The sequence below is a fragment of the Fistularia commersonii genome, chromosome 10 (assembly GCF_037954325.1).
Source record: "Fistularia commersonii isolate RoL2024-O1a breed Wild chromosome 10, RoL_Fcom_v1.0, whole genome shotgun sequence".
NCBI classification, from domain to species: Eukaryota; Metazoa; Chordata; class Actinopteri; order Syngnathiformes; family Fistulariidae; genus Fistularia; species Fistularia commersonii.
In genome coordinates, this window is record NC_141293.1 from 11,896,430 (window position 1) to 12,040,608 (window position 144,179).

The 144,179-nt window shown below is 45.4% G+C and overlaps 2 protein-coding genes across 5 annotated transcripts in view; one reads left to right on the top strand and one right to left on the bottom strand.

Annotated features, from left to right (window-relative positions):
• Positions 1-3,368, top strand: part of rab5ab (RAB5A, member RAS oncogene family, b) — a 9,437-nt gene extending 6,069 nt beyond the window's left edge. For 2 of the 3 annotated variants that reach the window (XM_086153776.1, XM_086153778.1), the window contains exon 6: positions 747-3,368. In XM_086153776.1, the coding sequence (XP_086009902.1) occupies positions 747-862 (116 nt within the window). In that variant the 3' untranslated portion in view covers positions 863-3,368. The remainder of the gene's footprint in view (positions 1-746) is intronic. The other variant, XM_086153777.1, reaches the window with a different exon arrangement.
• A 22,129-nt stretch (positions 3,369-25,497) lies between these two features.
• znf385d (zinc finger protein 385D) lies at positions 25,498-118,350 on the bottom strand. 2 transcript variants are annotated; one of them, XM_086153779.1, is made up of 8 exons: positions 118,134-118,350; positions 107,181-107,323; positions 71,835-71,942; positions 52,836-53,004; positions 33,518-33,838; positions 31,806-31,987; positions 28,876-28,977; positions 25,498-26,632 (listed from the first exon to the last, which is right to left on the bottom strand). In XM_086153779.1, the coding sequence occupies exons 1-8, from the start codon at positions 118,153-118,155 to the stop codon at positions 26,378-26,380; spliced, it is 1,302 nt and encodes a 433-aa protein (XP_086009905.1). In that variant the 5' UTR covers positions 118,156-118,350; the 3' UTR covers positions 25,498-26,377. The 2 variants fall into 2 exon arrangements, with proteins under 2 accessions (XP_086009905.1, XP_086009906.1); XM_086153780.1 differs by lacking the exon at positions 107,181-107,323 and having other exon boundaries at positions 118,134-118,254.
• Between the last annotated feature and the right edge of the window lie 25,829 nt (positions 118,351-144,179).

A 144,179-nucleotide genomic window follows, 5' to 3' on the forward strand; every position in this document is an offset into this window, starting at 1 on the left:
CTGAGGGAGAGCATCAAAAGTTAAAAGGTGCTTCATGTCGGGTGTTAAAATTCAGAATCTGTTTTTAATTTCAAGATTGCATACTGCATAGAAGATGCTGATTTAGATTCTCAGTTAACTCCACAAACTAGATGGGAGCTGGCTCCGAAGCCAAACTGGTTCATGCCTTAAAGTCAAATTGAATGTTAACTCAAGAGAGCTCTCATTAGCTGATGGCTTTGGATAAAAAAAATGCTCTGTTGTCAAACTATGCTATCTTACTAGATTATTAGATTACTGTAATTATTACATTATACTAATGGGGCACCAGTGGCTCAGCTGGTTGTGTGGGCATCCTCTGAATCAGAAAGTTGGTGGTGTTAGAATTTCTTTGTAATTAAGGTGTGGAAGTGCCATACAAGTTCAGACATTTGTGCACAGTAAAGGTCATGCCTTCAGGTTTAGTGACTATAACGGTCAGGGAGCATCAGGAAGATGAATCTGTGGTTTCTGAGGAGTGAATCCTGTGCGAGAGAGTGAGATCAGAAACAGGGAGGAAGCGTGTTCTGTGCTGAAAGGAGCAGAAAGAAGCCTGTGTTTTCACAACATTTATCTGATTCACTGACACTAAATCTCCATGGAAAAAAAATAACATTGAGTTTTGTAGTCTGTTTTTTAGTCTAGTGTTTGGATTTATTGGCATCGGTCATTTCTCTACATCTGCTCTCATCCGTTTTGCCATGATGCCTTCCTTCTTATCCCTGCAGCAAAGAAACTGCCCAAGAACGAGCCTCAAGCTGCCGGTGCCAGTAGCGGGCGGAACCGAGGCGTGGACCTGACAGAGGCAGCCCAGCCCACCAGCCGTCCCTGCTGCAGTAACTAACCCAGCTCTTCCCTCTCATCCAACACACCCGTGCACACACAAACAACACACACACACACACACACACACACACACACACACACACACACACACACACACACACACACAAATGCCCTCCCCTCAGCTGAACAACATCAGGACATTGTCGACCTCCTGACGTCAGACCTGACCTTCAACCTCACTCCCTTGGAATAGCTAAAGACTCTGTATAGCTGCATTTCTAATACCTTTTATTTTGTTGATGTTACTGTTTTTTTTTTTTTTTTTTTTTTTTTTTTTTTTACTTTTTTTAAGAAGTGTATATCAGTATACTGGATGCATGTATCACTACAACGCCTAAAAAGAAACACATACACAACACACACACACACACACACACACACACACACACACACACACACTTTTATCTTTTATTCATAAACTAACCCCATTTACGAGAGAAGAGTGAGTGCAAACACAAAAAAGGAAAGAAGAAAACCCTGCGACGGGCGCCAATTTTTCCAAAAGCGATTGGCTGAGGAGAAGCTGCAGCCCCGTCACAAAGTCATCGGAACGCGAGTGTCGCTGCCCGTCTTTCACCGTGTGCGGCTTCATCTCCGCTCATGACTGGAAGAAGAAGAAAGCTATCGCTCCCAGCATTGAGTCGCCTGGATCCCAGGCCCGTTTGTTGTCAGGTGGCAATGAGCCGAGAGGAAACGGAAGAGGACGTTCTCTTCAAAAGACAGCCAATGAAGAGAAATAAATCCGGATATTGGCATGTTTTTTATTTTTGGCAATGAGTTGAAAACACACAGGTGTTTTGTGTGTAAAGGAGAAGAAGCACCTCTATCCATCATGTACTGACACAATGCTTCACTCTGTGGACCCTCCCCCGTAAAAAAGAAAAAAGGTGTATTTCATCTAAATATACTTAATAAGCCTCCATTAGTACTTGATTGATGTACTAGATGTACTTTTTCTTTCAGCTTCCAATTTTGGTCTCATGATACATCGAGTGCTCCCAAAGACATGTTTAAATACACTTTAAAATGTTTTTCCATATCAGACAACTTAAACCTATCGTAATTGTTAGTAATGTACTGTTCAAAGTCATGCATTTACTCAAGGCTACACTGATTTTTTTTCCCTGATTGATTTGAGCGATCCATGAAATATAAGAAAATGGCAAAGATTTTTTTTTTTTTTTTTTAATTTGATTAAAAACAATACATTGCTCAACCTTTTTTTAAATTGATACTGCACACAAAAAGTACTTTGTGTTAATATGATTTAATTGCAAATATATTTTCTGCATATTCTGTCTCTTGGAGATGCCCTTCATGAGTCAATAAGATGAAAATGCACTTGTGGTATAGTTTTATCCAGTATTACTTGCACCCAAATATAACAGAAACAGCATGGTCAAGCGCAGTATTTAAGAATGCCTTTCATAGTATCACTGATGTGTCATGAGAGCACTAAACTGTAAAGTATACAAAAGGAGCACGTTTTAAAAATAACACATTTTAGTGTTCTAAAAAAGATCAGGTCAACATATGCCCAAGTACATTAATCATGTTTACAGGAAAAACTAGAATAAGTATATTTGATATGAGTGTACTTTGTTTCGTCTGGGGACATTTTCTTTTTTTTTTTTCTTTTTTTTAAAAGCAAGGTAACTGAACTTGCAGAACAGTACGGACTGATGTTACAGTGTGTCCATCAACAATGGTCCTCACGCTGCGGGGCTGACGGGGGAGGCCGGAACCTTATTGGCCGACTATACCGGAGAACTTTGGAACCAACGCCAGGGCAGGATTTGCCCAACAAACCTTTCGCCTTGTTTGTATCGTCCGATCCGTTGCAAACATCCTGCTTCTGAAGTCTCCTCCAAACATGGAGCTCCTGTCTTTGGCCAGCGAAGGTCTCCCAGCATCGCAAACAGTTCATTCAGACCGCTGCACCTCATCGCCAGTCTGTGGGGAGGCAAAAAATACTCTAATGTTGTTCTGGGGTGCAATGTCATTTCTTCCTTTCCCTCCTCCTTTCTAGTACAGGTCACAGAGCCTGTGAGCTCACCAAGAAACAGATCTAGAGATTCTGAACAATTGTACAGTTCGATATGGGTTGCTTTTATTTTGTATTCATTCTCGACCTTGTCACAAACTGGTCAGGTGTTAAGCATTGGTGGTCTTTTTAGGTATATATAGTGTTATTAACAAAGAAAAATCCTTCTCTGGTGTCTTGTTCCTTTTTTTTCTCCTCAAATGCTCCACGGTCACGTTTGAAAGGAACTTTTACTGCGTTGCACAACATTGATCATGTTTAATTAACGATGGCCCTTCGATTTTATATGACGGACTGTATCGGACTTGCTAACCCGCGGCTCGGAGCTGGTAGCCTCATCAAAGCTAACCGATGGTTTCTTTACAGCTCAATGAATTTTAATGATGTAAAAACAGCATTACTAGTGATGGGCTGATCAGTTTTGAGTGTCTGAATACAACTTAATAAATCAATAAAGAGGTGTCTTGTACCTTTTTCTTTTTTGGATTGGATTGATGGTGACGACAAAAGGTCTTGACATCTCAGTGGTCCCTAGAAGTCTAAGGAGTTGACCAATATTCCAGTTACAGGAAATACACATATACATACATATAGATGGTATTTTCCCCCTGTTTATGTTGGAAATCATCTTCTACTTTTAATTTCTAATTAAGGTTTTATTGGTAATTCTAAATTCTTGTATAATATTTCAATGATTCTCAAATTTTAATTTTATCTTTTAAAATTCATTTTTACTCCATTTGATCACAAAATGTTTTCTATAGTAATCCCAAGCTGGCCTCTCTGCTGGAGCCATGGTTTGATGGTGTGGCCAGATTTTAACATTGAAATATTAATAGGTGGTACAGCGATCAGTGCTTCTGCCTCACAGCAAGATGGTTCCTGCTTAGATTCAGACTGAGGTAAATCCCCCAGCTGTGAAAGGTTGTGTGTTTCTACACAAAGTGTGAATGATAATGAGTCAAAGGACAAGTGGTACACTCTGTGCTGTGAACACACAACCTGAACATCACAATAACTCTTAGGAATATTCTGTCCTCTCGTTTTCATGGGTTGAAGCCTTTCAGGCAATCTTACATTTGCTGAAGCCTGTTTAGCTGGAGCTCAGCAGGGACCTCCTGGATTTTCACAAGGCCATCATCTGCCAACCCCCATGTCTTCTCTGGGTGCCATCTTCACCGCCTGCCTTGAGTCCCAAGGCCAGATGTGTCACTTGACCAGCCAAAACCCCAATCAAGAAGCAATTCCAGGAGTAAAGACCTTTGATTCACTTGAAATGAGAAGACAGAGAAAACTGTTTTCCAAAACTCAAACCTCATAAAACTGGTGACATGGAGAAAAGTGAATTTTTGCCCCTGTACTCCAACTAAGACAAAACTCTTATTTATAAAGTCCAGAAACTGACCAGATACCCCTGCCATAGAAATCCAGGTTTCCTGATCTTATCACCTGTGATCATTTCCACTCAATACCAACCAGAATACCACACTGAAAGGTAAGTTGGTTGATGGCAAACACCTTGCTGTAACTTTACTCACATGCACACATGCTTGGATACACACAAACATGCACACATCAACACCCACACATGCATCATCACTCACAAAAATACATCGATATTTAAATACATGCATGCATGCATGATTGCATAAACACCTAAATACATAAAGATTAATGTTTGCGTACACGCATACATATATAGACACGAATACAAACATACATGCACGAATACATACAAATGACACAGTTGTCTTGGACTGTCAATAAAAATATTCAATTTTTAGACAAAGGTATGTACTTGTGCACATGGCACCAACAGACCTTGGATGACCGATGTGGTCGTATCATCAGACTTGAGGTAACATGTTCAGTGCACTCGGGCGAAGAGAGGGGTGGAGCTGTCAACCGATCACCACCTGGCAGTGAGCTGACGACAACGGTGGGGGAGGATGCCAGTCAGACCTGGGAACATCTGGCAGTGGCTCCTGTTAAAAAGCGTTTCAACTCCCACCTCCAGCAGAGCATCAGCCACATCCCGGGGGAGGTGAGGGACCGAATGGGCCATGTTCTGCGCCTCTACTGTCGAGGCGGCAGACCGTAATTGTGTCTGTAAGGTGACGGGTGCCTGTCGAGGTGGTAACCCCTGAACATGTTGGTGGGCCCCAGGACTCTCTCTGGACAGTGGGGCTCCAACCGGGAGGAGGCCCCGGGGTCGACCCAGGATTTGCTGGAAGGACTTTGTCTCTAGGCTCGCCTGGGGAGGCCTCGGGATCCCCCCGAAAGAGCTGGGCTGGGGGGAGGGAAGGCCGGGCCTCTCTGCTTCGGCTGCTGCCCCCAAGACCCAATCCAGGATAAGCGGTTGAAGATGTATGCACACACACACACACACACACACACACACACACACACACAAACACACACACACATGAAACAAACCTACATACACGCATGCATGATTGTATATACAAACAATAGACATCTATACAAACACATACATGCTTGCATACACAAAAATGCAAACTCCAAACTCCAAAACACCAAACAACCAAGCAAAACAAGGCACAGCTGGCTGTTCCAAACATTCAGTTTGTAGTCAGAGTTTGCGATTGGATTTGCAGTCAACGAAAATTACGTTCTCTCTCTCTCCTCACCCCTTCTCCGTGCATCTGCCGTGGTAAACAAGTGAATAATGCCCGGTCAGTCAGTCAATCACCGCTCCTTGAGCACACCTGTCACATTCGTGAAAGGCCTCAAACTGACAGCTGATGTTGACACAAACATCAATATCCCAACATATAGCCCAGACAACTCAGCCCTTAATTATCACTGTAATAATTAACAAATAAACAAGAAATCGCAAATCCACAATTCTCCTTGTTAGCAGTCCTAGGAGCTCCTCCACCGGGAATGAAAGCCAAGTTTATCCAGAAAATGTAACCCAAAGCTTAATAGAGAAATCCGGACCCTCCCATGTCGCTGTCAGTCAGTAAAGTCAGTCTAACTGTTACAGTAAAATTGTCCCCTCAGAGCAGGTCAGGAGTGAAGCTTTGGCTTCCCACAGAAGACAGACTTTGGTGATGGGCCTTTCCAAAGAGCTGGTCTTCATCAGCAACCATCTTCCCAAATCATCCCCTGACTGGGAAGATGTGGATGATTCTTCCCATGACCTCATCATGTCTCATCCACAATAAGCATCATGTTGCACTTGATAATAGTCCACATCTGACGTTCCTGCAACTGTGTTAAATATTTCTTGGTCCATCGCTTCCAGAGTAGATGTGGCATTGGAATTGCTCAAGGAGGTACAGGCAATCACGAGAGCCGTCAGAGTTGCTTTCAAAGGCTCTCATATGCGTCCGCCAATCAGATAAGTTCTTGTAACCTGATCACGGAAGATGATTTTTAATTGCTCCTCAAGTATTTCCAGCCTCGAAGGGAACGAAAGGGTGGCATCGATACATTGTTTTTTCTTGTTCATTTTTATGGAAAGAGAGCATTGCTTTTGACCAGTGTCTTAGTGTTTTTAGAACCAGATGTGCTAGCAGCCCTTAGCACATTCACTTTAGCCAAGCGTGCACCACCTTCTTTGTCCTGTTTGAGTTTTTCTTTGCGTTTCCATATTTGCCGCTCTCCCTCCTCCAGTGCATGCTTATCCTGTAGATGTTTTTGCCATGCTATCAATGCAGCTAAATCAGCTGCTGTCAGAATTTGAGCAGATGACCTTTTACCGTTTCCAGAACTTGTTAGAGCGCTTTGTGTAGATTGTCTGCTTTGCACATTTGATCACCTGGCTTCACATCATCCTGTACGCCTTCGTGAAATGTGTTTAGGCCTTTGTCCTGTGCTGGAGCCTGTGCGGAGTCATCCATTTGAAAGTGACACACATCTTTTGCCGCTGCAACCAAATCATTTTAAAGAACTGGGAACACTTTCCTTTTCATCCAGCCATTTAATCACATATTGTTTGAATGCACTGCTGTAAAATTCAACACTTGAAAACCAATCATTCTGTTTAACTCTCGTCCTCGAGTAAGAGTGGAATTATTGTTTGATGCCGGTTAAAAGCAGTGACACAGAGCAGTGAGAGTCCTGGGTTTCAACTCGGGCATTTTCATTTAGTTCCATAAGCTTTTTTTTTACTGCAGATATTAAGCATTTTTTTATTTGTGTGTTTCTCTTGCAGAATTTCAACTATATTTTCCAAGACCTTTTGCAGTAAATGACAGTAAATTGACAATTCGTTCAGCATCCACCACTTCGGGCCCATTGTTTTCCCCTCATTCATCCATTACACTCAGTGAATCAACAATACATCGCTTTTCCACTGATTGCTCGCTACACATTGGAAAACACCACAGATAATCTCACTCCTTGTGTCTCGGCGGACTTTTACATCTCAGCAGCGCTCCCAGATAGACACGCTGTCAATCAAACTGCCCTAAGTCAAACATGCACAGCGGGAAACAGTCCTACCGGTCTGAAGTCTCTCCGTTGCAGTTCTGCACTGTGCGGCGTGATCCTTATGTCCATATGCAGTTTGGGTGTAAATTTTTTGTTTAAAGTTGTAGTTACTCCAAAAAGGAAAAAAAAAAAAAAAACGAAGTCACTGAGAGCTGAGCCAGAAAACATTAAATTGCCGTGTCTGTTACTGTCCGTATTTATTCCAACGTCAAACAACCACGCAAAACCAAAGCACGGTTGTTGGTCCAAACGTTCAGCTCGTATTTCGAGTCTACGATTAGTTTTACGGTCAATAAAATTTAGGTTCTCCTTACTCACGCCCTCACCATGCAGCCGCAGCAGGGAACAGGTGATCATAATTGTGCATTTAATCACCGCCCCTTGACCGCACCCCCGTGACATGTATGGAAGGTGTCAAGCTGGCAACTGATGTCGACACAAACATAAACATCATGACCTCCATGAAGAAGAAAAACATCGGACCAAGGGGCTCAATGGGGCTCGGCTAGGTCCCTCTTCCCTTTGGCTCACCCCCCACAGGAAGGGCCAAAGTGGTCGGTTGCAGTGCAAGCCGATATATTGTCGAACTCGCCTCGACACACAGCGTGGGGACTTGAACCAGACATCTCGAGTTTGCCCCCGGTGTGAGGCAGGTGTGGGCATATTGATTGCCCCCCGGCTCGGCACATGGATGAGAGGATAGCTTCCCTCCGCCTCCAGGCGGGGGGACGGGTTCTGACTGTTGTTTGTGGCCAGACACCACATGAAGCCTGTTGTCCCGTGTTATGTTAATGTAGGTTATCCAGCACAACACCCCTATATGTGCAAGGACGTGACTGAGTGGAAAAACATCTTTCACTCCCAAGTGAAAGAGAAGGACAACCTATCAATTTTATGTCAAAACAAACTGTTATTGCGCTGATTAAAATCATTGTTTTGTAATTGCAACTTGAATCCACTGCATGAATCCACAGTCCACGCATCCAAGCCACTGGGTGCTAAACATACTTTGACCACAAGATGACACTGTTTCGCCTTTTACACGATCAGAGACGGTTCACAAAAGACGTGATTGCAGAAGAATTCTGAATCACACTGATTTGTTGGGAAATTTTATTTTAATTCATTAAATTATTTCCAATATAAATGTCAAAAATAAAAAAATAAATAATTCCAGCATTTTTTAAAACAACTACTTATTTATACCTTATTTATACCTATATATATTTTTCTTCATACTCTTGTGTACTCCTTATCTTTCACCTGGTACTAAAGACCTTAAGACACTTTATAGGCTTGACTTGTTACTTAGACACTTTATAGTTTTATTTGTATTTCTTAATAGTTTTTTTGTATTTCTTATTCTTCCCCCTTTTTAAACTGTTTATACAATTTCCTACTATTATTTATTATTGTTATGTTTTGCTTGAAACTCCGGCACAACAATTTCCTTCAGGATAAATAAAGTTGTTCTCATTCTTATTCTTATTCTTATTCTTATTCTTATTCTTATTCTTACTCTTATTCTTATTCTTATTCTTATTCTTATTCTTAATCTTAATCTTAATCTTAATCTTATTCTTATTCTTATTCTTATTCTTATTCTTATTCTTATTCTTATTCTTATTCTATATATGTGGTTCTTGTGCCATATTTATGTAATCCTTACCTTATTTTGGTATAGCACATGTTTATAGTATCTATATAGTTGTTTAATGACACACAAACACACGCACAGAAAACATTTTAATCCTAATACTTTCCCTTCTGAAAGGCACCAGGAGCTCAGGGTGAAAATTGAACCAATTAGAATATAATTCTTTGTCTCAGTCAAAATAGTCAGGACAATAACGATAAATAAGATGCAAACACACAGGATTTACGCTGCTTTTCATTATCAGTCCGGAGAGATAAACTTCTGAAGCCTCTGTTCTGTCTGGACGTGTCATTTGTGTCCACTAAACGAACATGTTAAAAAGCTCTTATAATGGGCCTTCATTCATTTTCTATGCTGGGCAGAAAAGTTGATGTTAATTAGAAACAGTGCAGGGTCAGATCCTTATTAATAGTATGGTTTTCTGCTGAACGGTTTTCTGTGGTTTTTCAACCTAAAACACGCAGTCCTACACACACAAACACACACACACACACACACCACTGAATTACATTTCCTTTTTCTTTCTCTCCTACAAGCAGTGGAAAAGCCGGGTCTTGTAACTCGCCGTCAAAACGTCTCCAGTAAGTCAGATTTTATTACGTGTGCTACCGTGGGTGTTTGAAAATTGTATTTGTCGCCTGGCACTTGTGCCACCACTGGTTTAATGTTGTCAATTGTATTCATGTGTGCATGAATGCATGAAAAAACAGCTACGTGTGTGTTATAGTGCGCTCAGCAGTGCTTTGTCAAGCCGTCACTTTGCTCCTGCTCCTTGTTTCCTGTGCCGGTTTGGTTTACTTCCTTCCAAGGAATGATGCTTGAGACAGTTTCCCTTAAAATCCATCTCCCTGGATGTGACTCAGGTTGACACGTGAGTGGTGGTGCTGGTTCCTAGGTGATAAATCCTCCACGCTGTAGGTAACACCCCACTCCCATCGTCTCCCACCGCTGACCATCTGCTCTCCGCCTGGATATATATTCTTATATGCTCTGCAGGATATTACCTGCGTGTGTGTTTGGGTGATCCAACATGTTTGCCCGTTATATTGCTTATAACCGATGACGACAGAGGGTTGACGCTCCTCTTCACTATGAATGGATTGAAGGTCCGCTGTGATTCAAACTCTTGGTCAATTTTCTCAAAGCTTTCCATTTTCAAAGTATTGCTTTGACCTTTGTCTTCAGCAGTGCATCTACAGGTAGCAGCATTCACAACAGAGCAGCTATATATGTATATTTATCTTTTGTTTTGTTTTTGGAATCAAGAAATACAACAACTCTGGTCTGGATACCTATGCCATCAAATCCCCTCCCCTCGCCTATATATATATATATATATATATATACTACTAATAATATTAATAGTGATACGGCTCAGGGGGTAGTTTCCTAGTTTGCAGTGAAACACAGAACAAAACAGTAACTGGAAAGGGAATGTAATTCCCATTTATCCATGCATCAATTTTTTTTTTTCCGATTATATTTTATACTTTCACACTTCAGAGTTTATTTATTTTTTCGTGTATTTTTAGCTTGCCTTGTCCTTATATGTCTTGCTGCCGCTGCGAAACAATTTCCCAAGCATGGGATCATTAAAGTTAATCATCATCTCATCAACATCACCCAGGGCTGACTTTACTAGTTACTATACACAATTGAACCCCGGCGTGGTGCTGTTCTGCCTGTAGCACTCTGCGATTTATCGCTCCAGGATTATTCTTAGATCATCGTAGATATGAATGTTTTTTTCCTTCTTTTTTCCACCCTTTCTTCCCTCATTTCCTGATGAGAAGCAAACATTGCTGCAGATTGCCGGTTGTGGTCCCAACCGAAAAACATTTAGATTATAGACGTTCCGTTTGTGGTCATTTATTAGTCATGTTTTGGTTTGGCTGGAACTGAGTAGAAATTTAAGGCAAGTTTTTGGACATATTCTTTTATCTAAGGCCGCAGCTCCAGCCCTCTGGCTCACTGCGGCGCCGATGAGCTCAGCCGACACAAAGTAAGGACTTTTAAAGAAATGACTTAATATCCTCGCTGACGGATGGACGGCCTCTGGACGGACACAGATTGGGAACCTGGCTATCATAGCGATCATGAAAAAAAGTGATAATAGTCATGGACTCTGTCCAAGTATCCCCATTTCTACTGTTTCCGTGGCAACAATCACTCCCTGAAGTGCAAGTAACATGACAGTGAGTGGATGTTTTTGGTCACAAGCCCTGAAGCAAGATTTCTGAAAGTTTTTATGATGCTGTCATCACCACAGCTGACACTGATCTTCCTCCATGTGCTGCCATGAGCCTGAGCGATGGCGGCTGGTCCGCGTCCAAATCCTGTCGTTCTGGAGGGAACCACCTCTGAGGTGAAGGGACGTGTTCCAGTCAAATCCAGCGTTTTCTTTTTTTTTGTAAATTTGTGTCAGAAATGAAATATAGCTCGGCCTGGGGATAAAGTCTCCTCTCAGCAGAAGATTACAGTCATAAATTAAAAAAAAAAAAAAATCTTTGTTTTTAATGATTGCCAATAGTTTTGGTGTGTAAAGGGGAATTTTATTTACAGAAGCTAGTACTGCATTTTTTTAAGAGTAAAACTCATGGTTAAAGATGTAACTATAACCATGATCAATAATAATAATAACCCATGCTGAAATATACCCATTAAATAATCTATCAACTTAATGCATTAAAATGAAATAAATGTCAAGAATATAAATTTAAATGTTCTCTATCAACCCAATGTCATTGTGCATCATTTAACACGTCAGGGCTTTAATTGAACTACAAAAATCTCCGTCATGCTCGAAACCTCTATGTTGTACAGTTCACAAATCTAAATATTTCTATATACTCACGCACACACGCACACACTCATAAATATATGATTTTCTGGTGTTCAACACAATCAATAACAGTGGAACCAAAGCATCTAATATTGTATAAAATGCAGACATATGATAACACTTAGCTGCAAACCTTCCATGGATATTATTCAATATTCTATTTTCTGTCACTCTGTGGGAACCCCAGCCTTGAGGAGAGCAGACGAATGAATTAATGAATATAAGAAATAAAAATATTTAATCATTTCAACCCCATACCGCTTCGTGCATTTCGACTGTAGTTCCCATTAACGGCCACAAGGGGGCAGCAGAGCGCCGCAACAAGGCAAACCACCTGGTTTGTTCATCTCGATGCAATAGACAATGTACACATATCATCATGTGGCTTGAACCACAGTGAATAAAAAAAAACACATATAAGGATGAATGTAATAGTAAATATAGAAATTAGCAGCTCTTACGCCCCTTACAGGAGAAGTAATCACATTATCGTACATGGATCAGCACTGAACGACACTCGGGGAAGTGATTGTATTACACTTGTGACAGTAGAAGTACTGTAGTGCACTTTGATTGTAATCACATTACTGAAATGCTTAATACAAGTAATCATGTTACATTTATCTGTCATGCTTAGTGAAGCTGTTGATCAGTTTGAATTGATTTTAAATATCACAAAAGTAATTTTGACTGAAAACTGTATGTAAGAATCAAAACAGATGTCTTTTGGATTGCATTTGTTTTATATTTGACTTGTATTGAACAAAATTATCCTTGCTGATAATTACATTAACTTGTACATTTTAGCATTGTTACCTTTTTATTTTGCTTGTTTCATATTCCAATTGTAACCTTTTCATTTTAACTCCACTTTTTATCGTCACTTTTCCATGAAGTCTAATATGTATGGTTGCACGTCTGCATGTGTGAATGAGAGAGTGAATGGATAGGGTTAGGGTTACTTCCTGTCCTTGGGTCACCTGCCTTTTCAGATTCCCGGACTTGAGAAGAAGATCGCCCCCACCTCAGCAGGGCCAGCTTGTTTATGAAGACTTTTATTAGTTTGCTCTAGGTGGCGGCGTCTCTTCTTCAGGTCTCTGCTGGAGGTGAAACGTTTAACTATAAACACATTAAACATTATTATGCTGTAAAAATCATCCAAAAAAAAATTGTGCAACCACAGACGGCACAAACTTGCAGTGCCTCAGTGCAATAAAAGCTAGAGTAAACAATGCCAACAGTTGTTTTTAAATTTTTTGCACAAAACTCATCATCGAACGCCAGCTGAACTCCTTCATAATAAAAGTACAGGATGTTTACAGACGTCTCCTCTTTGGTTTTGTTTGGGAACGTGTTTTCTTGGAAGCCCATTCTTGCTTTGCTTCACGGTGACTTCCTGTGGCGCGTCTTAAACAATGCTATCTGCGCTCAAAATAAGCTCCTTATTAGAAGATGAGAATTTCTCGCTTATTGCGAATTATTCCCTGTGAACGTCATTAACAGACAGATGGATTTGTCGCTTCGGGCCCAGGGTGCCGTCCGTGTGCGCGAGCGAGGTTTGTTTCCGAGTCCTGCAGACAGGACGCAGCCGCTCATGCTGCTTTTCTTTGCATGAATGACAATAAGGAAGAAAAAAAAATACACAAAAGAAAACATTAAAGTAAAAAAAACAAAACAAAAATGGAGTCTGTAAAAAAGTATTTGTAAGAAGAGATTTAAAAGACGTGAGACTTTTCATTCCACGTTCTCCCCTTGTCTGCATGGGGCTCCTCCGGGTTCTCCAGGTTCGTCACTCAGCCGAAACACATACAGGAGGTTCACTGGAACCCGAAATTGCCCTGATGTGTAAATGAAAGGGTGAATGGCTGTATGTCCCTATATGTGGCCCTGTGATTGGCTGGAGACCAGTCTGGCCCAATGACAGCTGGACTACCCAGCCCCCCGTCCCTAAGTGCAGAATCTTCTTCTACTCCTTTCGGCTTTTCCCTTCAGGGGTCACCACAGCGAATCAACCTTCTCCCTCTAACCCTATTCTCCGTATCCTCCTCTCTCACACCAACTACCTTCATATCCTCTTTCACTATGTCCATAAATCTTCTCTTCGGTCTTCCTCGAGATCTCCTGCCTGGCAGCTCCAGTTCCGGCATCCGTCTACCAATATATTCAATATCCCTTCGCTGTACATGACTGAACCATCCCAGTCTGGTTTCTCTCGAAAACATCCTAGATGTGCTGTTCCTCTGATAGACTCATTCCTGATCCTATCCATCCTGTCACTCCCAAAGAGAACCTCAACATCTTCATCCGTGCGACCTCTAGCTTTCCTGTCTTTTCGGCATTGTAACTGTTTCTAGTCCATACAGCGTCGCTGGTCTCACCACTATCTTGTACATCTTTCTTTTCATTCTGGCCGATAGTCTTCTATCATGTAGTACCCCTGACACTTTTCCCCACCCATTCCAACCAGCTTGAACCCATCTCTTTTCCACACTCTCTGCTGCTCTGGACCCCAAGTACCTGAAATCCTCCAACTTCTAGATCTCCACTCTCTGTAGCCTCACCGTTCTACCCGGGTTCCTTTCATTCACATATATATATATATATACTCTGTCTTGCTGGGACTAACCTTCATTCCTACCCTTTCCAGCACATACATCCACCGCTCTAGATTCTCTTCAGCCTGTTCTCTGCTCTCACTACACATCACAATGTCATCTGCAAACATCATGGTCAATGGAGATTTCTGTCTAACCTCATTTGTCAGCCTGTCCTTACTACCTTTCCACCTGGTCTCCTGGACATGCAGTCTATTCACTTTTCTTCTCTGCATCATGTCGACAAACTCCTTTTCTACCTTTTCCTGCCATAGTCCCAATATTCCAACTCCCTACTCTCAGTCCCAGGCTCTTTCCTTTCCTCTTCTCTCTCTGCTTCCGAACACGCCTTCCTCCTCTCCTTCTTTAACCCACAGCAGCCCAGTTTCCATCGGTACCCTGTAGGTCATTGGTACCAATGGCGGTTGTTGCTAACCCGGGCCTCGACCGATCCGGTACGAGATTATTAGGTTTGATTTGCATTTTGGTTTTGGCAAAAGTTCTACCCCGGATGCCCTTCCTTACGCAACCCTCTGCATTTATCTGGGCTTGGGACCACCGGCTCTGGGAGCCACCGGCCCGTGGCGCCCTGAGGCTGCATTGACCCTAAGTGCAGGATAAGCAGTCAATATTGAATGAATGAATTAATATTAAATTTTTGACATTGACTTTTTTTTATTCAGACTAATGGTGGTTAAAGAGTCTCGATGTTTCAAAATGAAAGTGTGAAAGTGTGTGCATCTGTGTGTGTGTGTGTTTTACTGATCACACTACTGAAATATAAAACACATGACAGTGTCGGGGCTCTCTGTCCATCTGTCCAATAAAAACCCGGGGTCACATCACTGGAAGACGCCGCCGTCTCCGCCACCTCCCACACCTCCCACACCTCCCACTGTCAACTCCATCCCCGCTGGCGTGTGTCACTGCTAACCCCTGGACGTCGCCATGGTGACAGCCTCATTACACTGATAACTCCGCTGGCTGGATATATCCCGTTTTTTTTCTTTCTCGATATATGGCATTTCCAACAGTGGCCTGGGGTATGTGTGTGTGTGCGTGTGTGCGTGTGTGTGTGTGTGTGTGTGTGTGTGTGTGTGTGTGTCTGTGTGGTTCTTCTGCAAACTTTTTAACTCTTGAGCTCAAGGCTGAGAATATTTCATCCATGTCTGCCCCGCAGGCCTTGGAGGTAGGGGTCGGGTCTATGGCTGTGTTTGTGTGTGTGTGTGTGTGTGTTTGCTTGTGCTACTGCGTCAAACCCAGCAGCCCTGGATCATAAGCCCCGATGGTTTATCTCAGTGTTGCTGATGCTTATCTGGTCCACACCGGTCCCCACAGCAAAGGTCACTTGTGTCGCACTCACACTCACACACACATACTCACCCACACACTCACACAAACACTCACACTCACAAAAATGCTCATGAAATTATGTTTCTCAGTTTACAACCTGCACGTCTAAAAGTAGCACCAACCACTTTTCCCTGTAAGCCACGCATTTGCGTAATAGTGCACTGCTCCAGCGTTCTCCGAGCACAACAAAGCTGAACTGTAAATAAATTAAACACATTTTTTTTTTTTTATTTACAGTTCAGCTTGGATTTTATTTTGTGCGCAGCAAAGATTTGCTGTGCGCGGAGAACGCTGGAGCAGTGCGCGATTGCGCAAACACGCAGCTTAGAGGGAACAGTGGCGCCAACCCTTCCGCCATTAAACAGGCGGAGTTTCAGCTGCTCTGTTTGCGGACGCCATGTTAAGTTTCCCCTTGTAAGTTGCTCGCTCCGTGTTCACTGTTGCGCACATGCACGCGGCTCACGGGTCAATAAAAAACGGGGCCGTTCCGATTAAGAATTCCCGGTGATTTTCCGGAACGACCCCAGACACGGATGCTTTCACTGCTTTCGTCCAACTTTTCTGCCTGTTTTCCAGGAGGCTCCATATCTCAGGCAGCCTTTTGCAAATAATAAAAAAAAAAAAAAAAAAAAGGTGGCGAATCAGTGCTTCCACGTGCATCGCATTAGAGCCGACACGGGTAAATCAGTCAAAACAGAAAAACTCCATTTACAGTCTGGTGACCTCTCGTTAGCCGGCGTCACGGACCGAGCCGCCCTCGCCCGTCCCCTCCACGTGACCTCCATTACGGAGCCATTAATTATTGGCCGCGCCGCACGCCAGTCAAGTGCGACGGACGCGTTGACCCTGATGAATAAACAGACAGCGGGGTCTGACTGACCGTCCGGGCTGTGATCGCTCATGAATGACCGCGGCTGAAAGCTGCTATTAATCTCCCGGCCGAGGGAGCCGGAGAAGTCGGGGCGTGACAACGGCTGCCTCGTACATCACGGCACTTCATCGTACAAATACTCCGGCTTCAAGTAACCAAAAACATTAGCAGGTTTAATTTGGGCCGTGAGGGGTTAAAATGTGTGTCTGAGCCGTGCAGATAGTGGATGACAGATCTGCTGCTTCTATACGGGGCAGTGGCGCCTGCAGATCGCAATCTTTTCATATAACCTTCCTGGAGCTCTGCAGAGTGAAGAAGAAGAAGAAGAAGAAGAAGGGAAAAAAAAAATGAGATTTTATCTACTTCTTTCAGGCTTATTGCAGTGGGTGCCGCGGGTAGAGACCCCCCTCGAAAAGGGTAGAGACCCCCCCCCCCCCGTGCACCCGCACACACACACACACACACACACACACACACATACACACACACAGGCACACGAGCACTGACGCCGTTCACCCGTCGCTCTTACAGGGCGCTTTGTCGATGAGGTCGAGGAGTTTCACGTCGAAACTGCTCGACGTCCCGACGCTGTTTGCTTTGCATTTATCGGGTTTTCGCCGCTAGAATAGGATTCACCGAAGTTGAAGAGCGTGTCGACCCTGAGGGGTCAAAACTGAATGTGAGAAATGTTTAGAATAACGGCGGCGGGGAGCGCTTCAAGAAGCACAAAAGCAGTGATTTATTCAATTATCATCTACATCACTTATTCACACATCATACAGAGACATTCGACTGTTCACTCTCTCATATCTCTGCAATTTAGGGTCCCCATTGAACCTCCTGCATGTTTTTGGACTGTGGGAGGAAATGTAATAAATGAAATGACAACATCATACTGTGATACATCAGGAGGAAGAAAAACAGCGTAAAAAGTTCCGACCTGCAGGAACACGTTTCCTCTGCAGACGTTAAGCTGTAAATCATTCGCAGTGTATTTTCCTCGTGTCATCATGGGGATGTTTTGCTGCCGTGCTGCGGATCACACTATGTGTGTGTGTGTGTGTGCAACACCTACACACTGAGTGTGTAAGGTCTTTTTTTATGTTCTGCCTCCACCGGAGAGGTGCACAAACCCCAAGAATATTATGAAATCTGTCCCACCACTGCTGTTCCTTTCCGCTTAAAAGTCACCATAAAAGGAAACTGGGCAGAGAGAGACTTTGTTTTCTCCGCTTCCAGAAGCTTCTGCCCTCTGGACTCGTCCAACTCTTTCTGGAAAGGATCTTAGACGTCGGGGGGTCTTTGGTGTAAACCAAACTAAAGGAAACAAACATGGACGTAATAAATAGTCAAATCAATATATGGTCGAACTGCCGTGTCGAAACATAACGGCGGCTTCCCCGAAAAACTTTTATCGTGAGACGAGGTGAGAGCCAGTCACCTTGGGGAAAGAAAACACTCCTAGTCACCTAAGACACTAATGGGCATTTTATTCACCAATAAATCAATGAAATCATCTGACTTATTTAATGTTGCATAAATATTATCAAGATAAATGGAATAAATCAGTGTTAGATAGCTGGTTTACAAACTGATGATTAATCATTAGCCTGTAATTAATGGTCAGAGTTGATGCACTGAGTATATTTCACACATTTTATCCGATCATAAATCTGGTATCTAGTAATGATAATAAGGTCCCGAGAGAAGATTAAAAAAATTCTAATATTTGCCACAATAAATAATTTCTTAGAATGAAATGAACAAGCAATCTAAATAATATATCAATGCTGATTAGCTCATCACATTAATATCAAAAGTGGATATTTAAAGTTCATTGTCAAATTCAAAAAAAACCAAATAAACAAAACAAAGAAAAGAAAAATGAAAAAAAAGATTTGAATGACATGAGTTAACTTAATAAATATTGCAAAATGCATATTCTGTGTATGCAAATAAGAGTAATTGCTAATCAGCGATGCGCCGTCATCAATTAATATTGGTTCAAATTTTGCACATTTTATGAATTTAATGAATCAACAGTAATGTTGGACCCGCTGCATTTGCTCTGCCCTGTTTTCACTCAAATCGGTGTGATCCGCTGTTTCCGCGCGAGAGGACGTGGCTTCAAAATAAAAGCCCTGACACTACCGTCTCTCCCTCTCTCTCTCTGTCTTCAATTTTATTTTGTAACCTGGAGGCTGTGACGCCATTGCGCCGCCGCTGCGCCGCATGTCGGCCATGTGTGCTGGAAGACGCCTTGTGCGACCGTAACTCATTTAATTCGGATCCGATTTTCATGAAATTTGATTTGTCGTAAACACGGGGAAGAGCGAACGTGGTGCTGGTTACTCTCTGGAATGAGAAACCGTTTCACCCCGGAGGCGTATCTCCTCCTCCCTCCACACCCAGATATAAACCTTATAGCCTATTAATTACAGATTACTGTTTACATGTGGTGATTCCAAGTGTTTTTTTTTTTTTTTGTTTTGTATTTTTAACGCTAACATGACATCTGGTGCCGATATTGTTGTTTTGATGCGGAAATAATCCGGGGTTGAACCGGTCAATCAAAATCGGAGGCGCCGTCGGCGCTACGCCTGGAAATAGAACCGATCCCTGACCTTGTCGCTGTAATACTATTTCTGGGTTAAACGGCTGAGGGAAATAATCTGCGATATATTTATTTTGATAGTGTTTTGAGAGCGGCTGTCGAGCAGGCAAATCTACCCTCTTGTTAAACTTCCACCCGTGGAAACCGGAGCCTAAAAGCCTCCGCGACCTCCGTGGAAACACACGGGGCCGCTAAAAAACCAGAGCTTTCAATGCAGGTGTTCTGTCAAAATCACGAGCGGGGGCCGCGATTGGAAGCGACGGCTGCGCCCGGAGCGAGGCTCTTTCCGTGCCAGCGAAAGAAAAAAACGTCAAACGCGGCCGTAACGGAGCGGAATGTTAATTGAGGCATCCGTCACCGCGGAGAACCGAGGCTTCGTTCGATTTTAGTGGAGCCGGGCTGCCTCGACCCGCCGCCGGTCCTCAGGGCGTCGTCATGTCAAGTATCTGTTACAACATCCTGCTACGGCGTCAAGGCCTCGAGGGTCTCTTTCTTTTTTTCCCCTCTTCTTTCTCAAAGCCGACCGATTGGGCGAAAAACGCCATGGGAGTCGGTGTGAATAACGACAAGCCCGGGACGCCGCTCTTGAATGACCCTGAGCTTGAATTTAGTTGAGAAACGCAGAGATTAAACATATTATATATATTATAAATCACTAAGATGGTGAAAGAGGGCAGGTTCGGAAACCAGGACGGATTAAGAACAAAACCTGTAGCGAGATACCGACATGTTAACACAGCAGGAACCTCATCCAAATATTAGAAATCTACGGTTCGATGTCTGGAAACATTCCGTGCGGTCAACTTAGGAGCATAAATATAAATATATTGGAAAAGTTATGCTATAGGTGAGCGCTTCCGACTCACAGCAAGAAGGTGCCTGGTTGGATTCCGACGAGTTTTTTTTTCTTTAAATACTTAAAAATCAATGAATGTATTGAACATCCATATTTATCAATATTTCCAGGTAAATATGGAGGAGGCTAGTTGTTATTTATCTTTTTTTTTTTTTTTTTTTTTTTTTCAGAAAAGCTCACAAGTGGGACGTATGGAATTCGGAAACGTTGAGAGCTGTTGGGTATCAGATGCCGCTCTCAAAGCGGTCGAGACAGAAGGCTGCCCACTTTGAGCCGGGATCTGTCTCGGGTTCCTGCGCCGGGAAACGGCAGCGTTTCCTCGCCGCTGTCACCGAGCGCTCGTTCATGGGAGAACTTTGGGTTTTTCTAGCTCATCGTAAAGCGTGCGGTCCGGACCTGCTCTGCGAGGAAGGCCTTATCAGACAACATGGTTGGCGCCATAGAAATCAAGTGTGACGAGGAAAGTGAATAAGTGACTCACATAAACGGCTGAAATTAAAAGTCGGAGCAAATACAGTCACCGGATTAAACGGAATCGCAGCGGGAACCCGCTCAGATATCCACCGAAGGCGAAACAAGCACCGCGTAACACAACGGCGAGCCGTAAATCATCTGCCGTCACGTCGCCGCGCGCCCAGCAGCGTTTCTGTTGTAACCCAGTCATAAGCGAGGAGATAATAAGCTGACGGCGTTTCCTCCGTTGTTCTCCTCGCCGCGGAAACGTCAGGAAGGGAAATGTCAGATGAATCCGAGACGGTTTTTATTCTTTTATTTTTTCTTGATCACAGAAGCTGAAAATGCCAAATTATTGTGACTCGTGATCCGTGACTGCAGACGTCTGCGAAAAAAAAAAAAAAACAACAACCTTTTTTCTTTTTTATTTAAAACATATTTTTTTTCGATCGTAACGATGCAAGCATCTTTCCTCCATCCGGCCTGTTGAAAAAGTCATGTTTGAAAACATTTAAAAAAGTAAATTATATACAAAAAGACAAAGGTTCATGTGTTCATTTAATCAATTCTATTGCTTTAAATAGATCTCGTGTGATCTTTGATCTTTGTGTTTCAAAATAAACATAAATAAAAATATAAATATTGATAGCAGCGAGTCAGGGATTATTCATTGAAAATGTTATTTAGCACTTTGGGAAAAGATACAAATAGATTAATAATTTGATTTATATCCAACCACTGGGGAAGGGGTGGAATAAATTTAGCTAGCGCCAGACAGAGTGATTATATCTCAGCCTTTTTTTTCCACACTCAAAATAAGGTTGACCTTTTTGGTTTTTGAGCTAACTGGTTTCCTCTCAGTCGCGTCCTTCCGAAGCCTAAACCCAGTTAGATTTGCTCTCAGAGCTGCGATCAGGTTATCAATAATCGACTTGGACCGGTGCAGATATATGGTGTTTCTATATGACGTGTGAATGAGCGAATGTTACGTGTCTCTGTGATCAGGGATCGGCTCCAGGGTGCAGGACGATGAACGAATGATGCTTATATTTTGCAATCCCGCCCACAGTAATTCCCTCTCCTTTTCAGAACTGGAATAGTTTTGCAATTGATCGTCCAAGCGATAATCGAATCAGTCCTCCCGATATTGGTAAATAATCACGTCGCGTTCCAGGTAATCAATATAATGCACGGTCGCGGCTGATTGGCTGTTGGACTGGCTTCCTGGAAGAATGGAAGAATGTACTTCCTTCCAGCGTTCAAACGGCCTGTTTTGAACGTGAAACTCGAGAATGAGAAGAAAGTGGTCGCTCTCTCTAATCGGTCTCTCACATCTTAATATATCTTGTGAAAAATAAAGCAAAACATTCCTCTCCTGATCTTTCTGTTAAACTTTCAAAATCTCATTTTTTTTTTTTTGTTTTCTTCCCCTCACAGGACAGATCCCGCATTCCAAGTTTATGAGTGGAAAACTTTCCTCTTTTCCCGACCCCATTGTTTTCCTGCGCAACACATGTCAACGCATCCCGCCTTTTCCCCGTCATTCCGGAGCCGCGACATGCGAATCAAAGGACGCACAGCCGGCTAATTTATATCTGCCGTCTTGTAAATCCTCCGCTGGATTGGAAAACGATGGCGTTCTGAACTTTTGTCCCCCCTCCTCTCTCCTCCGCCCCAACGATAATGTCTGACAGGCCCGGGAAGCGAGCGGCGTTTGCACGCAGCTGCTCAGCCTGACGTCTGACGTCCGGCCGTCAGTGCGCATCAGATACTGCATTAGTCACATAATCGGATTTAATCCTCAGATTCTGCTCTTTCGCTTTAAGCTGAAACACGCACATGCGCAGACACACACGCAGGGCTTTAAGGCGATCCCAGTTAAACACCAGTTGTCAACGCAATGTTGTCATTTTGATTGTTTTATTTTGGAGCGTCTCCTTCCCGGGTATCTGATGGAACAGAACGAGACCTTCTGTGTCGTATTTGGAACGGGGACGGAGACGCGCCGTACTTTCCTTCGTTGTGTCATTTTTTGTGTGCGTGTGTGTCTGTTTGTTTCAGACTTGCGTTACAGTGTTTTCCACTGGTTTCTAACGGATGACGCGCGGCGCGAAACAAAGCCGGGGTTAAAAAGAAAAGACGTGTTAAAGCAGACAACGACCGAATCACAGAGGCGGCGGCTGAGCGGCGTTCGTAGCGTCCACTCCATCTGAACATTATATAATTATACTTTTGTGTTTTGACCTCTTTGGGCCTCCGAAGATCTCGACCCCCCTCCATCCCAGGAGATGTGTCGTTTATTGATGTTGTTTATTAATGTCTCATCTTCATGGATCCGTGTCCTCACATTTAATATCATTGGTGAACTGGGCTTCCTCCTGTGTGGTTGTGTGTTTGTGTGTGTACATGTGTTGCCGCAGTAATTTTCAAAACAAATTTATCTTTTTTTTTTTTTAACTGGAAATATGGATGTCATAATATCGGCGCTTTTGGACACTCGTTGTTCCCGAAGTCCGAGTGGAACCGGGAAAAGGAAGGAAGGCTTTCAGATTTCCACCACGGAATAAATGACAGACTAATCTCCAACTTCAAAACTGAGCGGAGGGTTTAAAAGCTCTCCTGAAATCTGCTCGGTCCAGGTTCGCCGCGCTCAAACGTTTTATTTTTTCTGTTTTGGGTGGAGGGGGAACGAAACTGAGCCCGGTTGCATTGTTTTCCTGTTTCCACGGTGACCGATTCGCCAGGTTCCTCCCTAGTTTCGCAGAACATGCTTCTGCAGGAGTGCACCGGTGAATCTGGTTGCCGGCTCCGGTATTTCCCCCCGGGATGCGGAGCCGCTCGGCGGAGCAATCCACGGGGAAAAACCGTGCAGATGTTCGCCATCATCCCCCCCCGATGTGATTGAAATGGATGCGAGCCGGTGGCCCGGAGACACAGGCTTGTCCTGAGGCAGCCCGGCGTATTGGTTTTGGAGAACGAGACGGAGCGTCGGAGAAAGGAAGCTCCATCCTCTGGCAGGACAGGCTGTTTTTATGTGCTGGGGGGGGTTCGGGTTAGATATCCTGTTTAAAAAGAAAGATGCAGCGGTGGTGGTGGTGACGCGGAGAAGGGGGGGGTCGGGTGGATGAATAAGCTTATGGGTTCATGGAAAAGTTCAGTCCGAGCAACTGATTAATATATACGCCATGAGTGATGGCGTTGTGGTGAATTGGGTTTCCTCCAAAATGTCAGAGCAAATACGCTCAGACCGGTGTTTGTCAAGGATGTTATTTCCTGGATTTAGGAGAAGCCATCTGGGCTTCGAGATACCAGCCGTCACATATACGGAGTGTGTGTGTGTGTGTGTGTGTGTGTGTGTGTGTGTGTGTGTGTGTAGGTACACATGCATGACGGCAAAAATTCATACATGGGCTGGTTCCTCATCGCCACATGTGCGTCTTTTACTAAAGCCTCCGCTGTAGTTCGTCTTCAGATCTCCTGACAGTCTGCTTTGCATGAGCTTTAAAGAGGAAAAAAGAGAGAATTGGCGTTCCTACACACACAGGGCCTGTTCAGTTGTTGTGAAACAAAGTGGCTTTGACCGCGATTCCCAGCGCACAGCTGCAGGGGCCCGTTCACGCCTGCGCTCTGCCAGGTTGCCGCAGACCCAGAGGCAGCAGACCCAGGACCTCGGACTACTGTTAGGATGACTTCCTGGACACGATCGGCCGACGCCGCAAAATCACAAGTTCTTGTGGATAGAACATGAATTCGTTCGCTCATTCATCCATCCATCCATGCATTATCTATCTAAACAATGATCCGCATAGAATGGCTATGTTGAGTATTTTCAGTGAGAATGTGACTCACACTTGAACCTCGCCTATCGTCCCGGCTCAGTTTGATTCAAACAGAACTAAAGGATCCAAACAAGGAACTGCTGGCTCCGGGACCTGCGGCTACCTGCCAGCGTGCGGACGCGATCAGAACACAATTGACGATGCCAAATAGGCTCCTATTGGAAAACAGCGGGCGTCCACCTTCCTGTGAGGCTAAATATTAAAGTCTTTTATTGATTTGAGTTTCGCCATGGAAAAAAATTGATGGACCCTTTTTATGCCCTCTTTGTTTTTATGCTTTCTGTTATTACCCTGGGAACTACAATGTCTTCGTGACATCATTTTTATGAAAGAAAATTGAGTAACTATATTTTTCCTGCCAATCAAATGTGTTTCATAACTACATGTGCATGTGGTTTCAATTTTCACATAAACATTAGGATAATGCAAACGTTAGCGCCACTTAGCCACAATGTTGCATGGCGCCTATTTGTCAAATGACGTGACCCCGCAGTTTCGTAAAGGCGGGGTTTTATTTTGTCAACATTGCGCGTTTCTCCCGATGATTGGCTCTCAGGTTGATAGAAAAGTCAGTCACCGTAAGAAAAAAAAAAAGGGAAAAAACTCAGCGGAGCCTTGACATCCGGACTCCGATGGCTCAATGTGGCTGTTTTGATTGGCTGTCAGTCACGTCTAGGGCTCGGAGTCGATGCGGTCGCATGAAAGTTGCAGCGGGCCAGCGGGTTTTTTTTAATATTGCGAGGATGTGAACTCTATGTCAGACACACATCTTTAACTCGGTGCTAAACTGAATTTGCACTGTGATAAAACTGAAAAAAATAATAATAAAAATAAATGATGTAGTGCAAACTTATAACAGATGTTACCTCGGGACACGTTTGGTATCAAGGACATCGAGCGCGCAGGCTTTACAAATATAGACCCGGCGGTTCCCTCGTGAGCAAACGCTTGACAACGACGGCGAGGAAAAGCTCTTTTTAGCAGGGAGATGAATCACGCTGCCCTCTGAGCAGCTAATAAAAACACTAGCGGGAGCAGAAGCGCCAATATTAACAAAGTAGGACTCTTTTTTATTTGAAATTATTCACCTTTTACACACAGACAGGTAATATACACAAGCTGCTGTGGTCCCGCTGGCCCCCAGACATAGTCAGTGACGATGTGTGCTAGATATCGACTAGGATGACTTATGGTTGATGGTAAGCTCACACTCACGCACGCAAACGCGCACACACACACACACACAAACACACACGTGCGCTGACAAGCACACATGGGACATTCACAGAGAGATATGCAAGGACGAGTACGGAAAAGGAAACACACGTTTTTACGACACTGACTCTAACCATCTAAACACGGTCTAGCCATCTAACGTGGACGTTGACAGAAGGGGCTTAAAGTGCATACAGGAACAGAGGAGGAGGGGCGGGGGGGTCAGGGCCCGTCCCGCTCTTGCGGCGGCCTTTTACTGAACAGGGATGGCGGCGATCCCCCGCCGAAGCAATGTTTCCTAGTGCCACGCTGTATCTTTCCAAAAAAAAAAAAAAAAAACAAAAACACAAATCCCTACCTTATCTCACCGCAAGCCGCCTCGCGTCGTGACATAATGACACTGCATAGTTCACAGGGGGACGTGTTGTACTTTATTGCGGCATAATGTGTGGCCAGGTTCAGTGTCCGCCCTGGGTGGGGTTCGAGGGGTTTCGGGGGGCTGCGCGGGAAAATTAATGTTTATGGAATTCAAAAATAAAATCCTATGTGAGGAATGTTTCTCTGGTAAGGTTTAGCTCTAAATGTAGGTCGGCCCATTGGAGGTCGATCGGGGTCGGGGTTCGATATCCCGGATGCATAGATGGAGCTCGACCGCTGACTCGACCCCTCGGTCCGGTCCCGTCCCTCCACGACTGACTTGTCTGTCGCTCGGGGTCAATAAGGGGAGAATAAGACCGGCGGGTGGGAGGTCCTAACGGGCCCCGGGGCCGGGCGGAGCAGGGCCGCCGGGAGGGTCTGCGACTGGAAGAGGGCTGGCGTCGGGGCGTGGTTGGGCGTGTGGTTGGTGCGGTGTGTGAAGTTGCCGTTGATGGCGGCGGCGGTGGCCGCCGCCACCGCCGCCAGGTGAGCAGGAATGATCTGGGAGGCCAGAGGCTGGCACTGGCGCTCCTTCCCCAACGTCAGCTTGATCTAAAAGGCAGAGACAAACACGTCGGTTTCTTTGTGTTTTTCCCGAATCTTCATTCCCTGCGTTTCCCGCCGAGGCCAAACCCCATCTTGACAGTGGACACACAGTTAAAAGTACAAGACGGCCACGGAGGCTGTCAGCGTGTTTGACGAACGGCTGCTTTCCATTGGATCCCTCCGCGCTGTGGTTCGGTTCACTCGGATACAGGGAAACTTGCTTGCGCGGCCTTAATTATTAGACTGTTTTCCCTTCTATCATGTAAAATGCTTCTCCCGCCGGCTGTTTTCGTAGAGACAAGTCTTTGCCCACGGGAGTATTGGGGTCCAAGCAATTTGGGCTGAAGCCTATATCCTACCTGTTGATGGTACTTAGCTGGAAAAGGTGAGGTTTTGTTTTTACTTATCTTCGGCGGAGACTGGAAGCCGAATTGCGATCAGCCCACAATTTTCTGCAGACTGACGCCAAAACATCGGTATCACAGAATTTGTTCTTATTTTGCACAAGAAGACCTTATATTTGATTTGCAATCAACTATAAGCCTGTCTTGAAACTTGTCTTGCCTGTCTTGTAAAATAAAAATAGACTGGAACAGTCTAGAAACAGACTTTTTGTCTATACTTGAATTCTGTTGACTCTGAATCCCAAAAAGTGACAATAATTCCCCAGGCTCTAATCTAGTTTGGCTTCATTCGGTTTTCTTCAGGTGAGCCGTATGGCTGACCTGGTGGTCATGTGACTGTCGATCTGACAGCCCAGCTCTTTTATCATAAATAACATCAACACCGGTGCGCTGCAATTAGATTCTTTTAAACCAAGAAGTTGTCAATTAATCACAGCCTTTTTGTGGCAACTGGACTTCAATTCAGGTCAAGAGACAATATGTACTCCAGTTTGTTGTCAGACATGGAAACGCTCCATCTTTCGTCAGGAAGTGGAGTATTTAAAGCGAGTTGGCGACTCTTCTATTCCCTCCTGAGAGAGGAATATGCCACTGCAGCCAAGCTCGCAGGCTCAGGGATGCAGGAAACAGCAATGCAGCATCTGATGCTAGGAGCCAGAATTTGGGGGATTGGATGTGTACTCAACTCCTTTGGGTAGATTCACCTTCACGTGGGCATGATCAGAAGTCATGCAGACAAAAACAAAAAATTAGTCTGTGCACGAGAATCTAACGCGCAGCAACGCGTCTGTTAGCATCACTCAGAGCGAAGGTTGGCGGCGAAGAAAGGCAGACGGATGAAACAGGAAGCAGCCCCCCCCCCCCTCCACGGTCTTCCAACGGCAACCTTAAAAGGGTGAGAAGGTCACCGAAGTGATCGGGCCTAATCTTCTGTGTCAGTAATGGAAAAGCAGCGCTCTTAGGCCATCGGGACGGCAGCCGCCGTCATGGGCCATCAATCACTGACTCGGGCATCGCAACCTTACGGGAAGCATTCTTTACTCGGCGCTCATCAGAGAAGCTCCTCTCCGTTAACTCAGTCAATGATGGGTTTCGGAGAAAGTCGTTTCCCCCCTGCCGGCAGACGCCACGCTGCGTGCAGGAGCGGTAGGAGTGATGGATGCCGCTTTGAAAGGATTCCAGAAGACGGGGAAATCAAATTCTCCTCTATCTTTTTCACGACGTCGCTCCATGACCCGCCATTTTGGTTTTAGCTGGCCGGCGGCACAAGAGGGTCAGAGAGCCGGGAGCGGAGCCTGACCCGCACCAGATTCCATTTTACCGGCAGCAAAACGTCCCAATCGCCGTTTCCTGGATCGTGCGTCATCGCCGGTTTGATATTTAAGCCGCCGTTCAATGTTTTCTATTATTGGAAGATGCTGCACTGAACTCGGACGTTGAGGGAAAAAAAAATCGGGTCTCGGTTAGGTAACGGCACAGATCACAACCGGCAGCTTGCCCACGTCCGTGTCCTGAACGGAACATAAATCCAACAAATAGACGTCTCACGATTTATCTGTGAAATTCCGATAACCGATCAAATCACCTGACGTGTCAATGACATTAATTTTTAGAGCTCCTGTTACAGTGATTAATGTTGACATTAACTAAACTGGGTGCCAGTGAATGAACTGAAGGCGCCTTATTAAAGGACACTGGACGATTCTGGGGGACTTTCTGCTGATAACAAAAGAATTACCGGATAAATGGATTTTTGGTATCACTTATACCCCAAGATACTAAACATTTTCAAACCAACAAGCAGCAGACGGGAGTGATGGTGACGAAGGTAGGAAGGTGACTCACCGTCTGTTTTGTCTGGCCTTTCTGTGGTTTGCTGTACGGACTGTATTTGGGTTTTGCAGGTTTCCCCGCCGCTCGGTCTTTGTGACGCCGGCTGCTGATGTGCTGGAAAAGAAAACAAACAAAGAAAAAACTGAACACTGGATTAAGATGGCGGCTTAAGACGGGACTAGTTGTTTTGTTCATTCGTTCATCCATTATATGTACAGCTTGGGTGGCCGGGGAGGGGCTCGAACTTCTGGGCGAGGTTCAGGCCGGACCATCGCCGGTCAATCCAGCTCACATTCAGAGACAAATATTCATTCACATGCCATATAGAGACACACAACCGTTTATTCTCTCATTCATACATCATATAAAGACATACAAAAATTCACACAGACACAGGGAGAACATGGAGACGCCACCCAGGAAGGCCTCCTGTCAGAATCCAACCAGCGACCTCCTTGCAGTGAGTAGGAACCATTAACTTCTACGCCACCCTGCTGCCCTTGTGGAGTTTTTTTTTTTTTTTTTTTTTTTTTATTTCTCTGATGATGGAAACCTAATTTAAAAATCACAGTGACATCAACTTTCCAGCTGATAACATTTTCCAGGCCGAATCCCCGTTCGCTGTGATTGGATCTAAAAGGGCTGGTAGAATCATTTCAGCTGTTCGGTACCATATACGTACAAACGCTGGCAAGTCCAGATACGGCAGATGTTTTTGTTTTTTAAAGAAAACAGTGGGAGTTGTCATTGTTCCCTCTTTTTTTTTCTTCTTTTCATTAAAAAAAAAAAAAAAAGAAAAAAAAAAATGCAGTTGATGCCAGGAAGCCCGGCCTCAGGCCCCGCACCATTTTGAAGGTAGATAGCTTATCGTGTGCTGGAGTAGGAACCTGACCAGATGACAGGGGGGGGGAGGCTCCTGTCTCAAGGCTACATGGCGGAGCCACACAAGGTGAAAATGACACCAGCAGATTATATATATATATATATATGTCTATAGGCTTGAAGCTGAGTCTACATACAAATATGGCAGTGAGTATGACTAAAGGTACGTTTCCAGCCGGGGTCTCAGTTTGGATATTTTTTTTCGTGACGCCGTTTTTTTTTTTTTTTTTTTTTTTTTTCCCACTAAGAATCTTCTCTGCGGCTTCTGAAGTCTTCGATGGCATGAAAATTATGGCAAAAAAAACAAAAAAACAGATTTATTGGGCTTCAAGCTAGAATCTTCATAAAGGCATACTTAAAAGTTCATGCGCACACACACACAAAAAAAAAAAAAAAATCAAATGCTCCAAATGAGCGAAGGCAATGAGAGCCAGTTGTTTTGCAAGAGCGAGTTGTTTTGCAGGCTCTCTCTTGGCTCCTTGGCCGTGTTGTGGCAGATGCTGATGCAGCTTTTCCTGCAAGAGTGGCAGTGCATGACAAAGACCTCAGACTGGGAGGGGGGGGCTTCGCTGTGACAGCAGCACAGCGGGAAAGTGGGGGGGGACGGGGTTCAGCACTGCTCCCGCTGTCGACTCACCTTTTGTATCCAAAAATATTCCCTCGCCGCTCGTCCCGACAACAAGATAAATCTAAGTAAACCGGGTTGTCTACGGGGGCCTCTGAGGTGTCATGGCGCTACAAACTAGGAAAAACAAAGACGGGCTCGGAGCTTTTCCAGGCACTTTCATCTCTAACGCAGGACAAATCAGCCGTTCCAGGTTTAGAGATACGGTGGCGAGGAGGAGGAGGAGGAGGAGGAGAAGGAAAAAAAAAATTGTTTACCGAGCAGCTGCTTGAAAACGGGGGATTTAGCGTAACCAGATTATTACAGTCCGTGTTAACGCGTTAACCTGGTTTATCCGCGTGGCCATGCTGCCTGCCGTGCATGTAAACCCGGCGTGAGCCAAAGAAACTAAATACAATTTCAGATTTCAGCTCATAACTTTTTCCCCTGTCAGCCGTATTAAACAAAAAAAAAAAAAAAATGCCAGCCAGCACTTCTGAGTAACAGATCCTTCAACAAGCAGCATGTTGGGTTCCATGAATATGTATAGAAGAGATAGGGGGGAGTGTCTGTGTTCGGGAAACGGTGCTCCGTGCCAGGTCGGTCTGTTGGAAACGCTCTCAAATGAGGAGACAAAACGACGATATGTTTCAGAGGATTGGACTCCGCCTGAGGGGTTCGAGGAGAGCGACTCCGAATGCGGTGTTTTTCACCCGCGACGGCGTCGGATCCTGGATCGCGTTGAGCCATTTTCCATCGAAGGGGCTCCATCAGCGAGTCCTAGTAGGTTGGAACCGGGTTCTCCTGCAGAGCCGAGGCCTCAGCCCATGCTTTAAGGGACGTTTCTATAGTTTTCAACCCCTTCAGCAGGTGTCAGGATGATTGATATGGAGCCAAATGACAGCAATATGTGTAGTATGTGGGTGGGGAGGCCTTCTTTTTTAGCTTATTATCGTGTCTGAGGAGTTCACATAAGGGAGGGGGTTGTGATCTGGATCGGCAGGATCACGTGACGCAAACACGGACGCTGTAATGAACCCGGAGACATGAAGCATCAGGCGTTGTTGCAAATGGTGGAATTGCATATGTGTCGTCAGGCATCATGTAAAAAAAAAAAGGGGACTTTGATAAAAAGAGGCTGTTAAACGCTCCGGATTTGATTCATTGGGGCCTCGCAGGAGCCCGGGGTTTGAATCATTTATCTCCATCCAAGCGGCCAATAGCTGAACCAGATGTCGCTCTTTGGACCCGCAGTGAGGAAGATCGGACAAATAACCAACACGTTTTTGGATCATGAGAAACTCCCAGAGCCAGGAGACAGGCTGCTGCAGAGCAGCACTATGCTAATGTTAGCTGGGTGCACATTGACGACACACTACACAGCGGTTTTAGAACAAACAGAACACTGGAGATAAATGTCTCCGCCAATGCGAGCGCCGCGGACTCGTCCACCTACCTGCTTGAGCTGCGTCTCGGAGTTGACGTGCACGTCGCACGTCTCACAGTAAAACGTTTTGTTCTGCAGGCCCGTTGACGACTTGGAAGAGGGAGTCAGTTTGCTTTTGACCCCGGGACGGGGAAAAGACTTGATGGATCCGATGCCGCTGCGGGCCTCCAGCATGGTCTTGTGCTTCGTGCCTGGGAGTTGAAACAAGGAGCAATTTGATTTTACTTAACAGACAGATACTCTTTAAATACATAATCTCGGTATATTCTTTCGATACCATTTCAGGCGTATGCGAGTGTGTGTGAGTGCATGCCTTTTTATTTTCATTTTGAACTTTACGCCATCACTTGCTGATAAGCATTGATATCTTTCTGCTTTTTGGATGCTCTTTTTTTTTCATTTTTAAAATAACTTTTCAGGCACTTTCATGCATGACCCAGTCTAAAAACCTCCTTCAGTCACAGATCATGTGCATCCCCCAAGAATGTGAAACCAGTGAGTAAACTCAGCATTACAAAAATAAAAGGATAATTTGTCCAGAATAGTTGAGAATCTCTCTCTCTGGATCTCCGTGCCCAGGGGCCCTGTGCATTCCTGGGCCATGCCTGCTGTCTTGGAAAGAGCCAATCCTGGTTCCCCTTTGCTTAATCTTAGGTAACTCTAGATCCTGTTTATGCCTCCGTGCACTGGCATCAGGATGTGGCTGAGAGGAAATGTTTGTTCAAAACATACATACCCTGCAATGTCTGACATACCAGGAGAGCCACAGCACGGGCTACCCTCAAATGGCATTTCCAGAATCTTCTATCCAGGAGACTCTAATCATATAAGAGCGGAGTGGGAAAATACGACAGCGATGTTCGGGAAGGGGCTGAGAGAACCTTTCGAGTCGATTTTTATTTTTAATACGGCGCCAAATCCGACGACAAGTAGAGCAGGTCTGGATCGCCGCTCTTTGAGATGATCTACAGAAACCCAACATTCCCCCATGAGCGAGCACTTGGCCGCTCCATGTGGGAAGCCTTCTGCTTCAACCGATTGGGGTAGAAAGAGAGAAGGGCAGCTGAATCCATTAGGGGAAAAAAAAACAAATAATGCTTGAGGAATGTCAGCGTGCTGCAGGACGGATACACTCCGACATATAATAATAATTAATACTTTATTAATCCCTCATGGGGGAATTCGTACTCGGCAATTAACCCATCATGTATGAACGGTGAGCAGCTACGCCAGGGGAGCAGTTAGTGTTGCTCAACAACACTCAGACACACCAGGAGGAGCTGGGAATCGAACCAGGAATGCGCTACCTCCTCTTCCACGCCGCCCCGATCTATATATGGAAACTGCATTTTTTTTTTGAGGATGGGCAGAGAACTTTGCTAGCAGTCAGAACAGCATGACAGTGTCTGACGGTTAAACAGCGACGCCTTAATGGGGATGATCACGATGATCTTCTGCTGGTTCCGAAGAAGAACAAATGTTCAGACAAAAGGCTCGAGGGCCATCGCAGCGGGGACAATGTCAAGGCAGGGGCACCAGCAGGGGGCAACACTAATTGCTACTTGATTTGTATTGAACTTCGACACAGAGCCGCCCCCGACTGTGCACTGAGCTCCGAAAAGGAGCAAAATGTCGAGCGGATCCAAGTGTCAATGGTGACGCCGCGGCGGCTACGTCCTTTTGCGACATACAGCTCACACTGAGGAAGAGGAGACCCTCACCGCTGTTATGAGCCTCCAGCTGCGAGGCCGAGTTGACTGCCACCTTGCAGAGCGAGCAGTACAGGAGGCGCCGCGCCTTCTCCTCCTCCGTCTCCGCGTCTGCCTCCCCTTCCTGCTCCGCCTCGCCGTCCACGTCGGGCTCCGAGGGCGAGCGGAGGCGCGCCGGCCTCTCGTCCCCGCCGGCAGCCGAGGTGGTCTCCGGGGCCGGGGTTGACGGTGGGGCCGCTTGTGTCGGCGTCAAATGAGTCGTCTGCGGCGCCAGGGGTTGCGCCAGTCTGAGCACCGGGGAGAGCGGCAGCGGCGCACTTCCAAGGACGCCATCTGTGGAGAAAGACATATATAGAGAGGCAATGTTTTGAACCACATCACTCCATCAAACCCTTTTACAGTTTTTGATTTATCAACACAATTTTTCAACATAATCATTCCAGCATGTGCAAAGGGGATTGTGTTCTCCCGAAACGAGACAATCGGCGCGTGGTGTCGGGGAGTTTAGCCGAGGCGAGGGGGGAAGCGGGATAGCATGCTGATAACTGCACGGCAGCCAACGCATCGCCAATCACTCGTCCCCGCAGAAAATGTGTCCTTAATAGGAAAACTCGACGTGCCAATATGCTGATGAGTTACATTGCAAGTAAAGGAAGATATTCCTGACCAAACACGTCTGTCACCGCCAGATTTGCATGACTGCCTGATGTACTTGGACAGGGGAGAAGTTTTCCTCAGAGCTCTCCAGCCAGAAACTCTCTCGTACTGAGGAGCAGCTGAAAGGGCTTTGTGATATGTAGCGACGCGAAAGGCTAAAATGTTTTCCAAAACCTCGCTTTTTGTTGCCCGCAATTAATCAGAAATAGTCCAAGAGGTTAAAAAAACAAAAAAAAAAAAACAAAATAACATACTTCACACGAAGACATTTTTTTGTTTGATGTTTTGTAGAAAGGGGAAAAATAACCTTGGGTCGGAGGTGCTGGAGAGCGCGAGTGCTTTGTTGGTTTTAAAAACGTATCTCTCGCTTGGTGAAAAAAATAATCCTGGGTGTGGAGCGGCTGACTGCGCTGCTGCTCAGCGGGGTTTATTCTAATTTGAGCTTATTGGACGTGGTTAGCAGCACGCAAGACAGCGAGGACGTCCCTGGTTTGGGTCCATTTGGGGCCTTTCTGTGCGGAGTGGAGTCTCCATGTTCTCCCTGTCTACATGGGAGTCCTCCCACAGTCAGAAAACATGCAGGAGATTGATTGGAAAAAAAAAAATCTTCCTGTTTGCTGTTTGGGTTAATGGCCACTTCTGGAAATATGTTTTCATTTAAACATATTGAACATGACATCGCCCAAAACTAAAAATGTCGTTAACAACAGCTTCGCAGCTACTTAAAGCTCTCATGTATCCTCGGAGGTGGTGAAATGGGCGCTGCAAAACAGGTGGAGCTAGTTGCCAAGTCTTCCCGTTGAATAACTAAGTAAATAAAACCAGCACCGCGGAAGTTTATCCACAAAACATGCAGAGTTCAGGCACAGACCACACAGAGAGGAGAGTTGTATGAGCAGCAGCAGCAGCAGCAGCAGCATTCTGGAAGCTCCTGCCACCAAATCTAACAGGACCTGCTTCCCGCCGCTTTACACAACGTCATGGCTGCTGCAGAGCAGACGCCGCCAACGCACACTTCAAAAAGAGGAAATTCTGGTGGCTGTTTCTCGCTGAAAACACAGCGCCGTGGCTGCAAACGCTTCACACTTCCTGATTTGGACAAACAAGACCGTGGCTTTATGTTGTTTTCTCTTTTCTTTAACAGATGTAATTTATTCATCTTATCCTAGTTTTTCCACAAAGCTTTACTTACATGATGGATTAGAAAAAAAAAAAAAAAAAACTTAAATCCGGGCAGTACGGTGGCGCGGTGGTTAGCGCCTCACAGAACAGAGAGAAGGTCCCTGATGGATTCCCACAGGGGGCCTTTTTTGTAAGTTCTCTGGTTTCCTCCCACAGTACAAAAGCATGTTGGAGACGTGTAATGAGAGAGTTAATGAGCATATAGGGGAATGAGAAGAGGAATGGTTGTACGTCTCCATATGAGGCTCTGTGATCGACTGGCGACCGATCCACGGGGAAACCCGCCTCTCACAGGATCCGGCACCCCCGCACACCTGACAACAGGATAAGTAGTATAGATAATGATTGAATTAATTCCAGTATTTTAAAATCACTGCATGTTTATACACCTCGGAGTCCACACTAAGGTGCTTCTCACTCTGGATGTTAAAATGTTGCTGTTTTATCTGGATTTTTTTTACAAAACTGTAACTTAACTTGGTCAAACGTATAGACGTGAGAGTGAAGCAGGCCTGGGGTTGAGCTGTCTTCAAACACGTGTTTATGATGTGCTGAAATTAATTTGTGAGGTCAATGGACTGAAACGCGCGTATTTTCAGGACAATAAACCCTTTAATTGCCCCCCTGGAAACCCACACTTGCTTATAATTCTGGACATGCGGGTGAAGCTCCAGTCCCGATGAACGGGACCCGTCCCGATAAATCCGACAAAAAGCGCCCCGACCTGTGTTTACGATAATCGAGCGGCCGCTCAAAGCGGAGCAGAGGATGGCCTCCTTTTCGCGGGATTCGGGCGGATTAGCCGATGGCCGACGTAGGTCAGATCTCATTGATAATTCATATGAAGAGCTGTTGAGGGTTGAAAGACACACCTTCTGTTTTGTGGGGGAAAGACATCCATCGTGGGATCGATGCGTTTATCCATTAAAACAACATGGCATGGAGGGAATACGCCGCCGCATTTACGAAAATGAAATCCCGCCTTTGCAGAACCGACCGATCGATGCCGGCGACTCCTGACTTCTCCGCACTCCCGTGTCACGAAATGAAGATCAGACAGCCAGGAGAGTAAATCAATAGTGAATTATGTCATGTTATTTTTGTCAGCCATTATGTATGGCCCTTATTTATCCCAACGATCGTGTCAGCTCAGCCCACCCACGCCCAAAGTGCTCAAAGTTACACAGCTGCCTGCTTCACCCCTGCCAAAAGGTTATAAATATATCAGAGGTGGGAGCGGGGGGGGGCGTGAGTCTGCACAGAGCTGCTGGTGAAAGGAGGCATCCTTTACATCTGAAGACTCTCAGAGTGCTCCTGGTGAAAGCCGGCGTTTAATAAGCCTGAGCTCTTGCCGCCGATTTCCCCCTGAGCGCTAACTCACCGCGCGAAAAACCCAGATAAACGTATGTAAATGCATGCATGCACGGCTGATTGTTACTCGGCTATTTCGCTGTTTGTGAACCAGTCCATCCATTAACCTTTGAAACGGGTTTGAGGCACATTTATATTTGTTGACATTCCCGGCCTCACACGGCCCACCGATTCCAGCTATGCTTTAGTATCATTTTTCTTTTTTAGCACTTTTGTGATATATCTGCACAAACCAAAAGCAGCTAGCTACAACTAGTGAGCACCGAAAGAATGTTTAACAGCTTTGCGGCCCTGGTGAACCGAACCCATCCAGATTGAGTGATAAATTGGGTTAAATGAAATCATGAAGAAAACATACATTTTTCTTCAAGTGCATAACATTACCAAGCTGATGAAGGTCAAGTGAACGAAGGGATATTGTATGTTGTAAGTATTTAACTCATCGGCAGGGTCTTTTTATGGTTCCATAGGAACTGATATGATTTAGGTGATTAGTGGGTTTCATAAGCCAAACATATTAGCAGTTACTTGTACTTCTTGCGGACTATGAAGCAACTGCTCAGCTGTTTTCTTACAAAATGGGCACAAACAGAGAGAAATGGACTGACGAAGATGTCCAAGCTCTTCTGGCCTGCTATGCCATAGAGGGGTTTTCAGAGCTCGCAAAATTTTGGCCAAAATAAGTTCGGAGTTAGCTAACAGCAGGGATCTTCACACGGCGGAACAGAGCAGGGATAAAATAAAAACACTTTAAACAGTCTAATAGTCCATTTTTATTATTCCTAACATGCAGAACATGGATGCTGTGGCAGCTTCGCTCTCCATGTTTACATTTTCTTCGCTCGGGCTTGTTTTTGAGTTTGGCGCTGGAGGTGCATGCTGCAGATACTCTCGTCACAATGGCCTCCACTCTGGTCCCTTACTGTCGGTGACAATAAAGTGCTAAAAGGTTCCCCTGGAGCAGGGGAGTTTCTGGAAACCAAATTCAAGCTGGATGGTTCTTTTAAACTTCCTGTCCTCATCTAATAGCCTCTATCCTCATTTGGAGCACAAAATGCGTGAATGCACATCCTTAGTTCCAACATGCAAACTCCAGGCTTTCACATCGAGGACCCAATCCTTCACAAAGGCCCTGCATTTTCTCTTTCCTCGGACTGAACGGACCATCCGGTAAATCGGCGTCATGATGGAGCGTCGCCGCCGGTGCCCTCGCTGCGCCTCGGTCTTTGCAAATTGAATATTTGTAATGACGGCTCGCGTGGTAAGTGACAGCCTCGCGGCTGAGCGGGAAATGAAAGCGCGTGCTGGAGCTGAGCCTCCTCTCCTCTCACTCTGTCGCGGCTTGCTTTGCTGCGACGCCGCTTTGATGCCGTCTGCTGACGGGATCTGTCCATCACAGGGCCCGGTGCCCTTAAACAAGGACGCCCATTGATCACAGCGCTGTTGTAGCGGCATTGTGCATCATGCACGACGTATCTCATTCACCTCCACCTGCGGGCGGATGCGCCGACGAGCACACGCTGCGAATGCCTGTGGACCGAGGCGAGGAAGAACATCTGGCACCAAAAGGCCATTATTACAGGCTGTTACACACAAAACCGCGGCTGGAACTTTTACTTGGAGCTGCGGTCTGTGGCAGCGGCCTCTTCACGTATTACTTGTTCGCGATTTATGTTCTGTTTAATTTGGGTTGAGGTTGACCGTAGGCTACGGGTGGGAGCCAGAAAAATCGACACTGTTAATCCCGACCACATTCTTCACACGCCGCCATACCAAAACAAAAGGCTCATTAAAGACAAAGACTTTGGGGTTGGTGTTTGACTCAGTCAAGTGAAGCGCCTGTGCAGAGGCTCCTGTCCAAGATCGTCCTGTAAACGACCTCTGCGTACATCGCCGTACCCGTCATACCCGCGCCATTACCTCAAAACAAACAGTCCGCGAACCCTTCGCGCCGGAGCCGACCTTGTCGCTCCTGATGAATAACATTTACGCCACCGGCAGGACGCTGGCGACCTCTTTGCTCCTGCCCCGCAATTAACGGCCGCCCCTCTCCGGCCGGCGCCGGCGTGCCAGTCATCACTGCACCGTCGTTCTCACACCTGCTTCTCTGGGCAGCTTTTCAGGCACCGTGGTTTCGGGGAAAATACGAGCGAAAGGTTTTGGCGACAGCGTGAGCCAATGGGATAGTTGTTGCTCTTGGCTGACGCTGTTAATGCGAGAGAGCAGAAACAAACGCGCCCACAGGATAATTTCAGATTGGTAATCAGAGGCACTTTTGCTGCTGTGCTTTTATTTATTTACATTTTTTACATGTAAAATCAAGTGTCATTCATTCAAACTAGAAACAGGGGCGTAAAAGCACAGTGGCTTGAAAACAGCCACATAGCCAATCATCTGCTGCTTTCTCGCATCGAAGGTTGAACTGGGTGACTGGATTATTTCCCCGCAAAATGTTTGGCGTCGAGGCGGCACAGTGGTTAAAGTTTCCGCTGGGAGCGACCCTCCTGTGAGGAATCTACATGTTCTTCCCGTGTCTGCTTGGGTTGGTGAATGGTATTTTGTTTCTATGTGACACATGAGTGAGAGGGCTAATACTTGTATGTCTCTATGACTGACTGGTGTTGGTCCACGTTGAACCCCTCCTCTCGCCTTAAGGGAGCTGTCGGCTCCAGCCCCCGTGACCCTGACCGCAGTATCATGAATAAATGATTAATTGAATGACTAAATGTTTAGAGTAGATTTGGTATTTTCGATGGATTTTGAAGTTGAAGTGGGTTTGGTGGCAATATAGACTGAAAAATGGCTGAAAATGACCGAACAACAACTTGAGCCAATCAGATTCTGTAGTAAGGATATTTGATATAATTTCTCAAAGCGGCGTCAATGACTGAGATGGAGTTTCCTAATAAGAACTTAAGAGGCCTCTCAGAAGAGTCGAGTCACTGGATGAAACCTCAAGTGAAGAAATTAAAGTCAAGTTGCCATGACAATAAGATTTTGACGAGAATTTGTTAGAACATTTTTTCAAGAAATACCCAAAAGCCTCCCCCGATAATCTGCGTCAGATTTTTAGTCGTCACCAGACTGGCCTCCTCTTGCTTTGAGACAAGTGTTCTCAGGATTTTTTTCTCCAAAATGTGTGATTTTCTGTCCTGTGTCCCGCTACGCTAACTTAATTTTTAATCTGTGTATTCACCGGGGGTTTGGTCTATTAGCCGGGAATTATTTCTGTTCCCCCCATGAGGTGTAAAGTATACACTTCTGAGGGGTATAATCGAGTGTGAAAGTGATTTCTTTGAGAGAAGGCGAGGCCGGCGTCTTATCAGGAGCTTATCTCAAGGTCCACTGAAGCTTCTTTGGTGGCGTCAGCCGGCAGATACGGTAAATAAAATGTAGGTTGGTACAAAGAGCTGCAGCGGGGCCTTGTGGCTGCTAGGAAACCGCTTTTACTCCTGACTCATTTTCTGTTGTGCTTTAAAAGGCATTGTTGAGGGTTTTTTTTTTTTTCAAAATGCATGCTTTCTTGTCAAGTGTTGGACGAGGGTCTGGAGCTAGGAAGCAATTAGCGGCAATCAACTTTGGAAGGAGAAAAGAAAAAAGCTAGCTCTGGCAACTGTTCCCATTACATCATCCACGCATCCAACTCCTTCTAAAAACAACGTGTCGTTTTTCTATTCCTTGCTCACGTGGAGATGAAAAACGTGGGTTTGCGCTGAGAAGGGTGAACAAGAAATGCAGGTATGGAAAGCATGCGATCAGGAACAAGAGGAGAGTTTGTCATTACATGCACGGATGCAGATAATAATTGACAAATGCGCGATGGCTATTGTCTTTCGCCTCAGTCCGTTCTGACTGCGACTGCAAAAAATAGATCTTCATCGACATGTCGCCGCCGTTCTGGAAAGGATAATTCTGCCCCCGGCTGCCGAGTCCGTGCGCTGCCGTCACACTACGTGAACGGATGTCAGAGGAAGGGAAAAAAAAAGAATAAACTGTGTGCAGAGATGAACCTGAACACTGCAGAGAGGAAAGCGGAGGGCTGCGTCGGTCAAAGCCGGTCTTGTCTTGAACAGCGCACTTTATGGTAAAGACCTGAGTCCCAGGGCTCTCCGTTCTCCAGGGGGCGCGGCTTGATCTACCATCTTGTCCCCGGCGTCCACCCTCGCACTACTAGTAATCGATCATTTGTGTCCGTTTCCCACGACTCTCATGCCCTCCTCTGTCTCTATCACACTTTTGCTTTCTTATCACTCTTTCCTTCTTTCTCTCGCTTTCTACTCTGACCGGTCGAGGCAGAAGGCAGCCCACATTTTTCCTCACTGCTGTCGCCGAGCACTCGCTCAGCACTCGCACCGGACAAAGTTGGGTTTAGGTGTCAGATCAGGTGCCGTCTCAGCACAATCCACGACTTCACTGCACTATTAAACCAGGGCGAATCCCCTTTCGGGCACGCGTCGTCTTAGAGGGGCAGCGTCAGCATCTTGTTTTTATTTAGGTGACGCTCAAACTCATCAGTGGACCCTCATGGAGCTTCCTGCTTCTCAGCCTCCAGAGCGACGGATCAGTGAAACAGTCAACTATGGACTTTCTATTCCCTTGAGAGAAAATAATAGCTGTGCATTAGCTCAGGAGGGCCAGCATAGAGAGAGAGGAAAAAAAAAAAGAAGGGAGAATTCGTAAAATCCCCTGTACTCATGTTGGACATGAGTTTCTTCCTGTTTTCTGATTTCTAAAAATTCCACCGCTGAGAAAATTCAGAGCCAAAGTGTGACAACACTCTTATAAACAAAATCAACTCCTGGCTCCGGAGCGAGAAGAACAGCGAAACTAAAGAGTTGATTGGTCTTGCCTAACACTGGTACTTTTTTTTTCGTTCGGTAAGTGGCGTAAAATGTCTGAATCGAGGGCCGACCCCCTTTTGGTAGCCAGATGCACGAGCTCGGCGAGATTACACGCGCTGGAAAGCAGCAACACCAACGCTTGAGCAAAGAAAAGCAAGAAACAACATGTGCCGTTGGATCTCCTGCAAGCAGGCGACGCTCTGAACTCCCGATCCGGCGCCGTGAACAGATCCCGTCTGTGACTCGAACATAAAACTCCCCGTGATAAATGTGATGGTATGAGTGATGAACAAGTTAACAGAAACGAAGGGCCCGTCCAGCAATTAAAAAAAAAACCAAAGCGCTGAGCCATTAATCCAAAAACAGCCGTAAATTTTGTCATGTAACCTTCTCTCGACACCGGCCGACCCTTTTATCCCCCGGAGCTTTACGGCCGCCATCCTTCCGCCGCCGTGAATGTAGGACAGTGAAACGACAAACCCATACCCTTAAAGTAGAAAGACGGCCCGTAAATGCAGCGTGTTTGACTATTTATTGACTAATCAACACAAAGGGCGTGTGTGTGCTAAAGCCTGGCCGGTGTCAGTCGCACGTGTGTTTGCCCTTGCGTCGGGCCGAGTCTATCTACTGGGGTGCCATTAAAGAGCCATTTGCCGTTGGAAGGGCGGGTGATTAAGGTCTACTCTGCCCGGGCCCGGGACGCCCGGCGCTCCGGGAAGCCTCCAGTAATCCATATCCCAAGTCAGCGTGACCTAACTGGCTCTGCGAGGACCAGTTAAGAACTCAATCCCCTCTCATTAATGGAGGTAATGACTGTGATCAATCTCGCCCGGGTTGTGGAGGAGAGACGGAGGGGAAGACCCGGAGAGACGGAGACGGAAAAGTTAAATGAAAGTGAAAGAGGCGTTGGCGGGCGAGGGGCAAACTTTTCTAACAATGGCTCGGACGTGAGGGACGTGAGAAGGTGAGGGGAGAGATAAGGTTGGACGGGAGAGCCGAGGAGACGGACACAATTAAATGGTGAAGGCGGAGGGGCGGCGGAGGCAACAAAAGGGGGGATGAAGAGAGTGACGGATCGAGGCGGGTGACGTCCGCCTCTCCTCCATCCTCCATTTGTACCTCAGCCTCTCCTTTGAGATTCGCTCAGGCGATAGGGGGGGGTGGGGGACACCTCCGCCCTCGCTCCACCGTCCTTCCACTCCACTTAGGCTTCCAGGCGATCAGAAGGCCTCCCCGGAGCTCTGATTACCTCCCTCAATGAAAACGGATTAGGGTCTTTAATTAAAACGAGCGGGCCTTATTACAGACTGTCACAACTTAAAGGACAGGAGTCCCTCATGGCACTTGAGCGGCGTCAAATTTCAATCTACAACCACACACACTCACACACACACCCTTTGCTGTATTCAAATGAGACAAGTCACGGTTGAATACAGTAGAAGATTGATAAGGTGAGACATTTGCATTCACAAATACACGCTGGGGAGGGGGGGAGGGGGGGGCGGACATTATCTCAAGATGTCCACCGGCGGCTGCGGGAGTCACTTAGTCAGTCAGTCAAGTCGGCTGCGCTCCCGCTGATTTATCTGATTTGGGATTTTATCCGAGGGTGAGCGTTCCGCGGCTAATTTCCTTCCATGTTTCTGTCCCAGAGCGCTTCGCAGGAGGAGGCCGTTCTCGGAAGCGGCCACCTCCTGTTTGTTACCCCTATTTTTTTTTTCCTACAGAACATAACAAAAGCTGATTTTCTTTCTATTTTTTACTCCCCGGCCGTCGACGGGGATCCGAGGATGGGGTGGAAAAAGCCAGAGCCGGTCTCCAGCCTCCCCGCAGTCGTCTCCGCCGTGCAGCTGCTGTCAGTGCTGGCATGGCTCCCCTGACAATCTGCTCTTTAATAGCTAATATCAGGGTACATTTCCTCGGGCACTGGACCGGAACTGAGAGATGGCGGGCGATGCTGTGGGCATTTCTCTCTACCACCGCTCTCCGCGGAGCTGCTGTAAGGACGCACAAACACACACACACACACACACGCACGCTTGACAGGCGGCAGCTGAGTCATTCGGCTAATCTATTCCGTCTCCCCGTGTCCAGCTGTCCATCTCCAAAACACACACACACACAGACACATACACACATCGGAAACTTCATCGGGCGGTTTTTATTTTTCAAACCGTGATTCGAGCATTTATTCTTCCCCAACGATAGCTCCTCGGCACAGACAGCGAACGCACCGCGAGAGGTGAAGGGGACAAATTAAATCAAATGGATCGTCAAAGTGTGCCCCGTTTTCCATTAAGATGCGGTTGCATCCTTCAAGGGCCTCTTTCGAGCTGCGTTTAACTGGATATAAATCAGTAATATTGTGAAAGGTCCTGATACATCGTAACCATATTGCATACTCATTAGATAGTCACCTTTCTATAATCTGCTCGTTTTCTGGTTAAATGTGCTACATTTTTTTTAAAGAGCTAAACGGCATTAACATTATAAATATGAATAAGCACAGATGAGAACTGATAATGGAGGGAAAGGAATCAGAATAATTTAAACAATATATACCAATGAATCTGTGCTATTTCTCATATTTTCATTTGATGAATTAGCCTCCTTTGTTTGATTCAAGGTGATTCTGATGGCACTGTATCGCATGCAATCACCCACCGCAAATCAAACAAAACACCCACAAATCCCGCTGACCTCGGCTCCTCACCGGCGCTCCTGATATATTGTCAAACACTTCAGCCCTGCAGATAAGGCAAGAATCACCCGTTCGCCCGGACAATTAATTCCTCTGACATCTAAGTACATTAATATTCATTACGCGTTGCAGTTTCTGACAATAATGCTGTGTAGATGGGGACGGCGAGATGATGTAGGAATATGTCGGTGAGCTTTTTTTTTTCCGGGGCCACAGAAAATGATTAATCCATATTTGTCTCTTTGCTTATGACAGCGTGCTGTTTAAGGTCTCCGAAGTCACTCGCTGTGCATAATGTGTTTACCGTTTCTCCCAAAGCTTGAAGGTATGTTTTAATGTCGGATTGGCTGCAGAATCCATTACGGCCGAGCATCTCCGTGCAGGTGCAGTGGGAGGAGGTCAATGTCTGAATCTCACCTTCCCTGCCACCTACTTACAGTTGTGTTTAAAAGGGGTCGGCAAAGGCCCCGGCGCTCGTGATGGAAACTTTAGATTTATCGCTCTCTCACATCCCACAGTGAAATACAAGCAAATATCTGACCGTTTGCAATAAATTTTCAACTGATCTTGCAAAGACGGCGCTGGCAGGAGTCACAGCACCTTGCATAACCGTCTTTTATGTCCATTCACTTATTGTCAATACTGCTTATCCTGCATTCAAGGGCCGTGGAGGTGCTGGGGCCAATCACAGCTCGTCTCACTAAATCACACATTGCATAGCATTTCATTAAAGTGCTAATGCTCAAATGGCACAACAGAAGCGATGCACCTCTGTAATCACATGACAAGTGACCTCTGTGTTTACTGGCCTTGTTCGCGGATTTATTTAACGGGTTAGCGGGATTATCGAGCCGTATCTTGACTCTAGATGGCAGCATGCATATTAAAATGCTCATTGCCCCATCATCTATTTTAGAGCCTCCTTTTAGTGAAAATAGCAATGGTAAGACTCACAACAGCTAATGTTTGGTTGACTTTGGTGTCACTGACACAATCATGGTGGTCCAACCTTCCCCATCTAGATTCATACCTGAATTATCGTAATTTCTGGACGATAAGGCGCGACTTTTTTCACGTAAACAACGATGCGGCTAATATATGGACTTATATATATGGACTCACGCCGCTAAAACGTTTATCCTCGTCACATCGGACCGAAGAAATGACCGGGAAATTCTGAGTCCGTTCAACTCCGACACCGAAGAAGACGACTTTGACTGTTTTAGTGCGCAGGAGGAAGCCCGAGATAGCGATCGGCTAGCCTGTGCGGCTTATATTGAGGTGCGCTCAATAGTCTGGAAATTGCGGTACATGCCTCGGAGAAATGGATCCTTTTTTTTTTCATTGATCAGTTTGTGTTGAAGGCTGCACACATGCTCTGCCCTCGAGACCCTCCGCCCTAAGAAGGTTAAGATTCTAATTACCTGACACATCTCTCCCAGGACACGCCACTGTGTCATAGACCTCATGCACAGTGCACAAACAAGATGACACCTTACGAGCGCTGGTGATTTCAGGTTCCTTAGGTTGAAAAGTAATTAACGCAACAGTCATTAAAAATCGTTCAGAAATGCTGTTAAGGCACCATTAGGTCCCGTTCGGTGCTTATTTGTGTCCGCTCTTCACATTTGGATTAGCAAATGACGTGTTGTGGCTGCGTGCAATCAAAAAGTCTAAACGTGTATGCATGGCAGAGATTTGCATGTGTTCACCTCTGAGTGAAGGGACAATATTGTCAATTCTGCAGAAGAAAACTGCTAAAACTTAAAACCAAGGCAGTTGTTAAATCATCAAGATTCAATATCAATTTCCTCTATTTGCACACTTGCCGCTTCCGTTGGATAACCTCTCGGTCCCTGATGCCGTCCGCTGTCCTACGCTGCCCTTCAACCGTCTCCCGCAGCCTCACCTCAACTAGACCTCCATCCCACTTAAGAGCTCATGTGGCCCCGGACCTGCTGCTGCCCTGTGGTGACGGCCATCAGGACCAGACTGACAGACGTTCTCCAGCTGGACCTCCTGGAGAAACATTACCAACGAGAGCCTCATGAGCCAACGCAGCTGGATGCTCTGATTTAAAAAAAAAATAAAAAGTCCTTCAAAATGTCCACGGAGGCAATATTGGGCTTTGTTTTCGTGACACAGCACCGGATCCAGTCCTCCCGGATGCTTTTACGGACAGTCATTAGAAATAAATTAAATAAAACCGAACGTAAACTAATCGATGCTTTCGATTGCCGAGCGGCGGTGTGAAACACTGAGCATGGTTTAGTGTGCATGTCAGTTATGACCTGCATGTTTTAGTGGTCACATCGGGATTATTGTGTTTTAAAAATAAAAGATATTTGAAACCGACATGGCTTTTGGCACACATCACAAAGGAACAGCACAGATTCAAAATATTACATGGTAATATACTACTACTAGATTATACACCAATAGTGCTGTTGTCAAAGTTGGGGTTTCAAATATAGACCAATAACACTTATATTACCACTTGAATGAATGAATGAATGAATACTTAATTGATCCCCAAGGGGAAATTTGTGTTACAGCAGCAGTTGAGCTGCTTGCATTTACATTTACTTACATTTTACATTTATATTACATACTTATATAGCGTACTTCTATGTAATCTATTCAAATATACCAAAGAAACACCTGCCTGCTTGGCAACTTGCCTCACATCAACACAGGACCGGGTTCAAACCCCACAGTGGCCTCTGTGTGGAGTTGGTGTTTTGCATGCAGAAAGCATGCATTTAATTTGATCGGTAACTATAAATCAGTCCTAGGAATGAATGAAAGTATGTGTGGCCCTGAATTAAGCCTGGGTGGCCCTGCAGGCTGACATTGGCACCGGCGGACCTGAGAGACAAATGAGCGAGTGACCCTTGTAGAAACAGGGTTAAAAAAAACGGGACCTATATGTCGCAATGTTTTCTCATACCGATCCAATGCAGGATTGATATATTTTAAAGAATATATTCATTTATGATTATGGATGTCATGTGTTTCACTTAGTCCTCAGAGAAGTCATTTGATACCAGCGTGAGGCCATGTAGACCACTAAGTTGACGTGGGCTCTTATTTTTACTGGAAAAAAAAAAGATTTCTGATTCTGAAGAAGTAACTGAATAATATTGTGCAGCAGCAGCAGCAGGCCTCTTCAGGAGACATTATTTTTTCCAGAATATCTATATTGTCTGTCTGCCAGGACATGGCACTGACATCATACATAACAAAACATGGTGGATTAGGCTGATTAGAAACAATTGAAATTGCATGTTAAAAATAATTATTTTGGAGAATTACAAGCGCCAAATGGACTCCTCAGTTGAATCTAACCATAATAATGGGTAAAAGATTCAAGCCAATACAAAGTTCTGGAAATTCTTCTTCGGTTTACACAATGTTGAAATTGCAAAGACAGCTATGACTTCATTGACAACTGTTATTATTGTTGTTTTATATGTGGATTTTAAACTTTCCAGATGTAGTGAGGAAGTAGTTATAAGAAATGTGGATTATACATCTAAAACCAGCTGAGAGTAAATGTTGTGGCATTGCCCTGCAGACTGGCATCAACAAATGCATTTGCAATGGATTATCATTTGACACTTGAATTCATAAAGCATAATACCATTCCAAGTGATTGCCATTTTTTCCATATTCATAACATATCCTGCAGAACAAATATGATCACTATTATAATTAATTTCAACCATGCTGCAGAATTTGTCACATCATATTTAACTCGAAACTCTGTTCTTAGTTTGTTTTATCCTGAAGTGACCTGATGGAACAACATTATTAAGACGCTCCTTCCTGTGTGACGCCGAGCCAGCTTTAGCCTGATGCTAATACGTCCTAAATTGCTAACCCCTGCCCTCTTGCTTCAAAACACTTAATTACAGTTTATAAGTCCACTTTCTTTTTCCGCAGACTTTGTTTGTCCACATGTAATCATACCAATATACCATTATACATTTAAACTAAAAGGGGATCATAGCTAATAATTGTTTTTAAGTAATTTTTCACTGCTCATGGTTCATCCGTGATGGGCTGCATGCGCAGAGGACACCTTCTAAAATTAGAGCTTTTTAAACATACTCACTTTGAGCATTTTCCCTTTAACCTTTTCAAATTATTTTCTGACTGTGTATACATGTAAAAACAAACTAAAACAAGAAAGTAGCACAAGTGAAATATGACAAACATGTAATCATAAAAAATAACTTTTTGATTGGAAATACATGGAAAATCAAGAAAACGAAAAAAAGAAGAAAAAAAAAATCCAAAATATACAAGAATTACGTGAATGATTCTAATTCTCAAAACCTTGAAAAGATTATCTGAAAGAAAAACTAATACAAAACTATTTTGTATTTTGTAGCCATCATGGACAAGCCGTGAGAAACAGGCAGGAAGGCAAGGACAAGCTCAGGAATGGAACCGGGACCATACAGTGGAAGACCACCTAAACCACGCCACCTCATGGATAGGATAATTAGAAATGACACATATGCACGCAGTTTTTTATCCAGTTTCTTTAGCTTTGCCTGCTGGTTAGAAGAGGCACGTCTTCATTCAAATATTCATCGAAAGTCACTCCATAAGACCAATCCTCCCAAAAGCCAGTGTTTATCAGCAGCAGTGGAGGTGAAAAGGTACAAGTGGCTTGATTCTTCACCTTTGCAATATTGCATATTTTGAAATCATTCTAACATGTTTCACCGCCACGGGTCGCCAAAGACCAATGGACCCTCCTGGCTGCCTGGTAGTGAATGTCAACAAACCGCTGGGGGAGGTGGGGGGGGTCGGGTGCAAATGGCTCCACTTAATGTTCTGACATTTGTGTAGCAGCTTAGTATCTCTGTGGGATGTCGGGCAGACTGCTGGCAGGTAGAATTACCATATGAACTCCATGACAAAAAAACATGTCAAATTAGAAAGTTCCTTGTGCTTCCCTCACCAAAAATAAACGACAAGGGGATAATATCAATATTCCCGGGATTCATATTCATGAGCCAAACCGCCGTCCCTAAAATAATTAACATGTCAGTCAGCATTTGCATCCTCAATTGGTTTTGTTTTCACCTCCAGCTAAAAAAGCATGAAAAGGCCCGACTTGGTAAAATAGGTCATACGCGCGCAATGTGCTCCTGATTTAAAAACTTGTGGAATATTGGAAGAAGACACAGCGACTGTGAAATGGGTCCCAGAGCACGACAACGCAATGTGTTTCCAGTGCCTTTCCAAAAAGGCCCTGATGTTACAGATGAAGGGGTGGCTTTACAGGGCCAGTTTCATTATTTAACAGGCAGCTTGAAGGATATCAAAGCGAGGGGGGGGGGGGGGGGGTCACGCAGGAGGCAGCGCTTTTCGCCAGGGGGCTCTGAATTGCCAAAATTATCATCCGCGCAGCCAAAGTGACACACCGCCCGTAAAATCATTAAAAACTCAATCTGGTTTCTGTCAGCGGCTGAAAGTTGCAGTTGTCTTTCTTTTTGTTTACCTTTTTTAAGCCGTACGCTCCGCCCGGAATGAGAATCGCGCGTTTTGCGGCCGACGTCTGCGCTGAGATAACCGGATTTAAACAGCCACCTGGCTGCAGTGCGAGAGTATTAAGTTACACACTGTCAGCACACAACAATGTGCTCCGGTGAAAATGTAATTAAAAGTAGAATAATGGGGGAATCACAGAGTGCAGATCGGCGTCCCGCGGGAATCACGTACTCTCCATTATTGCGCATTCAACATTCGTTGCCGAAGCAGGAAGTACAGTCTTTTATGTAGCAAAGCAACTCCTGAAGTCTTAGTGGTTTAAAACATAAAACCCTCACAAAATCATCTTTGAACATCATCTTGTTTTTTTGAAAACGACCATTGTTGTCTGGTAACGGGGTGGCAACCCAGGAAAGAATGCAGTCTGGAAAAATAGCGCAGGGCCGGGAAATCTCCCGGCAGACTCCCTTCGGAATATTGATCGGCCAATATCAGCTAATCAAAGTCCGGTCAACCTCATTTGTATGATGAATAAAACAAAGCGGGGCACATTCACTCTATGCATGGTTTCATTCTTGGAGAGAGGCATTTGCCAAAGTATTCGTTTAATAATAGAAAATGGCTTGGCACTCGATTCGGACTTAAATTAGACACCGGTTATTATTAATAAAAGCTTCATATTTGCCTGATCACACACACCGTATTATGACTCTTTTCAACTTCTGTACTGGCTCTTTGTTATTTCTTAGGCTCTCTGCTCTGTCCCGGACTCTCAAGACGAATAATACGTACACATGTACGTCCACGAGCGTCCCTCTGGTTTCTGTGCACAAATCCAGCATTCTGGACTGTTTGCTTGCAGACATACACGTTTTGCTTAGTTTATATCTTGTCTTACGTGATAAAACTCTGACATCTGCATGTAAACACACACACACACACAAATATATATATATAAATATTCCAACCAGAGATAGAGAGAGAGGGATAAATAGATAGAACTGCTTGTTAAAGCTCCTGTTAAAGCCATTTTATGTTTATACATATGTTATATATTCATTCATTCGTTAATTCATTCATGATGACTTATGTTAATAAGTGTTGTTTTGAAGCAGCTGGGATGAATGTTATGTTAATATATATGCAATACAGTCATGACAGAATTCCCGATGACAGTATAATATATAATAACACTAAACTTATACAGAAATCGCTGCTGCATTTTATTTTCTACTTATGCCGTCCATAGTATGTTATAATATGAATTTAGATTTTATTTTTTACTTTTCGTATGAGTGTTCTTATCTGCTGTGCATGTTTTTGTTTACTTTAGTGTTAGGAAATGTCTTGTCTTTGTGCATTCTTTTCTGACACCTTGGAATAGTCAGAGATGTCTTCTCAATTCCTCCGTATGCCTGGCACAGGAGGAGAAATTGACAATAAAGCGGACTTTGGCTTTGACCTCATTCATTCATTTATTCATGATGACTTATGTTCATAAGTGAGTTGTTTTGCAGCAACTGGGTCGAATAGTGTTATGTTAATACATGCTATATATCAATACAACAATCCATTAATTCATTCATGACTTATGTTCAGAAGTTGCCAAAAAACGTCTTTTGTTTATACATGTTGTGTGCATTCATTCATTCATTCATTCCTTCATTCATTCATTCCTTCATTCATTGTCAATACCACTTATTCTGGACTTAGGGTTACAGTTGGGCTGAGCCTGTCCCAGCCGTCACTGGGTGAGTGGTGAGGTTCACCCTCGCCTGGCTGCCGGTAACCCCCAGTTATATTTACATATGTTATATATGTTCGTATATAAAAGTTACTGACCCGGACGCTGATGATGAGAGATAAACAGCTGAATCGGATTTCTGTTTTGAAAGCCTCTTCCAAGTTCATCTGATTTTTCAAGTACATCTGGTTCCACAGCTCCAGCAAAGTTATCTTTTAATGAACTCCTGCTAAAATGAGACTTGAAATGAAGAGCTGGAAGAAAAGAGAGAAGAGCGAATCTCTCGTCTCACTTCCCAAAAGATCAGTTAGAAATGATCATAGGTATCTTGAAGTGAGCAAACAGTGATTTTGTATTTTTAAGTGCCGAGTAAGGCTTTTCTTTTTATTTTGAGGAAGAAAACACAATTCCTAAGTCTGAATATTGTAAGTTTGAGCTTGACAGATCCCGTAAACATCTTAGTTAAATCTTAGTTATTCTTTCGAATCATTTGACCTGATTATTTACGCAAGTGATCGTCCACTGGAACAAACCAACCAACAACTCCGCTCGTTGGCCTTGACCGAAAATGTCTGGTAGTTTAAGGCTGAACGGTGTGGTTTGTCCCTTTCAGTCCCACTGCAGGGACCCACAACGCAGTTGACCGAACCCAGAAGGCCGACGGATTTCTTGGGTCACGCGTCAGTGAAAGAAGCTTTCACAAGAAATTAACGCGGGCCCCGCATTCAATTCTGTGTTGTGGATCTGTGATACGTCCGCGGTTATGCTCGGATTTCTCAGACAGTCTCTGGTCACGGCCGGCTGCCGACGCCGTGATCCCCCCGCCTAATACACTTTGTGAAATACTGGCAGCCCGCGAGGCGCGCCGGCATGCAAGGCGAATTCGCAGCACGCAAAGGAAGTGGAGAGGACAAAGGGCCGGCGCTGAACGCAGCACAAACTGGCAGGATTCGAGTCAGGATCAAAGCGGCACGAGTAGAAAATTTTGCAAGGAGATGCAATACTTTGACTAACTACTTGTCCTTATCAGAGCTAGTCATCCTCAGTGTGTGTGTGTGTGTGTTGCAGAGAGCCGCAGATTCAATATACGAGCGCTGAGTGGGCAGGGAGCCACCGTTGGACCAGCCAAAACAGGGCCTGATTTAATCAGCCGAGGCCCCGTCCAAATCCTAAAGTGATTGCATGCGCGAGTGAGATGCCTAACAGGTGAGGCGATGGGGCCGGCCGTGAGTCTGCACAGAAGGATGGCATCAAGTAAACACCATGTGTTCGGGGAATTTGCAGCGGCGGGATGGAAAAAAAAAACAAAAAAAAAAAACCTCAAACCTTTCCTGTCCGTGCCATTGGGGATGTGTGCAGTGTTGATGCCCTTGGCCGTGTCCTGGTTCGCGGTTTCCTTAGTGACTGCTGTGCCCTTGAGCTTGGTCTTCGGCGTGTCCAAGGCTTTTAACCGCTTAGCATGTTTGGTCCCCTTGTAGTGGGCCAGGGCCTGGCTCTGCGAGGGACACACAACACGGTTGACTTCAGGCGGGGAAAATGAAAAATGAAAACCTACTTATTCATCCATTCATTATCTAAACTGCTTATCCTGGGAAGGGCTGGAGCCAATCACAGCTCTCATTAGGTGAGAGGCGGGGTTCGCCTTGGACGCACAGGGCCACATATCGCAACATACAAACATAAGATAAGACAAACTTTATTGATCCCCATGGGGGGGAATTCCTTTGTCACAGCAGCGTAACAGTTATTTAAAAAAATAAGAGTAAAATAAATATGAACATAATATAAATACAGAGACGGAAGACAGGAGATAGCAAGACATTTACGGATAAATAGACAGCAGCAGCAACAACATCAGGGATAATAATCGACAACATAAAGGAACAGTAAAGGTGAAAATACATGACCAGAACTAAACGACAAAATAGTGACAATAGCAATGACAAGAATAAAATGAAAAAACAGAAAGGATATGTACGGGCTGGGACCAACAAGGATAAGACAGATGGCAGAGTTAGGGCATGAATGGGTGAAGTAGTGAAAGGGGTAAGGTAGTAAGATTGTGGAAGCAGCACAGATGCACTTCAGGTCGGTCGGAGATGTGTGTCGTCCAGACTGCTGGTATACAGTCTGATGGCTGTGGGCAACAGGAACGCCATTCAGTCTGTCATTCACAAGCCATAGATGTAGAAAAAGGAAAAACGTCACTCATTCATGATTCAAGAGACACAAAACCATTCACAATCTCATTCAAACATCAGAAATGTACACCCTCTTATTCACATTAGATTAATAGCAGTTCACTCGCTCATTCACACATCACATAGAGAAATGAAACCATTCAGCCCGCCATTCACACGTTACATGGCGATATAAAACTATTTACCCTTTCATTCATCCGTCACATAGAGCCGTACAGTCATACTAAGGGGTTTAATGATCTCAACCTTAAGACATCAAACAGCTAAATGAAAGCAGGTGTTTCTTTTCCGTTCTCTCCAGCATCTCCCCCAGAAGCCCTCTGAGCGGTAGCTGAACGTGACCAAGGCGGTAATCAATCCGATCAACCGAGCCAGCCAATAATCAGTTATTGATTGGTTTAAAATTGCATGCGGTTCTTTAGAAGCCCCTGAATGCGAAAGACCTTAACAGTAACATTTACCAAGAGAGGATTTTAAAAACTAAATGAGTTGGTTTGATGACGGTGATAGCGGGAAGTGGATGACGGCGCCCCACAATGTTTAATTTATAGACCGAGGCTTTGCCTTGAGAGTCGGAACACGTATCGTTAGCGAGGGTCACCTTCGCCGTGTGTGTGTGTGTGAGTGGGGGGGGGTTGGGGCGACACCTGCAAAGACTTTGAGCTGTCCTTGTTTACCTCAGCACGCCTCGACACGCACTTCGCCCTCGGCCACGAGAAGAGAAGGTATCAGGAGGAATGCCGGCCAACGCGCGGAATAAATAAGCCCTCGTCCCCAGAAGATGTTTCGCTGGCTTCTTCATGTTATGAGCCTTGGAGGAGAAAATTCACCGGCGGCAGGGACAAACAGATGCTGCCATGTGGTACAAAGACGCCACCGTCCAAAACACACTGCTCCGGCTTCCTTTAATTATTGTCACCTAATCATCTCCCATTGATTTGGAACCTGGCAGCTCTCACAGCCACGCTCCCTTTTCTGTTCTTTTCTTTTCCCCCGGCGTGTTAAAGTATTCCCGAATTCGACCCTTGAAACATTGAGGGGAAAAAAAAAAACAACTTCAAAATTAACATGTTTACAGAAGGTCACATTTTATCATTATCATTATTATCCAAAGTGAATCCTCGCCAACTGCACGGCTCAGATTGGGGATTTTTGCACACTTAAATGGGACAGAGTGTAAAAGCGGTGTAAAATCCCTGTTGGCTGTGAAAGTACCGATGTAAAAACACCATCTCTTATTCTCTTTGGGAGCGAGGAGGATGGAGAGGATCAGGAAGGAGTCTATCAGAGGGATGTTAGATGTTCTAGAGATAAAGTCAGACTGAGATGGTTTGGACGTGGACAGGGAAAGGGGTAGAAGTACGCTGAGGTCTGAACAACCACGCAGGAGGTCTAGTGGAAGGCTTGAGAAGACATTTATAGATGGAAGGAAAGCCGATGTGAAGTATGTTGGTGTGAGAAGAGGATGCAAAAAAGAGGATTAGATGGAGGAGGAGGAACCCCGTTATAAGGGCTGTTTGGTCCCTGTATGATCGTGTCAGAGCTTGGTTTGCATTGCTGGTTGTAAGTCAGACCCGTTTCTGGTGAGAATTGGACTTTGCCAGGGCTGCCCTCTGTCGCTGATTCTGTTCATAACTTTTATTGACAGAATTTCTAAGCGCAGCCAGGGTGTCCAGGGGATCCAGTTTGGTGGTCACAGGAGCAAGTCTCTACTTTTTTGCAGATGATGGAGTTCTGTTGCCTTCATCAGTCCATGATCTCCAGCTCTCACTGGAGCGGTTCGCAGCTGAGTGTGAAGTGGCTGGGATGAGGATCAGCACCTCCAAATCAGAGACCATGGTGCTCATCAGGAAATGGGGAAGAGGTCCTGCCCCTAGTGGAGGAGGTCAAGTATGTTTGGGTCTTGTTCACGAGTGAGGGGAGGATGGAGCGGGAGATCTACAGGCGGATTGGTGCGGCGGACTCTGTACCGGTCTCGAAGAGGAAGATGAGCCAATTTACCAGTCAATCAGCGTACCAACTCTCGCCTATGGTCGCGAGCTGTGGGTAGTGGCAGAAAGAAGATTTTGGATACAAGCGGCCAAAATTAGTTTTCTGCAGGGTGGCCGGACTCTCCCTTCAAGATAGGGTGAGAAGTTCAGTCATTCTGGTAGAGCTGTGAGTAGAGCAGCTGCGCTTCCACATAGAGAGGAGTCAGATGGGGTGGCTCCGGCATCTGGTCAGGATGCCTCTCGTACGCCTCCGAGGGGAGGTGATCCAGGCATCTCCATCTGGGAGGAGACCACGGGGAAGACCTAGGACACGCTGGAGAGACTTTGTCTCCAGGCAGGCCTGGGAATGCCTCGGGTCCCCCCCGAGGAGCGGAACCATGTGGCGGAGGAGAGGGAGGTCTGGGCCTCACTGCTCTGGCTGCTGCCCCCGCGACCCGACACCGGATAAGCAGGGGAAGATAGATGGTTGCCCCAACATGAAGAGTTTTCATTTTGGACCCAGCAGGTCTATTGCGGGGGCTGAGCCCCCTCCCCTTGACTGGAACAGTGGTGATAATTCATCTTTCATTATAGGGACGGTATGGAGGGGGTCGATTTACAGCTGTGAGCGCTGCCATTTGTTTTCTTTCGAAGACAGGGAATGACATCTTCTAACGTTGGGGGGGAAAAAAAAAAAAAAAGACGGTCTGGAATCAGAGAAATACAGCAGTTTGGGTCCCAGTTCAACAGCCAGGATTAAAAACAAATGTCTCTGGCCAAAGAAAGGAAACAAGAGCACGAGCTAAAGAAATAATTTACTTCTCCCTCCACAAACATCAACAAACGGCAGGCAGCGTGCCTTCTCTTCCTCTCCTGGTAGTTATTCCAATAAGACCTGATGTGATATGAGAGCCATCTGACACATCAGGAGCAGACACCCCATCAGTGGGGCACAGTACTGAAGGCCAAAGGTCAACAGGATTTATGTGTGAAATCTCGTCTTTTCTTGTCAGGACTTCACACACACACACACACACACACATATGTGTGTGTGAAATATATAAATATATATGTGTATATATAAAAATATGTGTGTGTGTGTGTATGTATAGATAATATAGATAAAAATAAATAAATAATATATATATATACACACACACACACACATATATATAGGTATAGATATATCAACTTCAGTCATGAGTCTTTTCGTCCCCAGCAAATGAAACACAGAAAAAATGAATCTGTAATTAATAAATTGTGATTCACTGGAATTAATCTGCAACGCCCCTGCAATTAACTGATTGACAACCTGAAGGTTTGTATGTCTTCCACTTCAGCCTCAATGACCGCTGCTGATCTGATCCACATTAATCTCATGGATTGTTTCCTGGAATTGGCACAGCTCCACCAGGACAATGAATCTCAATACAATAAAGTTGTGGAGAAAGCAAAAATGTAATGTCCTCATATGAGGACTTGGGGCTCTGGAGAGGTTGAGGTCCATCCGCAGATGAATGTCAGAGTGAACAGCCACGTCCTCGAGGCGAAATGACTCGCAAATATTTCTCAGGAGAACAAATTATAACATGGTCCATCCTGTTTCCCGCTACGGTTTACAAGCTGCTGCAACTCTCGTATAAACACACACACACGTACGCACATGTTTGATGCCCCTTCGCATCGGGCGGCTGTGATTGGCTGACTCTGCTGTGAGATGAAACATGTCTTGATAAACTGTCACTCCCCTAATTACTTCTGTGACGGCTCAGCCTTATTTTGCGATGGATCAAAATCATCATCTGATCTCTGTGTGGCCCCGGCCCCTCCTGGTAAGATGCTCCATCTTTTCAAGTTAATAAGAGGGTTAGAGATTCTCAGCTGTGAGAAGTGTGATATTTCCCATTTTAAGTGAAACATTCATTGGTCGACCCTAAATTGCCCGGACATGTGAATGACGGATTGAATTGTTAAATGTTTGTACGAAGTGTGATTGATAGAGTGACTGGTTTTTGTCTCCATATATCTCATGACCTATCCTACCCTATAACCCCGTCTCTCACCCCATAACAGCTAGGATAGACTCTGGCTCCTTCCTGCAACCCTGAGTGCAGGATATGAACTGTAGATAATGAATGAATGAGTTCATCAGTTCTCAGACCAAAATGGCATTTTGCGACACTGAAGAGTCCCAGATGGCCCCGAATGTCGAGTTCATATATTTATGCATCTCCTGCGTCCATCTCAAATTCTTGCCTTTCTAAAAATAACCGCCAAAAACAGCAGGTTTAAGGGTCTTGTCTTGTTTTTTCATCATTCAAAAGGGGGTTTGTGTGTGTGTGTCTGTGTCTATGTGTGTGTGTGTGTGCGGGAGGGTGTGTGAAGATGAGCGTCCAGAAATCTGCTCATCCTGCAGGGAAAACTAAAATATCGCATGTCTGAAAATGTAATTACACACTCAAGCTGACCTTTGTTTTGCTGGGAAGAAAAAGGGAGGGGAGACAGAGGGGGGGAATTCCAGCAACACGGAGGTTGAAGCAAAAAGCTGCGCCTGCTTCATAATTCAATTAACTGTGTGATTTAAGGACTAAGAGCAATTTTCTCCATAAATAACCATCTGTTTCTAGGGGTTACTCCCAACATAAAGCTCAACACAGGGGGAAGTTTCGAACCGTTGCAGCTGTTTATATTTTTCTAGTACCGCCAATTAATTAAATCCTGCCAACAAAAGACTTTCAACCCTCTGAATTTAAAATGCAGATCATGTTTTTTTTCTGGAAATAGTTGATCTTTAATGAGTATGCAAAAATATGGAATGAAGTTAAGTTCAACTAGAATAACACAGCGTTAGGAGCAAGATGTAACTTTTTGAACCACGTGAGGAGGAAATTAATGAAGTAAATTCAAATAGTATTTATAAGACTTTTTGACAATTTAATTCTTAATAAATGTCTTGTTTTAGGTTCAGAAAAATTCATTCATTCATTTATTATCTATGGCGCTTATCAAGCTGTCATTGGGCAATTCTCACCCCTGTTGTTGATCACAGGGCCACATAATGGGGACAAACAACCATTCACATGTCATGGAGAGATGAACAACCACTCACTCTCTCTCATTTTCATGTCATAATGACGTACAACCATTCACTTTCTCATTCACACGACATTTAGAGACATACAACTATTCGCTCTCTCATTTTCATGTCATATAGAGACGTGAAACCATTCACTGCCATTTACGTATTTGGGTAATTAATGGTTACTGCTTAACCTGCATGGACTGTAGGAGGAAACTGGAGAACATGGATGAAACCAACGCATACGTGGGAGAGAGCAGAGACTCCACACAGAAAGACGCCCCTCCACGTATTCAAACCAGGGACCTTCTTGGGCTGCTGTGGCCCAAATTGATGAGGTTTAAATAAGAATTTTTTCCCCACATTTCTAAGCAAATCGCCCCCTTCCATTATGTACAAGCCTTGGAAAAGCAGTTGTTCCTCTTAAGGGTAGCCAGGATTCATATGAAGGTTGCTCAGTCGGTAAAGAACATGTCTTAAAGGACAAAGTGTGAGAAGTATAAATATTTTTTTTTTTTCCGGTACCAAAACAACAGCCCTATTGTCACATGGAACACCCACAGTCTCGTGGACAAGAAGGACCCGCCTGTAAATGACCCCATTTACAGGGTCATTTACGGGGGGGCTCCCAAACGAATGTCACAGCCTTTTCATTACGAGCCGCAACCAAAATAAATACATTTGGCTGAAATGCAGACGTTCCACCGAAGGAAGAGCTGGCAGTGGTTTTTTGCATTTACGCTTCCTCTCCACGAAGTCTCCTTGCAATCTCATGATTGGAGTTCATCCTGGTGCCGGGCAAATACTGAAACATTTAACAGCAGGATGAGTGTTTGATTTGGAAACGAAATGTTGAATCAGATCAGCTGTTGTCTCTTTAAATTAAACAAGAATGAATAATCCCCACGTCACAGCTCCCCCAATGTGAATACCCTCTGGTTTCTTTGTATTTCTACACATAGGGCTCATTTTGAGCTCTGGGAAACACGAATTATTCATTCATTCGAAAGCAGTAATCTTGCAGTCCGGGTTAGCAAGGGTGTTGGAGTCGATCCCAGCTGTGATCGGGCAAAAGCGATTCACCCAGGGCTGGGTTGAATCACAGGGTTGCATATAGAGACATATAACCATTCACCCTGTCATGCAGTGTCTCCAAATAACCACTTGCATGTTTCTGGGTTGTAAGCCCAAACCGAAGAACATTCTACATAGGAAGGCCTCCCCGTCGGAATTCAACCATGGGCCTGCTTGCTGTGAGGCGGAGACGCTGACCACTGCGCCACCACTGCGCCCACATTGGTTATTATTCTTCATTACCATCTGATCCTCTCTTGGCTAATAACAACAAATAGAGAAATAGAAAGGTTAATGAGCACTGAAAATAATTTATACTCTTTGCTCTGGTTGTTTGTTATTCCTTGCTGCATGTCATCAGTTGTGCAACTGGACATTTTCAGCCGTGACCTGCGTGGTTTGCACCATTTGCAATTTGTTGTTTTGCAGAAAAAAGACACAAGACAGGGTCTTAAAATAAAAAAAAAAAAATAAAAAAATTGCCAGCAGTATTAAACATTAAAACGCTAAATGCCGGCCGGCAACATGAGGTGCCAGGAGTGAGTCTGACATGCTGCCCACCAGGTAGGGAGCCATTTCTGAGCCACTTGCCCAATCCAGATGTCCAAAATTCAGTCGTCAGCGGTCACCTTTCCTACTTCCCTAAATATTCCAGAATTTCCCATGGCCGCTCGCTCGAACTGACCAGCTGCTTCATGTTTTTTGCGCTCAAAACCCGGGCAGCTGCCATGCTCTGTGTGGGTCCCAGGGCTCCCACAGGCAAGCAGAAAGCTGAACGGCGTCAGCGGGCCAGCGCTCAAGACATGGCACCAAAGTACAGAGGTGTATGGTCGGCGGGAGATCTTCTCTGCGTGTGTCCAGTTTCTAACTGGGAAAAAAAAAAACGTCAGTTAGATGAGTGGAGAAGGTATCGGGTGAAACCCCTGTGGTTGGGATGACAACGGTGGGCAGTCAGTGAAACCTGACTTGACCTCCTGAGCAGCGAAGATAAAGTCCTCAACAGCTGATTTCTACCCACTGCAAGCCTTGTAGCTCGGACTTGTTTTCCAGCTCTGAATGGTCATCTAACTCCCTAAGAGATGTACAACTAGGGGACACCCAGCGTCCCCCACCAACAATGCCTCCAAAAGCTTTCCACCAGTTTTAGAAACAAAGCAGAAAAAAAAGAAACCCTGACATCTGCGAGATCCACCAGCTGTCTGTCCGATGACAGTAAGGCTTGGGACAGACAGAGTACTGGCAGGGTTTGCGAGCAGCCCCTTGGTATCTGGTCAGCGCCTTTCCTCTTCCTGACCTCCGCCTGTCCTCAACTCGCTGTCCATCGCAAAATACACCAGGGTCGACCTGTGAGTTCCTACCCCCGACTCAAACAACCTGCTTGGAGATTCTGCAGCGGCGCCGCCCCAAGATGTTCACCATTTATATCTACTGACAACTGCAAAGAGCTTAAGAAAGACTTTGTGTGTTTGTACGTGTGAGAGAGAGTGTGTGTTTGGGCTACCACAGCATGGCGGTCTTCAGCAGCGGGGCCTGGGTGTGTGAACACTCTGGCAGGCTGTTACGGCCTCCACCATCAGGTCAGATGAGCAACAGTGGCGTCTTGCTCCCGCCGTCCTGCGTCCTACGGGTGGTTCAGTTGGCTTTATTGATTGAAAGCACCTTCAATGGGTGCGATCCGACAACAGGCAGACTGTCGAGGCACTAACTTCGACGTAGACATCGTGTTTGCTGTTCAGACTCAGCAGTGAAACCGCAGGACAAACTCCTTGGGCTTTTCTCAAAACGTTCTTTTATCCAGACAGGCTTTTCTTAGAGAACACAAACAATAGGATTTCGGCCAAATAATGGAGGAGCTACGAAAGGAGGAATACCTTTTACACAGCAAGAAAATTGTCTGGAAATAGACCTGGTGTTCTTTTAGCTTTTAACTTCACAGCTAATGGTTTAATGGTTTCAGGCGAGTCTACTTCAAAGACTGCTACTATTACTATTGGAAAAAGTAAACAAAACATACTCTCCTGCAGTAATATGTTTGCAGGGACTTGATGGTTAAAGGGAGGATTAGGAAAAAGATAAGATACTGTATATTCATTAATTCATTTATTTATATGTTGATTTGTTCATTCATTATTTACTCAGAACCACTTACAGAGATACACGATTGCTCACTCAGTCATTCACATGCTATATATACATTTAACAGTCACTCTGTCATTCAAACGGTACATACAGAATCAATCATTCTGTGCCTCACGAAACATCCGGGCAATGGAGGGTCTCCTACATATCTTTGGACTGTGACAGAAGACAGGAGAACCCGGAGGGAACCCCACGCAGACACTGAGAGAACATGGAGACTCCACACAGAAAGGACCCCTGTGGGACAACTATTCACTCTTGCACTTAATCATAATGCAACTACATAAATCATTCACTCTGCCTTATTCATGCATCATATAGAGACATAAAAATGTTCATTCATTCACATATTGAATAGTGACAACGATTTCCCCCTCGTCCACATTTCACATAGATACATACAACTGTTCTCTCTCTCATCCACACATCACATGGCGATGTAAACCAATGACGTGCAGTCAGTAGAGGCAGGGGAGGCCGGGCCTCACCTGTCATCACGGAAAGAAAAAAATGCAAAATGAAAAAAATAAATGAAATGGTTATATTTATTCAGAGATTTTTACTACAAAGTTATTTTCCACGTAGCTTCACCATTTTTAGTTGTTTTGTTTTTTTTTTAAATCTCTACAAAAAATTCACATTTACCATTCAAATATGAAGAAGAGATGTGTGGTGATGACGTCAGTACCTCACCAGCCATGAACCTCATCGCACGTCACTGATGTAAACCATTCACACGTCATAGAGACATACAAGCATTCATTTGGTCATTCACGTTACACATACATACATACACGCATGCATAAATAAAACCATTCACTCACGCGCTTAAACAATGTAGCAACATACAATCATTCACTCTCTCTTTCAGACATCTAACAGAGAAATACACCTTTCTTAGAGAGTTAAACAGTTCACTCACTCATTCATACATCATATAGAGAAGTAGAACCCTTTTCTCTCTCATTCACGTTATCTGGAGATGTAAAACCATTTACTCTTTCATTCACACATCATATAGAGATCTGCAACCATTCATTCTCTCACTCACACGTCATATAGAGACATACAAGCCATCACTCTCATTCAAACCAATGAACCTCCTGCATGTTTATGGACTGTGGGATGAAACTGCCGAACGTAGAGTCCCCACAGCGAAAGCTACTGTGTTTGGAATCAAATCTGAGAATGTTTTTGTCGTCGGGCGGAAGCGTGAACCAAACGCTAACACCTAAAATGTATATATTTATGTTATTCCATGAAAGACATGTAGGATTAGAAGTAATTTAGTTTTCAGGCACTGACGTAGCGTTGACAGATATATTATTTAAGACGGCTCCGTTTGATGGAGGCAGCCCGGCTGCTCGGCAGGTCGGAGCCCGCAGGTGAAGCAGGTCTGAACCGCTTCATTCAGGTTTAATAGACGGGAGGAGATCAATCTGATGGATCGTGACAAGAAGTCAAACGCACCGAAGATAAAGTTTTGTTTGCAGTTTCAGGATTTTTTTTTTTCTTTCTCTTTTTCCTCCGTCTTTGACATTTGGAGACATATTAGTTCATCTGAACATTTTACTGAAATGAACCCGAGTGAGACTTTGATGGGAGGAGAGAGACAAAAAAAGAAATCATTTGACACGTGTCTCCCGGAGACTCGCTCCTTTTTGTCGAACGTTAAAAGGTTGGAAACCCGGTTTAATAATCTCAGGAAAAAAAAAAAATAGTATTTTGAAAGCTTGTTACATTATTCATTGAGCAAAATGTTCATTTTAAAAAGTAACTCAAGGCACAGAGTGGTTCACAGGGAACTGGGAAATTAATGTCAACATATATGAAAGCCATATTTGGATTATTAATATGGATCCCTATACCAGCCATCTATCTATCTATCTATCTATCTATCTATCTATCTATCTATCTATCATGGACTGTGAGGTGGAAGCACTAACCACTGTGCTACCGTGCCGCCTGAAAAGTAATTTAATCGCTAAAGATAGAAAAATACAAGAATCAGAAGCTATTCAGTGGTCAAGATGATTTCTGCACAATTTTCAGATTTATATAATAAAAAAAAAAAGTCAATATGTCACGCAGATGAAATTTGGTGACATTAATATCTCGCAAAGTTCTGCAGATGAGTGACAGCGATGCGGGAAATGCGAAAAGCTTGCATTGAGCGCCCCGAAAAACGGCAGCACTTAAAATGCATTGCCATGAGGCAGGTCAGCTAGTGCAGCCAACAAAGCGAGTTGTGCACGTACCGGCCCCCCGAGTCACAGAGGGTGAAAGCAGTAAATCGCCCCGTCCACAAATCACACCCCGCACTCCGGGGTTTATGACACCCACCCACCCCTAAAGACAACAGTGCTTTTCCCTGCTGGGGGGTGACCTTTGAGGAGCAGGAATCCCGAAAATCCCGGTCTTCTACTCTGATTGGATCAGTAACTCTATCCAAATCTGCGCCACCTTCTGCTGTGCGAGCAATTTAAATGAAAATTAAACAAAGATTGAAAAAAAAAAACCCTCAGGAACCCACCCCGCCTCCCCCTTCCCCATCGGCCGGCAGCTAAACAGCTACCTGTTGATTGACAGGTGAACGCTCTCTCATAATGAAGCCTTCTAATGATCATCTGATGGACAGCACGCGCGAGCACCAACATACATGCCGAGATGGATTTTCCTGTGTGGGGACAATAGTAATCTGATTCGGAGTAATAACCCCAGCCAGTGATTAAACCAAGGCGAATGCTATTTAGGGGCACTTCCTGTTTAGCATCCACATTGATTCCCTTCTTTTAAATGTTTTCCTGGGCTCTGGGTTTTTGAGCGCGTTAAATAATGAGCCGGTCTCTTCCTCTCGGCCGGCTAAAGTTCATTTCGTTGGACTGTATTGTGGAGATAACAAATATAATTCAGTTAAAATCGCATCCTTGAATGGCTGCACCTCCATAATAAAATTGCTAAAACTCAATTAAATGATAGTTTGAATAGTTTTTAAATAAATGCTTGAAAAGCCTATGGGTTTAATGCTAGGACAAAATCACAGTTATTTATTGAAATTAAATATACATCAAGAATAGTATTACAATCTGTTTGGTGGGTAAATGCCTTGAGAATAGAGTACTTTTATTTTATTTATTCATGAATGTTTTTACAGAGCGATACTGTGGCTCAGCGGTTTCCGCTTCACAGCAAGAAAGTCCCTTGTTTAACTCTCTAAATGTGGCCCAGGGTGAAATCTGGCTCGGAAAGGGTCCATTCCCTCCTCCTATTTTTTACACCAATTCTTAATCAAACAACAGCATATGTAAACAAAAATGTTCTTTTAATAGCACTCACTGCATTTATTACAATCATTTTATATATTATATTAATATTGACATTTTCAGATATTTAAGTAGTGTTTACTAAACTTAATGTCGTTTTTATGCTGGAATTAAATTACAACATCTCCCTTAAGAGATTAATTGAATTTCTTTAATTAAGGTTTGACACAGTTCTTAAGTGTTTCAAATATAATTAAAAGTTGTTGACAATTTTTCATTTTGGTAAAATTTTATCCTTTTGTTGAAACGATACTGAAACAACCGCCCCTGCCATCGGACTATCCGAAGCAGGGGCTTGTATTAAAACTAGGCGAGATAATTGCAAAGATAAACAACAGGGAGATCCTGCGATAACGAAGCACTCGCCGGCTCCGGCTCGACAACAACACACAGTGGATCACATATCCCCGGGCTGCGGAGACTCACTTTGCCAAACAAAAACAACCTCTCTCAGATGTCTGGGAAAGCACAGGTCAAGGTGGACGGCTGAGGTTTCACTTCCTCCCTTCACACCCAATGTTGGCTACTGGTGAGGCTACGAGACTGGTCCGTTGACACACAACAACCGACTATCTATTCATTAAAAGACACATTGTCTGTAAATAAAACACACACTCTCCTGGACTCTGATGAATCTTTAAATATGTCTGCCGTCTCTTGACCTGATGTTATTCCTTCATCTCCAAATTATTACTGAGACCAATAACTAACTGTAATGTAACGTAGCTGGCAGAGAGGGCGCCCCTCTTATTGGAGGGTTGATGGTTTGATTCACAGCTCCTCCTGTCTGCACAGCAAACTGTTCGTTGCGGATGCCGATGGCCTGGTTAACGCCTTATACGGCCATGCTGACACTATTGATGTGTGAGTGGGTGAATGCAATATAGTGTAAAGTGCTTTGAAACCGCAAAGTGTTAAAGTGTTCTTCAAGTGACGGTTCAATCAGAACCCGTTATCTTAGGGACACTAGCTAAAGCCCAACGTCGCACTGGGCACAAGATGACTGCCATCACCGAGGTGGACTAAGGGACCACACGTAAAGCCCATTGAATATTCCAGTGAGGAATGAAAGCTACTCTGACTGGCTGGAGGTCAGGAAGTGTTGGCCGCTGATGCCCACCGGGGACCATGAAGACTAGAGCCTTCACTGTGGGGATGGTGGTCTGATGGCCTCAAGCTTAAACTTAGTCTTGAGGGAAAATTAAAAAATAAATCACTGTAGAGTGAGTTTGAGTGGGTGTGTGGAGATGAATTTGAAAATGAATTTCTTTATCAAGCCCTCCTGCAGGAGCCATGCAATTAGAACTATTTTGCAGGCATGACTGAAAGCTCTTACAAGGTCTGTGGATAATCTGTAGTACCAGGGTCGTGACTTGTGATGCCACCGTATTTTCTCTTTTTGTCCGTCAGCAAAAGACCGATACCGTCCCACCCCATCCTATTCAAGAAAAAGGTTTTAAATTCAAATTACTTTATTTGTCCCTGACAGGTGATTTCAATCTGGAGAGCAACAGCCACTGCAACAAAGTGCTGCCGGTACTAGTACTTTATAATTAAAATAAACAAAACGTAAAAAAATGAAAGTAGAAATACACGATGAAGGAGCGGCCAGGGAGTATAGATCATCCATATATTGAACATCTTTCAATGCATACATACATATACGAAACTACGTTTGTATACCATGCAATATATACATTTTAATCAGTAAAGCCCAATACTGAGGGTCCTCAGAATGCAAATAATCATACAGTGCAATGATGTACAACTCTAATACTCAAAAGTAATGATGTAGTGCAAAGCATAACATGTCTGCGGGAATGAAAACATGTGAGGATTAGCAAACATCTGGGAAAATACAAAACCACCCGACTGCCAGAAAATAAACAATAATAAACAATCATCCACGGCTGCTTTAGTAATTGCCCCGAAAAATTAACCAGACAACAGCTTGAACTCTGTTGCCTCGAAATCGACGAGGAGGCACTTGAGAATTGTTTTTTCCCAAGAGACGACGACGTGTTGGCAAAATGAGCGAGTTAATCAGGTAAAATTCACCTCTAATTTAAGATACCGTTTAAAATAGCAGGTAAAATTAATGAAAAGAAATTGCAAAAAAATGACTCCGATAATGAGAAAATATAGCATTCGGCAGGCAGGGAAGGAGCGACTTGATTGTTGCACTGGGAAAAAAAAGAAACTCGAGTGCTTCTTGGTTGGGTTTGAAGTCGGAAAAATGGAAAGAAAAGGAAAAGTTCCCTTTTTTTTTCCCCGGCTTCGAGATCCTTCCTGTGAAGCTTGGCGCCTTTTTCATGTTTATCAGCACCGGTGCGCTGGACAGGATATGCTTGATGTGCACGTACTTCACACTTAATCTGCATGCCGTCCCTGAGCCCCCCCCCCCCTTTTCATCCACTCTCGCACACGCTTTGTGTTCAGTTATTATTGCCTGTCATTGTTACTGAAACGGCTTTGAAAATAAACTAAAAAAAAGGAAAACTCCATTAACTGCGTGATATTAATTCTCAACATGTCACCGACTGACTCCCACATGGGGCCTCGAAGGGACGGGCAGACCCCCGCTGGAATGCTGATAAAGTCGCCGTGAAATAAACAAAAAATGATTCTTTCACAAAATCAGCTCGCTCGTTGTGGATGACAATAAAATAAAAGGAATAAAAAAGAATGGGAAAGTAGAGTGAAGAGGTGGCATCGACCTTCGAGTCGCATTGCAAAGAAAACGCATTTTCAAACATAACGTTCACCTTCGTAGAGACAAACACGCACGCACGCACGCGCGCACGCACACACACACACACACACACACACACACACAGCACAAAGTCTCGACCGGAGACAGTTACTGGTGTGTTTTCTATGACCGTGGTTATTCCACATCAGCCTTAGGAGCCTCCCGTGCTGACTGTTCGCCATCAATCAGTCGCTATCAATGGGACTTTAGCTCTTCTTCTGCTGCCACTCCCAAAAAAAAAGTCTTAGTCTGGATCAGACTCAGCTCGAGTGGTTGCCATGACAACGGTGCCGGCGTGATTTAATCTTTGGTTCTGAACAGTCAGAGAAGGTCGAATGTTGGTTTGAGAAGCAAGATGATCAAAATACAGTCATTTCCTCTGACTCACACAGAGTTCTGATACATTCTCTTCCCAGTTACTGTCTTGCAGTATTTCAGCACAAACCAGAAAGGGTCAGAACACACTGCTGGATCAACAATATCATACAAGCCTTAAGGTTGATTTGATGTAACTGAGTAATTGAGTTGTTGTTTTTCCCGACTGAAAAAAAACAGATGCCATATACTGTATTTATATATATGTGTATATGCATATGCACACATGCAATTTACAGTCATCAGTCAACCTGAGCCACCTGTTACTGGTGTGTATCGGATCACAGGCTGAGCCCACAAGTGGAAGAGCATCTCACGTGAAGGGACACCCTCTGAGGAAAAGGCGGATCACGCCGTATCCTCCTCCTGTGCGCTTCTGTGCTTTTTATCTGGACGAGGGCCCCCTTGCCTCCATGCTTGGAAGGGTCAGAATATGGCAGTGTTCCTGAAAGGCTCCCGGAGAGCAGGAGTGGCCGAGCGAGATGTCGAGCGAGAGAAATTAATCGTTTTCTTCAAGGTGGGATTACGTGCGAGGGACGAAAAAATAAAAACGCAATCCTTCCTTCGCTCGCCTTCGTTGTCGGAGTTCACTTTGGATCAGATCGACCAAAAAAATGTGTCCCAGGCAATAAAAACGGTGAGGCCTGTGGCGTCGGAGAGATTTATGGAGGCTGAGGTGGGAAAATAAATCACGTCACTGTTTTCGGTGACGCTGCTCTTATCTGTCCAGGACGGAGCCTGAACGCCCCCCCCCCCTCACAACTTCTTTTGTTTTTATTGTGGCTCGGCTCTGATTTACAGTTCATGGACGGAGATTTGTCCTGACCTGGTCGACCTCCTCGGTGCCTGGGTTGAGGTGTTTCCGGGATTAGCTAATGTCACGTTATCATTCTTGGGATTAAGGCTTCGGTCAGAAAAGTATATTGTGACGGTAAACATTATGAACGCCTTTTGTGGTGCTGTCAAAGACACACAACAATTCAGTCTCTCATTCAAATGGCACATAGAGAATCAATCATCCTGTGCCTCGCTAAACATCTGGGCAATTGAGGGTCTCTACATATTTTTGGACATATTTTAGGAGGCTGGAGAACGTGAAGGAAACCGCACACACACATGCTGAGAGAACATGGAGACTCCATAGAGAAAAGACATATAACCAGGGACCTTATTTTCAGTAACTCGAATGAAAATATCAAATAGAAAAGTAATGTTATTAGTAAAAGATGTGCATTGAAAACCGACTGAAGTAAAGTGCAATCTGATGTATATCAGTTACATGATGTAGTACTAGTAGTAGTTGTAGTGCACATTTTCTGGAGAAAGACTGAAATGATGAGTTTGAGTGATAAAATAATTTAAACTGCTTCTTTGGAGGAAAGATGCTTTATAACGCTATACTGGTTTAAGAACTTTGTTATGTTTTGCATAATATTGGAAAGATTAAACACCATGACCTTTAAACACAACTTTAATCCTTAATCCTTTCAATGGATATGAGGCGTTTATAGATTATTGAGTCCTTGATTATTATGAATGAATATTGTCTATCATTGTTTCTTAATTACTTTTCTGTGTGCTGACATTGAACTGATGACCACCACTGATGGTGTTTCATTTAATTTATGGCTCCTCCATATTCTTATTCCAGAACATCATGTAATATTGTGCTGCCGGTGTGGAAAGTTCTTTTTATCCGCATTCATTCATTCATTCATTCATTCATTATTCTGATGGCGCAAAGTTTCACTGGAGTCCATCTCCGCTGCCACTACGATGAGGCCCGGCTGTCAATCATATCGAGTCGTCCAGACATTCACCCTCTCATTCACACCGACGGACCATTTCGAGTCTTCACTGAAACTGATGAGCTGTTTTAGACTGTGAGAGGAAGATGGAGAACATGGGAGAGAATCCAAGTAGGAGAATGTGAAGGGAAAGCACAAGGGAGAACATGGAGATCCCAGACAGACAGAGCCCAGACAGGCAGGATGAGAACATGGAGAACCCCAAAGTGGGAACCCACTACAACCCTCAGGCTGTAAAGCATAACCGCGTACTTCCTGTCTATTTCTGCATATTCACTTAAATCAGTGATTAAAGAGTCTTTTCCAGGGATAAACAGGTTCTAACAGGCCCGTTCTCCTGCGTCGGGAGAGGACATGGCCTTGGAGGTCGGCCTGCACGCCGCTCATCTGTATTGGAGCGCCGTCGGAGCGAGAAGTTACTGTACGTTGCATCACCGTGGTCAGATAGAAGAAGGTCATTAAGACGGACCATTATGAGCGGGCAAAGGCGAGGGCTTTAAGAAAACTACATAGGAAGAAAAAAATAGAAATATAAAAGAGCGCGCCAGTGAGGACAGTTTCACCCGACTTCAAAAGTCTCTTTGAGGTCTTCATCCGGAGTCACGACTCCGCGGCGAGAAGCGGGCGGACGCGTGATCAGCAGTTCGGACGCCGCTTGCAAGTCAGCAATTAGCAGCTGCGACTGAGCCCGGGCAACAGCTTTATTAGCAGCGAGGGAAAAAAAAAACTCATAAAAACAAATCGATTATAGAAAAACTGATAAATTACATAAAGAGATTGGAGAATGGAGGCATTCACAAACTTCCAGTTTATTTGTTTGTGATATAACGCCACTCGAAAAACCCTTTTACGGTTTTTTATTTCCTCTACAAATATCTGTATGTCACATCCTGCACTCAGGGTTGCAGGGGGTGCTGGAGCTGATTCCAGATATCAATGGGTGAGAGACGGGGTTCACATGAAGCCATTCGCCCATTCACATCTCAAATAGAGACTAAGAATTATTCACTCCTGCATGTGTTTGGACTTTGGGAGGAATATGGGGAACTGCGCAGACATGGCGACAATATGGAGACTCCACTCAGAAAGAGCGTAATCGAACCACGGACCCTCATGCGTCGAGGCGGAAGTAACAAAACCTTGCTCCGTCAACTCAAAATAATACCTGTTTTTATTTGGTATTATTTTTTTCCTACCATATGTCAGCTTTACTTAGTGTGAGTTAAATTCTGGCAGTGTCTGCTCTCATTTTCAGGAGGCGTCACTGTCTCACATCAGCTGCAGGAGAACAGAACACCGAAGATCCGCTCGCACAGATAGAAAGTTGTGACAAAGTAAGTTTGAAATGCGATTTTTCTTTCTTTTTTTTTTTTCTTTTTTTTTTTTTTACGAGCATGCGTGTGTGTGTGTGTTTTAGAAATCAAATACTGGAATGACGAGCGTGCCAAAGTCAAGGAGGCTGACACCAGAGGCGCCGCTAAAAACAAGTTAGGAGTCACCTCCTAGCCTGTTCTTCAGCATGTTGCTCCCCCTGGCTGGGGGAGGGAGGATGCCTGCGACGTTTCGAGCTCCGCGCTCGCTTTGCGGAAGGAAAGCCGGCTCACCTGTGAGTTGAATCTTAACTGGCAGACGCTGCAGGAGACGTGCTTCCTCTTAGCAGTAGGAGGGAGGCCGAGGGTGTGATGGAGGACCGCCTTCTGCACCGGGTCCATCTGGAAGATCAAGGCAGGAGACAGAGAGAGAGAGAGAGAGAGAGAGAGAGCAGGGCTGATTAATCTCTGCTCATAATCTCTCCTCGCTTTTGTTGCTCTGTAAAAGACCCAATGGTTCGTCCGGTGTTTTTTCTGCTTCGACAGGTGACTCCAGCTTAGACGGGCAAGTGTTATTTTCTCTGGTTATTCAAGGAAGATGAGGTTCCCGGAGCCTCTTAGAAGCCCAGGTGCATTACATGTTGAACGTACTGAATATGGGTCAATGTGTCCCCGACATCTAACGAACTCTCCTTCACACCACACCGTCCAACGAACCAGTGTTTCCGTGACCTTTGAGAACAAAGTGAAAAAAGTCTTGTCATTGAGGTGGAAAGGTCGGGTTTGTTGCCCTAAAATAGCAGCGAGTGGCACGTGAACGATTCTGCCACGCTGTAAGAAGTGCCCCAGTTGGATTCCCACAGGGCACTTTCTGTGTGGAGTCTCCATGTTCTCCCTGTGTCTGCATGGATTTCCTCCATGTTCTCCTGTTTCCTCCCCCCAAAACCTGCAGGAGGTTCATTGGAGACCCTTAATTTACCAGACATGTGGATGAGAGTTAATGGTTTGTTTTCTGTACAGACAGTCCTGTGTGCACGGCCAACGATGTTTCCTGGTAACATCGCCATAATGTTTTTGACAAGGTCTTGGTCCATCGTTCCAACGCAAAGCGTTTGCAATGAAACAAATTTTGTGCGGGAAGTAGTTGGCTAGCAGAGCAGACAAATATGCTGTCACACTTTGCTATAAGAGGAAGGCGGCTGTTTTCATTTGCCGGTTTTACGCCAAATTGGATTGTGCAACATTCGGTTCTTTTGCTTGTGTTGTTTTTTAAACTTACAAGAGGAAGTCTTTTTTTCTTTACTTTTACTGTATGGTGTTTCCATGGCCTAGATGATTTTACAGCTGTGTTATGTATGTACAATATGTGAGTTCAGACTTGCTGCAAAAAATCATGTGACGTCGCACTATAGGAACGGAATTCCGAGCCCCTGTAAATGAAGTGTGAATGAAAGAGTAATCGGTTGTATGTCTCTATATGCCATGTGATGAAATGACAACCGGAGGGAGAATCCCGCTGCTCGCCCAACGACAGCTGGGATAGGCTCCAGCACTCTGAAAGCCCAGGGTAAGTGGTGCAGTTCATGAATGAATGACAGCACATAAACAAAAAGAGTAAAAAATACAGTAAAAAATAATTCCTCCCTCATTGCTCATGTGGTGTAACCCCATTCTCCGTATGTGAGAACTCATCCTTTCGTAAAAATAAAACAGGATTTTCCAAAAGGGGAATGGTATCTCATTCCAGGAAGCTGTTTTCCAAACAACAGCCGTTAGCCAAAGGACATAAAACCAGGGGTTACGTGTATACAAAATAATAAAAAGAGGATCTTAATGGATTTTTTATTAGCGTAGTGTCTCGACTGCTGACATGCCTTTCCGGCAGGTCACGCACCGCCATCGTCGACCTGTGCATCTGTGCGCTAACAGCCGCGGGCCGAGTCCCTCGAGCGAGCTGACGGGGAGAATTCACGGAGACGGACCTCGGCCGATCTGCTTTCTCCATCACGGTGGCGAGGAGGTGGAATTCTGAAACCCAGAGAACGCCAGAGACCCGGAGCAGCCTTCGATGGGCCTGGAGCCCTGGCTAAAGTCAACACTAACATGTCAGCGGCGACGACCGCCTCCCGTCTGCCTCTTTTAATCTATCAACTCTGCTTTCTGTCACGCCACGTATGGCGTTTCCTAATAGGTCTGCCGGTTTATGGGCTGTTTAATGAATCAGTCATGACTTCGCCGTGTTCTGTGACACAGAATGACAGGAAATCATTGTCCGCCGCAAAACAGGAAGAAGGGAAACAAATATCCTCTGTCGGCACTTCACGTTTAAAGCACGAAAAACAGCCAGGCGACGGGGGAAATGTTTTTGTCACTGCTGTAAACAGCGATAGCGATCATTAATTCCGAATCCAGGAGCCAAAACGACTGACACATTTGCACTTGCATGAGGTCCCTCCATCACCATCACCATCTCCTTCATCATCTCCATCAACATCACCATCTCCGCTCCCGTCTCCGTGGAGCGACCGCTTTTGTCGCTTCCAGCCGTTTTGGGGAAAGGCCTTTGCACTAAACACACACACACACACACACACACACACACACACACACACACACACACACACACACACACACGCACGCACACGCACGCACGCACACACGCACACACACGCAGCATGATATCAGCTCACTCCTTACTGACTTCCTCATTCAAACGAACACCAGGGCTTCTCTATTCCGGCTCATCTTCTGTTTGTAGTTTGCCGCGTAGCAAGCTCCCGGAGTATTAAAATGCATCCCGCATTACTATGGCAACCAACTAAACTCGCGAGGATCCCAACTTTGAGGATAAATCAGTTCACGCTGCGGCGGATCCGTATTCGTTTTTGACTTTTTTTTTTTTTTTTTCCATTTTAATGGACGCTGAGGTCACATGGCAGTGGAGGGAGGGGAGAAGCCCTCTCGCCGCTGAGCTCGAAATAAAAAGCAGCACCTGTTTGCGCACTTGTTCCACTGAGAAACGATGTGGCAGAAAAAAAAAAAAAAAAAGTAGGCAATTCTACCTGGATACGGTTAGAAGCCCGCTTCTCGTCCGTTCCCATCCCTCCGAGGAACGGCGAGGGCCCGGCCACGCCGCAGAATCATGGAACAGCACGCAGACAACAAAGGCTCCGCCTGCTGAACAAAGGCGCCGGCTTCATCGAGGAAAAAGGACTCAATAGGTAGCACTTGGCTGGAGGAAGGTGCGAAGGAGCCGGCGGAGCGTGGGCGGATGAATCCACCTCGCAGAACGCGGGAACAATTGAGTCACATTGTCCGATGCTTTTTATGCGTGCTTGGCTCAGCTGGGGCTGTTATACTATTACATGCCGTTTCACGAGGCTCTGCGCACACGGATAAAGTCGCCTGAGGGAGAACGATTGTTTCGCGGCATTTCGTTTCCCCGTCCGCCGAGTCTGTTTGTTCCGGATGAGACGCCACTCATGGAAACCCCCCCCCCCCCAAAACACACAGTGTGTTAGATGGTTCGTGCTGAGTGACGGAACGACTGACACTCATTCTCTCAAACACCAACCGAAGCAGAAAAGAGGGATTCACCCTTATGATAAGGTTGAACACATGGGTCCTTTCCCCTTTTCTGATTGGATAATTCAAATATCAAACAGTCTTGCAGCAATCGACCTAAATGGAAAACCTGAATGAAGAAGTGCCTTATTTGTTCGGGATATGTACGCACCTTTAGTTTGGTGTCATCCAGCGCATCTGTGCATTCAAAAGTGGATAGAGACATGCAACCGTTTGTACATCTTGGCAATTTATGTGAAATAACAAATTGCCCAGTGGCAGCAGAAGTTGTCGTTGGGTTTTGTAACCCGGCTCCTAAATATCAAGAATAGCAACCACTTTTGAGGGCATTAAACAGAAACGAGAGGAAAACTAGAGCATTTAAAAGTTGCAAAAGCTGGATTTGAATTCCACGCGGTTCCTCAACTCCTCATTACGATGTGAGCAGAAATCTGACTCCAACTCACGGTTACTACAAACCCGCCATGTTTGCTCTTCGGTACCGACATGTCATTTAGACATCTCCGCCCACCGCAGACAACTTGGCAAAACTACATCTGACCAAGGAAAGGCGTGCGAACCGGTCCTGTTGTGACTGATAAACAGAGAGACCCGGCGGGGGATTAGCAGATTGAAGGGTCAGCTGATCTCTGGACGGGGAGAGATTGTCACCTGGAGCGCTCGAGGCTCGAGATAGATAGAGACAGATGATGTAAAAAGAAGTATGGTGTATGCAACACTGTGTGTATAGTGGGAAATAGACAGGAAAGAGCATTACATTACATGGGAATATTGTTCCAAACTCTGCAATACTGACTGGAATTAACTTTTATCTTGATGTTTAATAGTTTAGTTAAGGCCAGCTCCAGATGTAAAACCACATCTTGCAAGTGTTTTGTCTACACAGCAACACAGCCGAACCGCCCTTGATTCCTTCAGGCATAATGGCCCCCTGGGAAGAGAAAACCAAAAAAAAAAATAAGGAGCTGCGGTTACACTTGTGAATCCATCAGTGGGTGAATTTGGTGATTTTGTCGCTGCATGGTTACGGAAATGCTGTTAGTTTGACAAGTTCAGATGCATTGTTATTATTGGTTAATTCTAATATGCTGGTGTTTTTTGTGTCTCCATGTAGCTTTGCATCTTTGACGCTGCTTTTCCCGACCGAAACCCCAAACATCTATATTCTCCTCTAGAACTAGACCATTGCAACCACCCGGGGTTAAACAGCGTGCTTTTCGTGTGTTTCCCTCAGATTAGGCTGGCGAGGAAGAGAGACCGACCGCGGTGGCAGCCGACGGGACCCTCCGGTTTGCAGGATTTACCAAAAGGAAGGGAGGCAATGGAGTGGAGAAGGAGCAGCGGCTCAATGGTGCGGAGGGCGAGAAGTAAGGCGGGCACCGCAAAAAAACACGAGACGGATCAGAGGTTGAGGCTGGATACGATTTCAAAAAAGACAAGAGTGGGCTGAAGATACAAGAGCCGCCTTAGCTGGAGAAATAGGAAAGATAGAACAGGGTGGTTGGACGGCGGGTGAAAAGCCGAGAGCAATCGGGGGAACATATTCGGACAAAGAAGTGCGCGGGGAAAAAAAAAAAGAAAGAGTCTTATCAGCGTACAACCAGAGAATAAGAAACAGGCCGAAGCTGAGAGACTCAGAGAGACAGAGGGACTGCGGGGACATGCTGCTGATTTACTGCAAAGACGTCATGATGGATAGCTGAAGTTAAATTAACCCAGTATGGCTGCGATGTAAACGCCCCACTGCTGGCCAAAAAAAAAAGAAAAAAAAAAAAACACAAACGAGAGAAACCATTGGCAGATGCACTTTTTCTGAAATCCTTAACTCGCGTCGTATGTGCTAATTCCCCTTCCAACAGCACCTCAAGTATCTGAATCTAGCCACGGCGTGCGAGCGGAGCTGTCAGCGGGGTCAGAAACAATCGTAGACATTCTCAGAGCGTTTCATGCACTTGTGATCCACTTAAGGCTCTCCACATTAAACGTTCGCAGCTCGGCGTTTCAGAACCGCAGCTGATTGGCGGCTGGAACATTTCTGAGAGAAAAAACATCGTGTGCGTGTTTACAGAATGTGTGTAACCCCAGAAAAAGCCACGGTGTTGTGTGTGTGTTCACTGAGGTTTGATTCACTCGATGATCAAACTTATAAACTGCCAAAAACAGCGCCGCGCGGCACCATAATGTGTTCAGTGTGCGGCGGCAAGACGGAAACACTGGGAGCGCAGAGGGTTTGAACACATCAAAGCTGGGCTAATAAATGTCTCGGCAGCTCGCCGTTTACAAGCCAGGTTTCCCTCAGAAGCCTGTGGTCCGGCCATAGGAGCGACCAAGACCCTCTGACCCCCTCCTACCGCCAAAGAGCACGAGCCTCCAAAATGGCAGCCCTCACATTCGGTATTGGGGGTTGCGCATGCAGCGAGGGGGAACAAATTCACCTCCACCATGCAGATTTATTCTTCACTATAAGCCGTGTTTACATAGATCTCTGGCAGCCCGGCCTCTGGACTGCAGGGGCCAGAGCCCACCTGGGTTTCACGGTAATTGGTTCCTCAGGAGAAAGTCCAGAGGGCTGAAGAAGCCTCTGCAAAGTGTCCTCTCTTTTTACTTGCAGTAAACTTTATTCCAGATGCGGCTTTTTGAGATTTATCGGTCACTACTGAATGTATTTGCACTTCTGCGCTGATCAGAAGAAACTACTCTCTATGTTATTCATTCATTCGTTCATTATCTAGTGCGGTATTCTTCTACATAGGGTTGTCGTTGAAAAAGAGGCCGGGGTTCTTCCCGGACCGGTCACCAGTAGGTCACAAGGCAACATACGGAGATGTAAAACGTTCACCCTCTCATTCATAAGTCAGAGACCTTTCAGTCTGTCATCCACATATCATTGGAAGACAAACTACCATTCAATCACTCATTCACACATCATACGAAAAAAAAACATTCACTCCTTCATCCAAACACCCATGAAACGGATCAGCCTTTTCGTCTTTTCCCTTCAGGGGTGGCCACAGCGAATCAACTTTCTCCATCTAACCCTATTATCTGTGTCATCCTCTCTCACACCAACTACCTTCAAATCTTCTCTCAGGTCAATGAACCTTCATTAATTTTTCCTTCATTTCCAACATTGTCTTGAATTCAAATTTTTCCTATCACGGGTTAAACAGCGCGATGACGGCTGCCTTGAGGTATTAGACATTTTCCTGGAATGTCTTTATTCACGTTGAGGCACTTTAGTACCCCATTTTCTGAAACACCTTTCAGGGTTTTTCCATTGCAAATTAATCGATATTACAAAAATGGTAATTCGGCGAAAAAAAAAAAATCCATTTACAACTTGTTTTACACCCCGTGACTGAAACTTGCATTTCCCATTAAGTTTATTGCGAGTAAAAAAAAAAAAAAAAAAAAAAAAGTCAACACTTGTGATCTAAAGTCCATCAGACATGAGCTGCTGCGTTCAAACGCCTGCCTCATCGCATGATTATAAAACACTGCGCTGAGCCGGAGTCGGAGGAGGCAGATGCAGAAATCCATCTGATGATGCACAAGAGATCTGCATTTCACCGTGAAAGATGCAGAATTCTCTGCATTATGTTTCCAGGGGGGGAGTCTCTCTTGCCCTGACACACTTTGATACCAGATCGGGGGAAGGGGGGGGGGGGGTTGACAGCGTTACGCAACACTCCACCTTCGTACAGTAAATCTCACCCAAGTTTTTTTTTTTTCGGGGGAGGGAGGAGAAGCGGGTGAGTCACAGAGTTGGCGAGGCTCGCTGGCAGGCGGGGAGCCACGGCAGAGAACCAGACGCGCTGCAGCCTGCTGGGAAACTGGAAACCCGGGTCCCTGCGCAGCCAGCGCCAGTTAAAAACATCTGGGCCACGATAGAGCCGATGACCTCTTGTTAGAAACACGCACTGGACTTGAAACATGTTATTTCACCCTCTCACTCACGAAGGCCCCTGAAAATGGATCCAGTGGATGTGGCCTCCGGCGACGGCGCGGTGCTACAGGATGATTAGATTTTAGTGCGTCTTCATGGAAATGTCATTAATCACAAGGTATAAAACCCGAAAAAAAGAAAAAAAGGGATTGAAATTTTGTCCTATTTGAATGTATTCCACCGCGCCGTTCTTGGCAGTGTTGCTAATTCACCCGCCATTCGTCGCTGAAATCCCCCCGCGAGTCTTTCCACGCATCTTTTCAAGACCGACCCCCCCCAAGCCCCCTTTTTGCACTGCAACACGCCGCGTCAAGGACTCATCTGCAGCGAGCAGCTGTGTCACCGGGGACACGTTATTTCCCCGAGCTTCGCTCCCATCAGACACCCACTGAGCCTTCCGAATCACTGTCCACGCCTGCCGGGGACGGGGATGCAAACGACAAGCGTAACCAAGTATAGAACAACCGAACACGTCGCAGTACATCACATGGGCCCATTCCAGGAGTAATCTTTCAAAATCGCTCCCTGGCGGGACTATTATGGTACACATGTGGGGCGGGAGGTGTAATGTTAGGTTTTCTTTTTGTTTTCTTGCAGGTGGTTGAGGACAAGGCGGAGTCGTCGCCAATCATGTTGATGGGCTGTCGGTCCGCCTCTCGGCAGAGTTGCAACCAACGCAGATGTCCGAGGAGTAAAACCGATGATTGGAACGCATCTTGAATTTTCAAACTTAAAAATTTCAGGGCTGACGACACGACAAGGGATTAAATGTGATCATTCCGTGAGAGGTGTCGCTCTCCAATGCGCAACCCGGGCAATCGCATGGGGCCCCAGACCAGAGCGGGGACACAACATCAGTCAGAGTCCGTTAGGGCTCAAAAGAACTTAAAAGGGCCCTGTTCAAGGAGCATTCATCACCGTTATCTGATGCCAACAAAACGTGTAAAATGTAGACATTTGTATTTCCAAAGTGCACCTGTGCATGCCGCAGGAAAGTGGGGCGGGGCCCCTTTAGGGACGGCCACACCGGCCTGATTCTCCACATTGTCGCTGTTGTAGTGATTCACAGTTGGGCGGCCCTCGGGGGCCCTTCCCAGCCACGGGCGCTGAGTAATTGCACAGTGGCATCTCTGACTATTTATTATTTAATGGTGATGAACAGTCCTTGGAAGGGGCCCCTGTAAAATTTTCCCCAGGGCCCCAAGAAAACCAGGACTCGCCTCTGTTTTTGGTAGATCACTGCACTGCTATGCAACGCGATTGATGGCATTTACATATAAATGAGCCAGCAATTAATTAACTAAGGTTTTGCTAGTGAGGCTCTCGTAAAATTAAATTTTAACGTAAAACTGCTTGCTCTTCTGACGATTGAGACATTTTTCAAATGTTAGCTTGGGCTATGCGAAGAGAAACCCTCAAGGCTGAGATGCTCACGGAAGTCAATAAACATGTTGGAACATGAACAGCTGCAAAAAGAGAACCTACAGTTGGGAAATGAAGCAACAATGAATGCAATGTTGAATTATATATTGAGTAAATACATGAATGATGGGTCTGTGCCAAAACTATAAGGACGGATAAAGTGCACGCCAACTTTTAAATAACATTAAATGTCAAAACCTAAATAGGTTTGAATAATGCACACAAGACAACCACTTCCCTGCTGACTGGAAACAAATTGCAAATGAATATGATTTCTAACAGAAACATATTGAGTGAACTTAGTATTTAAATGTTCATGGTTAGTTGTGGTAGTTGGTTTGGGACAGGGAGGCTTTCTGTTTGGTGTCTCCATGTTTGCTGTGTGAGTTTCCTCCGGGTTCCCCGGGTCCCTCCCACGGTCTAAAAAAAAAGGGGTTAGCTCATGCAGGAGCTTCATTGGAGACCCTGATGTTTAAATAAGGTGAATGGCTTTATGGTCCCCATATTGTAGGTCTCTATATGACATGAATGAGAGACTGAGTGGATTAATGGTTCTATATGTGGCCTTGATATTGATGGGCGACCAGTCCAGGGTGAACCCCGGACCTTGCCCAATCACTCTGTGATAGGCCCCAGTCCTCCGAGACTGAGTGCAGGAGGACCTATATAGATGATGAATGAATGAACGAGTGAATGAATCAACTGAGTTGAATTATCTACGCTTACTGAGTTACAGTGGGGCCTCAATTTGTTTTTCAAATCACTTAAACTCCTCATCTCTCGCCATCCATCTCCTCCCGTTCGTCTGCATGGAAATCACAGTCCTCATCTTATTGTTTTGTGATTTTAATCATTGTTTGTTTTTTTTAATTCCAGGACACAAGGAGCAGCCTTCAAACGCTGCGGCTCAAAATATTGATTCGACTCGTTGGCTGTTTGACGAAGCGTGTCACGGCTAATGTACGGCAACAATCTAAAAGAAATCTATTCTCGCCGCCGCCTGGCCCGCTCTTCGTCTCTGGGTGTCTCATTTCATTCCCCCGTCTGTCTCTCTGTTGACGTGTCTCTGTCAGGGGGGACGGCGGTGGTGGTGGCGGCGGGCACAGAGGGAGACTGAGCAGGTCATTTGCTGGATGCTATCTGACAGCCCGCAGAAGGTCTGTCCATCTTAAAGTTCAGCGCGGCGGCCCCTGCCGACGACACCCCGCTCGGCGCCGCCGGATAATGTGACAGCACGTGACAGTGATGAGCTGAGACGCCGGCTGACTTTTGCAGCAGACGACTGATAACGGGGGGACAAAAACAAACACCGGGTTTTATCTACTCTGGCCGCAGCACATACAGAGACTCACTGAGGAGGATTTGGCCAGACGGGGGCGGGGCTTTGGCTTTGCCTTCAAAATATGGCCACAAAATCCCGAAATGATCAATTCTGTGACATTTAGTCCAGTGTAGAGATCTCTGGGGGAAGGGGGGTTATGATTTATTTGAAGGAAAAATAAAAACACATTTTGCTGCCGTGAGGCAAAAAAAACTGGAGTTGACTGATCAATACGGGCGCCGTTTACGTGGCCAAACGCTGCCGTTCCAGGCTGCGAAAGGAAGAAATTCTCTTCTTTAATAGAGTCGCACCTCAAGACAAAAGTCAACAGCAGGGATGTTTCATGACTGCAAAGCAGGTTCGGGGCATTTCCCTCTAAAATGGCAGGAGCGCTCAGGGATTTTTCATCCACGCATTCACTTATTCATTCAGTCTGTCTTCATTTGAACTCATTTTAACATTTTAATAAGAACTCCACCAAGCTAGGGAGTGAATTTCCGAATATCTCTATTCAAGGAAAAAGCAACAAAAACATATCTAAGGCATGCAAAAAATAAAAGAAAATAATGAAAAACAAAAATGTGATAAGTCCATTAAATGTGATGTGGAAAATAGGAATATGTTGAAACACATGAAACAAAGAAATGCGGAAAGATGTGAACATCAGAAAAGAACCAACCAGCAACCAAATGTGACCAATGAAAAAACTGATGATAAATTTCAACGTCACTCCAAGAACTGAGGAGAACAAGGGAAAAGGTATTTGCAGTTAATTTCAACACCACAGATGAAATCATGTAATAAACCAACAGCTGAATTGTCAGTGCTGTTAGATCTGGAAAAGCATGAATAACAATTCTATCAGATGTAAAACTAGGCTCTGTACATAGAAGAAATTGGCGATGTAAATGTGTGTTTCAACCCTTAATGAAGCAGCGGGAACCGATTTTCTCTAAAGTTTCTAACTTATCAAGTGATTAACTTTGCCGTGATCAACACTCACGTCATGAATTAAAAAAAAAAAAAAAACAAAGGTCTATCTTCCCCCGTGCTCCAATTCTAATTAACTGTAAAACTCTCCGTCGATGACGACGTGTCAATTCTAAACGACATAATTATCTCTGGGTTTTTTTAGCATCCACATTGTGAGCTTATTAACCGTCTTGCTGAGCGACACCACTAACCCCTTCATTTTCAGCCTTATTTCTGTCCATCACTCTTTATTTACCCTGCCTTTGGTCTGGATTCAGTCCGGGGGGAAATAATCTGGCTGGCGAGCTGTTTGGCGTTGCAGCGGCGTTTGATGCAGAGCAGGTATGATGGTGTAAAGGGTTTTTCAGTCTTTTCTTTTGAGGGAGGAAAAAAAAAAACAAAACCTTACCTCTAGGAAAAAAATTAAAATGAAGCACCGCTGGTGGAGAAATCACACAAATATCGTTTTTCATAGATTATTATTTTTATAATAATTTTAAAAGGCAGTCATTACACTGACGGCTATGACTAATATTGCAAAATAATCTTTCTGTCCTCAATAAATCTGCTTGAGAACAAAACAAGTGAGCAAACTTCCACAAATAGAGAAATAGAGGGTTGGTCTTCTCCCACGGCAGTTGGAGGGGGGGGGGGGGAGGGCTGATGACCTCACTAGCCAAGAATGAGTGTGTGCTCCTAACCTGGGTGTGTGGAGACAGATGGCCCATACCTGTCCAACAAACGCCCTTTGTTATGGCCGATTATATACAGACTAAGATATATTGCAAAAATAACCGAGAGCTGTGTCGTGTTTACACTCTGTGATATGCCGGAGTGCATCCGGTTTGTAATGGAAACAAGGTATTTAAATGTGTATTTATATATGTAAGAAGTACTTGAAAGGGGTTTGGGGGATGACACAGAGGCTTCTACCGGTGAGGTCTAAACACTTCGCTTGCGGTCGCCAGACTCGCTTACTATTAGCTAAAGTGGGATGAATGGCCTGTCAAATGTAATACTCCCCACTAGGTGTCTCCTAATTACCTCAGCTGCCCGAACCAGTCGGCTAGTTCATCATCAGCTGGTGTCATAGATCGTTGGGAGAAGGCTGGAGAAATTGGCAAGTAAAACCCGGACAGGGCGAGCAGTGGGACAGGGGGGTTCCAGGTGTTTGTCAACAAAAACACAGTTGGAAGCTGATGGGTAAAACAAATAGTTGCAAAAAAGCACATTCTAAAACGAGGCTTTGGAGGGGTTTCGAAAATAAAGTCGCCCTGTGTGATATTTCCAGCCGCGCAGTCCAAACACGGCAATGGCTGACAAACACAAATACAAATTTAATACTTCCTGAGAAATGTAATTCCTTCTGTTTGTCCTCTATCTTATAACTCTGCTGCCCAGGCGTGGGAATGAAGGGGTGAATGATTGCATGTCTCTATATGACGAAAATGAGAGAATGAATGGTTGTATGCCTCCATATTGTCACATTCTTAAAATAATTGTTTCGGACAAAAAACATTTTTTTGGTTTGCCAAAGTCAATTCCTTATTCAATATCTGGCTCAGTTTTTTGTGTTTTCTGAAAAACTTGAAAAAATTACTTAGGCAACTACATGGCATGTGAATGACAAAGTGAATGGCTGACACCAGGATACTATAATAGGCAGTATAGATAACAAATGTATTATGAATGGAAGAATGACTTCTCATTGCAGGACTTGATAGCGGTTGGGTGGGGTTGGATGGATCTCGCAGCAGATATATTACAATCACCATTTCTGTGTTGGTTTTGGAAAAGATTTAGTGGCTAAATTGCAAACACGTCCCCGGGCAGAAGCGGCTGAGGGGTTAACTTGCAATTATTAGCTGGTGAACAGTAATCTACAGTAAAACAGCCAGACGTTTAATTATCTTTCAGTGTTGTCTCTCACCGAACCAGTTAACGGCGCAGCATGAAATTAAAAGCCAAGACTCACTCACCACATAAGTGTCGCCTGCCGAGCGGTGAGAAAGATGCCATTCCATCACGCCCTCCCCAACGCGTATTCCCATAACGCAGTTTCACACTAACAAGGGGCTAATTAATACAATGACCTCACAATTCACGTGAAGGATGTTGTGTTTGGACACGCCTGCGCACAGATGCTTCAAACAACAACAAAATAAAAAAACACATATCTAAACCCATATCTTACATGATTTGCTGCAGGACAGGGTCCCTCTATCCAGGTTGGCGGTTCAATGGCTGCCTCTTTCTGTCTGGATAGCGAAATGTCCTTGGGCAAATCACTGAGCCCCACTAGTTGTTCCCGATGGCCGGGTTAGCGCCTTCGGTGTGTGAATGGGTGAAGTGCAAAGTGCATTGACACCAGAGGTGTTATATACTGTAAAATTACTCCCTGTAGTCCGAAAACTTCAGGGGGCGCTGCTGAGCGTACAAGAGCTTCCATCGTTATTGTTCTCGGTGTTCATGATTGAGGTGCTTTTGGGATCTAGAAAATATACAAATAAAAACACACTGGTTCTTCACTAAGTACACCAAGGCTGCAATGACTAGTCGACAAGCAGTCAATGTCGGCAATTGGTTTAGTAACTAATTTAGCCTCAAAGTGAGGTGTCTCGCTTTCCCCGAATGTTCAACGCTTCAATATTTGGGACTGCTCGTACGTGACGTGGCCGAGTAATGTTTATTTCATTGCCGATTGCAACGCTTGAGGATTTAGGCGTTTGTTTGACAAACTTGTTGGTGTTTGCACAAAATGCCCTTTTGTCTAAGGGAAAGAAAAGCATTTTATTGCTGCGATAAATTTGAATAAGAGCCTGTTTTTATCTAGTTTATAATCTGACCAGTCAACTGTTGAAATACTGCTTAGTTACAGCCTTAGAGTACACGCTCCCTTCTTCAAGATTTCCTTTTCTCATCCTCCATTTCTTGTGAGCTCTATCGTTGGGGTTCAAGTGGCAGAAAAAACCTGGCGAAGAAGAGAGCTGACAACAGAACGCCTTCATAAAGACTGTGCAAGTGGAAAAGCATAATCAAACAAAGATAAATTTGATGAGAACTCACTGTTTCACGGACATTTTTCCATTTTTTCCAGTGCAGCTTATCTGGCACTGAGGGTGAATGCATTGAAACCCCCACGAAAAGATTAAATCATTCATCGCCAGGATAAAGACGCAAGTAACATCCCGATACCCGGTGCAAAGAGAAGCCGGGAGGGGGAACGGAGAGATTTTTAATGTCTGAAAAGGACAATTGTCTGCCTCTACTTTGAATGAGATGCACAATCTACCGCCCCTTAACCTGCACAGCTTTCATATCGCCATGCATTTCCCTCATTTACCGCACAGCTGTCTGAGAGAAGTTGCGAGAGTAACTTTTCCCGGGGCCAGTCTGATTGCTACAGATCAGCGCAACATCCCGCTCCAAGTATTCTTTTGATTTGTCTTTGTCTTGTATTTTTTCTCTTTCTACTTTTGACTCCTTTTTTTTTTGTTTGCTGCTGCAAAACGATCCATTTGTAGTGGCTGCGGGAAGGAGAATGCAACATGGAAGAGGGGGAAAGAGGAGGAGGAGGAACAAGAGATGACATTTCAGCCCCTTTGTGGAAGATTGGGAGGTGGGCAATTTCTTTGAAAATGGCAATTAAGATTGAAAATTGCACAGCCAGTGTGGAGAGGGGGAGATGGTGTTTCGCGGGTGGACGTGGTGTTTCTTACAACATATTCAAATAGCCCCCCCCCCCCTCCACATTGCTTTGTCATATTCATACACAACTTAATTTTCATGTATCCCAACTTCCTTCCATCCTTCCTGCCTTCCTTCCTTCCACAGGCTCTCAGTTTTTCTCCAGGTACAAATTTTCCTCTTCCCTCCTCCACCGTGCCCGCCCCCACGCCGCTGGGGTCCTATCAGGATGAAATATTGAACTGGGAATACTCCCTCAGGCCTCGCATACCGTTCACCCGCCTCACCCCCCCCATCCTGCTGAGATAGAAGATAAGGATTTAACACAATAAGCCGAGGTCCTGCCTTAACCTGCGAGTTCCAGGTCCGGCTTCGGCCCAGCGCCGTGCCCGCCGCCCTTATTACAGCTTTTGAGCCAGCGTGTTGGCTGTTTGTTGCAATGATGTTTTGACTCTGGATTTATTTTGAACTATTTGTCTGGATTCCCCCGAGACCTGGGGGTGTGTTCCCCTCCGCCACCGATTTCTATCAGCTTGGAGACAGATGAGCCCGGGAAAGCTCATCGCTCAGTGAGTCCGCGGCCGCAGCGGATTAGGAGCCCGCCGACGTGCGCATCAGAGCGGCTGATGTCAGATTTAACTCGGAGAAGGCATTCCTAAGCCTCACCGTACCTCACAAAAATATTACTCCAGAAACCCCGACTTCTGCCAAGACCCAGATCCCCAACTCCGAGCTCGAAAAAAATTATTCATCAGTGGCAATTTTTGTTCTGAAATATGTCTGAGTTTTTCTCCACGGGGGCGCCGTCTTAGACGAATGACTGATGGCAGCTGCGTCAAATATAGGTAGGGGGGAATAAATATAGAATATCAATAGGGGTATTATATAGCAGAAGGGAGGAAAAAGGAAAAACCCTTATTCACAATTATTACAGAGAACCTGGAGTGGAGTGGAAAATAATCCCCCGGCTTTGTGTTTCACGAGGCGATAAGTGAAGTCTGTACTCTGATTCACCGATACCTGATGTGCGCAACAAAAATGGCCGCCGCAAGAGAGGAAAATGTTCCGGGCACGTGAAAGGATTATTTTGTTGTTGTTGTTGGAGCCATGTCAGTCAAATGCTTCTGTTAGGACAAGTTAATGTGGATTTAACAGTATGCAGGCAACAGTGAGACAAGAGAGGGAGACGAGCCCCCTTCCTCGTTTGCAGACAAAAATTCCAACACACTCTTGGGGAAAGATAAGCACATGGGGAGCAATAATAGCTCATAAAAGATGACAACTCGCATTATCACATGACCCCTGTCGTTGACCCCGCTTGTCTCCGACCAGGCAAGCCTTCACTCCGCATGTGACGGGCCGAGGTGGATGTGCAGGAGGATTAAGATTAGCGATGGCATCTGTTTCCGCAAATGAGTCAACAAGTTGGGATCTGCACCCGGGTAGTGGGACAACGCGCTTGAGCCGAGACCAGGAGAACTCCTATTACTTTGGTTATTACTGTGAGAGAAGGCCGGATGCGGGCGGGGCGCCGGCGGAGGCCAGCGGAGCAGCCGGTCCGGAGCAGATGGCGGTGCAGGCGGGGCTGTTGACGATCGGCCCGACGGAGCTCGTACAAACCCGCCGAAGAAAAATCTACTTTTAAAGTCTATAGTGATTTCAGTTAATTAACAAGCTCCAGTCCAATAAACAAAACCGCAATCTGCTCACACACACAAACACACACACACACACACACACACACACACACATACACACACACACAGCACAGGTAATAACACCCTAATTGCTGTAGATTTTTCTTTTTTTTTTTTCGTATTTATTTAGCGTGTTTTTATTTCCCTTCTACAACCTGCCTCGTGAGTCCTGTAAATCTCATCGTGTTATGTTTACAAGCGGGCTTGAGAGCCACTGGATTTTCATTAACACACACACACACACACACACACACGCACGCACGCACGCACGCACATTTGGGATGTTGCGTTAAAGAGATAACATTGATGATCCCCTCGTGGCCGAGCGCTCGTGTCACCGGCTGATAAGGAGGCGGGAACTGACTGATAATTCCACTCAATCAAAGCCCGATGGAAAATCCAGTCACATCAATGAGTGTGTATGTGTGTGTGCGAGTGTGTGACGGCTAAGGACTCAAATACTCACAAGCTCACTTGTGGGTATCCGAGTCAAGTTTCATGAAGGACAGTCTGTAATTTATACTTGAATATCTTATTATATATATGAACATAAAGGCTGTCATACATATTTTGGGGGATTTCATTTTACTTTCCTTTGTTTTACTTTTACAAACACACACACACAAACAAATTAAGTCTCATTGAACCAAACACATTCGTGAGTACTGGATGAACTGCTTGTTGACACAATTACAAACCAGAAAATCCATTGGTACACTAATGACACACATTATTGTATTGTATGGCGCACACACACACACACACACACACACACACACACACACACACACACACACACACACACAAGATGGGTTGTGTGCATTATATGGCAAATGGTCTCCACTTGTATAACCTTTTCAAATCTTGCAGTCTCAAAGCCCTTTACATTTGACTCATCTTTTCACTCACACACACACACAAACACACACACACACACACACATACACACTGATGGTGGCAGAGCTGCCCTGCAAAGTGCTAAGCACCCCGAGTTTCGTGTCATCATCAGGATCCAAGAATGGAACTAGCAACCTCTGAGTGGAGGGATGTTTTGCTTGTATTTCCCCCCGGTGACCTGATTTCCAGAGACGTCCAGATGACCTGAAGTGAAATTCTCTCCCAAGTTCCATAAAAACGGACCCACTGTTTGTTAAAAATCCAGTAAAATGTTTTAGTCATAGAAATCCTAGTCGCTATTCTCCCGTAAGAAATCTCCAAGATGCAGACAGCTCATTCTGATTAATATCTGAATGTTTTCAGACACACCCGTATCGATAAGCTGTAACTAAGATGAGGAAATCAAGACTTTATTAGCACCGAACGTCTGTATCACTCTCCCCGTAATCCTCGCATTTTATTATTATTATTCTAATTCCGCCTGCATGCGTTCATTTGGGTATCAGAAAACAACCCCCCTGCGCTGTCTCTTCCCAAACCTGGGTTGTCGGCTTTTGATTAGCAGTTAAGTGAGGGGGGGCGGGATCAACAAGTCCTGCATTTGAACCCGTGGCTTTGACTGACAGTCGGAGTGGAAGTCAGCCGTGAAGAAGCTAGATTTCCAGTTGGAACGGCGTCAGACCCCCGCCGCCCCCCTCCAACGCAACCTGCGGGAAACTTCCCTGGAACGCACACATCTGGAACAATCCCCCAAGCGACAGCCAATCAACCCCCCCCCGCCATGATGTCACAACACCGGTGATGTTTCATTTATTGCGACAGCGCAAAATGCAAACACTCCATGGAATTGAGAAAAATATAAATTTAAAGCAACAAAAGAGGCAACAAGATCCGGACTCTTGGCCGACTCATCGTGTGCAGACAGAAACCGCCGGTTCTGGTGAGCGACTCGGACCGCATCTGTTTACTCCACGCGTCGGCCAACACTAACATGACCTTTAATGCTTTTTTTAATGGGGCGTCCATGGTAACGTTACCCGGCAAGATTAAATATACAAAAAACAGATGAGGACGCAAACATAACTATGATGGAGGGGGGAAACAATCGATATTCTTGGCGGTTTAATCGGACGCTCCGCATGGGGCTTTTTGGAGATGTGCATGGAAACGGAGTTATGTTCAAGTGCCGTCTTGGGAGGCCCAAGTACAAATAACCCGACAGGTGCTGATAAGTACCGGCTTGCGTCTTCCCGCAGGTTTCCACAGGATGGCTTGAGCCGGATTCATTTGGTTTCTTAAATCTGGAAACTAACATATAAATGGTGAGTGTATCCCCTTCCCTGGAGGTCGGAAGGTAAACCCAGCCCATTGCGTACCTCCATTCGTACCCTGGAGGAGAGCCATGTCAGAACCGCACCCCCCGCACACGAAATGGCATTCGATTTTTTTTCCTTTTGCTAAATCCCCTCGAAAAGGCTAATTTCTAATCCATCATTCTATCAAAGAGCCGCAAGGGGCGGGGGAGAGGGAGTGTCTTGCCCATGACAGGGTTCAATAAAAACCAAGATGAAACGATTTATCTTCTCATAATATTCTGCCGTGAATATCAAACAAGGCTGATTGTGTAGTAATGAGAGAGGAGCCCGAGGTGCATGGCCACCTATTGGATTTTTCCAAAATCAATGCCCCGGGATAGAAAAATGCATGAGCCACCTGCAAAGTCGAAAATCCTAATATACGCACTTGTAACTTTCCTTACTGGCCCCGCCGGGGCCTCAACTTTTCCAATTCCGCCATCGCCCCGACGCTGGATTTCCTGAGCTTCCTTTAATTAATGGAGAAAGTTTGCTGAGCAAGCATGCACTTCATCAATGCTTCTCTTTTCTCATTAATTTAGTTATAAATATTTATGCATATTATCTACCCCATTTGGTTAAATACTCTGCACTCACAGGCTGCATTTGTGCTCTCCTCAGACCGCAGCAGATTAACAGTTATTGCGCTTTTATCACTCGGATTTTCCCGGGGAAAAAAAAAGAGAGGGGGAGGTGGGAGGGGGTTCATCGCAGATTCTTTAAATCTGAGACAACCGGCACCTCCTCAGGGGAGCCGTGCAGCGTGAATGATTTAAGGCTGACCCGGGTTTGAGGTCTCTGCGAACGCATTAATACATTAATGCTCATTTAGGCACGCCGAGACGAGCGAAATACATTTGACAGCCCTTAAGTGAGGTGAGCAGTTTCTGCAGAAGGGCCCGGAGAAGGCTGATCCGCGAGCAGACGCGTCAGGATGATGATCCACTCCCAGGAGACTGGGACACAGAGAAATCCCCTGTCAGATCTCGTTGCCACGCGAGGAGACACCGAGAGAGTCTCCTGAGATCGAGGCCCTTTTTCAAAATTGGAAACAAACAATATTGGAACTTTTTGAAGTTTCGCAAACTTTTTCAGAAACTAAGCCTTTCTTCATGCATTGGGACGGAATCGGGATCAGGGACAATGGATGGACCATCGGTTCCTACCACCATTCGAGCCCCCAATCCAAGGCAGGGGTGATGTAGGTGATCGGTGGAACTGATAAGCCATGCCCATTACCAGATACTTCTCACGGACTGCAGAGTGCTATTTTCAAAAACTATTGCGGACACTGGTCAGATGTTTTCTCGCGACAAAATGGACACAACCAGCGAGGAATGGACCGATAAAGACGTCCGAGCTCTTCTGGCCTGGTACAAATAGGCCAAAATAAGCACTGAGTTAGCTAACTGTGAGGAATTTCACACGCTGAAGCAGCGCAGGAAAAAAATAAAAACACTTCAATCTATCTGATAATGCACAGTTATTATTTCCGCCATGCGGAACATGGGTTGCAGCTTTGCTTTCCTTGTTGTCCGAGTTTGTGAAGGTGCACAGCGGTACTTATCGTGATCCCTTACTGCCTGTGAGAGTGCAAAACTAAAAGGTTCAGTTGCTGAAACTGAGTTCTTAGAACTGTTCCTGCAGGGGAGGACGGCCTCTGCGCCGCCGCTGATCCCGCTTCGACCGTGAAACACAGCGAGGCTCGGGAATAAACCTCGGCGCTTCAGAGGGGGGGGATTACCGAGCAAGGGCGGGTGTCAGCTGTGAGAAGCTCAGAGGAATGGAAGTTATTAAATGATCAGGGGGAAAAAAAAAGAGAGAGAGAAAGGATGAAAACATGAGGCTGCTTGGAAGAAAAAGACTGACTTGCAGCTCCGGGAGGAAAAGGCCAAACAAGGAAAGCAAAACGATCTCCATGAAGCAGGAATCCAAATGGTTTCCACGGTCCTGACGGTTTCCACGTGACGCCTCACGCTGAGGAGGAGCGCTGCCTCGACTTTCCAGGGTTTGAGTTTACCCAAATCAAGAGGGTAAAATTCACGGACCAAAAAAAAACGGCAACTTCGTCCGTCTGACTGTCATCACATCCTAGAAAGCGCATTGTCTTTCCTGTCCCGTATTGATAACATCACCCTATTTCCATCCACACAATATCAACGGACTTCTTCTCTCCTTTCTTGTCCGAAGCCTCGTCTCCTCCAGGATACATCAATGCGACTCGGCTCTTTTCGGTCTCCCCAAACAAACCCGTCCACAAACTCCGGCTCCTCTAGAATTATACAGCTCGGATCAGAACTCGGACCCTATTAGTTTTTTCCATCAAATCCAGGATCACCTTCAGAATGTTGCTCCTCACCTAGAAATGCCACCTCAACCCGGCCCCTCTCCACCTGTCAGGCCGACTGCATAGTGTTCTTGTCGTTCCCGCTGCCCGCCTTAGTATTATGGGATGCAGGGCGTTCTGCTCCCCTGGCTCTGGAACTCAACTCCCCCCATACATCAGTCATGCTGACTCTCTCGCAAACTTTAAGTCATGGCAAAAACCCATCGCCTCAAAATTGCCTCCTCTCTACAATCTGGATCCAAATCTGCTCTAAATCTTTTATCTTTCTTTTTTAGCTTTTTGATTCTTCACTTTAATTTCAGTTTTCAAGGTGACCTTGGGTTAAAGCAAGCAAATAAAATGTATTATTGTTGTTGTGTGCTTATTATCAATTAGCACTATCATTATTATTATTACTATTACCATTATTGTTGTTGTTGTGATTGTTATAATTATGATAATATTATTGTTATTACTTATTACGTTATTAATACATATTGTAAAATGACCCGCTCCCCACCCAGTGGGCTGTAGACTATTTAACCATTATATATCAAAGGCTGCTAATCTTGCCCCAGTTAGGAAGTTATTACATATTTGCAAGTAATTACAGAGTTGAGGGCCAAAAGTAGGCCTACTATGTGTGTGTGTGTGTGTGTGTGTGTGTGTGTGTGTGTGTGTGTGTGTGTGTGTGAGAGAGAGAAAGAGAGAGAGAGATAGAGAGAGAGAAAATGCTTGTGTGTGTTGAGACGCTCACACCCCTAAATTAAACTTGCACCAGGTTTCAGTTTTAGTCGAACAACTACAAATAAATACACAGCCTTATTGATTAATAACTGCAAAGTACTGTAAATTGCTAGCTTTAACCTTATCACTGGGACGCACACACGCCACTTTCTTACCATCACAAGTCATGCGGGTCCGCATAAAAAAACAAAAGGTTATGCAGATGACGGTGCGATGACAGACATATGAGCGGCAATGTTTATTCTCACCACAAGGTTTTTCTTTATTTTGGAAACGTTTCAGGAGATGAGGGAGCATTTTCTCTCTCTTGAGGGGACGGCGTGGCAGGCAGCTTTCATCAGACAGCGGTGATACAACACACACACACACACACACACACCCGTACACATACACTAACACTCAGATGAGACAGGAGATACAATCCAGAGCCGAAATGCACGGAGCTAAAAGGAACCAGACGAGCACCTACAGCGGGACCTTTAGAAAACCAAGTTGGCGTGAGGGCGACTAACAGCCCCAACACTTCCGACACCGAAGCGGCCATTTTCTTTTAAACGCCACATTAAGGTGAGACGCTCACCCCCTTCCCTCCCGCTCTACTGCACTCCGCCCTCAGCTCCAGATGGGCAGTTAAGGCTGACATACTTTCACTATCACCTCACAGAACCAGGCACATGGCAGCGCCGTGCACTAAGTAGAACCAGATTCTTCCTCCTCGCGTCCAGGCCTCTGATGTGCCGAGGTGTTTCTGCACAACCACGTGTCGATCACCACGCCGCCGTCTGGACTTAATAGCGTTTTAGCGAGATTTAAAGATGGAATGGCCTGTAGGTGGAACCAGCAGGACTCCGTGGAACCCACCCACCCTGCTCGCTGCCTGGGAAGCTGGCACGGAGCGGCACGTCATGAGAAAAAAAAAAAAGAAAAAAAAATCAACTCGAGCCCCCCCCCCTCACTATTATCTCTGCATTCCACCCAAGAGTGAGAGAGCGAGCCGGGGCTGGCGGCTGCCCAGGCAGGGTGAAATACTGTGGGAGAACACATCGAAACAAGCCTGAGTGAAAGGCCAGCTCGATTTAGGGGGTAAAACACTGCCATGCCCTCACACATCTGCAGCATTGGTCCCTATTGTTGTTTGCTCATACCCCCCCCCCCCCCCCCCCACACACACACACACACACAACCGCAACAAGAAGACATTTTAAAGACTCCATTAGATGATTATGGGATATGTGTAAAACCCATGGGAGTCTCTTTGTTCTTTCAAATATTATCCGCAGATGCTCTCGAACGCACCGTTGTCATTTGCGAGTCAACAGAAGATGGATGAGGGGGCTGCCGGTGATGGATTCTTTTTCTTTTTTTTTTAAGCCGTGATAAATTGAGGGATGGGATTAGGATATCAGTGAAGAATGCTTTCTTCCCGGCAATCGTCTCTCCCCACGTGCAGCATATGAGTCATACAGACATAAGAACGTATGTATGGGGGCAGATTAGGTTAGATCGGCCAAGAATATCTTTCGCCCCAGAGCATTTCTACTGAGGTTGGTGATACTAACTCCACTCTTCCCTGAAAGCCATCTTTTCTGAGTTTTTTTCTCCATCCAGCATAGGCACAACGTACATTTCAAACATCCACTGAATATTTGGTTGTATTAGTGTTCTAAATGTGATTCTGTCAGATTCACAACAGGCAACTTCTTCAGGTGGGCGGCGCGGTTGAGCAGGGGTTTGCTCTTCTGCTTCACAGCGAGAAGGTTCTGAGGTTCCATTCCAACATGGAAGCGGAGTTTGCGTGTTTTCTCCGGGTTCGTCCCACAGTCCGAAAACACGGAGGAGGTTCATCAGAGGCCCAAATTTGCACATGAGAGAATGAACTTAGGATCACCAATAATGAAAGTGAATAGAACTTTCTTATTCCCCAAGGAAATGCTTTTGTCAGAAGACTCCAAAATTACAGCACAGTCACAGGTGAACATGATGCTGATATTGCTGTCTCAGGTTTCCTTCCTGGGGAAAAAGGAAGAGTTTATTTTGTTTGATGGCCACAGGTAAGAAAGGGCTCCTGCTGTGTTGCATGGTGCTCCTCGGCGGTCTACGACTGAAAGTGCTTTGCTTGGACTCCAGTACAGCATGCAAGGGGTGAGAGGTGCTGTCTGTGAAGCCGAGCAGCTTCTTCAGAATCCTCCTCTCAGAGACCTCCACGAACAACTCCAGTTCTCCTGCCAGGATGGAACCGGCCTTTCGGATGAGCTTATCGAGTCTGTTAGTGCCTTCAGCCTACTTCATACTACAGCGCAAAAGATGATGCTGGTGACCACCGTGTGAGAGAACATCTGCTGCATTGTTATGCAGATGTTGAAAGATAAGAATCTACTGGGGAAAAAAACAGGCAGCTCTGACCTTTCTTGCACACTGCATTGGTGGTACCTCTCTAATTGTGGCCCCACCTCTTGCCCAATGACAGCTGGGACAGGCTCCTGCACCCCTGTGACCCTGAATGCAGGACAAGCGTATAAATAATGAATGAATGAATTTCTGCTGGTTTCCAAAGGCGACCAATTTCAATTTTAAGCCCTACTGGTGGTCCTCTGCAGCTTGGAAACGGTTAACCGGAGGTTCCATCAACATTTTCTTGCAGACCTGTTGGGACGTTAATATGCAACATATGGCTGCAAAATGGCCTCAAACCCGATCCGAGTCGTCTGCGTCTGTTTGCCCTTCAGCTCTTCAGTTGTAAACTTATTTCTACATGTGAGTGAGAGAAGACACGAGCAGGTACATCTTTTCTTTTTAAGCGATGACGCAAATTCACTGAAGGGCACCAGAGATGTTATCATTATCACAACATTTAAATATCACTCCTTCAAGGATGCACACGTCCCAGGAAGAAAAATCTCTACTGTGACAGGAACTGTCCATCATTCTCACAAACACACGAGGCTGGAGCAGCATCCAGCTGTTTTGTCTGAAAGCCTCTTTATGGAATTAAAACACTACAGTCATTTCAGTGATGCTGTCCTGCCGTCACTGTAATGAGCATTCATTGGTTCATTATCTATACCGCTTATCTTGCACTCAGGGTCACAGGTGGGTTTGCTGGAGCACAGTTGTCATTGGGTGAGAGGCGGGGTTCACCCTGCGAGAGACGGTCGGCTGTCAATCACAGGGCCAGATATCGTCACTCTCTCAAAATAATCGCCTGTCATTTTGTCAAGTTTTTCAGAAAACACACAAAACTGAGCCGTGCGTTGACTATGGAGTTGATTTTGGTAAAAAAAAAAAAATTATTCTGCTCAAAAAATTATTTTTAAGAACGTGACATGCAAAATTTTACTCTCATTCACATGTTTGGGCATTGCGGGGTCTCTAATTAACCTCTTGCATGTTTTGGACTGTGGGAGGAAACCAAGAAACCCGGAGGAAACCCACACAGACGCGCTGAGAACATTGCGACTCCACACAAAGAGGCCTCACTGTCGGAATCCAACCAGGGACCTTCACGCTGTGAGGCGCGAACCACTCCTGCCCTCACGGTAATAATCATCATCTTGGAATTCTGAAAAGTGCTTGACAACAACTTATCGTGAACCTGCACCTTGTATCCCCAACCACCCTGCTACAGTCAAATCAAGTATATTAGGATTCTCTTACAATCCCAAAAAATCCATTTCCTGTTACGCTTCTGGCGACCTGATGGATGCACTTCCATTATTCTGTCTCTCCACCCCCTTTAAAAACCTTATCCCCTGTATTCACCGGCTGCAGCTGGAGACCATGGCGAAGTTCTGGGGCCGTAAAAACAGCTCGTAAGACAGAGAGGCACGAGCAATTCTTTCAATCTTCTGCGTCGCCCGCGGAGCTTTGCGGCTCCGGGACGAAACATCTGACGACAAGCACGAAAATAGACCCGTCTGAGTGTGAGCACGACACGACGAGTGGATTCCGAAGTCGCTGTCGCTCGGGTTATGGTGCGGCACGTGTCACCTGCAGGCGGAGCTGGTCGGGAGCCCTTTCTGATCAGTAGGGCTGGGATCAGATGACTGATTCTCGCTAATGAGAGCAAGACGGTGATCTTTCATCATTAGCGGCCCATTAAATCCCCCTGTACTCTTTCCTTCTCTTTGACCTTAAGTGGACCATCTGTGGGACGAAACCCGATCTCATACATGCGCTCGTTGTTTTGGCCGCTCGCTCAGTGTGCGAAGCCTTTTTGAGATGTTCCTATGGAAAAGGGAGTGTGCTAAATGCGTTCAGAGATGATTAAAGCTGGACTTAAGCGAGGTTTTGTCATGGTTCTCTGACCCTCAAAAACTGTTATTTTGTCTGTAAAGAGAGGGACATTTCACAGAGCTGTTTATCTGTCTAGATAGTCTTGGTGAGCTGCCAGAATTGGCAGATCTCCATCATGGATATGTCTGCCCTCTCTGGAATTCAGCAGAATTTAATGCTTTGGCACTGCTCACATTGCCAATAATAATAAAAAATAATAATAACAATAAATCGGAAACAATTCAGCAGCACTTTGAGGGGTCCGCAGCTTCCCTTTCTTCAGCAGAAGGATAAGAAGAGGTGGCCGTCCCAGAAGTGCCGTCTGAAGGTTGCCGTTGAAATTTTCTGGCAAAACAAAAGTAAGTTTCTGGAGAAACCGCTTTCAATTGTTTATTTGGATTTCTCTTGAGCAAAATTATCGGTTGACGTTTCTGGCTTTGGGTAGTGCCAGATAAATGCCGATCCTTACTCCAATCTTCCTGCGGAGGGGCTTCTCCAATGTTCAGCCTAGCTTCTGGGTCATTTCAAGGCGACTCCCTGCCTGCAGTTTTCGATGGAGCACAAGATTTATCAGGAGAATGGCTGCTTTTAAATTTCACATTATATGCCTGGTCTCCGAGTATGTGTGTGTGTGTGTGTGTGTGTGTGTGTGTGTGTGTGTGTGTGTGTGTGACCTTTCGGACATGTGGAGGAACACGGGACATTAATCATGGGCAGATCCTGAGCGATCGCGTTGGCGCGTCTGGAGATTTGGATAATGATGCTCAAATGAGCATGGTGTCTCCCCTGATGGGGAGCTGCACTTATCACCTGGGGTTTGGTAATCACCGCAGGTATATAATCAACTCAAAAACATATCTATCACTCCGGTGGAGCAAAGCTGGCGACAGCGATTTGTCCCTTGGTGAGAGGGAACATGGCAGTTGCTGCCGCCAGAACAGATTGTCAAATGGTGAACTAATGTACACTCGCGTTACATACGCAAACAAGTCCTTGCCAACATACTTCCCATGTGCTTGTTTACGTCGCCATGGTTGTTATGCCGTACAACCACGAGGGGGCAGAGCAGAGTTCCCTCCCGTTTCAGACAATAATAAACATGGCGACACCAAAGGAGTTGGTGATAATGGATATTCTAAAAATTCTTCTCCCTGGTTATATCGCCATTGTCTTCTTCCCTGTACCTTTAGCTGGTTGCTAATGAACATACCGCACAACACTGCCCCCCCCCAGTGGTACTGCTCCAGTTGCCAGGTTTGGCTACTCCTCCACAATCTCCCCAAGAATGTACAGTTATTGTACATGTATTTACTCTTGAACATAAATGAGCCTTAAATGTGATGACATGCGACTGATGGTCGTCCGGAGACGATATGTCAGATGTGCCTTTGCAGCCTGGAAAACTGCACACGACACACCGGGTTCACCCCGCGAGGTGAAACACGGTGCGTTCCGAAAAACATCATTCATCTCCGGCCTGCTTGTTTTCAACAGAGCTGTGTGAAAGAATGTCTGGTTGCGGAGCACCAGCGGACCTGAGCACAGCTGTCCACGCTTACCACATCGTGCGTGCCTGCATCAGGTCATTAGGAATACAAGCAGCGTGAAATACAGCACGGATCACAGATTACGAGGTTATTCTTTTCAAGCTGCAAAGAGGAATATCAGGAATAACGCTTGAAAATATTTGGTGTGTGTTTGTGTGTGCGTGAGTGTGTGCATGTTACTCATGATTTTGCTTGTCGCTGGCTTCGAGTGCTTCAAATTTTCCCTGCTGTACAATCCTATGTTAACATCTGTCAAAAGGTCATGGGTGGTGCATTCTTACTGGCTCACACTGCGATAATTCTAATCTATCAATCTTAACAGAAAATTCATATTTTAAGAATATTAATTTATTCATTCATTCATTATTTATATTACTTACAGTGGAGTCTGTCCGAGCTGTCATTGGCAAGAGGTGGGGGCCACATAGACATAACTCCATTAATTTAAGTCATATAGAGAATTCAAGCATTCACTCTCTCATCCAAATGTCAATAGAGAAATACATTAATTCACTCTCTCATTCACATATTAAATAGTGAAATATATTCATTCACTCTGATTCACTTCTCATACAAACATACAAGTATTCACTCACTCATTCACAACTGTGCCACTTTGCAGGCCGATCCAAACATATTTGTTGTTTTTTTTTATTTCCTTAGCAAAACACAAGACAGACCTAGTTGGAAATGCCTTGACAGCTTGATAGACGTAGCAACAGTAACCAAGGGGAGAGGGACTTAGCGAAACGAATTACAGCTGCCAACACACAGCAGGCCGGCTGTCGGCCTGGAGGGTCGGAGGCTGACAAGACTAAAATCTAACCCTCCATTTGAAGCGCTTTCTGCCTTAAGAACATCCTCCCACTCATTCCGCTCCCTGTTTTCTCAAAAAGCACATTTCCATTGCGGCTAATATTGACTTGGCGGGGGTGGGCGCGTGCGCGCACAGCGAAATGGACTACGGAGGTGCACGGCGTGTGCAGACGGAGGCCCCCGGTGTCACCGCTGCTGCAGGAATACCAAGCAATTTCCCAGTGTGTGGATTCTGTACGTGCAATCAATATATCACATTCCTGATTACTCTGCAGGGGGAAATGGAGTTCGTATTGTTTCTCCCAGACAAATGTCGTCTCGAAGAGAGATAGATCTTACTTTCAGCACCGAGGAGGGGCGAACCCAACCCGACGAGTGAAAAAAGCAGCCTTTGCTTTTCTATTTCATTCATTTATTATGTCGGGAGCCTGGAGCAGCGGTCATTGGGCGAGAGGTTGAGTTCACCCTGAACCGGTCCATCACAGGACCACATATTGTCACACGTTGTCTGGACAACCATTGAACCTTCTGCATATCTAGGACAGTGGAAGGAAATCGGAGAACCCGGAGGAACCCCACGTAGGAGAGCATGGACGGGCCTACAACTGGAATCCAACCACAGACCTGCTTGCCGTGAGACATCAGCGCTGACCACCGAGCCTCTGTGCTGCCACTTTTCCACCTCATTAGCTTCAAAACCTCTCTGTTCCTCCTGAACTCGCCATCCTCCTCCTGAGTTTCACCTTCAGGTTTCGCGCCGTTTCTTTTGCTCCAATTTCAATGACATCTCTGTTACGGGATCATTTCAGAGCTGCAGAAGTCCTTCACCGCTCACTTGCCGTTTGCTCGTTTACAGTGACAGGAACTCCTCAGGACATCTGTGTGTGTCTCCCCCAACTGTGTCAAGGTTGGAACACCGGACACGTAGGTTTCCACTGGATACGGAGTCTTTCAATCCTCCTTCACTTAAAAGTTTCAATCTCTGCTTTAATACCCAGGAAATGTTGGCGTTCCTTCAGCCGCCAGTGACGGGAGAGTCAGTGTATTGCGACTTCCTCGCATGCTCCCGACTTTACTGTGGTTGTCCTTAAACACCTTGTTTGTCTTTATTTTTGCACTGGAGTGAAAAAAGGACAATCTCGATGTGTGTGTGAAACGCCTCTGATGGGTCTGAAAACAACCATTGGTTGAATTTCCCTTCTTTTTCTATTCAAATTGAATCTAGATACGTTCACACTCCTGAAAGATTGGCTGTTTCCTGACCCAGTAAAAAGTAGGGTTGCCCGGCAACCAAAGACTGGAAATCTACTGCTAACTTATACAGGGCGGTCTTCGACCTGTGCTCTCGACTCCATGGCAGTCAGGCCATAAATAACTTGAGGGATAAAATAATTTGAAGCAGTGAAACGTCAATTTAAAATAATGGTGCGTAAATTTACGCTATCTTGCGCCATTTGTTTGAGACAGGTTGGACTTCTTGGGTTCCAGCATGCACCCTTTGGATACCAAGTGCTTTGTTTACGCCAACTCTTATTTTTTGTTCATTTTTGTAAATTTTCTTTACTACAATCATGTTCTGCCTTCCATTTTGCCACGGCCTAGTTTCTTGATTATATGTTTGACTTGTTTTGGGTTAGGTGAGCCCCCATAGGCTACAGTAGTTCTGCCTTATGTCGGCCCTGGGAGCAGATCTCCGAACCATCTCAAGGACCCGCTTTTGTTTCAATATTACGACAAATTCAGTCAACACAAAAGCACCTGTCAGGAAAGACGCGTGCCGAGTCCTTGCAGCTGCCAACAAAAAAAGAAACGCTCATTTCTTGTCCGTGCAAAAATATCATGTTCATCCAATATTATCATAAAGCAGTCTTGTATTACCATAAAGCGGTCATGCTCAGATAATGGCCAAGTACAACCAGGTTTTCCTTTTCTTTAAAGGGGAACAGTAAAAACGTAGAGGAGAGCAGACCTCCGACGGGATCCACGTGAAAAAATATGTTTCCCGGCGAGTTTACGAGGTCCGGAGGGTTTTTTAACTCCTCAACTGACACTGACATGAGAGCGTTCATGGAGGCAGATGATTGGCTCCGGCCACCCCTGAAGGGAGCAGGGAAGAAGAAAGGTGCCTTTTAACCAGTTTAGAAAGAAAAAAAAAAAACACTGATTCAGCTTTAAGCCTCCAGACGGTGTGACTAACGTTGTAACGGGATCCGTGTCTGTGCTGCGGCAGACAGACGGCCGAATTCCACGACGCAGAGCCCTCGTCATGTGACCGACGTGTGTCAGATGACAATATTGTCTTGCTTGACTCCCGGGCTGGAGATGGTAGTTTCCGGACAACAGTGAGTTCAGGGTCCGCGTCTTTGTTGATCACTTTGTGGAAACGAACAGAGTGGGTTTGAAATCGTTGCCCCTGCGGGTCTGTAACAACCCGCTGCCGTCCTCTCAGTGCACATTTGGCATATTCTACCATCATCTGCATCGTTTTTCATCCTCCCTCCACCTCCCCCGCCCGTCACCCCTGGACAAGTCTGTCTGGGAGTATCTCACTTCCTCAGATCAAGGCGAAGCTTTTAAGAGCTTAAGTTGGTCCCGAGTTCTGCACGCGGTTCCTCTTCGCTCCTTGCAGAAGAGATTAAATACCAAGGGGGGTGAAGGGGTGCGGGGGTCAATGAAGACATTTGTCTTGTTCAAACACAGATAACTTCGGCGCGAGTGGAAAAAAACAGAGGGTTTGCAGTGACATGGAAAAGCACCCACGGGCGAGGAGGGCAGTGAAACTGGCAGAGTGAGAGGACGGGAACTGCGGCTGCCCAGCCAGAAGCCCAGTTCTGTGCGCACAGCAAGTCACAGCCACAGTTCCAGGGGAAGAAAACTCACCCGCTGAAATAAAGTCAACATGGAAACACTGCTGCTGCTGCTGCCGCTTTTCCAAGTGGCCTCTGAGCTGCCAGTGTGTTCATCTTTGCCTCCAAGCATGGGAACAGCAGCTCAATTGCGCGAAAAGTGTGTATTAAAGCAGATTTTTTTATTTGGGGGGGACACTTCCCAAAGATGTAGCTGGTAATTTTGCGCAGATATGATTTCAGGTAATTTCTCACAGATTTTATCTTTTTTTTTTTATTCCGTCTGAAAAAACTCTTGCGGATTTGTTTTGGGATATTTGGTTTCTTTTTGCAGGTCTTTTGAGGGTAATTTCTTTTTACAGATTTGATTACAGGAAATTTCTCACAGATTTCATCCCTTTTTTTTCATTTTGCATTTCCTTTTTTATATCAGAAAATTTCTTGCAGATTTGTTTCGGGATATTTTCTTTTTTCACAGAACTTTGAGGGTAATTTTTTTTCAGCTATAATTACAGGGAATGACACACGGATTATTTTTTTCACATTTTTATTTCTTGTTTTGTTTTCTGTCAGAGAATGACTTGCAGATTAAATTTTAGGTGTTTCTGGACCTTTTGGGGGTGAGAATTTTTTAATTGTTGTAGTGCAGGCACTTGAGGATGTTTTATGATTACAATATTCCAATCTCCTATATCTCTGATAGGACCCCCTCTCCCCAATGGTATTTCTCTGACGGGCGGCAAACAAACTGACAGGTTGAGGTTGTCAAGTTCTCTCTGGAGTCAGAGTGAGAAGCACCAGGAGCATTCCTTCTGACGTCCAGCTCCCCGTCTCAGCCTTTCTGCGTCTTTGCGTGTTGTCACATGGACATACGCACCTTATTTCCCCTTTGTATCGCCGAGTCTGGAAAATAAGCCTTTCAGGGGTGAGTCAGAGTTGAACTCCTTTAGTTACAAGTTGGAGACCTTGAATCTTTATCTCTGTTTGTGCATCTTTACTGTCGTCAAGTTATTTACCTTAAAGCTCTCCATCAGATGAACTTTGAACTGAAGCACTCAGGATTCGCTCCTCCAAATGCCGACTTCCAGGAACTTTTCTTATTTCACTTTTTTATACAACCCGTTTACTGATAAAGATTATCTCGTTGAATTCCAAGTACTGTGACGGGAATTCAAGGTAATTTTACTTCACAGCAAGAAGGCCCCTGGTTCGGTTCAGAGTCTAACCTTTTGTGCGAGTTCTCTCTGGGTTCCCCGTCTGCCTTCTGCAGCCTTAAAAACCCAATTGTCCAGATGTCTCTTTATGTGACCCTGTGATTGACAGGTGACCCATCTGGTCGAAACCTGCCCCTTTGCCAATGACGGCAGGATTAGTGTTGCAAGCGATGAATGAACACTTTTGAATGACTTAAATTGCATATAACGTTTCTTAACTTTCATCCAAAAATATTTTAAAAAAAAAATTATAATAATTTGGACATACAAACATATATATACATTTATATAAATTATTATTAAATAGATTTAAAACATATTTGTTCAATTATATTATCAGGACGACCTATTTTCAGTGTAACTTTCTGTGACTGGGAGAATCGGCCAACTCTTTTACAGGGGTTTGCCTTGAATTTACTGTCCATACTGATCAACAGGAAGAAGGTGGATGTCTTCCGTCCTGTCTGTCCTGAGCCAAGAAGTCCTTTTCTGTCCTTCTGGATTTCTCTCCTTCTCCTACTGAGATTTCTATTCATTTAAAAAAGTTTCCTTAAAGATAGCGACCCACTTCAGGAGCAGCACATTCGGCAAGTGATTAGCAAATCAAAAGTTCAGGGCGGAGGCAAGAAAGGAGGAAGAGGGTCTTATCTAGTATCACCTCCCCCCCCAAAAAATTTGAAGATTACCCAGTGCATTACTCTTTATCTGCACAGATTGGAAAGGGCAAGGAGAGGGGACCCGGTATTCCTGAATTTTCTGCAGAGGCTGATTATTGCAGTTCCTCCAATGACCAAGCCCCAGTTCCTGACATCCAGCTGTGCACCATATTCCAGCCTCTCTTTCCGGTAGATTTAATAAATTGAGCTATCCCCGTGATTCAAAGATGACACAAACACACACGCGCACGCGCACACACCCCAAGATCCTTGTCCTGGTTTTTCACCGATTTCCGGGAGTCATCATATTTTTTTCTGATGACCTCGCTGATTCAAACCACACGAGGGCCACATATTTCCTCATAATCACTTTCTGGCTTCAAAAAGGAAAAATCAATAGATCTATAAGTGTGTCCAGGCGCAGTAAGTGCACGTCTGGTAAAGAGGTTTTTCATGTGTGTGTGTGTGTGGCCGTGTGCCTCTGCTGCATTTAAAAGAGCTGCTTAGAGTGATCATCAATACCAAAGATCATGTCAGATGTTCGAGTGAAGGAGTTGCTCCTCAAAACCTTCAAGAAAGAGAAGAAGAAGAAGAAGAATATTGGGAGGAAAAAAGAAAACCACATACGTCCTTGGATGAACTGCTTGTTCACATAATTACAAACCAGAATATCCACTGGTACAATAATGACACATATTATCGTATGACATGCCCACACACACACACAAGCCCAGTTGGAAGCCTCATTTGCAAAAAAATAAGTCACTGTACACACACACACACACGCACACACACTCACACACAGCCCCATTTGGAAGCCTCATTTTCAAATGCATCAGTCAGTACGCACACAGGCACACACAGCTATTCCAAAGCAGCATTTTCAAACAAACATTCAGTATCACTGAGTACAGCTCAATATGTTCGAAAGGTATAGTAGAAACCCCCCAGTACACACAGCCACACAGCCACACACACACACACACACACACACACACGTTTGGAGGCATTTTCAAACACTGTATCACTGACTGCAGCTTGGTATATTCAAATATGATCTGCTATAGTAGCAACCTCTCCTCCAGTACACACACACATACGCGCGCACACACCCTGCTGAGAAAATCCTACGTGCCGTCGAATCCAGAGGTCCTCCAAAGGAAGCGCTGGCTCTTTTTCCGCCCCACATACTCTCATCAGACAATCATGTTCTGGATGTTTTGGTCTATTTCTCATAAAAAGAATAAATGTAATGGAAACCAAAGCAACCGGTCTGCGAGAAAAAACGCCTGCAGACAAATCTTTTCGCGATTAGACAAATTTAACTGAGCAATGTGCTCGTGTTCCCTATAATTCATTCAGAAAATTGAACCGTTCCCTCCAGGAAACTTCCCCGTAAATTGTCGTCCAAAAAAACTTTGTACTCGATTATTTTTATGGCTCCGCGATGCGCCGGCAGTTGAACCTGTTGCTCTGCTCCAGATGGTTGCCCTGTCAACCGTGAAGACGTGGCATCTGATAACTCACAACACGCAATAATAACTCCAGATATTCAGCGTGGGCCTCGTGGGGCGCCAACGAGAGCAGTTCGCGAGAACTCCGGCAGCGAAATTAAATCCGCTCACGTTTTGGGTTAGCGTGAGGAAACAACCCACTACGTCATCTCATGAGTTTGATCTATAAATTTCCGAATGAAGAGTTTGCAGAGGCGAAGAGTCTGATTCCTTCGCCGCCGTGCCTTCGGCTACCGGTAAGCGCGGATAATCTGCACGGATTAACGTGCACACTTCCTCCGTCGGGTCCATTGAAAGATTGAGGGATTCATCCTGAGCGAGGAGTCATTTAACGTATTTCAGCCGGCTCCTCCCGCATGAAAGCAGCGAGCGCCATCATCACCACCATCATCGTCATCATCATCACCATCAGCGCCGACTCAATGGGACCTCTCACGCATTTTCACTGTGATCGGAGGAAATGAGCTAATGAGGGTGAGGAAGGTCGGCGCTGTGAGCTGCTCATCCTATTTCTGAGACGTGAAGCTACTTCAGTGCCTTTTATTTTACATAACGCGAGGGGGGGAGGCTTGCAGAGGGGAAAGAACCGATGGAGGTCCGTGGAAAGCTTGTGACTGAAAATGTTTTTGGGTTTGAACTCGATGTGCAAATGTCAAACACTTTATGATTTGAAAAACCCTACTTTCTGCGTCTGACACGCAAATATGTGAAGAGACGGATGGTTGTGAAGAAGACACAGGAAGGAAAATGAAAACAGCCGCCTCGGAAGCTGCGAAATCTCTGCCGGGCACCGAGACTGAGCCGAAGACGTGTGACTCACCGCGCTGAATCCCGGGAAGAGGCTGACGGCAGAGCCGGCTTCCAACGGAAACGGCAGGAACTGCTTCATGCCCAGCGAGGTGGGGACGGCAGGGAGGGTGGGGCGCACCAGGGCGGGCATCAGGCCATTCTGACATGTGTTACCTGCAGGGGAGGAGGCGGACAAGACGGTCTCATATTTAGTGCCTTATTTAGTGAGTTTTTTTCATTTACTTTACGTTCAGTTTGGAAATCCAGAAAAGCTGTCCAATCTCATCTGCACAACTGTTACCATGGTTACCACTGCTAAGAAGACCCGGTGTTCACCGACCACACGATAGGTCAAACCAAACGACTGTTCAGACTGTAAGAAACATAAAGGTCTGTGTCCACCATTACTGTGGTCCAGGTCGCTATCATTGTTTTGACATCCCCGCTAATTACCGTCATCTCCTCACACTACTTCCTGTGTCACTTCTCTTTGTTATCATTGGCAGCCTGCAACATGCTTTTGCAGTCTGATTCATTCTCCATGGACACGCGCGCACACACGCGTACACACTTGCACTAGCCGAACTTTCCCGCCTCAATTTTAGAGGATTTCATGGGCATCCTGAGGGGCAGGCAGCGCAGCATTGCACATTGGGAAATAAAATCAGTGAGCTCACCACATTTTCAGGAGATTCTTTGATTGCAGTTGAGTTTATCTGCATGATTTCATTTCGCCAACTACGCGGTCGACAATAAGTCAATATCAAGCGTCGTAAATATCATTAGTGTTAGATATCCCAAATATGTGACTGTGTTCGCTCTGAGTCGGAAAATATGAAAGGCTCTCGAACCCAAGATTTCCAGAGGATCAGGATCCAAATCTGCCATGAAGCCGAAATCGCATTATTTTCTCTTTAAAAGGAATTTGCCGTTCACACATTGAATCATCTTGATTTGATATTTAACACACCGGCGAAGCTGCCGGGCTCTTGGACTTCAAATGGCAGCTATGACTAATTTTCCTATTGACTTTATTCACACCAAACGTGCAGCCTCAGAGGACGGGTCCCAAAAATATTATTTGAATTAATTTAATTCATTAGCTCTAAGAAGAAATGGAGTTCAACACACAAACCAAAAAATTTATGAGTCATACCGGTGAAAAAGTGCAACACTGACAATGTTGTATTCATTCATTCCTTCATTATCTATACAGCTGATCCTACATTATGGGTCTTGGAAGGGCGGCGAAGCACTTCCCAGCTGTCACTGGTCAAAAGGCGGATCTCCAATGAACCCTCTATATGGTTTTGGCCTTTTGGGAGGAACCTGGAGGAAACCCGCAAAGACACGGGGGAACATGGAGACCCCACACAGAACGCTGCCCTGTCGACCAAATCGCCAGGGCTCAGAGGCGAAGCTCAGAATTGTATTTTCAAGGTACGCAAGTGTATTTTTGGGCTACAAAAGGCACTTATGGAGGAAAAAAATGCAAAAAGGAAGGCGGTTATCTCCTCGTCTGGTCCACGCCGCCTCTTCCCTCCTCAGCACCTGGCTCTTCTATCTGCGATCTCTGCGTGCCGCAAAGAAAACACTAGCTCCGGGGTTTCAGCTGGAAAACATCTTGTTTTCACCGCCGCAAGTGTCACCGCAGCTGGTGTGTGTTACTGCACCCCCCGAGACAATTATCACCCCCGAAGACCTCACACCACCGAGGTCACCGCGCGCAGCTCAACCCGAAAAACACCAAGGCTTGTGCAAACAAACACACACACGCTCATATACCAGTCCAGGGCAAATGACACACTCCAAGGCTGCACTGTGGCCTCAACTAGACATTCCCCTCGGAAGTTTGTCCTTATCAACAAAGCTTGGCTCCACAGGAATCGTCCTGCGCTCGGTCACCATCACAGCCGGCCAGCTATTAGCAGTTAGCTTGGTTAGCATTGAAGTTTAGCACTTGTGCTTCCTGACACTGTAAAATGCCATAGGGTCAAATGTTAGAGGGAAGTTAGGACATACGCACAGGAAGTAACTTTGCTCACCTCAATGACAACGCGGACATTCTATCCATGAATCTCCTCTCTAGTCATTCTTTTGTCCTCTTGCATGGCAGTTCCAACCTCAGCATCCTTCTACCCAGATCTTCAGTCTCCCTCCTCTACACACGTCCAAACCATCTCGGTCTGATTCATCTCCAGAACATCTCCAGACAACGTGTGTTGTCCCGCTGATGGACTCATTCCTGATCCTATCCATCCTCCTCACTCCCAGAGAGAACTTCAGCTTCTGCTCTCACCTTTGTCTTCTCCACCTTTCCCTTCTTTCTTGACGTAACTCTTTTACAGCGCCTGATACTTTTTTCCACCCTTTTCTTAACCTTCACTCCACACTCTCAATTCCTCTGGACTGAAGATCCTCCACATTCTTTATCTCCACTCCCTGCAATCTCCTGTTCCACTTTGGTCTCTCTCATTCTAGCTGCAGCTAACATTCAGTCCTCTTGAGATGTTCCTCCTCCTGCTCCCAGCTGCATGCTTCTTGATCTAATGCTCTAGATTTCATGACAAGCCTGGTCCGGGGAGGGATATCGTAATTCTATAAAACCCCGGAGAGGCAAAACATGAGCTGAGAGAAAATGTGATTTTGGAATTTCTGATTTTTGTGATTCTTTTTTTTTAGTTCACATTAAGTTTTACAGTTATGTTGACAATTGAATGCAGGAATTCCTCCTTAGTCTACGGAGACGCGAAGCTCTTCTGCTGCCCGTTCAGAAATCCCCAAAATATCTGGCCAAATTTTACCACAACCGATTCCCAGAGAGAGCGGCTTCCATTATTCCGAAATATAAGAATGATCTGATTTACCGGTTGCCGGCTCATGAATTCACCAAAATTATTTTCCATCTTGTACTGACAGTCGAGGGTGTCTGTGCAACTGACCACCATGCCACGGGGTAACAAAGTCTATCGCTGCAGAACAGATGTTCTCATCTCATCGCTCTCAACCGCCGCCCCCCCCAGCACCGGGATGAGATTATTCAACGGCAGGAGAGACCGGGGCCCACAAATCTCTAGGAAAAACAAAAGTAAACACTTGATATTTATTGTGGCACAAGCGCGCCAAGCCGGCGGAGCACGTTCCCAACCATGGATTGGATGCAGGACGAGATGGGTTTTCAACCCAGCAGGACAGAATGGAGCAGAAAGAAGAAAACGCAGCGGCCGTCCAAAACATTAGGAATTAAAGAAGCCATTTCACAGAGCAGTAATGAGAACCAGAGGGAGGGTTCTTTTTTTTTTTTTTTTTTTTTTTCTCTCGTCGTTGGGACAATGGATGACGGCGGAGCTCGTCGCCAGCGTGGCCCCAAAGCTGCGACAGGCCCACGAATCAAACCTCCAACTTGAGACGGATACAGCCCCTGTACCCCAGCAGTGGTGAGGGGTAAAAAAAAAAAAAAAAAAACAAAGAGAGAGGAGAAGAGAGGGATGGAAAAGCCACAGACTGTCTCCTCACTCTGGGCTCCTGTCTTCTCCCCCCCAGTCGCAGGAGCGCTGCCATCTGTTGGAAAAAGAACACATGCTGCCTCTCATGTGGAGGCATGTCCTCATCCCAACTTTAACAAAGCATGTCCTTCTGTGCCGATCATCCTGCCGCGCCATCTCCTGACATGCCACGCCTGACGTCAACCCGAAAGCACGCCGTCGTCCTCCGCCGGATCCGCCCCTCATCGATTCCAGCGTGTATATCAAAACTCACCGGCGCCGACGTGTGGGATTAGCCTGCAGCAGGAGGGCGCGTGACAAAGCGGGCTGGGGGAATCTGTTTGATGCGTTGGTGTTTGGTTTGCTGATTGATCCCAGATTAAATCTGAAGTGTCACCGTGGCGCAATTGCTTCCCCGTTCAAGGCTGGAACGAGAAGCCGGAATATAACCCCCAAATTCTATTTCAGAGCTGTGGGAGACGACCACGGGTTGGTCGGCGGCACGCGTTCCCTTCCCCTCCCCATAGCTCATAGTTTTGGTTTTCTGGTGCTATCGACATTTCTGTCAGCAGTTTGTGCCGAGACAAAAAAAAAAAAAAAAAGAAAGGAAAAATCTTGAAGCGGCTGCACGCTACCTGCTGAGTGGTGAACCACAGACGCACGCTGAGGCTGGCGAGCAGCAGGTGGCCATGAGAAAGGGAGGCTAACGCAAGTATTGGACAATGAAATAGCAAGAGTGTGAAATTAAAAAACTTCGACCAGCTCAGCATCCATGCTAGCATTAAAACATACATTACCCCATATGTTTATATTATAATTATTGTTTACTCTACCCAATCAGGGGCTCTGTTTTAAAGGGATTGTCAAATGAATGGCTTTAACAGCAAGAACAAGATAGCAGGGGTGACTTAGATGGTCTCCACTTGTATGACTTTGCATACCTGGCAGTTTGGGAGCACTTCACACTGGGTGGCGTTAACAAACACACACACACACCAATGCCATGCAAGGCACTAACCAGGCATTGAGAGGGCAAATGGAGGGCTTGGTATCTCCCCCAAGGATGCTATAGCCACTATTGTGCCCTCGGAACCAATTTACAACAACTATGTACAGTTTTTTGAATATGCTCATTGTATCGTTTACAGAGCTACAGCCATTTGTATACATGTACAGATGTACTGTTCATTATACAGTTGCAGTTTATTTATAGATGTTTGGATTTTCAGAATCTTGTGCTACCCCATGGGCCCCGCATTTTCCCCAAAAGAGATTCTAATAGGCCGTTGCTTCGTGCATTGGGACAGCACACTAGCCAGGGACCGTGGACATCAGTTCCTACAACAATAAAAGCTCCTTCTAGCAGGGTTTTTTTAATGGATCGATAGGAAGTACTATAATGTACAGTTGGTTATTTGGGAAACTCATAAGCCATGCCCATTACCAGGTACTTATTTTGGGCCGCCATTTTTATATAAATACAGTGTTGGCTAACGGGGGGTGGGGGTTCTTCACAAAAGGCTTTTGAAAACATGTCACTTTACAGAGGGGAATGAAGGAGCATCATTGAGCCGAGGGAATTCTGGGGAAACCTGAAGGCGAGATTTCCAGGTCTATGTGTGCTAAGCGACATTAAGTGAAGCTATCCCATCCTTGAGATATTTAAGGAGTAAAATCCGAAATGTGAGACAAGAGTTAGACGATGATATGCAGAAATATTGTCAGCCTCCTATAAATGAATTAGACAAAATATATGGGAAATAAAATGTTGCCTTATATTTGGACCCTATCCAGTAAAAGTATATTATTTGCACTTCATTCTACTCTGCTTATTTAAGCTTCTCGTCCTCCTGAGGTACATAAACAAAAAAACAACAACAGTCACAGTTATTCTCTCTTGGGGTGGAAGGCGACGTGCGGCGCTGGCCGACGTGCCCAAACACAAAGCCGCATTCCAAGCCGTCGGTAGGCAGCGTTTTTTTTTTTTTCGAGCCCCCTCTTCCCTGCCATCCTCGCCAAGGCAAAACAACACAAATGCGGGACGGATATGGAAAATGAGCCTGTGGCACCTACACTGATCTTTGACCCCGAGGATGAGGAGAGACGGAGAAATTCTTGACGGATAGAAACAGAGTTATAGGTGTCACTTTGTGAAGTGGGTCAATATTTAACTAGACTTTGGCTCGAGAAAGGATATTTGACTTTTATATTTCAACTCTAAGCCGACCCACCCCCCTCCCCGGCCTGCCCGGCGCCGCCCGGCCATTTTGCATAAAGGACACCGAGGAGCCTGATATGAAAGGAAACCATAAGAGGAGAGGAAAAGCGCCGTGTCCTCAACCCTTTTTTTTACGAGGGCGACTGAAACAGGCTGCAGTCAAACAAAGGGAATACGCAAATAACTTGAACGGAGAAGAAGCCCGACGGCGTGCGAGAGAGCGCCGCGGCGTATACAAGCATGCCACCACTGCCGGTCCTGTTTACACAGTGAATTAGCTCCGGTAACTGAAGGAAAACATTTTGCCGAGCTGCTCCTGCAGCCACTGACAGCAAGTATGTGGAGGCTAAATGAGACTTTTACAAGTGTTTGACTATGTAAAATACGACCGCAAAATTTGTACTTCGGGCCACACTGACACACTCCCTGCAGCCATCGATGAGGTGACACTGGGATGCTAACGTATTAAAATCTCATAGAAGAAAAAAAGAAAATTAAGTTTATCGACTGATCTGAGAAGCAGCAGCAACGGTGCTCTGCGACGGTAGGTTTTAAACATAAAAAAAAAATCTGAGGTGGCGCCGTGTCAGATCCAGCGAAATGGATGGATTAAGCCCTGGTTGACATTTTATATAATATGTTATTAGATGAGACTGTTGTTTAAATAATAATAATTTCATAATTTATCCTTTATTAATCCCCGTGGAGAATTTTTTTCTTTACAATTTACCCATCACAGATGAACCATGAGCAGTAGGCTGCCGTCCACCAGCACCAGGGGAGTAGTTAGGGGTTCAGTGTCTTGCTCAAAAACTCTTCACACGAGGAGGAGCCAGGGTTCGAACAAGGTTTCTCAGTTCCAAAGGATTGTTCTACTTTCTGCGCCATGCTTGAGAGACGTCGCAAGTGAAACTAAAATGAAATAAATAAATAAAATAAACAGACTAAAATGAATTAAAATAAAGCCACAAGGTACAAAACCAATCAGTGTGTCAACATCCCGGAGCCCTCACCTAAAATCAGAAATATAATGCATTGAATAAAAATTGGCAGGTGCAGCCGCATTTGAATTCCTATTTAGCGTCAAACGTATAAACTGCCGCCCGTCAATCCCTCTCCACCTGACCCACGCAGGTAAAGGACACACACAGAAATAAAGAAAAACTTTGGAGCATAAATGACTGAAAAACCTGTAGACAAACACAAACACAACATGTGTGTACACCCGAGCTGTCAGAAAAAGGCGAGTGGAACGCCTCTGTGCTTTAATTGTTTGGCAGCAGCAGCGGGTAAGTGGGTAGGTAGGTGTGTGTGTGTGTGTGTGTGTGTGTGTGTGTGTGTGTGTGTGTGTGTTATGTATCAGCCTGACTGCCTCCACCTGTAGAGGTGAGTTGAGTAGCAGTCAGCAGAGCTCACCTCCCACTCTGTGACACAGAATCTTTAGCATAATATTTATTTATCCAAGCTAAAATCCTGTTTTAATTTTTTAATTTTTTCTTTTGAACAGCTGGGAGTTAAAAAATCCTTTTCCTTGTATTCAGCCCATCCATGTCCGACGCACTACTTCCGTGAGCTCCCTCTTCCAGCACATTGAAAAAGACTTGACATTCTCTTTGGGGTTTTAAGCCAACAAAAGTGAGATTAATGCGTGTGAAGTTTCAGTTTCTGCTTGACCTAAACATGTAAAACAGAAATCGAGGCTGTTTCCATGAGCATGACGCGTCACAGTGTGCTAGGGAAATAACTTTGTTTGGACACCTGACGTGTGGATACGTTAGACACCAGTGTGGAATTCATCCGTACACATCGAAAGAGAAGATATTTGGACTGAGAAAGTAGAAAACCTCACCATGACTTTAAAGATTTGTTCATTCATTATGTATAGTATATCCAAGCTGTCATAGGGCCAGATTGTTGTTTGCTTCATATAGACACAAACCTCTCATTCACATGCCATATAGAGAAATACAACTATTTACTCTTTAATTCATACATCATATTGAGACATAAAACACATTCACTCATTCATGTGCCATATACAGACAACAATTCATTCACAGCTCATATAGAGACATACAACCATTCACCCTCATTCGCATGTCTTATAGATACATACAACCATTCACACATCATATAGACGGAAAAACATTAATTCATTCACGTTATAGAGACAACGATTCATTCTCTCAACCACGTCATTCAGGTAGATACAACCATTCATCCTCTCATTCACAATTTAGGTTCTCCAGTGAACCTCCTGCATGTGTTTGGACTGAGAGAGGAGGCCAGAGAACCCTAAGGAGCCCCATGCAGAAACAGGGAGAACATGGAGACCCCAGAGAGATCCAACCTTCCCGCTAGGAGTCCACGTTGGTATGAGGATCTTCTGCAGATCGTCTCCTTGTTGTTTTTCCCATGATGTGTTGAGGCGTCTCTAGACGAAGAGGAACTAAAAGCCGAACAAGGGAAAGGAACAATGCTCTCATTCGGGCGGGATCTATTGAGCGGTGAGCCCATCCAATATTAGCCAAAACAATATCTGGGTGTTTTCAGTGGACATCCCGCTGTAATAGTGCTATACGCTCAATAGCATTCACACGCACACATCGATGGCTACAGGGCTGCTGCCAAATGCAGTTTTCCACCACGACACGCCAATGTGCAGGCTGGAAGAGCTGGGAATTGAACCGCCAACATTCCCCATGTGCAAGAGCATTTTTTGCACCCTTCAGCTTCCTATGTTGACTTTGTTTTGCCATCCTGACAGCGACCCAACGCTTCTAAGACATTAAAATCCAGCTATTTCCAGTTTCCTCAGTTGCGTGGCCAAACAAAATTGTTTAATGCTGCTTTAAATGCCTTATAATGTGTTGATATTCGCTTGAGGGAGCGCATGTGTGTGTGTGTGTGTGTCTGTGTGTGTGTGTGTGGGGATGGGGAGAGGAGGAGGTTCCCATCTTTCAAATTAATCTTAATTAATCAAATTACCACAAACCAGTTGACACACAGTCAACCGGAAGCGCTTCGAAGATGCATTTGTGCCCGTCTGGCCTGCAAGTGTAGCGACATGGAAATGACACGGGACATGGCTTCGGGGAAATAAATAAACTTTGTTTTAGTTTCCGTTCGTTTCTTTTGTTTATCCCCTTCCCTGAAACATTCGTTTATCTGCAGCTCCAGCGTTTTCTACTCCCACGTAGGGGAGAAAGTAAAAATGACGTCTTGAGGACGTCGACTTGTGTTAATAATTAATCATCTGCCACTCTGTTCCACCTCACCTGCTCTTCGCTGTACCAAACCTGGGCGGTCTCGGCGATAACATCTATCCAGAAAAAAAACCTTCCAAGCTGATCACTCTGGCTCAGACTTCCATTTCCCTCAGCAAATATAAAAAACAATTATTAGATAAATGTGAATTCCATTGGAAGCCATCGCCACACTGATAACACTCCAAACGCAATGAGCCCTTTCTGTTTAACTGATTGTGTTCAGTGACCCTGAACGCACTCTCAGAGAGGCACTTCCAGGCAAACGGCGCGGGTGAAAATTCTTCCACCCCCTCCACCACCACCACCACCACCACCGTCCCCGTCGTGGTGAGCAAAGCAGGCACGACAGCTCACCATGTGGCGGTGTTATTTCAAATGATGAAAAAAGGGTAAAAGCCATGATTTTTTCCATTTAACCTTTCCTGGATGAATCTGTGTGAAACACTTTCACATCCGCGGCACGCTAATAAACACAGCTGCCGGTGAGACGCATCCGACAGTCGCTCCCCGGGTACCCTGTAATCTCGGGTTAACTGAAAAGACAGTTCATGGAGCCGCCGATCCTCCGATTCAAACACGCCGAGAGCTTGTGCAGGACCTATTAGCCCGCCGGGTCAGGGGTCCTCCAATTGCCGGGGAAGGGGGGGGCTTATCTTGATACCTTCTGACCCTCTCATTACTGTCATTTTAGTTTCCATTTTTAAAGTGGTTGGCGGCAGGGCGGGGGGGGGCGTGCGCGATATGTCATCCGATCTGAGCCACAGCGAGAGGAAAACATGTTCCGGTTAAACAGCGAGCGCCGCAGAACCGCAGGACAAATGGCTTTATGAATCTTTAAAGCGGCGCTACCCGCTCCCTTCATGCTCGATGCAAGACTGACCTCTAATCCCTGCGTTTGTTTGTTTTCGCCGATTCGCTCCTTCTCTTCCTCTCCCTCTTCTCTCCACATCTCCACTCAGGGTCCGACGTAAACACAGACGGGAGAAGACCGCCTCGGACCAAACCGTCCAATCAACACCTGCATCTCCTCTGCGGAAGAAGCGCACCTGAGCAGCGGCTGCTCTGCATCTGCACTTGACATCTTATTCATTTATAAGCCCCCTCCACTCCCATGGACGGGCATAACGACAGCAAATCCTCCCTGCACTCACGAGCTACATTCTGCAACTTCAGATGGATTTAATCCCCGGGTAAAAAAAAAAAAAAAAAAAAAAAGTGTTTCATTAAACAAATCACCCCCTCAGAAGTCGGATCTGTGATTATTCCCTCCAATGCGACTGTAAGCTGGGCCGTGAGAGGAGCACTTGAGGAGAAGCCGCTCAAGCATTAAGTCCTCCTAAGCCTCCTCCATAACAATTAACGGCAGGGCGCTTCATTAGACTCCTCTGAACATCTGACGCCAGTAAAGCGAGTGGCGGGAAAAACGGTCTGGACCCGTTTGGGGGTTTTCCGTGGACTCTGACGGGGGAGAGCCAGGGATCCTCAGCGACGCCAGCCCACCTGGGATTCGGCGTAACAAAGCAGAACATGAAGCGTGAGGGGGGGGAGGCGCTCATCCACGACTCCTCTGCAGGTCTCAGTCAACAGTTTAAAGGAGGTGCAACTTTCTTTCTCTATTTCTCCTCCAATGAATCTTTTTTTCCAGAGCAAGTTACAGGCAGGCTGGAACACATTTACAACCATTTGAAAGGGAGGGTGTGTGCGCTCGTGTGTGTGTGTGTGTGTACACTTACACACTCTACGCTTTACTGTCACAAGACACAGGAACACATAAAAATCGAGCTCTCCCAGGTGTGTAACTTCACACTTTGCTTAAATGGAAACCAGTGCCCCCCCATTTCTGCTTTTAGCACAAATTCTAAATGAGAAGAGGAATTTGCATTTTGACACATTGAAATCAACACACACACACACACACACACACACACACACACACACACACACACACACACACACACACACACACACACACACACACACACACACACACACACACACACACACACACTTACCAAAGAACATGCTGCCCTCCATGGCTCCTCAAGGTTCTGATGTATTTCCTCTCTGGTGCCCCTCCAGTGTGTATGTGTCCATGGACAGCAGCCTGGGCATGTCTCATACACTCCTCAGCGCTGTGTGTGTGTGTGTGTGTGTGTGTGCATGTGTGTTTTCAATCCGGCAGCTCCAACAGCCTTGTGTGCATGCTGCACTCTGCACGCCGTTGTCTGTGGACCGCCGTATCTGCCACTCTCACTCTCTCTCTCTCTCTCTCTCTCTCTTACTCTCTCTCTCTGGTCCTCCCTTGCCTCACTCGTCCCCTCCCATCCTCTTTTTTGCTCTTCCCCTCCCTCCTCCCCCTCCATCTTCCTCCTCCCCTCTGGCCCCTGCACACTCTGGACTGTTCTCCCTCCCTCCTGCTCTCTCTCCGTCTCTCAAGGTGTCTATCTACATTTCCCAGCAACAGCCTCTTCCTCCCTCTATAGGTATCTCATCTTTGTTTTATATGTCAACCACATCTTTCTCTCTCTCTCTCCCCACCGATACGCCTTTATTTGATCCTATTCCCCTCTCCTCGCTTCCATCTCGATCTTTTCTGCCTCCCCTTGCCTCGTTTTTGTTTTGCTTTACTCTCCCGTATCTCCCAAGCACTCCGTTTCCACCTCTACTAAGATCCTATTCCAAGCCAGTTTGCCTTTTTTTTCCCCCACTTTGTTTTTTTTTTTTTTAATCCCTCACCTTTTCATTGTTTGTCACTTGGAATGAGGACACGCATAGAAGCTGCAGGCCACGGCGGGGGGGTCGTGGAGCAGAGTGTAACCCGGGGAACATCACACAAACCCACTCCACTCGCAAATGTATGAAAATCTACCGAGGCGGTCGTATTGAGCCTGGATTCCAGTGCACAGCCTGAATTATACAGATTATAGAGTTTGGATGAGAAGCCCAGAATCCAGACATCTGAACTCAAACATATTCACGTCAGACAAAGTCCTTTTTTTTCTAAAACCCGACATATTTCCCAGCCTGTTTGTTCTTGTTTTTAATCATCTGCATTAACCGAAAGCTTAACTCTCTCTCTCTCTCTCTCTCTCTTTCCGCCAGATTTTCTCAAAAGAAAAAAGCCGCCGTCATCACTTTTGCAAGCGGATCTTGAAACACAGAAGAGACAGAGCAGAGAGATGTTTGAAACTCCTCAGCCGAGCAGCAAAGTCAATGTTCGTGTCGACGACGCCATCGCTTCGACGTTTAAATTTCCCCGCACAGAGGGCAGCGGCGGCCGGACCAAACTCAACGACCGCGTGGATCGAGAGGAAATCCCCTGGAGGTCGCGGTGCCATCCAATATTGCAGTTAACTCAGTCAGATTGATGGCATTTTTCTACACGACAGGATTCTAATTGTGCTTTTACCCGTGGTGGTTGTAAATTTTATTTTCTCCCTGGAATTTTCAGAAAGCACTCGTACCATGGCTTTTTTAAAAAGCCGGTATCCATAATGACCTGCAGTTGGACAAATCGGGGCAATAAAACGCAGATTTTAGGCAAATATATATAAGAAAACATTGAAAAAAAAAACAAAACAAGGCACAAAACGGTGTATATTACAGAGACAGAACCTCAATACCATGAATAGCTGACCCCCATAATCAACCAGGAGTCGGATGCATTCATTCCCATCCCTATCCAAGCAGTCATTTGGCCACAAGTGGGGTCAAACCTGGTCCAAGTTGATCGCGGGGCCACATATAGTGGCCTATAACAATTCACCTGCTCATTAACGTAACAGAGACCTACAACCACTCGTCCTCTCATTCACACGTATGGAGGCAAACAACGCATTTACACTGAAACAAGAACATGGATACTCCACACAGAAAGGCCGCCTGTTGGAATCTAACCAAGGACCTTCTTGGTTTGAGGCGAAGCACCAACCATCGCCCCGCTGCAGCACCCGGTAACGTAGTACCTGGCTTTGACATCATTAATGTAGGCCTGTTTTTCCGTTCTTTTTCTGAAAACTAGGTCACTGTCACGCTGGGTCGACAGTAACATCATTTTGCAATCTTGCAACTGCTCGTCTTCTCTTATTCAGGTAAGACTATTCGGGACACGGCTCCCGCCGATGGATCAGTGGGAGCATGAAACAACCGAAAATACTGCCATGGGCAGGAAATATGAGTTAACAGGATTTATGCTGGCAAATATAAACGACAGCAACGTGGTTTTCTGTCACAACAATGTTTCTCATTAAGCCTGTTTGCCAGCAGAAGACGTCACTCTCAGGAGTAGCTGCGGGAAGGGGACGAAACAATGTCTGACTTGGTGCTGCCAGGTGGATAGGGACAAGAGCCCAAAGATGACCGCAGACATTTCTATCTGTTGGCCCGATGTGAAATATTCATTCATTCATTCATTATCTATATGACAATGAAGGTCGCACTGAGGCGGGCACCTATCCCGCTGTCATTGGGCGAGAGACGGAGTAATATAAAATTACTCCCTCCGGAGTAATATAGGCTCTTGAATGAACTTCCGGCATGTTTTTGAACTGTGTCAAGAACCCAGAAAACCTGGTGGAATCCCACGCAGACACAGGGAGAAGACGGAGACTCCGGTAATAACTTGTGTTGGTATCACCAACAGCGATCATCCAATAAGGTTGTGAGTTGATAAATAAATGAATGAACGTGTTTCAAAAAGCTGAGTCGGTGGACGGCGAAGGACACGTCTCCCATTACTGTCAAAACAAATCATGTAGTACGGCGGAAGCCTCACGAGGCCCAGGCCACGCTGCGCCTCCTGCTGAATAAAACAAGTCCACTCAGAGTCTTCGGGCCACCAGTTGCAGCGCTGAGAAGCAGGTCGTCCAACGGCGGGCAGAGATTACGCCTGTACTGATTTGTAATGACAGAGTACATGTGACGCAGGAATAGTCGGCATTCCCCCGCATGAAACTAATAAAAAAAGGACATCACGGAGCAGAACCTCAGTTTTGAACTGGAAGAGCCAAAAGGGCCAAGGGATGAGTGAGACAGAAAAAAAAACAAGCCGTTGTAATCAAGTGGGATTTGCTTCCCCTAAACAAGTTAAGATTGTTTTAATCATCTTGTCTTCAGTTTTAAAAGTAATATGTCAAGACGGCTTGTCCAATTTTCAGGGATTAAGAATAAACGGAGGTCTGGGATGACGCAAACGGTTCAAGGCCCCTCTCTCTGAGCAGTCAAGAGCCTGTTATGATTTATTCAGGTTCGCTGCCGATGCTTTATTCGACGCCGTCGTTTATTGATCCACCGTTCGGATTTGCACTTGTTAATATTGTATTTCAGGTGTTTGAAAAGATGTGGATTTGCGGCCTGTGGCTTGCGGTGTATAATGTTGGACATGTCTCTCGCAGCGTAAATCAATTCATTCCTCAGTTAGCGCGCTGTCGCTGTGAGCCGCGCCCCCTGACTGGAAAGCCCAGATGCGGAGGAACAGGTGAATTCAGTTGCCGCGGCGCTGCCAGAGGACGGGTGCGTGTGACTGCCCAGTGGGAGGTAGGGCCGTGGGGGAGCAATGGAAGAATTACCAGCCATGAATACCATCCCCAGACGGCACATGAATTCATGCATTTTTTAATTAATGGAGGCGTAACAGCACATGAATTTGTATCTTTCAGGTCGGGACACGTGGGCGTATGTGTGTGTGTGTGTGTGTGCTCCCTGCGGAACAATTGGAAAGCCAATAAATTTGTCAGCCAGAAACTGGCCTTTTTTTTCCTCCACATTGGCCATGGTGATGTTTGCTTTATTGTGTTTTTGTCCTGTTCATTCATTATCTACATCGCTTATCCTGCACACAGGGTTGTGGGGAGGCTGCAACATATCGCAGCTGTGATTGGGCAAAAGGCAGGGTTCACCCTGGTCCAGTCGCCAATTGATCACAGGGCCGCATACAGACACGAACAGGCATTCACCCTCCTAGCAAAACACTTTATAGACATACAAGCATTCACTCATCACGTGCAGACATCCATGCATTCACCCTCTCATCGTGGGTGGTCATATGCAGTCAAAGTTGAAGCCAATCCAGTGGCAGGGCACGGTGTTATGTGTTAGCTTAGCACGCTGTAACTGGCGGCACAGCTAGACGTCGTCATCATCGTCATCGGATGTGATCGCGTAACGCGTTGTCGCTGCTGCCGAGTCCAGGCGCCAACTCTCCGAATGTGCCGGGACAAATTCTAGTTGGCCGACGGTTGAAGACGCCGCTTGGGCGAGCGATGTAATTTATTTAGCATTGGCGCGGCGGAGCTCTGTCACATCTTTAGCCTAGCAACTGGGAGGCACAATGAGAGACGGCGGCTTCATTCGACATTGTTCCCCAAATGCATCACCGCTCACACAGAGCTACACCTACGTGAATATATTTCCAATTCCCCGGCGACGGGGCCCCGAGACTACATCTACTGTTATCATTAAACTCAGCAGCAGCCCCGTAACCACGCTTTCCCAAATTTCCCTCGCCGTACTCTGCAGCCACCTCTCCCGCTCCGGCTTCCCGCTTTGTGATGTCTTTATTTCATTATTTATGTTGACGGCACGCCGACGGAGAAAACGCGGGGACCTTCCATCGTGAGAGAGCCTGCCGCTCGGAGGAAATCACTCTCTGTGTGTTGTTATCATTCCATTCCTGTCATCATTTCCACACCACAGCATCTGAGAAATTCAGAGAGGCAGCCGGAAACGTCATAACTATCATGAAAATACCAAAAATTGTGCACTAAGGGTCTACACTGGGAAACTGGGTTTCAATTATCCCTGTTCTGATTATGGGAAATGGATTTCTTCCTACAGAAAGCAAGCTGTAACCCAGTTACTTAAGTGCATGTAAGTGCACTGATTGATTTTGCCTTTTTGTCTCGCCCCCCCCCCCCCCCCCCTTTCTTGCACATCCTTTTACACACTGTGTTAACACACTCTTGTTTTCCCTGTCTCTCTGCTCACACACTCTCTCTTTTTTTTTTTTTGCCTTTCTTTCCTTCTGTCCTCCAGCCTTCAAATAGTCATTCAATTTCTCTTTATTGCCCCCCACCCAGCCACCCACCTCTGGCTGCTTGTAAACACAATGTACAGGAGCGGCTATCTGGCAGCTCCTTGCGTCCGGTGTCGATCCTCACATGCAAAAACACAAACGCAGAGAATTCAACACAGTTCAACAATGCCGGAATGCAGCGTCGAAAGGCTAATCTAATAGGACACGGTAGAGAAAACGCTTGTGACCTACATTCTGGCGTGCAGGCTTGGCTGCGCCGAGCCAGCGATGCGACCGCTCATCGCAGCGGTCAAGATAGGAATTAGCATGTAGCCTCGGATGTTTCACTGGGTCGTGTTTCTGCGATTGCGACACGATTCGCACAAGTGTGGCGTGCTCGCCGGGTGTGCACTAAGTGTATGCAGAGGTGCTGGCCTCCATCGAAACTACGCTTTGCATGTATTATGCGGTTTGCAAAGTCACCCACCTCTGGAACAGTCTCTGCTGCTGTATTTGGACTCGGCAGCCGTTCTGGCCAGTGTGGACGGTCTCTGGCCGGCAGCGTGCACACTCACACCTAAACAATACACTCATTCATTCATTGTCTGTTCCTGAAACTGGAGCTTGCAGCACGCATATTTCTCTGCATGCATACACACACATGCAACAACAATGGTATGAAGTTAATTTTCTGGAGTTTTACACTCTTTTGCTACTGGTTCAAATCCCACTAAACACCTGCTAACATCTGGCTCCTGACTGCGGTGGAAACACGATCAAACTGCATTCACGCCCAGGAGAGCTGGCTCTGTGGGACAGATATCTATCAGCTAAACCGTCAGATGGTACTAACTAACACAGTAGCCCCGGTAGAAAGAAAAAAAATCATTCCCACCATGAACTTCTTCCACTTCGGCCATTTTTCCTCACCGGTTCCATCGGTGCGAATGTATCCGAGTCCAAGAAGGTTTCTGTTTGCGCTGAGCTAATAATTTGATGTTAAGGATCTAAAGTTCTATTTTCTCTATGCGTTTTCCGCTGTGACTCGGAGGTGACAAATCTTAATTAATCCAAAGAGGCGACACAAAAGTAGATAATATATAAACAAAACACAGTGAATGTGACTTGAAAGGAAAAAAAAAAGCCACCTGGGAGTTAATTAGCGGGAGAAAAGGCACCGTTGATCCAGGCATCTATTAAAAGTGGCCACCGCCGGAGCCAAAGACCCCTGAGTCACCAAAGGGGCCTCCAAGTCCATTCAACACACATAGTAGTGGACGACATTCAAAGGACAGAGCCGCTCTTTCGAAAGTCACCTAAAATGAGCCAAGGCCAGCCTGAACACACAGCTGGGTTCAACTCAGCTGGCACACGGACTGTTTTCTTTCATTCATTCAATCATTCATTCATTATCTAGTCCATTTATTCTGAAGTCAGGGGGTGCTGGGGCCTATCCCAGCTGTCATTGGACAAGAGGCGGGGTTCACGCTATACCAGTCGTCAGCTGACCAAACCAACTGATCAACCATTCACTCTCTCATTCACACATCTGGGTAATTTTGTCTCCATTGAGCCTCCTGCATGTCTTTGGACTGCGGAAGAACCCCCGAGGTTCTGACACAAAGAGGACATGTAGAGTCTCTGCAGAAAGAACCGCTGTTGCAATCCAACCAGGGACCTTCTTGCTGCACCACCATGCCATCCATGTTTTCTCTCCTTTTTTCTGTTGACATTTATCCACATTTAAAAAAAAAAAAGTGTATAAGTGCAATAATACTAGCACTCAGTCTCCAGAAAGCATTAGCTCGACCTGATCACCAGTTTTCGCTGTGAAATTGAACCACTCCCGTCACAAGGACTAAGAAAAGCAGGCGAGTCCCCACAATTTAAGCGTGTGAGAGAGATGTTGCTGGGTGAGAATTGCACCCTCCTGGAGAGGGTGCAAAACAATCTGCCTGGGCTCCGACACTTTCCTCCTCAACCAGACCCGCCCATGTATTTTCTCAGGTGAGGGAAGTTTTCTGAAGCAATTCCTTCTCCAGCAGCTTCACTGTCCATCATTTACTCAATCACTTAAAAATAAATCCAAATAAATCAAAATGAATCTAATGGGTAATCAGTCTCCATTTGTTTATTTTATGTGTATATATATATATATATGAGTAAGCAAAGAGGAGGTCCTTTACTTACATCAAAATTCCATTTCTTCGCCATGATATAACATAATTTCCGCCATAAGTGGGGACTCACATAATGTACAAAAGTACCCGTGTCACTCACCTACACTAACACACAGTGGTAAAATCATATTCTAGACATAAAAAACACTCTACAGTAAAAATAGAAAAATAAAAAATAAAAACAGACTTTCACTTTGAGCCATAATGAAGAGCAAAAAGATTGACAAAGCAAAGAACGCAAATGCAGCACAATCCAATATGCCGGCCAGCAGGCAAGAGTAAACAGTCGTCTTCGTCTTATAGTGCTGCATCACAATGCATCCATCTGCTTCGTTTGCCATGTATTTCTCCGGCGAAACTTGCTGCACTACAAACATTGTATGTCGGAATGATGGATCATATATATATATATATATATATATATATATATATATACACAAACACACACACACAAACATGCATACATACATACACATATATTGTTCATTCATCCATTCACACACAGCAGGCCATCTGGAGCACTTTGGGGGATTTCAGCATCTTCCCTGAGGACACTACAATATGCAGAAAAGAGCTGGAAATGCAACCTCCAACATTTTGACTGAAGGGATGCCCGTTCTACTAAGTGAGCTTCAGCCACCCCAATTTAGCAGGATCTGATGTTTTTTGATATGAGAGAGTGAATGGTGTATGTATCGGAAGAACTCTGCCTCTCGACCAAAGACAGCTGGAATAAGCTCCAGCGAACCGTGATCCTGACTACGGGATAAATGGGAAAGAGAACGAATGAATGAATGAATGAAAAGTTGCTATTACTGGCAGCCTGAGAGATGCCACTGAAGAAGCGTTAACAGCAGCTGTGTAGCCGTTTCTGGATGCCACCAAGGAGCAGTTTTCGTCAAAAGGCTGGTATTTTCTGATGTTCTGAAAACCCAGTTTCGAAATTGCAAAGGCAGATTCCATCTTCCCTATAAGGTTTAATGGGATTGGGTTCCGGACTCATTGTCAGACCGGTTTAACACAGCCCATTCCGCCTTTTCAGAAATGTCTTTTGTGCCGCCGGATATGAGCTCTGAGTCCTCCTCCTGCTGGAAGAGAAAAAAAAAAATAAACCTGCACCCTCATATCTAGCTCGTTTTTTTTTCCAAAACGGCATGACCCATTTTGCTCCTAAACACCTCGATAATCTTTGGATTTCATCTCTCAGTGGGTTCAGTGGCCGCCTGCAGAACTATAGCTCCGGATGATGGAACCCCCACCATCTTCTCTTGCAGGCGAGCTGTTGTTCTCCGACAGGCCTTCTACCACTGCCTGTAAACAAAAAAATGCCCTCCTTTGGCTTCACACAAAACAAAACCAAAACAAACGGAAAAAAAGAAATACTGCAGATTATTTACAAAAGACTTGAATTTTGTGCCTCTTATTCTATCGTTTTCTCCTCCCTGGGTCTCCCTCTGTTTACGGACGGTTTCGGTTTGTTCCAGGTCCGACCAAGACGATTTCCTTGATCGCGCATGAGTAGTTCAAACAAGGAACCAGCAGTTGCCTGGTTGCCTTCGGGGTCGTCGGAATTCCGATTCTCTGAATCAGATCTTTTCTCTGCTGTTGTGCATTAAAAAACAACAACAGTTCCAGAGTGCGTCACATAGGAAAGCCAACGGCCAACTTCCTGTTCATCAATGTGCTGCTAGCTCACAAACACATCCCTCCTGTTTATGAGCGCTTTAACGGCTGTCTCTTTTCCCAATCAAGTTAGTTTTAAATTACGATACTGATCAATAAGAGCGGATTCAAATAGGAGTCAAACCCACCCTCACTGAGATCCAGGTCTGTGGGGTGAATTTAAATTCCAACAAAGCAGAGGAAGTCAGTATGCGCTGACCAGGTAGGACAAATACCGCGTCTGAGTTAGCCTGATGTTGCAGCAACAGTCGGAAGGATGACAAACAACTCGAGAATTGAATAAGAATAAGAACAACTTTATTCATCCCAAAGGAAATTGTTGTGCCAGTGTTTCAAGTAAAACATAACAATAATAAATAACAGTAGGAAATTATATAAACAGTAAAAAAAAAAAGGGTTGAAAAACAAGAGTTAGCCCAACGACTCCTCCACTTCCAGGGAAATAAATCGGATTAGTAAACTGGGTTCGAACCAAACAACACGTCCACACTTCTGTTTCCCAGCGGAATCAAAACAATAGAGATCGATTGTCTTCCCGTCAATTTGTGCAGAGCCGAATTCCCTCCCCCGCTTCTCAGCCGGGGCTTTTATTTCAAGGTTGAGTTCACATAAATGGCAACCTGTCACGCCTCCACTGTGGGTCGACGCGGTGTGACTGAGCGATGCCACGACGATGCCATGTCACGCCGCAATCAAACAAGTTGGGAAAGGACAAATAAACCCTGTAATGTTCACAAATCAGGCCCCAGGTCTCCTTTTCTGGCATGGTTCCCTCAAAGACAAGACGCATGCAACTCCTTTGCATGTTCAAACAAACAACGCTGTGTCTGCGTGTGTTTCAATAGCGTGAGACGAGAGCCACACTTGTGCACGATTCGTGCAAATGTGTCATGTTTTGCACAGAGATCCTAACCCGGCCGACTTTGTATAGGGAGCCCGGTTGGATCTGCGGCTCCTCAGGGGTCCCCCGAACGCAACATTGGCTCTCATGATGCCTTCTGTGCCAGCCGAGAAATCTGAGAGGGAATCAATGACTCTCAAAAAACAAAAAAAAAAGAAGAGCGCGCACCGATTGAGATGAGAACAAGGATTTCAATGAATTTATTAATAAATATACAGCACTTTTGGTCGCAACTGTCTCATTAATTTCATTGTTTTTTTATTACTATAATCTTTTAATTCAGTAATTTATTCTTATTTTCTAAGAGCAAATTTGCAAAAAAAAAGTTATGAAAATATATTATCAGTGTTGTTTCTGTTGTTGATGTTCTGTTGTTGTTCCTATTATTATCAATAATCCATTCATCCACTGTGCGCCGCTCATCCTGTGCTCAGGGTCGCGGGGAATGCTGGATCCTATCCCAGCTGTCATCAGGCAGGAGGAGGGATACAACCTGGACTGGTCGCCAGTCAATTTCAGGGCCACATATACAGACAAACAATCACTCACTCATTCAGTCGGGGCAATTTTCCCAATTTTTTCCAATTAACCTGCTGCACTTTTTTGGACTGTGGGACGAAACCGTACAACCCAGATGAAACCCACGCAGACACGGGGCGAACATGCACTCTTTCATCCGTAGGTCATTTAAAAACATACAACCATTCACTCTTTCATTCATATGTAGGTCTTCCATGAACCCACTATGAGGAGAAGATTGAGACTCCACACAAAAAGACTCCCTGTCAGAATTGAACCAAGAATCTTCTTACTGTGAGGTGGAAGGACTAAGCTGGGGAAAGCAACTGACTCAGACATACTCAAGTCGGAACTGGTACGCGACCACACACAAGTTGGTCCTCAGCTTTGCTTTGCTGTTTGCTTCGCTGTTCTACAATGTTGGACCACGAAAAGAAGATCTTCTTGGCACATTTTTTTTGTTTTCGGACCTTGAGGACGCACAAAAGACTTGAACCCTGGGTGCGCAGTGTTCATAGGTTCAAGCAAATATGTCAGAACCAGACAGTTTGCCGGCCTTGGACTCTTCTTAGGTGACCTTGATAAAAGGGCATTATGAAAATCCAATCACCATGACAGGGATGCATGGTTTAAGATCTCTGCATCCTTTAGGGACCTGACAGGTCTGGTGTTGGTGATGATACTAAGATGGCAGAATGAGAGTCTGTGACCTCTTTAAAATGAGGGCCAAAAGGTAGCGTCTGGTCATGATAGCATTTAATTCTAACCAGAGAACGGCATAAAAATAATACAAAAATTAGAAGAAAAAAAAAAAAAGACAGGGAGCTCCACCCTCTTGTAAATCAGCAAAAAAACAAAAAAAAAAACATCAGGAATAAATAGGAAGACAAATACATTATTTAGCAGTAACATCAGCATAAAAAAAAGAAAATCGAATGAATTAAAATTAAATTTCCCCCTGAAAATGTAATAAGAATTCAACTGAAACTAATTAAGAAACTATGTGGAAACCTGTTATTACAATAAAACCTCTAGTTATTGTTAATAAATTTATTATCCAAGTTTGCACCAGGGGTCCGGGGAAGGAGCGAGGTGCTGGGGGGCTCCAGGGGTTGGCCGTTCTCCGCAGATAAACAAAAGTCTTGCAGGACAGCAGACTGAAGTTCAAGCAATCCGGGAGCTGCTGTGTGTTTTTGTAAGCCCATTCATCTCTATAACAGAGTGTGTGCAAGGATGTGTGTGTGCTGGTATTCCCGCATGTGTTTAACCTCTACCTCTCTCTCTCTCTCACACACACACACACACACACACACACACACACACACACACACACACACACACACACACACACAGTTTGATTGGTCCACTGCAATGCCGCGGCTGAAGGTCAGACGGAATTGACCGATTCTGAGCTCCAGAATGGCACTATCGACTACAAATGAGACGCTTTCTTGATCAAAGCGATGTCTGCAACAACACACACACACACACACACACACACAAAGATATCAGGCAATCATTTGGTGACATCCTCATCCATCTCCTCAGGAATGAAATAAAGAAATAAAATCCAAACTCAACAACAATAAATGCTCTCGAGAGCGCCGTGTGATTCCTCAGCGCTATCACCTCCTTCAGGCGCCGCCATTTTGCAAAGCGCAGCTGTTTTCAATTAATCCTGAAATCTCATTCTCCCTTCCGACCCCCCCAACAACTCCACCTCCGGCTTCCTCCGCCCCCCGAGCACCCGCTCCCGCAGAGCTTCATCCCAGTAAGTGCGTTTATTCTGTATTTGAAATGACAACCCTCCATTCCTCCAGCTCTTCTTCCTCGCCCTTCCTCCTTCCTTCTATCCCTGCACTCTGGCACCGCCGCCCGTCCGCCGGGCTGTGGCGAATGTGTTTTTTAACCTTGATCACAGGTGTTTGGAGTAGAACACGGGCATTATTTGTCACCATAAATAGCAGTTAAGGAGTGGCGGTGGCCCTGCAGGAAAAGCCCCCAGCGCCGTGCACGCCACCGCAATCCGGGATACTTCATTAATCTAGCTGTCACTTTCATGACGCTTTTCATTAGTTATGGGGCTATCTGATCAACGGGCAGCGCCGCCGTGGCCCCTCAAAGCCGTCCGGCTGCTGGAGAGAGAGAGTGACGGAGAGGGCAGACGAAGAGATGGAAGCTGGGAAAGAGACGGTAAGAAAAGGAGGGAAAAATAAAAAGATATGTCTCAACAGAGGTTTCTGACTATCGGCGTCAAGCGAATCAGCATCTCGTGGGAGGTCGACCCCTGCAGCGGCGCTGCAAAAAACCCACTGACCTGGTAATAGACGCCTTCTGTGACAGATACTTGTGTTGAATAGCTTTAGAGTCCGGTGGGAGCAACTTGGCATTTTAAAACCTGCACTGTGTGTGTTCGGGGCAGACTGACCTGTCTCAGACATTCCCCGAGAGAGAGGGGTCATTCTTTTCAAATCGTTTTGATATCAATCATCATTATCTATGCTGCTTATGCTCCAGTCAGGGTCGCAGCGGGATGGAGCCTATCCCAACTCTCAATGGGGGAGGTCAAGGGTTCCCCCCTTGGGTTGGTGGGCAGTTTCTAACACACACAGACATTCAATCATTCACTCTCATTTACTCTTCAGATAGATGCATAAAACCATTCACTATTTTACTCATCACGTAGAGACATAAAACCTTTCACTCTCTCACACAATAATGTCACAACCTGTATCCACTGCATATGTGGCTGAATCAGGTTCGTGTCCAGCATGTGAAGGCAACAAACTGATCAGATATTGAAATTTAATTGGATACTGGCCGATAATGACGTATCTGTGATAATCCGGCTAATAATCCTGTGTGCCGGCTGGGCTCCAGACAAAAAGAGAAACCTGTTGAAATCCCGAACAAACTCTGCAATACTCATTTATTTCTGCCATGTTTTAGCCTGACAAGCGTGGATGTTGTAACCCCCGGCAACACACACCACCAACTCCCTTCTCAGATGTCATGACAACAGAGGAGAAACACAACAGAAACCGGAAAATTAATAAGGAGAAAGTTGTTTTTTTTTTTGTTTTTTTTTTAACTCGCCCGGGACGAGGGAGCCATCATGAGTCACCGGCGGGAAAGAAATATCACACCAGACGAGAGAAGTTCCTCCCCCGGTGACGGCGACAGCGGGTTTGCAAACTGCGCCGCTACATTAACCTGGCCCGCGTCACATGTGACTTGAGTGCAACCCAGCAATATGGGCGCCGACGGCACCACGGCCCAGGTCCCTCCCACTAAGCCTTCGGGGATCGGCTCTGGTTTCCCGCTGCTTCCTCTCCATGTGTTTCACATCACGGCGTGAATAGCAAACAGGCAGGAGATAACCGGCAGTACCTGCTTGGGGGAACAGAAAAAGGAATCACTGGAGGAAGATTTTATTCGGAAACTTGATACGAACTGACTGAAACAAGTGGTGGCGTTTCAAACAAATCTGGCACGAGGGCGCGGTAAGTGTTTCCAGTTACAGCCATGACTCATCCACTGACTCTCCCTGTAGTTGGGGGGGTTCTTTTTGACCATATTTTCAATGTTCTATGACACGCAGCGTATAAAGTTTGCGCCTGCGCTGGCATCAGGTCGGGGTTGTTGGCCCGCAGCCTTCGGCGAATGAGACGACACGTGAAAAACCGCTGCTGCAAACTCCCCTGGGTTGGCAATGGGGGGCAAAAAAAAAAAAAAAAGGGGGAAAAAAAAAATTGGCGGTTTGAAGCAATCAGCCAGGAAATGCTGCGGCTGCACACTCGGCAACGCTTGACCACTTGCTGATTCGTCTCCCATCCTGTTTACCATCAACCTCCATAAAACAGAGAGGATCAAAGCTTCCTCGCTGCAGGTTTTTTTTTTTTGTTTGTTTTTTTGTATTTTTTTTCAACATTCACGACAACCCCCTGCTTTTACCTAATGGGCTAATTGGAACCAGGGAGTGAAGTTACACCACCCCGACTGGACGGCTTGGTTGTTCGGAGCCATTGGAGCAGCTCTGAGAATAGGATTGCAAAGCACGTTGGACTGCCCAATAATTTGACTGAGATACTTAAATATCCCGGACTTGGAGAGTAAAAAGTACTTTCCCAATTAGAGCAGTAGGGGCTGGTAGTACTTGAGAGAATCGGTTGTACTATGTTTTACTCTCTCTGACAGCTGCGGTTACTGGTTGGACTGCACATGGTTACTCGGCAAGAGACTGCGTGTCACAATATGTCAACCCTTCAGTTACATCTCAGTTTTTTGTGTACTTTTGACTCACTCGTGCTGACTCGAACCCACGTGTCAGTGCCTCCAGTCGGGTCCCAAGTCTTTCCACTCCAGGCCTGTGTCGCAGCTGATTTTTCTTCTTTTGAAATGCAGGTCATAATAATAATAATGGGAGCACTCTTCATCAGAGTTGCACAAATTAAAATAGGTATGAGTATGACACAATGAAATGGCAACTCATCCATTCACTAATTGACTATATCAGTAGTCAGAGAGGCGTTGGGGTTGGAGGTCTCCAGCTGACCTACTGCATGTTTTTGAACTGTAGGAGGAAAACGAAGAACCTGGAGGAAAGCCACGCAGACATGCGGAGACTCCAGGCAGAAAAAGGCTGCTGTTGGAATCGAACCTTTCAAAACAAGGCAGAAGTGCTAACCACTGGGGGAGGGTTTAGCATAAACCAATAAACGCCTCAATAATGAAACCAAAAGACAAAACTCATGACTCATAAGTAAAAGAAAACTAGTCTTCAGCTTTGCTATAAGGACCTCCACAGGTCAGGACTGCCTGATGCCAGGAGGAAGACGCTTCTACAGTGTTAGTGCTCGAAAAGAGAAGGTCCTCTCAACAGCAGTCCCTTTACGGACCTTTGAGGGACACGCAAAGACTAGAATCCTTAAGGGATACAATGAAGCTCCGGATATGTATAACTGCAAGTCAGATGTGGGTGAGGTGCCACATTGAAAAGTGTAAAGATCCAGGTAATTACATTTGAGGACCAAGTACAGTGCCAAGTAATTACAGTCAAGTATCAAATCTATAAAATCTATCAGGTCTGTCGTACAGGCCCCTAAGGGAACCAGTGGGTTTGGAATCCTCACTGAGTTGGATAGTATTATCAACAAAATTCTTTTAAAAAAAAAAACATTTTTATAAAAAGCACTGATGGTCTCTGGCCTGCAGGAGATCACAATAACCCCTTTGCATTTATATATTCATCCAGTAACCTACACTTTCTATGCCATAACACTTTCTCAACACTTACTCTTGAGTCTTTTAAGACGAAAAGCTGAATTCCACACCAAATCATGGCTCACAATCGGAGTTGGACGTGTCCTTGGATTTGGTTGAGTCCGGTTTGAAATCAACACACATTTGACTCGAGCCCAAGTCACGTGACCCGAGTCAACGCCTCTGACCTCAGACGTGAATCTATCAATCGCTGAATGGAAGAAATATTCACGACGGGGAAATCCGACTTGAAAAACGTTTTTTCTAAATTCGCTCAGATGAGGAGGAGTCAAAGGGGATTATCTGAGTTCAGTTTAGCGAAAGACAATCCGTTATCTCACGGCTCTTTGGCTTAGTAATATCGGTGTTAAACCGGCAGTGCACTCAGTGAGTCTCTCACATTTGGCCGGTGCTAATTAAGTTTTAATCCAGCGGCTTTTAATCACTAAGATCCAAACCATGATTCTCTACAACTCCTCCCCCCCACAGCTCAGGATCGAGGGGCAAATCACACCTCAGAGTGGGGTGCGGGCTGACGTGGAGAACTTTGCCGTCGAGGTCAGCTCAACCCTTAATATCAGCTGATCCACACATTGCACCCGCATCAGCTGACTGCCGACCCACATTCCACTGGAGACTATCACTCAAGGTGGTTCGTTTCAAGCTGCCTCAATCTGCCACCGACTCTCGCTTCTCCTGCACGCTGCTTGGCAAATCCCCCCTACACACACAAACACATGCTGCGACTGACTTAATCATCGCCACCTCTGTTGTCATTGTTGCTGACTCGTTTCTCGAGCACACGGGAAGGGCAGAGCGGGGGTTTGGGGGACAAATTTAACAAAGCACCAATAACGGTTGTAATGATTTGAAGTCTTTCTGGGACTTGCAGCTGCACACCTTCAGGCACACTTCCCGCATCTAGATCGTGTTCGAGCGGCGAGAGAGTCGCTGATTGGAAGCGACAAGTTTGCAGAGCAGGCGTGGCTCGGCTCAGAGGCGGAGCTGATGAATACCTGATACTGCAGCGTCAACCCACCTGGGAATGAAGGCCCCTTACATTTAGATTGCAGTCAAAAGCCGAGCGTTAGCAAATCCAAAAGGAGACGAAAATGGGAATTTATCGAGGATGGAAATAGTCGAAATAATGCGGCTCAAATGCTTCAACCGGGGACCTGACACCACTTCACCTGCCTGGAAATAAATAGCTCGAGCTAAGGAAATCGAGTCACACGTCCGTTAGCTTATTGTCCTTTCAGCTGACATCACAAAAAAGGAACGAAAAATGGTAGATGACCTCAATTGATACAGAGCTTTCACTGGATTTCAAAGCGCTTTACACCAGATAGCATTCACACGCGCACAGCATTGTACCTGAGCAGGCACAAATCGAGGTTCAATGTCTAGCTGAGGACACTTCAACATCAAACAAGAGGAGCTTAGAATTGAACCAGCAACGTTCCGGTTGGTGGGACGTCTGATTCACAAGCAAATTTTGTTTGAAATCATCCTCACCTCAATTAAATAAGCATCAAATATTTTTTTTCTTTTTTAAAATGTAGACTTCTGCTTCAAAAAGACATTTCAATACCGTTAATGTTTTAAAACCGCTAAACCGCTTTAATCGCCATCGGCCACTCTCAAGGCAAGGATTCTCCGAACCCATGATGAGTGTGCTCCCGCCCCTCTCACCTTGTTTCGGCTTCCTTTCCCAGATAAGATAATCCTTTGTTAGTTCCACGACGGTGGAGGGAAGGGCCGGTGTGCAATTCCACTGGTGTTGCGGCACAGACGCCACGTAATGCGATGTGAAGAGGTTGTGGTCATTTCATGTATTTCAATGAGATTGGGTTGAGAGATCGGTTTGTTTTTTTTGTCAGAGACGCTGCCTTTGGCATTTCAAAAGCACTGCCAGGGAAAGAGTTAAGCATACATTATTCATTGAGCTGCGGCCATTTTTTAATTTTTTTTTCAGCATTGTAAGACATTCACACACACACTCACACACACGTGACTCCATTTGAAATTCAGACAAAACTTAATATTTTCTTTTAAAGCTTGTTGATCCAAGGCGACCTACACATTGCGCAGCGGGGAGATGAAATTTATTTCGGGAAACGATGGGTGTAATTGATGTCTCCTTTGATAGGGGAATCCATCTGGAATGGACTGGAGAGCGTCTCCTTCTCTGTATTTGCAGCATGTCGCCCGCCACTTTACTGCGTTTTAGCCCTGTTTAATCACTGTGTCGGACACTGTGTCATTCCACCCCCCCGACATAATCGAGCAATTAAATGAATAAATGAAATGTGTGAGTATTTAGATTTCATTACACAGTAAACCTCCATTGTTTCAAAGGTCACTAATGCGACCCCGTGGGACAGACGTCATTCTGGCCAGGTCAGAGTCATTCAATCATCGTCTCTACCATCTATCCCGTGCTCAGGGCCACAGGGTGGTGGAGCCTTTGCCAGCTGTGATTGGAAGAGGGGCTGCACCCTGGTGCACCCATGTCAGATAGAGACATACAACCATTCAACCCCTCATTCACATGTCTCATGCTTGGCACCTTACGATTTTCACAGTTGCAGACTTAAAACTGAAAGTCGGAAAGAAACCATTACAAGACTTTTACTGGAGTTGCTCACTCTCGTCATCTTGGCCATTAAGTGTGAGGTGGTAATCTTAGCAGTCAGTCTCCGTGTTTGATATTATCAGTCTTTCAGTCTTTGCGGTGCCGTTAACACAATCAACAACCATGAGTTCTAACACAACAGGTCGACAAACCACAAGAGCGGCATTGACAGAAGAAAGGGTATTTGTGGGTGGGATGGATGAACGGGAAAGGGGTAGGACATCTCGATCAGTATGGAGCGATCAGAGAGAGGAGTGGATGGTGGAGCTGTGGGCAGAACAGCCCGGCTCTCCAACGTATCACCACAAAGTGAAGAAGGAAAAGCCATGGCCTACAAGAAAAGAGGTTCTGCAAATACCCAGGTAAAACATCGCATGGTGGCGAAAGGTTGCTGAAAGAATCTAGTTGTCGTTTTGTAAATACTGATCCAACAAGATTCTTTGTACAATCTCAGTCTGAGACTTAAACTCTAAAAACCTAGTCTTCAGATGTGAGATGACAGTTTTACACATGTCTCTTCATGTAAATCTGTTCATGTATGGGTGGCATTATAGACATACAGCCATTCATTTTCTCATTTGGACAATTTAGGGTCTCCAATGATCCTCCTACATGTTTCTGGGCTGTCTGCAGAAACTGTAGAACCCGGGAGAACCCAAAGCAGACAAGGGGAGAACATGGCGACTCCACACAGAAAGGCCGCATTGCCAGAATTGGCAATTCCATGCAAACAGTACGGACTCCACTCTCGAAGCAGGTCAGCATATCACCCCATGTAACCAACACTAGGAGATCCTGTTTGTTTGAAATACTCGCTGGAGGATCTGCCAACATCCAATAAACACTAAGCTTTATAAATAGCTGAACATGAATGAAAAAAATGAATTAATAACTCAGCTGGCTGGGGCTTCTCTGGTTTACGGAGTGCGCGATGAAACTTCTGACCTTTTAACAATGGCAGCATTTCATCTGGTTTCCACGCCGACTACATGAATTTGCATTTTCATATTTGTCTTTATTAGCATGCTGACCGGCACATGGCAGACCTCCAGTCCACCTCCTCCCACCCCCCTCCCTGCCCACCCGGCCAAAAGAAACTTGGTCCCCGTCAAAAGTGGCATCTGCAGCCACTCTGCAGTGGCTCCTTTCCCTAGGAGAAGCGCCGACCGCTGCCGCGAAAACTCCACCAAGAAACAGATTTTTTTTGATGATTCTTTACAATAACAACGGCGAAAACACCGACTCTGTTAAATCAACCGTCGGACGGGCAGGAGTTAATTTCCTGAGCTGTTTGTCTGTGACATTTCTTCTGTGGAGTTACCGTAGCGCAGAAAGTCCAGTAACCTCCATCTGGGGGGAGGGAAAAAAAAAAAAAAAGCATCGGACCGGCCAAGCAGAAAACATCAGGGAAGTCATGCTCCAGTGATAAAACCAATTCCAGATTTACTCTGTAGCTTGGTTGTTGTGATTCCCTCCACATCTATTTCCCTCTCTCTTTTCAATCTCACTGACCCCCCCCCCTCCCTTTTTTCTCTCCACTTTATCAGACTTTACAGCTTGTAAAGCCAAACAGATAGAAAAAGACGAGCCAAGGTATTGATCTTGGGTGGGCGGGCAGGCCGGGGGGGTCGGTTTGTAGTAGTGGGTGTGGGGTGAAATTGCTGCCGTCTAACGAGCCCAAATTGGTGTCAAAAGCTCATCGCTTGACTAAAAGACGAGTTTGCCGCTCGTGAGTGTTCCCCGCCGCTCAAAGAGATCTGACAGAAACACAACATTAACTAAAGTGGCCAGAGAAAAAGCGGCGCCGGCATTCAGGGATTATTAAAAAAAGACTCGGGTGGTTCTGGAGCTCAACAGAGGGCTTTTCTCTTGTGTCTCAGACATTTAGACTCTTTCCTCGACAAAGAAAAGGACGTGCGGGGCTGTTTGGGATCCCGGCCCGATGTCTCGGGGCGCTTGAAGCCTCTCCTTCCGCTGTGCACACGTCAGCACGCGTCTATAAATGATTTCCGTTGTCACACCTCAAAAGTACTGAAAAAAAAAGGGATAAATCACACTGTACATGTGAGGTTTTCAAGTTTAAACGGCACCTAATTGGACACTGATGTGTTCCCGGTGACCTCGTCCCCCCGCACAGGCTCCCTTTTAAGAAAACCATCGGCGATGTTAAATCTTGCTGGGGGGGTGATGTGTGCGAGATGACGACGAACCGCACATCTGCTTTTCCAAAAGAACAGAAGGAGTACAGAAGGAGTAAATGCTTTTGAGTGTCGCACGGCCCGCCGCCCCTAACCCCCCAAATTGAAACGGAGAAACACAATGTTACATGTATGGGGACAGAAAGCAGCCATAAGAGGTTCATTGAATTAGAAGAGAGGTCCTCTAAGTGTGCGCGTGGGTGTGTGTGTGTGTGTTTGTAGTGACGTCTAACTTGGAGCGGCGGAACTAGTCATCTGACTCTGGTTATCTTGAAAGGCGAGGAGGCATTAGCCTCGGAATGTTATTAGCAGCACGCTGGGAGCAGCTTTACGTGCACTCAGGACAGACTCTGTCATTGTTGTGACTTTGTCCGGCCCGATGGGGTAGAACTTCAAAGTGTGGTCCGAGAGGCGCTTTATCCAACTTGATCCCCCTCCCCAACTGTTGTTGGTGGCGTCAACGGAGCTTGATTAAACCTGTCAGGGAGAGGGCGTTTCCATGAGGCTGAATCGGGGGGGGTACGCCATCGATCGTGGCCCCCGGGGCCCGACTGAGTCTCCGGCACGTCAGTGCAGATGAGTGTCTCACAAAACATCTCGGGGCACGTGCTCAGAGATGAGAGGGTTAAAGTTATCTCCTGCGTCTTGGTTCGCGCTGTCCTCCAGATCACGGACAAGCCAGAAAACAGTAACGCTTGTTTGTTTGTCAAGTTGCCTGGACCCATGTGCCAGAGGGCCCGCCCTTATTTTGGTTTTCCCCATCAAATCCTGCGTAATTTACTTAACTCTCCATAAATCGTCCCAGCAAGCGGTTGCGCAGATCAATAAATACTCAATCTTTTCCATTTTTTTGGTATCTATAGAGATATTTTCACCAGCAGATGCTAAATTAAAAGTTGATCAGAGATTAAGGAGGCTTGGGGCCGTGGGCGCCTGTTCCAGAGAGAACGATGTATTTAAATGTCACCAATGCTCTAAAATATACCTGAAAATCAGCCAAGAAACAAACTAACCCGAATCTGCATAATTATTTTCAAATGCAAAAATGAGTCACCGAACAAAAAAACTCTTTCAAACATTCAGTAGGTTCATTGGAAAGTCGTGTAGATCTCCTTTTGATGTGTGAATGAGGGCGAATGGTTGATGTTTCGATATGATGTGTGAATGAAAGAGTGAAATGTTGTACATCTCGATAAGGAAATGACAGAGTGAATTTGCTCAATATGACATGTGAATGAGAGGGTGAATGTTGTAGATTACGTGCAAATGAGAGAGAGTGAATCAACCATGCCCTGTGAATGACAGAGTGAATGGTTGTGCACCTCTATATGTTGCAACCATTCCAGGGTGAACCACACCACACAGCTCAGCAGGATAAGCAGAATGAATGAGTGAATAAATACATGGATGTGGAGAATCAAATGAAAATCATCTGAATCATGATAAAAATGTCACGGGGGGGAGCTCTCAAATCAGAACTCATGAATCATGAGATCTTGGCGCCAAGATAGAGAAGGGGAATAAAAGGGTCATTCAGGCGGTTTGTGAATTCACTCTTACAGCAATTTAGTCTCTGTTGTTTTTATTCATCTTTTTTCCCCAAAATGTCTATGGGTCCCTAACAGTAGCAAACAAATAGTACTATTTAGTACTATTTTAAACAACAGCAGGAGCAGGAGGTTGCACTGGAGTCCATCCAGGACACTTATAATGATAATAAATGTATTTATTCTTCTGCCAAAGAGCTGAACGAACAAGAAGAACCATGACATAGAAAATCATTCATTCATCGAAATATTGCCTCATGTCCCGATCGTACATTCAGGGATGCATTGGGGTTAGAGGTCCCTGATGAATTCACTGCAAAATGACTTTAAGACACTTTGTAATGTCAAGATTGTCTGAATTTGTGCATTCCCAACCATCTCCAAAACTCAATGAATATTTTTGTCACAAATACAGAGCAAAAGTATGTGCTCCAATCAGAGCTGCCTTCATTAGAGCGGAGGAGTCGCTGGCCTTCAGGAGGACCTCGGCCTGACTAAGCACTCAGCTGCCTGAGCAAGCGTGTCCTACATCCACTCTGTATGCGTCCCTGTCTGCGTCCAACATTTTCTTGGCCAGCTCAACAAAGGCTGCCTTTGTGGGCCATCTGAGAAAATGTTTGCTGGCATCGCTGGATTATTGAGCTACGGGTTTAGGGGCGGGGAATTAATGCAGCGGGACGTTTCCGACAGAATCCTATATGGGGAGATACCCGCTTAATGAGTCGCTGATTTCCAGATTTGTACTTTTTATTTTGCGATGATTCATAGGTGTGTGTGTTGCATTGGCGTCCAGGCTGTGGAGTATTTACGAGATGGTTTCGCGTGTTGCCTCAACTCCCGCCGACTGAAACTGTGTAATTACTCCCACCGTCGTTGTCATGGAGGACATTTTTTCAAAACCTCCTTTTAATCCCAGGTTGTCTCATCCTGAAGCATCTCGTCTCAACGTCTGTTTGAGCAGTGGTTGTCGATTAACCCAAGCACAATAAACGCAGCCGTTACCTCTGCTCACCCCGAGTCCTCATTTGAGCGCATGAAGTTATGACTTCTCAACAAGGTATGCTTCATCCTTCTTCTCCTCATATAAACAGAATAATTGAATTTGATAACATTTGCGGTTTGACCACGACACTCAGATGGAAGTAGCCATTTCAGGATGTTACGTCTTAACCTCCCCCTCCATCCACCTGCAGAACACATGTGACAAACAGCGGCTCCACAGCTGGCACCTCTTTTGTGTAACTAATTTACAGTCCCTTTACGAAGACATCTTGCTTTTCTTGCCTTTTGTGCAAAACGTTTGATGTTCAGAGACACCGCTTACTGTTTTATACCCGCCGGGCCCCATATCGTATCATCCAGAACCTATAGAGAAAACGCAGAGCAAACAAAAGCCGGAGTCCCAGGGGTGGGGTGGGGGGGCTACACTTTAAAGTAAAATAAATAAGTATGAGTACCGATCGTTGTTGTGGAACGGATCCCCGCAGCTCATCCATCACTCCATTAGGCAGATTTCTGTGCAATGAAACGACTCGTGAGGGTTTAACACCGAGAATAAATTTATTTTACACTGCCAGAGAGCCTTGAGCGCCGATATAGGACGGGCTCGGGCCTTGGAAAACAAACGCTGCTTTTCTACTCCTGAGATTGTTAAAAAAAATAAGACGTCATTTCTTAGGGATTAGCATCCCAGTAAAATAACAGCAACCATCCTGACCAGAATATGTATCCTACTGCACCAACAAAGTAGTGCTATAATACTGAAAGAATCGCTACAGTTACTGGCATTACTTGCACTTAGGCAAATATAGATTCATTTGCAATATAACACCACATTGTTGATACTTTCACAAAAAGGGACACTTGAGTAAAGTGAGTAAAGTCATCTCTATGCCAGCTTTCAAAAACAAACTGAGATGTTACCTTTTCTTTCTTCAACCATATTAACATTCATCTAAACCTGCACGCCGGGTCATGACAGTGCTTAAAGCCTGTCATTGGACTAGAAATGGGGTTCACCCTGGATCGGTTGCCTGTCAACCACAAGTCAGCTTGAAGAGACGCACAGCCATTCATGTCGTATGGAGACATAAAACTATTCACTCTCTCGCTAACAAGTCAAATAGACATACAATTATTGACTCCTTCATTCCCACGTCATATGGAGACAAACAACAATTCACCTTCCCATTCATATATCTGGACAATTTATGTTCTCCAACAAGTGGGAGGAAGCCTGGAATCAGGAAGAAACCAACACAGACAAGGGGAGAACATGGAGTCTCTGCGCAGAAAGGTTCCGTGTTGGAATCCAAACGGGGACCTTCTTGGTAAGCGCTGCCACATGCCGTCCCTTTTTAATGTCAAATAAGCTAAAAACAAGATCCACTTGTGTTGTATTCTAGTCTTTCTGACTCAGGCGCTGGTCATTCTGAGTTTTTTTTTTGTGATAAAACCTTCGCCGAGGAAAAGGGGGGGGCAAGTGTCCTGATTTGACACAGCAGGGTGAGGAGCCCGCTGGAAGCTGCCATGAGAAACACACCGGCTCCTGATGGCTTTTGGACAAAAGGCTTCAATCAATCACACTTGTTTGATTTGGATCTGGGCTTCTCACACACACGCACGCACGCACGCACGAACCCTTGTTTTCAGTGCATGGACAGTTTATATGAGCTTGCTCAGTAACTCAGTCTTTCACTCTTGACAAGACTCAACCTACTTCACATCTATTTTGCAAGTCACTAGCCGATTGTTGCAGCTGACAACTGGCTAATCCAGGCAAGATGAAGTTATTCCCGATGCAGCTCTTCTAATCCTGGTAATATGAAAGGGTTTTACTCCAAATACTTCCCAGGCTCTACGTTAACCTGCTTGTTTCTTTGAAACATGCATTGGCCCTCTGAGCAGGTCACTGTATTTCATCCCCCTCTGTTCCTGTTCCGCTGGGAAGTCTGCTTGTATATTCTTTTTATATACCCATCCACAGGGCGTCAATCACAAATTTAACAACATATATAACTCAATAAAAGACGTAACCTTGGGGTTATTTACAGGGAGCCTCTAAATACTATCATCCCGGCCCATAATGCACGAAGAGAATGTGCGGCCTGTCACCGGATGACACCCAAAGCCCGATAAATCCCGCTGCCGCCACTGCACCGTAAGATAAATGGAAACCTTCTCCCCCTGAACCACTTTCACCCCTCACCCCTCATCCACCGCCAGCCACTGTCAAGGTTACCCGGAGTGATTCACTTTCTGGGGGATCAGCACTCTTTATTTTCCATCATCGCTGCGCTGAGAGCCGTCGGGCTGAGGGTGTCATGTCAAGAGGAGGCAGCGTTCATCACGACACGTCTGGGCAAAAAAGAAATTTTACCCGGAATGATTCACAGAGCAAGTGAAAACATTTGAAATTATACCACCGACACGGTGACCAAACTCCTCCAGTCATTTAATCCGTGCTCTTTCCGTGTGTTTCCTTTGCACCCTGAAATAAATATTCAAAATAAAACAATGCCAATAAATATCCTCTCTACCCCCTGACTGCTTTTCATCCATTTGTTTTTCATTCCCTCATCATGCGCAATATCTCAGACGCAGATTGGAGTTTTTGTTATACAAACACAGCTGCACCGGGAGCAGAAATAATCACACCGGTTGGTTAAACCTCAACAGGCAAAGTCAACAATCCGGAGCGCGAGGAAGCTGAAGCGGGGGGAACTGATGGGAAGGCAAAAGTGATTGAATTCTAAGAAGAAAGAAAAAAAAAGCGAATCAATGGAGGGATGGATGGGATGGAGAGCAGAGTGTGGTGGTAATTGAGAGGTTTGACTGAACTGATATTGTAATGACGTGTGTTTTGTTCTGTCGGCAATGAGGTCGCCCAATTATTTTTCTTTAAGCTGTGGTTATGCGTGTGTATGTGTGTGTGTTGAATTCATTAAATTACTTTAAATGAATTCCCAATCCAAAAACATTCAGAAAATTGACAGGAGAACCAAAACCGCTCAGACATGCGAATGAGAAAGTGAATGGTGGTCTGTCTGTATTTGTCTGGAATGGCTCCAGCATCCCTGTGACTTGAGTGCAGAAAAAGGGGTTCTATAATGAATGAATTA

Bases quoted from the DNA above. Each gene is read 5' to 3' on its own strand.
- znf385d (XM_086153779.1), bottom strand. From the start codon at position 118,155: ATGGAGGGCAGCATGTTCTTTG. The intron at 71,943-107,180 runs GTGAGTCACACG...TTGATCTTCCAG, and splicing joins TCTTCCCGGGATTCAGCGCG to ATGGACCCGGTGCAGAAGGC. The intron at 31,988-33,517 runs GTGAGGGTCTCC...TTCAACTCCCAG, and splicing joins GCTGGAGGCTCATAACAGCG to GCACGAAGCACAAGACCATG.